This window comes from Giraffa tippelskirchi, chromosome 4 (genome assembly GCF_054371585.1).
Source record: "Giraffa tippelskirchi isolate mGirTip1 chromosome 4, T2T-mGirTip1v1.2.pri, whole genome shotgun sequence".
Lineage (NCBI taxonomy): Eukaryota > Metazoa > Chordata > Mammalia > Artiodactyla > Giraffidae > Giraffa > Giraffa tippelskirchi.
This window is the reverse complement of record NC_137278.1, coordinates 6,061,194-6,182,185: the sequence shown is the minus strand read 5'-3', so window position 1 is coordinate 6,182,185 and position 120,992 is coordinate 6,061,194. Positions and strand designations below refer to the sequence as shown.

Sequence of the window (120,992 nt, the reverse complement as noted above, 5' to 3'; positions counted from 1 at the left end):
TTCCTTTAGGATGGACTGGCTGGATTCCTTGCCATCCAAGGGACTCTCAAGAGTCTTCTCCAACACCATAGTTCAAAAGCATCAATTCTTGGGCACTCAGCTTTCTTTATAGTCCAACTCTCACATCCATACATGACTATTGGAAAAAACATAGCTTTGACTAGACGGACCTTTGTTGGTAAAGTAATGTCTCTGCTTTTTAACATGCTGTCTAGGTTTTAAAGCTCAAGCAATTTTCCTGTGTTGTGGAACAGTTTTTTTCTTTTTTTTTAAAGCCATTTACAAATGCAAAAACTGTTCTTAGCCTGCAGGCTTCATGAGAACAAATAGGAGCCATAGTTTACCAATCCCTGGCTTAAAGCACAGAAGTCGCCAGTGGTGGAATTTCAGGCTGGGTTGGTGAGAGAGTCCAGGGAGGAGGGAAGAAGGGAGGGAGGAGCTTCCCAGTTCCTCCTCACACCTGCTTTGTCCAGGGCCCACCTGTATAGACTATCCTTGAACTGAACAACCTGTTTTTGTGCAGCCCTAGGGGCCATGGGTCACAACTTGAGCCCTGCCCTTTGCTGGGCTGTTAATATTTTATGGAGTCAGGGACTTTGCTGCCCATGAAAGGGTCAGCCCTGGGGACGTGGCATTGAGTGGTGAGAATTGCTGCTCTCTTTCACTTCCTCTCTCCAGACTCACACTGGCCCTTCGTGTTTGTCAAAGTATTTGTTGACTATTCAATGCCCTATAGACCTGAGTTTATTTAATTCTCCCAAGAACTCCAGCAATTAAAAAAAAAAAAGTAGTATGTCTATTTCACAGATGAGGGAAGGGAGGCTCAGAGAAGTTGAGCTACTTGGCCAAGCTCACCTAGCACAGAGAGGAAGAGAAGGACTCAACACAGCCTCCAGACTCCCCTGCCTCCAGTCTCTGGGGAAGGAGGAGGGGAAGGAGAGGGCAGGCCAGGAGCAGGATGAAGAGGAGAGACATCAGCAACTCCAGACCTGAGGAGCCGCAAAGCAGAGTGTGTTCTGTTGACCTCCTCCCACCCCCATCTCCTACCCCCTACCCTGGCTCCGCCTTCTCTTCTCTTAAATTTCCCATCTGAAGCTTGGGGAAACAGAAGCAGGTGAGAGGGAGAGATTGCTCCAAGTCTACCCCAGCCAGGGGCAGCCTTGGCCTGGAATCCAGGCTGTGATGTCGAGTCTTGTGCTTCCCCCTCCACCCTCATCCGCAGGATGATCGCCAAAGAGAGGAGGTGCCTTCCAAGGGAGCTCAGCTGGCCCCAGAGGGGTGTTTTCCACTCTGCTTTTCCAGCTGCCATCGCCATTGGTCAAAGCCCCATCCAGCTGCCCAGCCTCCTGCTGCTGCCTGACCTCTGAGGCTGTTCTGAACCATCAGGGGTGAAAAACAGCCCTGCAGGTCACTCATTAAACTCCCTGATGCAGCTTTTCCAAGAACCCACTCTGGACTCCGTGTTCCCTCTGGGTGGGGACAGGCAACCCGGGGTCCAGCCCAGAGGGCACTCCCTGTTCCTGGGGCCAGTGCCCAAACCCAGACAGCAGCAAAGTGGCTTCTGGTGCCAACCATGAGATCGTCGCAGGGTGCGGGGCTGAGGTGTCTACACACCGAGGCCCCTCCATGAGCTGCACATGCAGAGCTCTCCCATTTCAGAAGAGAGATGGGGGACAAGAAGGACCTACTTTACGGTCACAAGTTGCATCTATGTTTATAGGTTCTTGGGGGATTTAACAAGATCACACCCGCTGAGCGTGCCATTGAGCGTGAGTTCAGACAATGGACCTCAACAGTCAGAGCTGACTCTTAGAAAAGTCACCTTGGCTGCAGTGTGGAAGGTGAATTAGAGCAGGCGGTGAGCATAGGCAGGAAGACAGGTGAGGTGTCTCCTGCAAAGGTACAGATGCAAAGGGATGGTGATCTAAGACAACAGCAGTGAGGGGACTGCCCCGGTGGTCCAGGGGTTAAGAATCCACCTGGTAATGCAACAGACTTGGGTTTGATCCCTGGTCGGGGCACTAATATTCTACATGCCGTGAGGCTACTGAACCGAAGCCACAACTAGAGGGTCTGTGCGTCACAACTAGAGAGTCCGTGCATCACAACTAGAGGAGTCTGCGTTACAACTAGAGAGTCTGTGCACCGCAATGAAAGATCTCACGTGATTCAATGAAGATCTGAGTGCCACAACTAAGACCCGATGCAGCCAGACAAATAAATCAATATTGAAAGAAAAAAAAACAGCAGTGGGAAGGGGGAGGAGAGATGAGAGCCCTCATGTTCCTGCATTTTGTCACTGGAGACTTTAGGTATCTACTAGGTACCAGTGTGAGAGACGGCATATGACAAGGGACCAAATGGTGGGAGGAAGGGAAGGGTCAGAGAAGCAGCCCCAAGGAACAGTGTGTGTGTGCAAAGACCATAAGACAAGGAACAGCTTGGTGTATTGAAGACACCTAAAGCAGGCCAGTGCTGCTGGAGTGTGGTGAGTGAGGGCAGAAAAGGAAGTACAGGGTTCTAGATTTTATCCTAAGAGGGATGGGGGACCATCAAAGTCTTTTTAGAAATCATTTTAATTCATTGGTATTTCACAGTATATCTCTAAACTTAAAAAATCTTTTTAGAAAAGATCTGTTATCATACCATTATCATCCTTTGAAAAATCAACAGTAATTCCTTGCTATTATCAAGTATCCTGTCAGTGTTCAACATTCCAATTCCTCATAAAGATATTTCTTTTATGATTAAAAAAATTCCAATAAAGTCTACACATGGTGATTGATTATGTCCTTCTAACTTAAAGTTCCTCTGTCTTATCTTTTTTTTTCTTAAAAATAAACTTTATTGAGATATTAATAGAATTATTTCGGGAATGCAAGGTTGCTTTAACATCTGAAAATCAATGTAATTTACCACATTTACAGAATAAAGAGAAAATTATATGATCATCTCAATAGATGCAGAAAAAAAAACATTTGACAAAATTCAATACCTACTCATGACAGAAACAGAAAAGTGAATTTCTTCACCTGTGGAAAATATCTAATAAAAACCTACAACTAACATCATACTTAATGGGGAATGACTGAATGAATGACCCCCTAAGATCATGAACAAGTGAAGGATATCAACTCGGACCAATTCTATTCAACACTGTACTAGGGTCCTCACCGTTGGAATAAGGCAAGAAAAAAAGGCACAAAGATAACACAGGGAAAAAGTACAACTGTCTCTAGTCACAGTCAACATTATTATCCCCATAGAAAACCCTAAGGTATTTACAAAAGTCTATTAAAATTAATCAGCAAATTTAGCAAGGCTGCAGGAGACAAATCCAATATACAAAAATCAGTTGTATTTCTATACATTAGCAACAATCAATTGGAAAATAAAATTTTAAATATCACTTAAATAGTATCAAAAACCTTAAAATACTTAGAAACAAATTTAATGAAAGAAGCAAGACCCACACACTGAAAACTATAAAACATGCTCAGACATCTGAGTCAAGATGGATCTGTTGGCACTCCAGTTGAAAATGAGGACTTTTGTACCACCCATCAGAGATGCCCCAACTTGTCAGGTGTTACTCTTCTCTAAATGAAAGACTTGGGCATCTGTCTGAGAATAGACTTCCACCTGGCAAGTCATCCAAGGTGTCCAATAAAATATCCATCTCAAAGCTGGGCTCTGGAGCAGCCATACCTGAGGCCTCAAGAAGCTCTGTCTCCTCCTCCAGCGCAAGAGGCGACCTGTTCACACTGATGCCACAGATTCCAGCCGCTTCTCATGATAGCCACATGTTCTTTCCCGGATGGAGCATGTCCACACTCACCTAGTCCATTTACAACACCTCATCAGCAGCAGGGATCCTTTGTATTTTAAATTAATTTTATTGGAATATAGTTGCTTTACGTTATGTTAGTTTCTGCCGTACAGCGAAGTGAATCAGTTGTGTGTGTACATATAACTCTTTTTTTTAGATTTCCTTCCCATTTAGGTCACCACAGAGCATTGAATAGAGTTCCCCGTGCTATACAGTAGGTTCTCATTAGTTACCTATTTTATACATAGTAGTGTACATATGGGGGCTTCCCTGGGATAGCTCCGTTGGTAAAGAATTCACCTGCAGTGCAGGAGACCCCAGCTCGATTCCTGGGTTGGGCAGATCCTCTGGAGAAGGGATAGGCTACCCACTCCAATATTCTTGGGCTTCCCTTGTGGCTCAGCTGGTAAAGAATCTGCCTGCAATGTGTATATATGGCACATATATGCATTGTATATGTGTATATATGGCAATCCTAATCTTCCAATTCATCCCACCCCCTCCAAATTCATCCCACCCCTCACTTCCCCCTTGGTAACCATAAGTTTGTTCTCTACATCTGTGACTTGATTTGTGCTTTGCAGATAAGTTCATCCATACCATTTTTCTAGATTCCACATGTAAGTGATATTAACGATATTTGTTTTTCTGACTTACTTCATTCTGTATGACAATCTCTAGATCCATCCATGTCTCTGCAAATGCCACTATTTTGTTCCTTTTTATGGCTGAGTAATATTACATTGTATATATGTACCACATCTTCTTTATCCATTTTTCTGTTGATGGACATGTAGGTTGCTTCCACGTCCTGGTTACTGTAAATAGTGCTGCAATGAATATTGGAGTGCGTGCATCCTTTCGAGTTCTGGTTTTTTCTGGATATATGTCCAGGAGTGGAATGGTTGGGTCATAGATAGCTCTATTTTTAGTTTTTTAAGGAACATCCATATTGTTCTCCATAGTAGATGTGCTATGTTAAGTTTCTTAGTCGTTCAGTCATGTCCAACTCTTTACAACCCCGTGGACCGTAGCCCTCCAGGCTCCCCTGTCCATGGGGATTCTCCAGGCAAGAATACTGGAGTGGATTGCCATCCCCTCCTCTAGGGGATCTTCCCAACCCTGGAATTGAACCAGGGTCTCCTGCATTGCAGGCAGACTCTTTACCAGCTGAGCTACCAGGGAAGGCTGTAACAATTTACATTCCCATCAATGGTGTAGGAGGGTTCCCTTTTCTCCACATCCTCTCCAGCATTTATTGTTTGTAGGTTTTTGATAATGGCCATTCTGACCAGTGTGAGGTGACACCTCATTGTAGCTGTGATTGACAGAAATATAGATCAGATAGGAACAGGGTGGAAAGTCCAGAGATGAGCGCATACACCTATGGCCACCTAATCTCTGACCAAGGAGGCAAGAATATACAATGGAGAAAATACAGTCTCTTCAATAAGTGGTGCTGGGAAAACTGGACAGCTACATGTAAAAGAATGAAATTAAAACCCTTCCTAACACCACACACAAAAATGAACTCAAAATGGATTAAAGACCTAAATGTAAGGCCAGATACCATAAAACTCTTAGAGGAAAACATAATGACATAAGTCACAGTGATATCTTTTTTGATCCACTGCCTAGAGTAATGAAAATAAAAGCAAAAATAAACAAATGGGACCTAATTAAACCTAAAAGCTTTTGCACAGCAAAGGAAACCATAACAAGATGAAAAGACAAGCCTCAGAAAATATTTGCAAACAAAGCAACTGACAAGGGACTAAGGCAAACAGCTCATGCAGCTCAATAGCAAAAAAACACAAACAACCTAATCAAAAAATGGGTGGAAGATCTAAACAGACGTTTCTGCAAAGAAGACATACAGATGGTCAACAAACATACAAAAAGACGTTCAGCAGGGAAACTTCAGGTCTTCTAGCTCTGGGTCCTGCAGGTCTACATCCTTAAAGATTCTCAACTGAGATTTGACATCAAATAAAGGAACTGTTTTGTGACACGATGTATTTCAACATTATCTCAGAGATACACTCTGGTTTAAAACAAAAACTGAATTCACCACAAATGAATATCATCTCAAATTGTAGACTGACCTGAGTTTCTTTTTCTTTGCCACGAATATTTCTGAATAAACAGTTTTAAGGGTATTTTTTGTTAATGTTGGAGATGTACAAAGATATAAATAAATGGAGAACTATACCATAATCATGGATTGAAAAACTCTATATTGTTAAGATGTCCATTCTCCCTTAGCTGATATACAGATTTATTGAAATCCCCAATCATAATCCAAGCAGGCTTTTTACATAAACAGACAAACTGTTTCTACTATTTGAATGGAAACGCAAAGGACCTGGAATAGCCAAAATAGTTTTGAAACAAAATTGAAAGACCTATATTATCTGACTTGGATTCTTACTGTAAACTTATAAGAATCAAGATGGTGTGGTATTGGCATAGATATAAATAAACAGATGAGTGGCACAGAAGGAATCCAGAAACTGGGCAACACATATACGGTCAGTTAATTTTCAATAAAGGTGCTAAATGCAATTCGATGGGAAAAGGAAATTCTTCAACTAATGTTGCTAGAACAACAGGGAAAAACGAGTCGTCCAAGGTTAGTCTATTCTCACCTTGATCTGTGCCTCTGGGCAACCATCCTCCTGGTGCTCTGAGGGCAGGGCCCCTGCTAGCAGTCGGGCCTCTCTTTCCTCGCAGAGCACCGCTCCTCACAGCACCAGTGCCGAGGCATCAGGAAGGGACAGTGCCCTGGGCTGCAGCCGGTTCTGCTGCAGGGAGTAAAGGTCCCCACAGCCCTGGGACCAAGACTCCCGCTCCTCTATCAAGTCAACTTAAGCCTGAGCTAGAGCAGAGGGTTTGGGCCAGAGCTCCAGACCCTAGATTCTAGGTCTGTTCTGCCAGTCACTTGCTGTGTGGCCTTGCAGAAGATAACACACTCGGAGCTGCAGGTTCCTGTCTGTAAAATGAGGATGACAATAAAAGCGACTTCATATAGGGTAGTCATGAAAATCAAGTGAATGTAAGCATAAAAAAGTGCTGAGCTAAATTATTATTATTATTTTTTAAAGGGGGCCTGCAATGCGGGAGACCTGGATTCAATCCCCGGGTTGGGAAGATACCCTGGAGAAGGGAAAGGTTACCCACTCCAGTATTCTGGCCTGGAGAATTCCATGGACTATATAGTCCATGGGGTCACAAAGAGTCGGACAGGACTGAGCGACTTTCACTTTCACTTTTCCTGGAGGTCCAGTGGTTAGGAATCTGCCTTGCAATGCAGGAGACACAGTTTCAATCTCTGGTCAGGAAACTAAGATTCCCACATGGCGCCAGGCAACTAAGTCTGCGTGCCACACCTCGAGAGAAGCCCACGTACTGCAATGAAGATGCCGTGTGCTACAACTGAGACGTGGCATGGCCAAATACAAAAGTAAATTAAAGATTTTTTTTAAAAAGCGTCTAGTGAGAACCATGAGGGTTGTGGTTATGGCCCAAGTCCGTCCAGATGGCCTCGGAATTGTTATCCTTACTTTCTCTTCTACCCACATCCCCTCCACCCATCCATCCTAGACTGGAGGGGCTCAGCTCCCACCCCACCCTCTTCCTAAGGTCTGGGTAATGGGGCTTCTCTCTGGGGCCACCATGACTCTGGAGAGTTTGGGAGAACATTAGACCTGGCTCTCCACTTCCTCTGTAATAGCTCCAAGGAGAAGGGGCCCTATCCATCCTTGCCTTCCCCAATTTTCTTGAGGGGCAGTGACATCTTAGAGGAAGAAACAAGGATGGAGCACAAAGTCAGAGGATGGAGATGTAAAGACAGGCCAGAGGGAATCCCCTGGTAGTCCAGTGGTTAGGGCTCTGCAGTTCCACTACAGGGGACACGGGTTCGATCCCTGGTCAGGGAGACAGTACAAGTGAGGAACCAAGGCCGCAGGGGGTAGGAACCTGCCCAAGGCTGCATGAGCCCTGAGGGCGTGTTGTTTTGTGGCTAGAGGCTCTGTGAGGCCCAGGGGTGGCCCTGTGAACGGGCTAAGGGGACCCAGCCACCACCTCTCTTCCTGCAGGAAGTGACTCAAGTCATCCCAGTCACCTAGCCCCACAGAACTCACGGGGGCCCCCGGCCATCACAGCCACTTGTGGGATTTGGGTGCCAGAGGCTGGGGGTGCACAGAGAGCTGCAGCTCTGCTAGTCAGTTGGTTTGATGCTTCCTCCCTCCTGAAGGACTCACAGCTACTCAACCAGCCAATGTGCCTGGGTGACCGGACCGGAGGGTGAGGCGGTGGGTAGGGGACCGGTGGGCCGAGGAGCTGAGAGTGACTAAGCCTTCACCCCTCTCTGCCAAGGCTCCCTTTTTCTGGCTGCTTCTTGTTTGCAGGAAGGGGCCCGGGACAGGGCAACCTCCTTACCATGACCTCCCCCTCCCCACCCCACCTCTTTTCCAAGACGGCTGAATGGCTAACCCGGCACAGCTGTCTCAGGGTTCCCACCCCTAGGAGGGTCCAAGGCAGGGAGGACTCGGGAAGCTGCCCTCTGGGGGTCAGCCCTAACCCAAGCGTTGCCTTTGACAGGTTGGGACCCGCTATTTTATGGGGCTGCGGTTACAGTGATTGATGCTTTGGGGCCTATAAAACCAGGCTGAGAAACTCCTGACACAGAACCTTCTGAAGGCCAGACTGGGGTCACAACTCCCTGTTTATTTTGCAAGCAAGAAGCTTTGCCTCTGTGAACCTCAATTTTCCCTTCTGCTCAATGGGTTAGCAGTGAGCCAGTCCTTTTTTATCCACTATTTACTGGGTGCGCTCGGGTCAGGTGCCAGGCTCTGGGGAGACAGCCAGGAACCCGCCCTGGACTGAAGGATGAAGCTCGGACCTTCTAGGATCATCCCCTACACCTCAGTTTTCTCACCAATACAATGGGCTCCGGGCTCGCTGGGAGCTGGAGTGGGGGGAAGGGAGGGAATTGTGAGGTCTGTAGCAAGGCCCCCACGGGACAAAAATGGGCCTGAAACTCACCAGCCTAAGGGATTTTTTTTTTTTTTAATTCCACAACCACGGCGAAGCTCTTGAGCGTTCCCCACTGACCAGGCGGCAAGTCTGGCAGGAGGGGTTGTCACCCTGTCCATTGCGCGGGTTCCAGCCACTGCCGCACCCAGGGGAGCCGCCCGCCCGCCCGCCGGGGAAGGTCAGAGCCTCCGGCTAGGGCTCGGGACCTATCGGGAGGAGGAACGGGCAGGGAGGTGGGATGGAGGGGAGGAGGGAAGGGGGTGGAGCGAGGAGGGAGGGAAGCGCACGGTCCCGCCCCGGCCGCAGGTGGCCGCGAACGCTGAGCGGCTCCGCGAGGGGCCGGGCCCGGGGGCGGAGCCTGCGCGCAGGGTCCCCCGCCTCGTCCCCCGGCCACCGCCCCCCACCCCCGCCAGGCCCTGCCCCCCGGCCCCGAGCTTATAACCCGGGATGCGCACCGAAACCCGCCCTGCTCCGCCGACTGCTGCCGCCGCTGGTCGCCTGGTAAGGAGTCCCCCCGCCTTCCCACTGCCCAGCCTAGGTCGCCCTCTGCCCGGATCCCGCCGAGGACCAGCGGAAGAGGCGGAGGGGACCGCGTGCCCCCCGCCCCCGGTTCAGACCCGGGCCGGAGGGAAGGGGACCGACGCCCCGACTCCTGTTGCTCAAACGCCGGGCGAGCGGATTCCTGGCTCCCTGGGACCGCGGGGATGGCACCGGGGAGCGAGTCCGGGGGCGGGGGGGCGCTGGGGAGCAGGTCGGGTTACTTGTCGCCTTTGCGGACCGAGGTCCTTTCTGGATCTTCTTCCTTCTCTGATCCAATTTCCTTTATGTCGCGAACCCCACAAATGGAGAACCTCGGAAACCCGGAGGGTGTTGGGGGGGGCGGTTCCCGATCTTGTTTGCCGCCGCTCCGACCCCCGTCTCTGTCTCCGCTAGAACCAGAGTGCCAGCCTCACCTCGGGCCCCTCGCGCGCCCCCGGGGGCCTGGGCATCTCGGCCCCTCCCACAACCCCGCCTCAGTTTCCCCGAGCGGGTGGGCTCGGGGGCTCCAGGCAGCCTGCCCCGGGGGGCCTCAGGTGTGGCTGGGCTCCTTCCTCTGCAGCTGGGCAGGGGTCGGTCGCCGGGCTCTGCCTTCTGAAAGGGCTTTGCGTTCTCTGGCCGGTGGGGTCGGCCGCCTCTCCCGGCCGCGGTGCCCGGTTTCCGGCTGGCACCGGACTGTGGGAGGGGCCGCTCCGCAGGAAATGTCAGCCGTCCGGGTGGCTGTTGCCTTTGGCCCCTTGGGCGGCTGCGCCCTCCAGGGAAGGAGAGTCTGAAATGGAGGAAACTCCTCTCTCAACCCGCCGGGGCTCTTCCTGAGGAGGTCCCGTGACGTCAGTGACCCCCCACCACTACCACCGCCACCTCAGTGTTCCTCTCTGCGAAGTGGGGGCTTTTGCTCCCTACAGCGCCGTCTGGCTGCTCCTCCCGGGCAGGAAGAAACCTGTCTTTTTCCCAGGGATGGATCAAATAGGTCCTGGGCTTTGATCCCTTCCCTCCACGCCCAGACGAGGGACAGGAGAGGGCAGGTTTCTGGGGCCCCGCAGACCCCAGCCCTGAAGGCAGGCACAACTCCACGACTGGGTGAGGCTTTGGGTCAGCCTCGCAGCTTCCCAAGCCTCAGTTTCTCCATTTGCATGGCTGACACAGGTTCAGGGCTCAGGGAGCAGTAACAGGATGTGTACTGCTGGGGGACTTCCCGGAAAGTCCAGTGGTTGAGACTCCCTGCGTCCACTGTGTGCCTGCTTAGTCGATTCAGTCGTGTCCAACTCTTTAGGACACTATTATAGTCTGCCAGGCTCCCCTGTCCACAGGATTCTCCAGGCAAGTATACTGAAGTGGGTTGCTATGCCCTCCTTCAGGGGATCTTCCTGACCCAGGGATAGAACCCGGGTCTCTTATGTCTCCGGCATTGGCAGGCAGGCTCTTTACCACTAGCAACACCTGGGAAGCCTACCCACATGTCCCAGGGCAGCCAAAAAAATTAGGAGGATGTGTACTGTTGAGAGCGGGGCCTGGGTCCGTTCACTCACTGTCTGGGGAGTGACCCACCTGGTGCTGCCATGCTGGGGGCTCAGGAGTTGGGGTCCCTGCCCTCCTATCTTAGGTTCTGGTGGGGGAGGGAGACTGGGGGGGTGGGGGGCTGCCCCAGGTGGAGCCAGCTGCGTGGTTATGCCAAGTTAATACTGGCTATGTGGAGTGCTCGAGAGTGAGTTGGTGAATCCTGCCCACTGAGCACCTAGATCCCAGGCCAGGCCTGGGGTGGGTAAAGGAGAAAGGCCCCCATTCAGCACACTCTTGAGCTCCCTTGAGTACCCACCTATGCCCCCATCAGCTGCCTGCTTCCCCTGGGCTTGGGTGGTCCCTTGGCTGGGATGGTAACTTGGGCCCAGGGCCCCAGGAACCTGACTTGGTTGGGGTGGAGGCAGGCCCAGACTCACCTGCTATGCAAACGCTTTCCCAGCACCCCACCTCATCTTGGTCCTGTGAGTCCTGGGAGGCAAGCCAAGACTGCCAGATGCTTTCATCCGAAGGAACGCTGAGCACACAGCCTCTGAAGTGAGCGCCTTGCCTGTGGGCATCCACGTGGAAGGAGATAACCTTTCTGGAATTCAGGGTCTAAGGCCCTGATTTTCTGCTGAAACACTTTGGGCAAAGTTGATCTTCCAGACTTTGGCTCCTTCTTGTGTGGCAGACGCCCTCCCCTGACTTGAGATAGGCCAGGTACCCAAAGGCATTTTGATATAATAGAATAAACTAATGGATGAACTCACCTTTGCTCCATAACCAAATGCTGTTTGGAGAGGGTTTGAGTGAGTGCCTGTCACCAGGGCCTGGTGAGGTCTACTTAATCTTCCTGCCTCCCACCTCCAGGCATTCTTATCAAAACTGGAGATTCAATCTTCCTAAGTCAAGGCACTCCCCTGACCCCCTCTACCCTGGCGGAAGAAGTTTGCGGAAGTGCTGGTATTCCCAAGAGAGCCCAGCATTCCTGAATCGGTCCTCAGGCCCCAGGAAGTTTCAGCTGATAGCCAGCTCCATATGTAGCCTAGAGCACCCTCAATGCCCTCAACTCCTCATCCATCAGATACAGAAATTGTTCTCTGTGTCTCACCAAGTCTGTAGATGAAATGAGCTCCATGTGTCAACCGAACGTTCAGGCTGAATCCTGATAGCGGCACCTCCTGGTCAAAGTGTGGAATTGCAGCCTGGCTCTATCAGACAGGAACGAGGGCAGCCAAAGGGTCCGGAGTTGCAATCCTGAGATGAGTAAACCCCTAAGTCAGAGAGAATTCTATGGCTTAGGTAGAACCAAAAATGTTTTTTTAAAACGTTTTTTAGAACTAATGAACCCAGCTCGACTGAGTTAGAGTGTGAGGGAGGGGTTCCTGAGGAAGAGTCAAGTGGCTGTAGCCACGACATACAGAGAAAGAGAACTGGTGATTGGTGATGATTCATGGGCTTCCCAGGTGGCTCAACGCAGGAGACATGGGTTTGATCCCTGGGTGGGGAAGATCCCCTGGAGAAAGAAATGGCAAGCCGCTCCAGGATTCTTGCCTGGAGAATCCCATGGGCAGAGGAGCCTGGTGGGCTATAGTCCATGGAGTCTCAAAAGAGTCAGATGCGACTGAGTGTCTAAACATCAGACAAGTAAAGTGAAGGGGAGACAGTCTGTGGTCTCCTTGAGGCCAGAGAGTATAGGACAGAGAGAGCAAAGAGCAGGTGATCTGCAGTCAGCGTAGGTTTCGATCCCCCAGCACTGCCACCCACTAGCTTGAGACCTGGGCAAGTCTTACAATTTTTCTGAGCCCAGGCTCATCATCTGTAAACAGGTGGTAATAATAGCCCCCACCTTGAAATGATGCCCGTGTGGCACTAAACATAGTAACTGCTCTTGTCATCCTAGCTCTGATGCTGTAGAGCCACATGAATTTTCCTAGTGCTGAGCAACTGCCCTGGCTGGCCAGGCACCTTCACAGGGAGCTGGCAGGATGGTTCTGGCAGGAGCCCTGGAGAATGCCCCCTGCCTTGCCAACTAAGGTCAGGCTGGCAGGCATCTTGGAATGAGGCCCCCTTCTTCCCTTCCCAGGTGTCCCTCTTTGGCAGCCGGTTGGCCGGACTGGCCCTGGGAACCAGGGGCATGAATGTTCTCAGCAGAGGTCATGTGCCTGGGAGCTGGGGCACCTGACCTGTGCCCTCCCTGGAAGTTGGGACGATGGCGAGGCCGGAGCTGGGAGGATGGCTGAGTCCTCAGGCAGGAAGCCCCGTGTCCTGGGGTGTCAGAACCAGAAGGGCTTTCAGGTGGTTGTGCCGATGGTGATACTGAGGCTTGGAGAGTGAGAGGCTTGCCCGACAGTGGTAGGAGAGTTTGGTGGGCACAGCCGTGGTGCCCAGCTCTGGGCTCTGGCCTCCTCTCGGAATCTTACTGAATCCACAGTTGCTCTGTGGGGGGATGGGCTGTTCTTGCTCTCAGCTCCTAGAATCCAGGTCTGGAGAACCCAGCCACTGTGCTCTGCCCTAGTCTCTTCCACTCCCCCTCCCCTAAACTGAGGCCTCCTTGCTTGCTTGGCTTCCTTTAGTTTCTGCAGCAAGCAGGCCACCAGGACCTCGCTGGTGGGGGAAGGGGAGAGCTTCAGCAGAAATGCAAGAGCAAGGCCAGTGTCAGACTGCATCATGTTCTCAGCCCACCTGCCCTGCTAATCTCTGTATACACGCAGGCTCAAACATGCCACACAGGTACACGCATGCACTCTCAGGTTCATGCTCCCGGGGAAATGCAGGCACACGTGTGCACACACACATACATCCCTGCACGCAGGCACACGCTCCACGGTGCACACATTCCATCACGAGGTTCAGACCCGGAGGCTGAGGCCCTCCGCCTGTGGCCTGGCTGGCAGAAGAGGCTCACGAGTTTCTGGATGAGAGTTTCCAGATGAGAGCGTGCACTGAATCCCAGAAGTGGAGGGGATTTTAACCCTTATTTTTATAGGTGAGGAGCAGGCCTTCAGACAGGAAAATCAGCAGCCTTATTCTGAGCGCTTACCACCTGCCAGGCACTGAGAGATGGTCCTTGTCTCCACAGAGCTCACAGTGGGTGGCAGGGGCAGAGTGCATCGTGACTGTGCTGTGATGGGCCACACACGGGGGCACCGGGCGGGGGGGGGGCGGTCACTGAGGCAGAGCCAGGCAGGCCCAGGTGGTCTGCCTCCATGGAGCCTCCCCTCCCCTACTCCAGGGCCCATCTTCTGGCTCCAGGGCCTTTAAAAGTGAAAGTGAAGTCGTTCAGTTGTGACTCTTTGTGACCCCATGGACTATAGCCTACCAGGCTCCTCAGTCCATGGAATTTTCCAGGTAAGAGCCCTGGAGTGGGTTGCCATTTCCTTCTCCAGGGGGTCTTCCCGACCCAGGGATTGAACCTGGGTCTCCCGCATTGCAGGCAGATGCTTTACCATTTGAGCCACCAGGGCCTTTGGGGATTGGCAAAGTGGGGGCGACTCCTAGAAGCTGGGTGAGTCTTGGGCCCGCCTCACCTCTCCCTGTCACTCAGGGTTGTCTGGGCCACCAGCAGCTTCCCAGACCGCATACTTTGTTCCAGGGATCCAAGCCGCCCCCCGCCCCCCACCGCCCCCACCGCCCCAGAAAGAGTAGCCTTGTACTTTTGAGTCTAGCTGATCTGAGTTTGAATCTGGGCGCTGCCACTTAGCAGTCAAATGAGGCCTTGAGCAAGTTCTTTAACCCAAGCCTCAGTTTCCCTATCTCTAAAATGGGGATGACACAATTGGAGGCCATCGCTTATAACAGACACATTCATTATCTTGATTGTGGTGGTGATTTCACGGGTGTAGACACACCAAAACTTTTAGCTATATGCAGTTTATGGTTCGTTATATCTCAACTGTTGCTAAGTCGCTTCAGTCGTGTCCGACTCTGTGCGACCCCATAGACGGCAGCCCACCGCCGTCCCTGGGATTCTCCAGGCAAGAACACTGGAGTGGGTTGCCATTTCCTTCTCCAGTGCATGAAAGGGAAAAGTGAAAGTGAAGTCGCTCAGTCGAGTCCGACTCTTAGTGACCCCATGGACTGTGGCCTACCAGGCTCCTCCATCCATGGAATTTTCCAGGCAAGAGTACTGGAGTGGGGTGCCATTGCCTTCTCCAGAGCTGTACAAATAATGCCACGTTGCTTTCCTCACCCCATCCAGCCCTGTCACGCACAAGCACACAACTAGGAGCTAGACAGGCGGCTCTGGGGGTCCTGAGTCTCCCTGCTCAGTGAGGCTGCCCGAAGGGGCGTCCAGGGGCTGGTTATAGGCTGGGTTCCCTGCCTCTGGTGTCACCCAGCCGCTGGGCCAAGACAGGTTCTGGAAGCCGCAATCAGCTCCTTCCACTTCAGGCTCTTCCTACCTTGAGTCCTTCCTGCCTCCCTCCCTCCTGGATGGCCCGTTGCCCAGCTGCAGTTGCCATGGGCACATCTGCTGGCCCCCCCCTGCCCGGGACTGCCTGGCAGGAGGTTGAATGAATGCCCACTGAAGGGGGGAGTCTTGGACATTTATCCTTCAGAGCCGCCCCTAACCTCACTGTTCGTGAGATATTTCCCCTTCCTAGTCCCAAGGGCAGGAAGGACATGTGAGCCCCGGGACTGACTGGTGGGCAGTCTGGTGAGATGCCCGAGACTGCCCATAGGATAGGGCTTCCCAGGTGGCTCAGACGGTAAAGAATCCGCCTACCAATGCATGAGATGCGGGTTCGATCCCTGGTTTGGAAAGATCCCCTAGAGAAGGAAATGGCAACCCCCTCCAGTATTCTGTCCAATGGACAGAGGAGCCTGGCGGGCTACAGTCCGTGGGGTCACAAAGACTTTGTGACTAAGCAGCAGCAGCTGCAGTACATAGGATGAGGTCCCTTGTCCCTTGGTTGGGCTGGGTTCTGCCACAAAGGGCTGGGTGACCGCTTTGCCGCTAAACCTCCAGGCTCCTTCAGGATATAGGAGCCTGAATCCTTGGGAGCAAGGTGATACCCCTTCTGGGCTTAACATGGATCAAAGCAGAGGTATCCACAGCCTTTCCCAATAGCATCTATTAAGGACCCTGATCTTGGTCAGTCTCCAGTATAAATGCTCCCACCAGAAACAAGCATGCTTCTGGTAAGTGCAGGAAGCTGGGGCCGTGTCCATGGAGGCTGGAACCAGATTGCCTGGATCCAAATCTAGCCCTGCCACCCGCTGACCACAGGACCTCAAGCAAGTGCTCCCGCCTCTCTGACCCTCAGTCTCCTCCTCAGCAAAGCAGGTGCATAACAGCGTCTATGCTCAGGCTCAGGGCCACGTGGAGAGTGCAGGGGAGGCAGGGCAAGCCCGAATGTAGCCTGAGGCTTCGGGGAGGGCCTTCTGGGTGGAAGGAACAGCAGCTGCAAAGGCAAGGAGTGAGGAGGCCCTTGTACCTTCTGGAAGCCTCAGTGTAGCTGAGGAGAGGGAGGGATCGGTGGGGAGACACACCTGTCCTCCTGCAGGAGGACAGACCTGTCATCTGTGTGCCCAGTTACCTTCTCCCTCTGGGCCTCGGAGCTACAGGTTATGGGCTTCCCAGGTGGCTCTAGTGGTAAAGAACCCACCTGCCATTGCAGGAGATGCAAGAGATGTGGGTTCGATCCCTGGGTTGGGAAGATCCCCTGGAATAGGAAATGGCAACCCACTCTAGCAATCTTGCCTGGAGAATCTCATGGACAGAGAAGCCTGGAGGGCTGCCGTCCACGGGTCGCAAAGAGTCAGATGCAACAGAGCACGGACAGGGACAGACAGGTTCTGGGCCTCAGACCCCTCTCTGCACAGGGGGAGTCAATTAGCCTCCAAGCTCCTCCCAACCAATCTTTCTGGAGTTGAGTTCTCTGAGGTGTTCAGGGGTCCCTTGTGTTTCCCCTCTCAGAGGTAATTGCATTTGAAAAGAGCCTAAAACCCCTTTGTGTGGAGGTTCACCGGGCCCATGTGGAAGAGGTCTAGGGGGGCGGGGCTCTGCCCCCAGCATCCTGTCCCCCATAGAGCCAAGAGGGCACCCTGCGTCCTGGGAAGAGCCGAGGTTCTGGAGCCAGACACAGACATGTGCTATGCAACCTCGAGCTAGCCACTGACCTCCCCGAGCTTCAGTCTCTGCCTCCCCAGCGGCGGGCATGATGCCCACTTCATGGGGTCAGAGTGGGGGTGCTGGGTGATCTGTATGAGGCCCCCAGGGCCATGCCTCGCACTGGCCCAGCTTAGCAAGGAGATGCGTGGGCTGCCTGAGACTCAGGAGACGGCCCCTCCCGTCTCCCAACGCTGCGTCCTTGGCATCCTGACCTCGGTCCCAACAGCTCAGTCTTTTGTCTTCTTCTCCAGCTGGTGAGGGATTGGCTACAAGACATGCCTCCCCCTGCCAGGCCCCAGTGTGGTCTGTGGGGGTGTGCAGGGTCAAGGTGCCCCAGGGGGGATGGGGGGGTGAAAGAGGTGTGGCTGCATGAAGCCTCAGCTCCTCAGCTGCTCCCGGTGACAGCTGAATGTCCTGTTCCAAACCCCATGGCGGCCTGTCCAGGGGATAAGGCTGCCCAAGGCCAGGAGGGAGCTGCTGGGAGGGGCTGGCAGGCGGGGTGTGGGGAGCTGGCTCTGGGTCACTCACATTCTTTCTCGTCTCCTTCCAGTCCCGATGTCCGGCAAAGGCTCCGTGGTTCTGGCCTACAGTGGGGGCCTGGACACCTCCTGCATCCTTGTGTGGCTGAAGGAGCAAGGCTATGATGTCATTGCCTACCTGGTGAGGGGCTCCCGACGTGTCTGTCTTTCTACCTGTTGGCTCTGCTGCCTACCTGCCCGCTGTTACTGATCCAAGCCTGCCCCCTTACCCAAGCCTGTCTTAAACTGTAGGAAAATTCTTGTTTACTGTCTCTTTCTCTCTATCTGTTAGGTGAGCTCCTTTGAGGTCCCCCAGGTCTGAGATGCCCCCCAGAGCATAAAGGAGACTGGCTCTCCATGCACTCACTGAAGAGGGGGTGGGGGCACCAGGAGTGAGTGTGGCAGAGCTGCTAAGCCAGCCTGCCTGGAGAGGGACCAGGGGCTTGGCTTGAGTCTGCTGAAGACCATGGAAAGTCACATAAACTTCCCCTTTCCTGCAGCCCTCAGTAATTCAGCAAAGATCTAGGCTCCTACATGGACTAAGCTAGATGATTAGAGATCACCTAATTCTGGAACAGCAAATAGGCCGCAGGCCATAGGTAATAGATTAACTAAGATGCCACTCCCCCATCCAGGGTCCATAGCAGATATCGCCAATCAAACCAGCTTTACCTCTGATAAACCTGGACATAACCTCTGAGTCTTTCTCCATATGACTGGCAAATTCTAGAAATCCAGCTTAAGCCAAGCAAAACCAAAAATAAAAAAAAAAAAAAGAAAACCAACATAATTCAGTTTTTCATATAACTGAAAAGGCCAGGGTATGATGGCTTCAGGCAAGACTGGATCCAGGTGCTTATCCAGATTTGCCTCCATCTCGGCTTGGCGTCATTCTTGGCCTCTCCACAGGGCAGGCAAGGCTCTCATCATCCCTTAGTCTTCCGAGAGAAAGGAAAGCTTTCCCCAGAGGCTCTGCTAGAAAAGCCAAGGGAACACTCATTCACTGGCCAGAGTCCCTGCACACAACATTTGTCAATATGGCTGTGTCTTAGAGGCTTGTCTCTATAGTGAGCAGGAAACATTTGCCCTCATCCATCCCTGTGTGCGGGCTTCCCAGGTGGCGCTAGTGGTAAAGAACTTGCCTGACAGTGCAGGAGATGTAAGAGATGCAGGTTTGATCCCTGGGTCAGGAAAGGACTCCTGGAGAAGGAAATGGCAACCCACTCCAGTATTCTTGCCTGGAGAACTCCCTGGACAGAGGAGCCTGGCAGGCTACAGTCCATATGGTCTCTGAAGTGACTTAGTACTCATATGCATCCCTGTAGAAAGAGGTCCCAGGAGAGAAGGTTCTGTTCCCAGAAGAAGTGAGGAGGGTGCCCTGGACAGGAGAAGTTCGTTATTGTCAAGAATGGTTTGCAGTTAAAGTCAGTCTACCACTGGTAACAGTGCTGACTCCCTGCCACTCAAGTGGAGGGTGAGGGTGAGGCCCAGGGAGGGGAAGTTCCTGGCCCACAGCCCCCTGCTGAGAGCAAGAGATGACTTTGAGTAAATGCCAAGAGCCTGGAGTGTGTGCATCCCTCCATGGCAGCGCCAATGGGCGGTCCAGATCCCAGACTATCACCAGGCAGATTTAAAAGCTGAGTGACCTCAGAAAAAGCACCTGCAGCTGGACTCTGGGAACACTCTGCTGAGCAGAATCTAGGGTCAAGGTCTGGGCAGGAGGCCAGAGTGTAGCCAGCAGAAAACATGCCTGTGTCTAGACAGGGCTGTTGGAACCAGAGGTCGGGCTCCAGCAGGGGGACAGCTGGGCGCTCCTAGCCTGGGCCTCTGCCGCCGCCGGCTCTGGTGCCCGGGGCAGTCAAGTTGCTGCACTTGGCTGGGGCAGTGAGCAGGGAATCAGGCAGCTGCGACAGGCCAACCTTTGAACTGGCTTTGGGCAAATTTCGGAAAGAGATTGATGGGTTCAAAGGCAGCTTTAGATCTTCAGGTGCAGTGACAGCGAATGTTGCAACCCCACAGCCCAGGTGCACAGGGCCAGATTCAGCCTGTCCAACTCCTTGAAACTGCTTTCCAGAGCCTCAGGCAGCTCCAAGGGGTACAGCGTCCCCAGGCCCTGGTTCTTGTCCTTTCTCCTTCCTACTGTGACCTTAGCCATCCAGATGAAACCACCTCCATCTGAAGACGGTTGAGTGTGAAAGACACCTGCCCAGGACTCACCTTCGGGTGGGGACGGGGTTGGGGGGGAGCGCGGGGGGTGGCGACGTTCTTCTCAGCTCTTCTTTCTGCCCCTGGCTGATGGATCCTCTCTGCTTCTGCTCATCAGGCCAACATCGGCCAGAAGGAAGACTTTGAGGAAGCCAGGAAGAAGGCACTGAAGCTCGGGGCCAAAAAGGTACCAAATGTGGGCAGGGTTTGGGGCTGGAAATGGGATCTGACATGTTGGGGGCAGCTGTGGGGGTCCCTGTCCCAGAGTTCCTTGCCTCCTATGCCCCTTCCAGTTGGTCCTCTTGCTTCCAAGAGTATGAGGTTAATTCCTTCTGCTTTTGGTGTGAGGGCTTCCCTTATGGCTCAGCTGGTAAAGAATCTGCATGCAGTGCAGGAGACCTGGGTTAAATTCCTGGGTTGGAAAGATCCCCTAGAGAAGGGAAAGGCTACCCACTCCAGTGTTCTGGCCTGGAGAATTCCATGGACTATATAGTCCCTGGGATCGCAAAGAGTCGGACACAACTGAGCGACTTTCACTTTCACTTTGGTGTGTGAACCATCTTCTGGTTTCTCCTAGCCTCTCTTCCACCCAATCACCTCCCCATCCCACCTCCCCATCCCTCTACCTCTTCCTCATTCATCCATTCACCTGCCCACCCCTCTTCTATCTACCTGTCCATCCACACACCCACTCACTCACCCTTCTCACATCCAACTACCCGTCCATCCATCCATCCTTCCATCCACACGATAGTATCAGTGAGCAGGCCATAATATGAATATGGCCATCATGGTCCCTGCTCACATAAGCTCACAGTACAAAGGAAACACAGTATCTGTGAAGCGCAATAAAACTCACATCAGAAGTATTAGGAAGCTGTCAAGTTCACAGTATCAGATAAAAGTTTTCCATAATGCTAGTTTCTTTACTGAAGCGACTTAGCAGCAGCAGCAGCAGCAGTTTCTTTACTGGAAAGCTTGAGTTTTATCACTGGCAACAAATACTCAGTTTTCCTTGAAGTGACAGGGTCACTTCATTTTTCTGCAAATCGTGGCCAAAAACCCAAGTCTTAATTGACCTTGTTTTGTCTGTCAGTCCTTCATTCAAGCATGAATGATGGTTTATGAGAAGAGCGGCTAATTTAGCTAGTAACTCACTTGGGCATGCAGCAGAAATGCTTCATATGCTTATCACATTTTGTATTAAAGAGTTGGGGCTTCATCAGCGGGTCAGATCCTGGTAAAGGAGCCACCAGCAATGCAGGAGACATAGGAGACACAGGTTTGATCCCTCGGTCAGGAAGACTCCCTGGAGGAGAGCATGGCAACCCACTTCAGGATTCTTGCCTGGAAAATCCCATGGACAGCGGAGCCTGATGGACTATAGTCTATAGGGTCACAGAGAGTTGGACACAGCTGAAGTGACTTAGCATGCACACACGCGTGCACTCAAGAGTCGAGATTTAACAAAAGTGAATCGTTTTCTACTGCATTTTCAAGACCACCCTTAAGCATCTGTTAGCTGCGTCTGCCTTAGATGCAGGCCATTTGAGACTCTGTCTTCTGACGGTGCCCTGTCCTTGCCAAGGCTGCCTCCCATGGGCTGCTCTCCCATAGGTGTTCATCGAAGACATCAGCAAGGAGTTTGTGGAGGAGTTCATCTGGCCGGCCATCCAGTCCAGTGCGCTATATGAGGACCGTTACCTCCTGGGCACCTCTCTCGCCAGGCCCTGCATCGCCCGCAAGCAGGTGGAGATCGCCCAGAGAGAAGGAGCCAAGTATGTGTCTCACGGAGCCACAGGAAAGGTAAGGCCAGGGTGTGTGGCTGGGGAGGGTGAGGATGCAGGGGCCTGCCAGGGGGACGTGGGCAGCCGGGCCTGATGGACGGTCCTCGAGCAGTTGTTGGATCTCCCCCAGAACAGTCTGCTGTGCAGTGGACAGACTGGCCCGCCCAGCATGACTAAGAGGAATACATGGACAGACTGGCCCGTCCACTCTAAGAGGAATATTTCTAGTAGCGAGTTAGGGACAGCTGTGCTCTGTGCCCCAAGTGTGAGAGTCCCACGTTCGCGGTGTGGTGGGAGCCACGTCACCTGCCTCTGAGGCTCAGGCTCATCTTTTTCTTTTTTCATGCCCAGTATTATTTATTTCAAAACTACTATAAAAGATTAAAAACCATCACATATCCATGAATAGGGGGTTGGCTGCATAAGTAACACAATGGTATGCAACATAGTCATGAAAAAGGATGAGAGCAATCACCCAGAATACGTATAGTAAGTGAAAAAAGGCGAGGTGCACAATTGTATGATGTCATCTACTACATTTTGCATAAGAAAGAAATACTGAGAAGTTAACTGAAAACTCTCCACAGTGAGTGGAGGGGCAGGAATGGAATAGATGTCTCTATTATGTTGTTTTTTTTGGCTGCTCTGGGTCTTCATTGCAGAGCGAGGTCTTAGTTGGCTGCGGCATGTGGGATCTTAGTTCCCCAACCAGGGATGGAACCCGAGTCCCCTGAAATGCCAGGCAGACTCTTAACCTCTGGACCACCAGGGAAATCCCTCTTAACAACATATTGCGTAGATCTGATTTTGAAAATTTCGAGGTTGAATTTAAAAGATAAAATTCACTAAGCCACTCATCTCGAAAAACTGAAAGCAGATGGAAAGAAATGAACCTACTGTGTGTCCAGCCCGTGACGTAATCACACAGAAGAAAGTATTCCAGCGTGAGCTTAGCACATAATATTCCACTGAACAAGATACGTTCTGAGGTGGACACTGGCTAAGATCACAGCGCGAGTTTCTGTGCAACGCAGTGGACGGGAGACCACCTGTTCCCAGAGGGTTTGAGTCCCAGCTGTGTGACCTTGAGTAAGGCCCTTGCCTTTCCTGAGCCTCAGTTTCTTCACTTGCAAAATGGAGAGGAGGCCCTGTCTTCATTTCCAGGGCAACAGCATTACAGACTGGGCGGTGTAAACACCAGGAATGGAGACTCTCACATTTCTGGAGGCCGTAAGTCCAAAATCAAGGTGTTGGCCAGGGAAGGGCTCCAGGCTCTCCCCTGGCGTCCTTGGCTTGTGGGTGCATCACCCCAGGCCTACATCTCCACGCGGCCATCTCCTCGGGTATCTTCACATTTGTCTTCCCCGTGCATGTCTGGTTCTGTGTCCAAATTTCTCCTTTATCCCAGGACACCAGTCATACCCACCCGAATGACCTCATCTTAACTGGATGATGTCTGTAAGACTCTATTTCCAAATAAGGTCCCATTTTGAAGGGCTGGGGGGTTAGGGCTTCACCATACCTTTTTCTTTCTTTCTTTATACCTTTTGTGGGGACATAGTTCAATCTGAGACACACCTTCTACTTCTGGCCCTTGTGTGCAGGAGGGCAGACAGAAGGGTGACCCTGGGGGTATGAAACAGGAAAAGCCCTCAGCACTCTGTCCCACAGGTGGCAGACTCAAGAAACAATTCCTAACAGTGCCGGCGGCCTTTGGGTGGTGTTACTGGAGACTCTGGGGCTTCCCTAGTAGCTCAGGCGGTAAAGCGTCTGCCTGCAATGCAGGACACCCAGGTTCTATCCCTGGGTCAGGAAGATCCCCTGGAAAAGGAAATGGCAACACACTCCAGTATTCTTGCCTGGAGAATCCCAAGGACAGAGGAGCCTGGTGGGCTACAGTCCGTGGGGTTGACTGAGCGACGAGACTGAGCTATTAACACACATGGACACACACTGGAGACTCGAGCCCTCAGCGGACACCCCGCCAACAGGGATGGGGCGCCCCAGCACACGCGTCCTGACCAGATGCAGCCCCCGACCCGAGGCAGCGCGGTGGGGTGGAGGAGGCAGGCCCTGGCTCAGCGTGACGGTGAGTCACTCTCAGATTGTGGTGGACGAGGCGCCGTTTGGGGGTGGGCTTGCCAAACAGCCACCCCACCAGGCGGCACCGGCCTGCGTGTCTCACTTGTTCACCTGGTGCTCAGTCGGCAAGCTCGTGCGGGTGTCTGTGAAGGGCGGGGTGCACGCTGGGCGCCGCCACAGTCTTGAACTCCTTGGGCCCCTTGTCCCGCCCTCAGGGGGCCTGTGTCCCAGCAAGGGAGGGAGTGGACCTGGGAACGGCTGGCTTAGCGTCTGTGCCAGGGGGGCCATGGGGACAGCAGGTGGGGGCCAAGGGAAGTCTGCCCTGCAGAGCTCGGCCCTGAGCACGGGGTCCTGGGACGTGTGCCAGGCCTGAAGACAAGGGGAGACTCCTGAATGGAGTGGGAGCTCTAGCCTGGGAGAAGCGGCAGGGCAGGGCTGGGCCGGGCCATGCTAAAGCCGTTGGCTTCATCTGGAAGACTCCTGGCTGGACGGAGGTGGCCAGGGACACCCCCACCCTCCCACCCCATGGCATGTAAGGGATTGTTCTGGACTGAAATCGTGGCCCCTGTAGAAGAAGCGGGCTGCTGGGTGCGGCCCTAGTTTTCACTAACACCCTAGTTGGGAGCAGACTTTGAAAATCCAGAGCGTGGACCAGGCTGTTGGGACAAGGACCCGAGTTCCGCTTTCCACCTTCAGAGGTTCCAGACTGTGTTCCACCTTCCACTTGGATGGTAGGAGAGGGTACAGGAGAACTCGGAGGTTCCGGACTCCCAGATTTACAGCTGGGTCCAGGTCCCAGCTTCCCTGCATACACTGTGTGACTTCATCCCATGAGTCTCCGTTTCCTCACCTGTGAAATGGGAATAAAATAGAACTGGCTCATGGGGCAGGTGGGAGCAGTGACCAGGAGAATCTCAGTGACGCACTCAGCACAGACCTGGCACAGCATAAACTCTCAGTGAGAGGGAAGTGCCTCGCTCAGACAATCACCAGACCTGTACTGGTACAGAATGAACCTCTCAGCCTCTCACCTGTCCATGATGAAACAAGCTGGGCAGTGAGCCCCCTGTTCCAGGAGGTATTCAAGCTCAGGCCAGGAAATGAGGATTATGGAAGGGCTCCTGCTGAAATAGATCCCTCCAGCAGTACCATCAGGACCAAGGGTGGGTGGCTGTCAGTGGAGTGAATGTGTGTATGGTGGGTCTGCCCCTTGCTGGGGAGGCTCTGAAGATCCAGGGAGAGACCCCTGCCAGACTAGCTCACAGGTAGCTGGGAATGGCTTCCCAGGTGGCACAGTGGTAAAGAGTTCATCTGCCAACCTCATCCCCAACACTTAACGCTTCCAGGCCCCGCCACCATGACACCGTTGAACTTAGGAAGGTTGGAAATGCCACAGACCCTCTTAAAATGAAATTGGCCTTATTTTAAAAATAATGAACCTAAGCTGCTTTGATGGGCTTCCCTGGTGTCTCAGTGGTAAAGAATCTACCTGCCAATGCAGGAGACCTGAGTTCGATCCCTGGGTGGGGACGATCCCCTGGAGGAGGTCATGGCAACCCACTCCTGTATTTTTGCCTGGAGAATCCCATGGACAGAGGAGCCTGGTGGGCTACAGTCCAGGGGGTTGCAAAGAGCCAGACATAACCGAGCTCGGACGCCCGCATGTGGAAACAGCTGCCAGCAGTTGTGTGCTTTGCTCCATTTGGACACAAGAGGGCACCAGAGGCTCAGGTTTGAGGCCCTCCTGGGCTGGCCCTGCAGGGAACCTTTGTTTCCCTCTCTGGTCCTGCAGGGCTTGGGCTCTGAGAAGAACACTGTCTGCAGTAGTTTTGTGGCCTCTGGAGATCCGGGGACGGCCCTACCATCCAGTGTCCATTAGAGAGACAGATTTGAAACATCACTGGGGGGCCCCAAGACCAGCTGCAGGAAGGCCACAGGGGGCGGGGGGGTCCCTGTCTGCCCTCCACCCCGACATCTCCCATCTCTTCTGGGGGTTGATGAGCATGACTTACTCCTGTGCCTCAGTTTCCCCTCATTGACGTGACCTGGGAAAAGCCCCAGCAGCCTCTGAAGACAGTTTCCTACAAGAGGGGAGAATGGGGAGGAGCAGGGAGGCCTGGAGGGTTCCAGAGAATGCCAGGCTTGAGACAGGGGGTTGCTGCGGAGAGAGGGGCTGCCCGCCTGCAGGGGCTGGTAGTCTGTTTGCTCCCCAGCCCGCCACCCTGGAAGGGGGGGCATCAGTGACTTGAAGACGTGAGAGGAGCATCCAGAGTGAGTGATGCGGCCTGCAGGAGGCTGGCAACCCAGAGTCAGATCCACGTGGGACACCTGAGCCAGAACTTTATGCAAGTTGGGCAGTGGAGAGACCCAGGGCCTCGGGGCCCTCATTCCAGCCTCTCTCATGCTCTGGCTCACTGACTCCACCCACTGAACCCATCCGGCACTGGCTTTCCTCCATGCCCTGGGATGTCCATAGGTACAAAGCCAGTTCAGTCGTGTCCAACTCTGTGACCCCCTGGACACACCCCTCTGTAGCCCACCAGGCTCCTCTGTCCATGGAATTCTCCAAGCAAGAATACTGGAGTAGGTTGCCATGCTCTCATCTAGGGGATATTCCCAACCCAAGGATCAAACCTGCATCTCTTATATTGGCAGGTGGGTTCTTTATCACTAGCGCCTCCTAGGAAGCCCATATAGGGGGCTAACCCAGCAAGGGGTAATGGTGGCCCCGAGACATCCAAGTGAACAAGAGTCAGCAGTGATGTCAAGCAGGAAGGGCACCCCAGGCTGCAGGAGCAGCTTGTGCAAAGACCCGGAGGCCCGAGATGGCTTCCCTGCTTGGGCCCAGCCCAGGGGGCACTTGGTGCAGAGGGCTGGGGCCCGCCCCTTCACAGGCCTTCAGGGACTCTGATCCCTCCCCACCAGAGGGCTGCACAGGAGCTGGGATGGCCCTTCTCGAGCCTCCTCCCTCCCTCCCCTGATTTTGGAAGAGGGGCCTGGGAATAGGAGCCTGAGGGCTGCGGGCAGCAGTTTTGTAGAGGGCGCCATCTGTGTGGCTCGTCCAGGAGCAGATGGGAGGGCCCCGTGCAGTCCCCAAGGGCACAGCACCTGCACTTGTACACGTGTATCCGCACGTGGACACACGGCGGGTGTGCAGGACGTGATATACCTCCCCCCTCGGCCCCCTGGAACCTGCCAGGGCCACCCTGGGGCTGGGGGTTCTGGAGTCAGGGAGGGGAAGGACCGGACAGTTCTTGGGGCCTGTCTGGGACAGAGTTTCAACTCTGGCTCCTGCGAGGGTGCCTGGCTCGGGAACAGATGGGTGTCCCCACGGCGATCCTGTTGGGCAGACCCCAGCCCGACATGCCAGTCCAGGGAAGCACAAGCCACCATTGTGCTGGGGAAACCTGAAGCCCTGGAGGAATAATCGCCATGATATGCAACACTAGACCATATGCTTAACGAGTCTAAAGTAAGCCTGCCTCTAATCAAGTATCACTGCTGCTGCTCCAGGAACTGTGCAGCCCACTGGCCCTTGGGCGGGCATCACCACCTGTGCCTCAGTCTCCCCATCCATGTTGTTATTCGATGTTCAGTCGCTCAGTTGTGTCCGACTCTTTGCAACCCCATGGACTGCAGCACGCCAGGCTTCCCTGTCCTTCACTCTCTCCCCGAGTTTGCTCAAACTCATCCATTGAGTCGGTGATGCCATCCAACCATCTCATCCTCTGAGATGCAGATCATGATAGAGCCCACCTCTGGGGCACTGCCATGTAAGGATTTGTGGAGCTGTGTATGGAGCTCAGCCCCGTGACCTGATGGTGAGCTGTCAGGGTGGGACTGGTGTCTTCTGGCTGTGTGTCCCTGGACAAGTGGCTCCACCTCTCTGAGCCTGAATTGCCTCATCTGTAAAATGGGGTTAGAAACCCCTCGCTGGGCCAGATGGCTCTCCCGTGGGAAAGCCAGCACATAGTAGGCCCTCACTGGAGGGACCGGATGGAGGCCGATGGGGGCGGCTGGTCTGGCCCGGCTCGTGGGCCAGGGAGTGATCAGAGGAGCAACCTCAGCTCCTGGCTCCGAGGAGAGGGGCTGACTGGTCTGGCCCGGCTCGTGGGCCAGGGAGTGATCAGAGGAGCAACCTCAGCTCCTGGCTCCGAGAGGGGCTGAAACCAGTATTTCCGCGTCGCCTGACAAGACTCTGGAAAATAACATGTTATTCCCGCCGCTGCCTGGCTGCGCCCGTGCAGTTTTCACAGTAGGCGAGAGGTCCCTCTGTTATTTCCACAGGCTTAAGCCTCCCTCCAGGCCGCCGAGTTGATGGGGGGCAGGCGGGTGGCTGGAAGCCATTGTCTCTGGGGCTGGCGGGCTGGGCCCTCTCCCCCCTCCCCTTGAGGACGTAGACCACCCGCCCAAGGCGGGTTGAGGCGGTGGGTCCCCCGTGCCCCGGCTTGGGCTGGGCTCTGTGCCCTTGGATGAGCCCCTCCTACCTCCGGACCGGTTTGTGCAGAGAAGCAAAGGGCCTCGGTGGTCATCCGCATCCAACCCCTCCCCCAACCAGCCACTGCATAGATCCGAGGCTCCCAGAGAAGACAGGGCTCCCAGTTCAGTGGACACAATGCCACAAAACCCCTGGAAGTGAGCTCGATCTTGGGGCCAGTGAGGCCAGGCAGGAAGAGGCTGAGGTGTGGGCAACCCCGGGGAGGCTGCCTGAGGTCTCGGTGGAGCCAGGCCTCCAGCCCCGCAGGTGTATGTGCCCCCCCGAAGAGTGGACATGCATGATGACCCGTGTGCGTGCCCTGTGGTGTTCCCAGACACTCACCCTCCCATGCCTGTGAACGCCGTGGCCTACAGCCCCCACCTGCCACGGGTGCACCCTCACACCAGTGCATGCAGAGGTCCTGATTGTCGCCACTCGGCACACACCATCATGTGGGCATCTTGTGCACACACATCCTGCACACTCGTGTGCCCGCACAGCTCGGCTCTGCACTCAGGGAGACCCGGGTTCGAGTCCAGGGCAGAAAGCCTGCTCCAAGCCCAGTGTTTTAGATGGGTTTGTAGTATCCCAGGGACGGCAGAGCCTGGTGGGCTGCCGTCTATGGGGTCGCACAGAGTCGGACACGACTGAAGTGACTTAGCAGTAGTAGCAGTAGCACCCAGTTCAGGAGGGGAGAGCCTGTGCGGAGACAGGAGCACCCAAGGGGCGCCGACGAAGGTCACCCAGCACTGCCTCTCCCCCGAACCGCATCAACCGGTCCTTATTCTGTGGCTCCTGAAACCCCCCGTTGTATGTTTCAGGGGAACGACCAGATCCGGTTTGAGCTCACCTGCTACTCGCTGGCCCCCCAGATTAAGGTAGGATGTTGCTCCTCCCCTGAAAGGGTGGATGCTGGGGGCTAAGTCCCCGGGTGGGGGGCGGGGACAGAGCATGGGGTTCCCTGGGAGGTTCCCCAGACAGGGGCCTTGTGGTGGGTGGTGCCCTTCTTCCATGGAGCGCTCCATTCATTTACCCCAGCCACAGGGACAGCACTCTGTCCCTGATCATTTGTCCTTCTCGGAGAGGCTGCCCAGCTGCCTGGGTGGATCAGGCACTAGATGGAAAGATGAGGCTGCCCTTCCAGCAGCATCCTTGCGGGTCCAGGTCTGCCTTCCCATATGTGCACTAGGACCATTCTGGGCTGATTTTGGGACTGCTCACAACCCTCCGCCCCGATGGGGGCCCCCCAGCTCAGGCCCCCTCCTCCCCGGCTGCCTGAACCCTGACCCTGGGTTCTTGGATTCTTTCCTGGGATGGGAAAAAGCAGGACCAGGTCTCTGGGCATCTAGTGAACAAAGCCCACAGCAGAACTACACTGAGAGCTGCAAACGCAAGCCCCAGGGTGATTATTTCGATTTTTCTAGTGGCCACGTCAAAAAACCAAGATGAAAACCAACAGATGACGTCATTTTAATGATATGTTTATTGAACCCTATATATCCAAAATGGTATCATTCAACATGTTATCGATGTTGAAATATTTTACATTCTTTCGGTACGAAGTCTTTAAGACCCGCTGTGTGCACTTCACTTACAACCAGAACTGGCCACAGTTTGGGCCTCTGTGGCCACGTGTGGCCCCTGGCTGCCATTTTGGACAATGAGGGTGGGCGTGGCTCTGAGCTTCTTTGCAGCCACTTCGGGCTAAAGCTACAAAAGATGTGCCCTTCCCAAGTCCGCAAGGGGCCCTAAGGGCTTTCATTTTTTTCTTTTAAGTGGAACCTCTTTCTCTGTCCCTTTAACCAACCAGCCAGCAGCTGCTTAGGGGGTGAGAGTGGCCCGAGGTGAGCAGTAATAAGCTCTAGTGATTTGCTTTGACCCCAAACACCAGGAGGCCGAGAAGCCTCCCAGACAGTAGCTGCCTGTTGATGCTGCAGGCCCTGGCCTGACCCCCACTCTCTGTTCCCACAGCAACTTGGGGGGCCAGGGTGTCTGGTTTCTGGGTCTTTGTCTGCAGAAGCCAAGCCCAGGGGTGGGATGGGGCTTGGTGATGGGGCCCCAAGCTGGTCTCTGGGAACCAGGATGAGGCCAGAGGGTGCTCCGCCCAGGATCTGCTCATTTCAGGACTGGGGAGGCCACAGCCACCCCAACCCCACCGGCACCCCCAGCCTAGAAATCAAGCCAGCTTCTCCATCTAGATGACACCTCCCCACCCCAAGTTGGGCAGAGGCCTGGCTGGTTCCAGGGCTGAGTGGGGGCTCTTCTTGGGGGACCTGTCTCTGAACAGTCCCCCCGGACTGGTAGGATGAGTTCTGTGCCTCCAGTCAGGCTCCAATTCACCTCCTTTCCCCCACCCAGAGCAGCCCTGGGGGTTGGGGGTGGCAGGGTATCAGGAGGGGTGGGTCGGAGGACGTGCTTGAGACCCCGCAGGGCCAGGCTGGGTGGCTTTAGTCACCAGGGGTAGGGGGGCCCTGGACCTCTGGACAGGGGTGCCATCGAGAAACTTGAGGCCTGTCTAGTTCAAACACTTATGTCTCAGTTGGGGAGACTGAGATCCAGAAGGGCAGGGACCTGCCTGGGGGCATGCGGCCATTCTGCCATGGAACTCAAGCTTTCTCCAAAACCGTCCTCTGGCGTGGCAGGCCATGTCCTTCCCCCGCCCACTGCCCTCCCTGTGGGCTACACGGACCCCCCCACCCAGGCCACCGGTGGACCCTCAGGCCCCTTATCAGAGAGGCCGGCTCTGCAGCTTCAGGGACTGGAGGAACCGGCGGCCCTGACTCCTTGTCTCGTGTCCAGGTCATCGCTCCCTGGAGGATGCCCGAATTCTATAACCGCTTCCAGGGCCGCAACGATCTGATGGAGTACGCGAAGGTAAGGCTGGACTCCGCCATCACCCCGGCCCTCGTCCACTGCCCGCCCCCAGGCATGTCCCTCCAGAGGCTCTAGGCTGGGGCTGATACCCGCGCCTGGGGACCTAACCTCAGCCCTGGTGCCCTCCCCCAGCACCTGTTCCCTGGGCCGGCCCCAAAGAACTGTGGTCCCCGCCAGGACTGAGCATCTCTCAGGTCACCCCGCCCACTCCCCCAGTCCACCCAGCGGGAGGACGCTGGGCCCCCTCCGCTTCCTGTTCAGATTGCCACCTCTGCGGTGTGTGCCACTCAGGGGACAGACAGGGGCTGTGAGCAAGGCTGTTCTCTGCCCCTAATTACCTGACTAATTGTCCCCGGTGCTTTCACAGGTAGGTGCTCCCAGGGCCAGAGGCAGACAAAGACTTCTGGCTCCAGCCCTTTTTGAAGTACAAGTTGCAATAAAACAGATTAGAAGTTTTGCATCAAGATCCTTAGCCACTCCCCAGGGTACCTTTCTTTTTAGCAACTCGATGGCAGCGCTTGACAAACAGCCTCAATCAATCAGACAAGGGAAAGCAACCTGGTGCACGCACCAGAAAATTGCTTGGGTTTTTAAATAGCAGTCGCCAGTGAGCTCTCGCCGCAGCCAAGGTGCCGCGTGGTGGGGGACACGGCGGGGACCCAGCCCTGCCCCTACTGCCAGCATCCCATTAAGACCTGGAGAGCTCAGAGGAAAGATCTCCTCGACCATCTGTTGTTTTATTATTAAAAGGGGAGTTTACAAGAGCAAGCCCATATGTTGCCAAACAAATTTTCAAATAGCAGAGCTATTAAGGGAATGGGGTTAGAGGCTTTCTTCCCCTCCTTGGTCTCCTTGAGGATGCAGAATCTGAAGCACGTTTTATCTTGAAGAATAATGAATCCAGAGCCCCGGCCCAGCCCTGTTCTCACGCCGGCAGTCGTGGTTGGAGAAAGGGCTGACCCGTAACGCTGTCCTTCGTTTCTGTGACGCTCCCGAGCAGAAGCGGCTCCTAGGTTTTGCCAGAATTTCTGGAGCCATTGTTTGTCCCAAGGCTCTTGGCTCAGCTTCTGTCTCAAATAACCTTTTAAGCTGGAAAGTTTGCCCTGGCAAGAGAGTCTGGGTCGCCACCACTGAGCCTCCCTCAGAGGCTGGTATCAGAATCGAGCGCTGAAAAATCTGACCACGTTCTAGAATGATGGCGGTGTCTCTGCACCCGGGAGTGACCAGAATAACTGAGCAGCAGCCAGACTCTGTCCAAAACTCAGAGCCATGCAGCTGCTTCAGCCAAGACAAAAATCAATGGGGCTTTGAAAAATTCCCGCTTTCGAGACCCGTTACGTCGCCCAGGCCGCAAGGTGCTGTAGAGAGACTCATGACAAACATACATTTGTATCATTTTCCATCTCCCCCCCAAATCCATCACCCAAGGGGAAAACCACTCAGAATCACCCCATCCTTATCACTGTCACCATAATTCTTTTAAAGCCAACGTGCAAGGTCAGGGTCCGGAAAGCGGGGAAGTCTTCTGTGTACGTGTGGAAGACAGTTCTGTTGTCTGTTGTCAGTTGCATCCAGTTTCCGGGGTGTGGATGTGTGTGTTCGTGGGGAGCTCAGGACAGAGAAGGGAGGGGAAACAAGCCTCTTTGGCTGAGGGACTGTGTTTGGCATTCGTGTGTATCTCCCTGCTGAGGAAGGGCTGCCCGCCCTGTTCCTCTCTCCTTGCTCTGCCGGAGCCCCAGTGGAAGAGAGAAAAGGCAAGAGTGTTTCCAAACCACCCCCCAGAAGAAAGGCTCCAAGGAACCTGCCCACTGGCTTTCTTGGCCCCCAGCCCAGAGGAGTCTCCTCTGCGGGGATTTCAGCCCAGTTGGCACAGATAGGGTCCTGGTCCCCACATCTGGCCTTCTCTGCCTGGAGACAGAACAGGGCGAGCACATGGGTTTGACTCTGGGCAACTTTGTGGGAGGCAAGGAGCCCCCCAACACTGCTCAGCCTTGAAGTGAAGTGTTCCGTTTGCCCACGTGGTCTCCACTGAAGAGGATGCAGATTTTAGAGTGGATGTGGGCTGTTGCTTTAAAAACGGAGTGTCTTGGTAAAGCTGGAAAAAAATATCCAGAAGGTTTAACCTACTTTATTTTGAAATTTTAAGGCGGTGATGAAGGAAACAGCTGCTCCCTGGTGGAAGCCTCTAGAATCTTAGTTGTGGGTATGAGCTGAGCCAGGGCAGAGAGCTGTCTGGAAAGGCGGGGTACTGCTGGTGGAGACTGGTTGCACCCGCCTGGGCGAGGTGCTAAAAAGGGGCCTGGGAGGCAGAGCAGAAGTCTTGCCAATTTATAGGGGCTGGGCTAGGCTGCTTAGCTGTCTTCTGTACCCCATAAACCCGGGATAAGAGAGTAGGATGGTATACTGTGCTGGACCCAACCAGGTGCAGCCTGAGCAGCAAGGAACAGCTCAGGGAGCAAGTATGTCTTTAATACAAAAGACCTTCAACGTGTCACCCACAGCCTTTCAGGCCCAGGGTCTCCGCGGGGATGTTTTTTCTCCCCTAAACAAAGAAATAGATCATTTGGGAAGCAAAGCATTGTCAGATGGGGTGTTACTCCTCTTCAGGGCTGCAGATTGATGTATGTGGTGACCACAGGCAGCAGGGGAGACGTGGGCCCAGAAAGTGCCGGGCCACGCCCTGGAAACAAGTGTCCGGAGCCAGAGGCTCTCGTGGGCGCCTCTTGCTTCCTTGGGTGAGCGTTAAGCACCCCCGTGGGTGCACATACCTTGGTTGAGATCCACAATGAAAGCTGGGTCCATTCCACCTCCCAGCTCATGGAGGGGGGGTCCGTGGATGGTGCTGGAAGACCCTCAGCACCTGAAGTGTGAACTCAGAATCTTCTGTAAGAAACCTCCAAGATTAGCATGCACTCCTCAGCATCTCAGACACTGGGTCTTAGAGTCTCTGCCTGGGCATCTTCAGAAATGGGATCCTCACTCCCCAGGCCACCTTAAGGTGGGGAGAAGGAGACTGGGTGGGGGGGTGGGGGGGTGTCCAGAGTCTTGTTGGCCTCGGAGCCAGAGTTTGGGGGTGTCTTTGACTTTGAAAGGAAACCGAGGCAAGCAGGCCTGACCCTCGTGTCCTTCAAGCTCTCTCTTGCCAACACTGTCTTACCTGTGTTGTCTTAACCTCTTACCTGCAGCAACACGGAATCCCTGTCCCAGTCACCCCCAAGAACCCGTGGAGCATGGACGAGAACCTGATGCATATCAGGTAAGACGTCACCTGCCTGTCCACCGCTCTGCCAGGCCTCAGTGAGCGCCCACCCGTCTGGGTCATGGTGGAGTGGTGACCTGCCAACCCGTGGTCCCCGCCCCCATGGACAAAGCCCGGTGGCCTCAGGGAGGGCAGACCACCTCTTATTGATGTGTCCCTCTGCTCCTCCCGCGCTGACCCCTCCTCTGTCTTCCTTCTCCCCTGCAGCTACGAGGCTGGAATCCTGGAGAACCCCAAGGTAATCCCTCCGTTCCCCCGAGCCCGCTGTCTTTTGGCAGTGGCTGCTCTGTGCCGACGCGGTCTGGTGTGTTTGTAGCCTAATTTGAAATTTCACGGGGGGCCGGGCATGGGACTGGGGCTGAACCCTGCCTGTGTTCCTCGACCCTCCCCACCGGGCCCCCTGTCGCCTGCCCACTCCACACTGCGTTTTTCAGATCCTCCCCCCTCCCCGGCGCGCTCTTTTTTTTCCCTAATTGCTGCCACGATGAATAGGGGAAGGAAATATTTCAGGGACCAGAGAGTGCGATTGTGAGACAATAAAGAAGCAATTAGGCAGATGAGACACTTGTGGGAGGGCCCAGTCTGTGCCCACCAGCTCTCCGGCTGCCTCGGCTGCTGCCATAGCGGGAGGTGGCACAGATCGGAGCCTCAGGACCCGTTAGTCTGGGCCTGAGCGCCACACCCGCCAGCCCGCCCGCCTTGGTCCCAGGTCCCCAGCCTCCCCGGCTGGCTCCCGCTGGACCTCGGGGCCCTGTTTGAAGTTTAGGTTTTTCTCTCTTTTGGGGGAGAGGAGGGGTTCCTTTGTGTCTCCCCCTGCCCACCGTGGGAGATGGGGGAGGCAGGATGAAATGTATCCTGGGAAGAAAGAAAGAAAAAAAAAATCTTTTGTCCCCCCAGGGACTGTCTCCATTCCCTGGCTGATTTGGGGGTGGGGTGGGCTGCTTGTCTGATGTTAGGGGAAAAGTGTGCTGGGGGGGTGGGCAGGGGCCCTCGTGCAGCTGGGCCAGGGCAGGGGTTGGGGGGGTGGCAGGGGGGCACCGGATGTAGGAAGACCAGCTGGAGAGGATGGTTTGGGTGAGGGTGGAGTGAGCCTGGTCCTGGGGAGAGCTCCCCGTGGGGACCCAGCCCTCTGGGTTGGTGTTGGCAGTAATCTAACCTATACCAGGGGCTGTTTCTGGAGCCAAGCCTGGGGTGCGCAATCTCCTCTACTCTGAGGCTCCTCGTGTCCTGGGGGAGGAAACTGAGGCCCAGAGGAATGACCCACCCTCCCTGCAGCCTCTGATTCCCTGATGCCCACACACCTCCCCTCCCCACCCGCTCGGCTCTCAGCCCAGCGGTGTCACTCGGCAGAGCCCATACCCTTGTCCCCTGGGAGCTGATGGCCCCACGGGGCTGCTGCCTGCTGGTCACGGGCTTTTCCAGTTCATGCTTGGCTGACCCCACGACACTCAGGCCAGCCACCCCTAATTAGCCAGTCAGTCAGCGCCCAGGGGGCTGGGGGAGGCTAAGCGGAGCCCGGTGGCTCCTCTAGCAGCCTGTGATAACGCTCTCACCTCGCTGCCAGCGGGGTGCAGGTCCCCTCCCCTCTCAGGCCTCCTTTCTAATGAGGGCAGTGCATGGACAAGGAAGTGCTAGCCAGTGTATTTTTCAGGATTCTACCCCCTAGTCAAGTGGGAAGGTGAGTGCGTGGTTCCCAGAGACCTGGGTCTGAATCCTAGCTTTGCTTCTATGGCTGCACAACCTTGGGCAAGTTATTCAACCTCTCTGAGCCTCTGGCTTCTTATGCAAACAGTTGGATATTGCAACACCTGCCTTCTGGGGTATGAAAGCCTTCGGCCTGTCCTGGCACAGGGCCCAAGGCCTCAGCCATGGAACCAGGGGTCCCACTCTCCCTCCTCCGGCCGGCTAAGATTTTTGGGGGGAGGAAAGAGACGAGGTTCTCTCAGGAGTGGATGCTCTGCTCTGCTGACCCCAGGGGGAGGGGGGAGACCACACTCCCGCTGAGAAGTACGGGGGCCAGGCCTAGGGACCCAGGGACTGCCCGCTCCAGCTCCACTTTCCCAGGCCGCCCTGCTGCAGGAGCCCCTTGCCACCAGTCCCAGGGGCCCAGGTGGATGCTGCTCCCACAGTGGAGGAACTCTACACCCTGGGCAGCCCTGGCCCCCTCTGGAGGAGCTGGGGAGACCAAGCTCAGGGAACCGGCAGCCCCTCCCTCCCCAACCCCCCGCTCCAAAAAAAGCCTGAGACCTGCCGAGGGGAGGGTTTGAAGGCAGATGGTGGAGCCATTTTCTGCCTCCATGAGGGCTGATTGAAGGGCAATGAGGCAGCTAATGCGAAGAAAGATAGAAATTTACTTGCTTTAACTTCATACGGCCCACAGTGAAAGAGTTCATTCAGTCGCCGGCCCGCCATATCTGATGGATGAATAAACCATTTGCCGCATCGATCATGCCTCTACATCATGGTTTACTTCATGGGCCATTTGCTTCCAATCTCTCCTTCTCAGCCCTGTTTCATGCTTTCTTTCGCCCTCTCCCCATCCCCCCTCCCTCCCCACCAACTCTCTCTCCTTTTTTTTTTCTTCACTCTCTTCCCTCCCCCAACACCCCCACCCCCCCAACCCAAGATGACATTGGAAGTGAGCCCTCCCGCTGGGATGGATAAATAGGTGGTATTGATACTCAGCAACAAACTATTTGTCATTTGAACTGGGCTTTTAGGAAGGCAGAGTAAAAAGAAGGCAGGCGTGAGCCACCACCTCGGAATGCAAAGCAAATGTCACTTTATTTCTATTTAGTTATTTTATCTAATCGGTGCTGTCAGGGTGTCCTGCTTCCCACTGCAGAGGGAGCGGGGATGCCGGACCCGTTCGGTCTTCCCACCTCCTCTCTCCTCCCAAATGCACTCTTACCCTATTCCATTCTCATGGCTCCAGTTAAGTGCAGCAGGAGAAAGGGACAAGCCCCAGGTCCGAGTCTGAAGGCCCAGCACGGGTAGAGGTGGGAGGCAGGCGAGTTTGGATGAAGCGGCAGGGGTCTCAGCCCTGGCAGGCAGCTCAGAGTTCAACCTGGGCTGGACAGTCAGTGAGGAGCCCCGGGCAGATGGGGAAGGAACTGTGGAGTCCTGTTGGTCACCCAAAGGCCCCAAGCCTTGGTTCACTTCGCCTTTTGGCTGAGGATAGCCCTACCAGGGAAGGTGGTGGTTGGTTAGGCCTGGGGAGCCGGTCATGTGTCTCTGACCATATCCCTCATGCTGTTGCTCAACAAAGCAGCTGGGAAACAGCGTGGGGGAGGGGGGGCGGGAAAGCACCAGACAGGGGTTCTAGAGTCCTCAGTCTGACTCCACACCCGTGGGGCGTGGCGGTGTGATGTGGACAAGCAGCTTCTTTGGCCTTGGTTTTTCCACCTGGTCCGTGGAGCCATTAGGCTGGAGGTCCTCAAGGAGGCCCCCCGCCCCTCCTTGGGTCTGTCTTGGAGGTCCATTCTGGGTCCTTGTTCCTGCCCCCTAAGGGGAAACGGGAAGGGATGGCAGCTGGCCTTGAAGGCGCTTTGAAGGCACAAGGGCTTTATTCCCAGTTCCATCTGAGCCAGGAGTAAAGCTAGAAGGATCACTGTCCCTGTTTGCCCAGGACTGGGCGGAGGGAGGGTCTCCGAGTCTGGAACCAGGATGGTTGGTCATCCTGGCATAGTCAACAAGCAAAGTGACCGCAGGGAGTGACCTCAGGGGTCCCGGTGGCCTCACCTCTCCTGAGCAGCTCTTCTCAGAGGCAGGTGTCACCAGGAGGCTGTTCCAGCCCTCCTGTCACTTGCGGGGCAGGTGACAGCACCAGGCCCTCGTTGGCACCTTCTTGGATGACTTTCATGTGCAGTAAGAAATATAGAAATTGTCTATGTATTTAAATGGTAAGGCAGTCAAAAGAAAGTGTTAGTCACTCAGTTGTGTCTGGTAGCCTGCCAGGCTCCTCCCTCCGTGGGATTCTCCAGGCAAGAGTACTAGAGTGGGTAGCCATTCCCTTTTCCAGAGGATCTTCCCAGTTGAGGGATCAAACCCAGGTCTCCCACACTGCAGGCAGATTCTTTATTGTCTGAGCCACCAGGGAAGCCCAAGGCAGTCAAAAGAAGGTATTATTCCCCTCCCCACCCATTTTACAGATGAGAAAACTGAGGCTCAAAGAGGTGAAGCAACTTGTCCCAGGCTCCACAGCCTGACATCTTGACTCCCAGCTTTGGGGTGTTTTCCACCACTCTGAAATCTATCACATCACTGTTCAAGGCCTCGTGGGGTTCTTGCCCTGGGCCATGTGGCCTCCGCCACCCCCACACAGCCTATGTCACAGCACTGACAGTCCCCATCCACCTGTAGTTCTTCCTCTGTAGGTAGGGGAACAGTACTTGACCTCACCAACCAGGGCTGCAGAAAATGCAAAGGAAACTGCAGATGCAAAGTAACATGGGAATGCTTGCAGGGTTTTGACAGCCAGGGATTAAAGGGACTGCACTTCCCAGGACGTCAGCAGGTGGACAACAGCTGGGCCCTGGGATGCCCACGGGATGGACTTGAGCAGTCAGGCCCAAGAGCCCCCCTGGCCTCGTCGTGGCAAGGGTCCAAGCCTGCGGGGGTGGGAGCGGGGGGAGGGACCTGGGGAGTTCCAGGCAGCAGGCCGCCCCTCCACCACTGCAGTGAGACAAGAAAGAGGCCCAATTTCCAACACGCCCAAGAAAAAATATACATAAAGGTTGATGTGTTTTCAAATGGGCTTTTGCTTTGCTCTTCTCTCTTCTCCCTGTGTGTATTAACCTCGGGGACCCCAGGGTCTCTCCTCGCCGGAGCACCTGCTGGGGTCAGGCGCAGTCATTAGCTTTGCGGTCAGTGCAGAATAAACCCCAATTCCCGGTGCCGGGGGCGGGGGTGGGGGTGGGGGTAGTGTGTGTGTGCCCACGCCCGCTCCCGGGAAGCCCACCTAGCTCCTCACTCCCCCAAAGTCACGCTTTTCTTGCCTGACTGGCTCCTCCTGCTATTCCACCTCCAGCTGTGGGGGCGTCGAAGAAAAAGATGAGATCAAGTTGAGGGGAAAAATTGTCTGATTTCTCAAGCCCTTTGTTTCCCAGGCCCCTGGCAAGTGGGGCTGGCTCCAGGTAGGGGGGCTGGGAGGCCGGCCTGCTCGCTGGACTGGCCAGCCGAGGGCAAGTGCCAGCAGGACCCTGGCTCCAGAGAGGGCTGCAGGAGACTGACCTGGCACAGCTCGGCTTGGACACACCGTCCTCCAACCTCTTTCTGTCTTGTCAGAACCAAGCGCCTCCAGGCCTCTACACAAAGACCCAGGACCCGGCCAAAGCCCCCAACAGCCCGGACACCCTTGAGATCGAGTTCAAGAAAGGTAGGTGCCCGCCCTCCAAGGGCTGGACTTTTGGGGCCCTGGCTTCCTCCCCCTCCTTGCCTGGGAGCCCCCTGGGCATGAGCCCTCTGCATTCCTCCTGTGTTTCCTGGAAGCCAGGGTTCAGATGGGGTCTTCAGATGTTCCCAGCTACCCCCTCCCTGGATGGGATGATCTGTGGAAGCCTCCAGATTTGGGAGGAAAGCACCCCAGCGGCTGTCCCTTGGTCGGTGGACACCAGGTCTGGAGGGAGCATTCTGGGGAAGTCACTCCACTTTCCTGGGCCTCAGTTTCCTCATCTGTAAACTGGGGATAAAAGAGCACCTGCTACCTTGTGTTTTCATGGTACAGAGTGAGATCTGGATGGGGTGTATCTGGTCCAGGAGTGGTCACCAAGGAGGTTCTCACCCAGTAGGAGAGCCAGCCTTGGGACCCCCTCTGACCCGACAGCTGCTCCTAAGTTGGCTGCCTGGTGCGTCTCCCTAACTCCCCACTGTGGGTTCAAAGCTGCTGCCACACTTGCTTGTGTTCTGATTTCCTCCTCATCTTCTCTGCAACCAACATGAAGCGTTGGCTGGCCTGGCCTGAGTGCCCGGCCTTGAGCCTGGCATCAGGGACACCCTCCCCATCCCCACCTTGCCTTGGAAGACAGAGGAGAAGGCAAGACATGCTGGAAGGAGCAGGACCCGCTTCAGGGTGAGGGCTCAGGATGTCCAAGGAGAGGACTTTTCTAGGAGGCTGCAGAAATCAGAGAGACTTCCTGGAGGAGGTGGCGCTGGGCAGGAGCCAGAGGAACCAAGAAGGGGGCGTGAGGGCATCCCAACTCCAAGCAGGGAGGCTGGTCCTTCCAGCCACAGGCAGGGAGGGAGAAAGGGGAGAGGGGCTCGGAGACAGATCCCAGCTCCCACTGCTAGTGTGACCTTGGGTCTCGGGCTCATTCGCCTGTAAAATGGGCCACAGAAATGATGCTCATAGGTGCTGAGTATGGTGGTACTATAATCATCGGCCTCTTCCTGGCCTTTCTCAAGAGCCTGGCTGCGCCAATGGGCGTTTTCATCACTCTGGTCCCACCTCTGCCATCAGTTCAGACACTTGAGTGTTATGCCCCCTGGGGACCAAAAGGCCCTTAAAGTCTAAGGCCCTTAAGAACAGCTGGAACACTGAGTCCATCTTATGCCCACCCTCTATGACCCAGGGCTGTGCGGATGTGGGGCCTCTGAGCATCATCTCTAAGAAGACGGGGGATTCATCCAGGTGCACCCCACTGCCCAACCCCCGCAGATCCCCTGGAGTTGAGGAGAGCGGTGAGGCTGGGAGGTGAGCGGGAGGCCTCAGAGGGTCCTGCACGCTGGTCACCAGCTCTGGCTCCCTTTTCCTCCAGGAATAGATAGGCCAGCCCCGAGGGCTGAGCCCAAGAAGAAACGTGATCCATTTTAATGATCTGAGGACTGTCTAGAAAAAAAAAAGTAGACAGAGGAACCCTCCCCGACGACTCCCCATTCACTCTCTAGTTAATTTATTTGAAGTTTTAATCTAATTATTAACTATTTTAAAGGCTAAGAGGCTTTCTCCGGCGGCGGCAGCAACAATGTCCGCTCGTCTCTGGGGGCAGGCCTCATCCAAGGCTCCGCAAGGACGACAATAGGACCCGGAGGGAGAGAAAGGGAGAGGGGAGAGGTGGGTGTGGGGGGGCGGTGGGCAGAGGGGCTTAAGGTTCATTATTGGGCAGACTTACATTTAATAGCAATTTACAACCAAGTTATAAAACCCCTGGAAATGGGGGTTAAGAATGGCCAGGCTGACAGCCCCTGAGCGAAGCCCCTCCAAGCGGCGCCCGGCTAATAAAGACTCGAAAGCCGCTATTGAGGCCTGATTGGCATCCGATCGCTGGCTCCATGGTAATGAGCTGGGCAGATGGGTGGGAGATTAGCCGCCAACTTTGAACAGCTTTTCTTTGTCACTGTTACAGCTCTCTTGTTAGGCCGCTAATACATTTATTGCTCATTTCACACCGCTCGAGAAAGTGCCCCTTGCTATTCAAAGTCAACCCCGAACCCACCCACCGCCCCCCCTCCCACCACCCCCCTTGACTTCCCTCCCGAGCGGTCATCTTCCTCCTGCCGCCCCAGACCCGACTTCTCGGAATTCACGGGCGCCTCCAACACCTCGCCGGCTGGAACAGGCATCTTCTCGCCCTGATCTGGGGTGTGGGGTCAGGGCGTGGGGGTCTGCCTGACAGACGTGGCAGAGGGCTGTGTGTGTGTGTGTGTGTGTGTGTGTGAGTCCAGCCGCACCTCGGCCAGGCGGCCCACCCCCCCCCCCCCCCCCCCCGTAACTGGTGGGACAGAAGGTCCTCCCTCGTAAGACAATGGCGGAGCGTGAAATTCAATTAGTTCAGGGCCTGGTTCCAATTTCACAGCCCCTAAATGCAAAAGGGGCAGAGAGAATGGGAAGGGTGGGGGAGAGCGTTTTTATTGCATTTTCCCTTTCATTCTGGGGGGCTTTCTCGCCCCTTGTCTCTCCCCAGCAGGCCTCAACCTGCACCAGGCTTCTCAAGGAGTCATTTGGAGTCCATATCTGTCACATCCATTTAAGGCGTTGCGGGCCGAGGGGGAGGGCAGGCTGGCAGGCACAGACTCCTCCGCTGAGCTCCGAGCATGGGCCCCCTGCCCTCTCTTCCCACCCTAGGGGTCCCCGTGAAGGTGACCAACGTCGGGGATGGCACCACCCACAGCACGGCCTTGGAGCTTTTCCTGTACCTGAATGAAGTCGCGTGAGTGCCTCCTGGGAAACCACCGGCCAGCCCCCGCCCAGACCGCTGTGGCTGACGGCCCCGGCCCAAGCCTAGGGGCCGAGGAGGACAGGCCTGTGCCCTGCAGTCAGCCCTGGCACCAGTCCCATAGGCGTAGGGCCCTTTGGTTCTGTACGCGAGTCCCGGTGGCTCTGGGCCTTGGAAGGAAGCAACCCCAAAGCATCTTCTGCCCCCGGGGATGGTCCAGTTGAGCCTCCCCAGGTCTCAACTGGGTGTGAGGCCAGGCTAGAAGGACAGCTGGGCAGTGGGGAGGGCTGGGTACCACATCAGGCCCAGGTGGAGGTAACGGAAGTTACACACTGAACTCACTGTGTGTCCCAGGCAATCCCTTCCCTCCTTGGGCCTCAGTTGCCCCACCTGTACAATGGGTGGTTGGACAAGTTTACCTGGCTCAGATGTCCTCTGAGTCTTGAATCCTGATGCCCTGCACGCGGCCCCCAGTGACCAGTCAGTTCTTCCCACAGTGGCAAGCATGGCGTGGGCCGCATCGACATTGTGGAAAACCGCTTCATCGGGATGAAGTCCCGGGGTAAGTCTGCTCGCCACCCTCGGGGGCACGGCTTGGCTCCGAGGCCCCTGACACCCCCCGTCATTTCCAGTGTTGCTACTCCCAGGCTGACTTTGGGCAAGTCCTTTTACCCTGCCAGACGGTTTCCCTCCTGGGAAGTGAGGATGAGAGACCCTTGACCACTGCCTTCTGATGGCATTAGAAGAAGAGCTGTCCCTGGAGCAGGGAGAGTTGCAGAGGAGAGAGGAGGCGGGCCCAGGGCCCGGAGGTCAGGCACTCCAATGCCCCGGGCGGCGGGTCAGCCAGGCTTAGAGGCAGGCCACATAGGGCCGATTTCGTGGTCATTAAGGCGACATTGAGGAGGCCAGCTGGCCTAGCAGGGTGGGAATCTCACCAGGGGTGGGCGCTATGAGCCAGCCAGGGCCTGAGGGCCTGTATCAAGACATGGGCATGACAAGGTCGTTATTCAGTCGCTCAGTCGTGTCTGACTCTTTGCAACCCCATGGACTGCAGCATACCAGGTTTCTCTGTCCTTCACCATCTCCCAGAGGTTGCTCAAACTCGGGTCCATTGAGTTGAAGATGATGCCATCCAACTATCTCATCTTCTGTCACCGCCTTCTCCTCCTGCCTCCAATCCTTCCCAGCTTCAGGGTCTTTTCCAATGGGTGGACTCTTCACATCAGGTGGCCAAAGTACTGGAGTTTCAGCTTCAGCCTCAGTTCTTCTAATGTATATTCCGAGTTGATTTCCTTTAGGACTGGACTTTTTGCATGATGTGGAGGTGGGGCTTTTTTCAGGGAGGGGCGGGGCTCTGCCTTGGTGCTGAGTGGCTGCCCGGCCCATATCCACCTCTGGCTGGAAGGAGGTGAAGTGAGGTGAGGAGGTGAGGCTGGTCCCCAAGCAGGTGCAGAGCCCGTGGTTCCCTCTCAGTCCCTCATTGGGTCGTCTCGACTGCACCCAACCCCCATCCCATTCGAGGAGATCTCACGTTCCCTGTGATGAAGCAATGCTGAGTGCTTCTGACTTCCATGAGGGAGGGGCAAGCCAGCCATTAAAGAGTACCGGTGGTGGGATTAAGGTCCTTTGTGTGAGCAGGTGTTCAGCTCGCTTTGCTAAGGTCAATTTAAAAAGATGACACAACCAAATAAAACCAGGCCAAGGTCATGGCCCTTTGTCCTTCGGGATGTTTTCGCTGAGACTCTAAAATCCAAAGAGAATTGATGGCAGATTTCAGGTTAGGGCGTTGGTCTTCGAGGCAGGATGCCAGGGCTCTCACGTGGAGTTCAGGTCCACCGCTCCTGGCTGATGACCTTGGACTCGGTAGCTCAGTTTCCCCAGGTGCAATGTGGCAGGCGTTGGGACAGGAGTTGGATCATTCTGGCTCTGACCTGTTTGAATTTATCTCAAAAGGGGAAGAAGGAAGGAAAGTGGCTTTGCCTCTTGTGTGTGTTTTTTTTCCTCCTTGACAAGACTATTATTGTGAAAAACAACCTAATTGAAAATCTCCAGAAGACCTTGTGGAGAACAATATTACTAATTAGCTGCTCCCTTGCACCCTCACTTACCTTTGTGTCTTAACTATATTAACATCTGATTAAATGTCCCTTTGTCTCACTTTGCCCTTGGGAGGCAGCACAATGCAAATTATCCAAGGCAGACCCTGGAGGGACCTTGCCAAGCCAGAGCCCAGCACCCTCACTTTACAGGTGGGGAAACCAAGGCTCAAAATCACAGGCACGTTGGTGGTAGGATCAGGACTAATGTTGAGCCCCAGAGAGGCATGGGGTGGAGGGCTGAGAGCTTGAACTCTGCAGTGGAGCAGATCTGGGTTCTAGCCCATGTATATTAGCAGGGACTAGCCCAGTGGAAGAGCTTCTTAAATGCAGCAGTCCCATAGGGATGCTGAAAATGTCAAGGCGGCCTTTGCCCTCTGGCAACTGTCCAGTCTGCCCATGATCATGTCCCTTCTCTGTCCAAGGCAGGCATCACTGATTGTGGATGTAGATCAACAGTGCTGACAATGGATAGATAGCCTGAGATCACTCTGTGATCTCAACATTCCAGGAAGACATCCTGAAAGAGGTGGCAGGAGAATAGACTTGAACTGGTAGAAGAAGTGGAATAGAATGGAGTGGGAGCCTTCCAGTGTGAGTGGTAGGAGCAGCCCCAAGAGGCCAGTTGGGTGGCAGGTTAGGTGTGAGGCTGGCTGGCCTGCTGGAGACCTGGCAGAGGTGCACTGAAGGGCTGGTGTCAGGGGCCAGGCTCAGGTACCAGACTTGACTGCCTGCCTTGGCTCCATCACCCTTCAGAAAGCAACGTAGCCTCTTCAGAAAAGCTTCATCCGTGAAATGGGTTGTTGTGCAGATCGAACACCTCTGTGTTGACCTATAGTGGGTGCCATACCTGGAGGTAGGCTTCCTACCTGTTCCCCAGAACTGTGGGTGTCATGTCATTACCAGTGAATATCGGGGCCATGAGATTAGCACTCAGTTCCAACTCCCTTGGCTTCTTACCATCCACCTGAAGAAAAGATTCCTGGAGCATAGCCCTCACTCTGCTCAACTACCGCATATGCACCTTTGGGGGGGGCTTTCCCTAAAAGCAGAGAATTTAGCCCAAGAGTTGCTTGCTGTGTGACCTCAGGCAAGTTGCTTTTCATCTCTGCTACTCCTACTGGTGAAGGTGGGCACTCTAGGGGATCTCACCTCCTCTCTCTCTGCAAGTTCTACCTTGCCTATTTTCTGACTTGGGGAGTGAGGAAAGAAAGTTGCTTCATAATTTTAGGGGGAGGTCTTGTTTTTTATTTCTCCACTGCCAATAAGTCACAGTGAGAAAGAAAGAGGGGCAATAAAGGAAGACGTCGTGGGTTCGCCCACGAGATTTTTATTAGGTCTATGGTCAGGGGAAAAGCTGTTAATTGTCAATTATATGGAGGGCAGAGCAGGAAGGTGCTATTGTTCCTACGTTGGTGTACAAGGGGGAAATGTCATTTGTATTGATTTTACAAAGCTTAGAGTTGAAATTGGTTAAGGGCTTGGTTTTTTTTTTTTTTTTGCCGGGGTAGGGGAGGGTGAGTGGGTAGGAAGCTGACAGTGCTAATGTCCCGGGTCTGGGGTGGCCGGGTCAGCGGCACTTGGGCCGTGGGGTCAGCGGGCCGGGGGCTGGGGAAGCCGCAGATGGAGTAGCTTTCGCTGTATTGTGGCTGTTCACGTTGTCATTATCACATTATCTTTTTAACTCTGGAGGGGGGCTAATTAAGTGAAGTAAATGAAATCAGTGGGGAGGAGAAGGGGGGCGAGGCAGGCAGGAGGGAAGCCGAGAAGGAGCTGGCGTTGGTCCTTCCCTCACCTTCTCCCTGGCTGGTTCCTCTCCCCCCAGCCCTGCCCTGCGGGCCTCACCTCTGCTGCTTCCGTGACTCCCTCCGCCCTCTCCTCTTCACCTGCCTTCTGTTCTCCCCTCCACTCCTCCCTTCCACTCTCTTCCATCTCTCTCCCATGCTTCCCGTCTCTCTCGCATCCTCCCTCCTCTCTCACTTCCTCCTTACTCCATCACTTTCTGGCGAAGAAAGACTTAAGAGTTGCCGCCCGCCTCTCCAGACCTCCCAAGAGTCACCATTCAGACGGAACATTCCAGACTGGAGGGAGACCTGTGAGGCAAAGGTGTTCGCATTCCCAGAAGCCTGGAGTAGCCAGCATCAGAGGCCCACCCTGATTCCCAGGGTGGGGCCCGCAGCACACCGGGAGCATAGAGGAAGGCTATAGAGCAACCCACCAGGACACGCCTCCCCATCACCATGGCAACTGCCTCTCTCCTTGGCCGTGGGACCTAAGTGGGGAGCTCTTGGGCTCCAGCCCAGCTCCCCTCCCTGGCCTTTCCGAATCCCTTCCTCTAGACATTGCTTACCCAAAGGACCGGAGGCAGTGGTCCAGGTGTCTTAACCTCCACCGCTGCCCCCACCCCACCCCCCAGCTGAGTTGGCTGATCCCACTCAATTCTGCCAAATTGCTCAATTTCTGGGCTAACCTGGCAACCTCAGGAAAACAGATGAGAAAAATTTAAGCGGCCGCAGCTGTTTTGGTTCCCACCTCTTCCTCCTCGGTCCACTCTCCCCCCACCCTGGCCGCCCCCCCATTTCCTCGCCCTTCTTCCCCACCCGCTCCTCGGCGGTAATTATGGTGTGATTGAAGCCGCTCTGCAGAGAACCGCTGACACCTCTGTCTTTTTCCTGTAAACACGGGGAGATGAAAATAGACACTTGAATCCGCTGTGCGTGTCACTCGGAAGATGTCTGTTGTCTCTTCCACAGCGACACCGAGACTCAGCTGTCATTTCCTCCTCCTTTTTGCGCAGTGGTTTGTATGCCGACTGTCAAAAGCCCCAAATCCATAGTCTTTAAGCATCAGGATTCTGTCACTGGGGGTTTTTTTTAAGTCATTTTTTTCCCCAGAAGAAATACACAGAAATCATCTGTACCCCCTACCCCTGTGGAGAGGAGAGGGAAAGCTTTAAGATGCACGCACACACACTCACACACACACACGACCGCAGTAACCTGAAAACAAGCTTTTTGATCAGTCACAATTAACTTTAACACCTTCTAAGGCAAGGAACAGGAATATTAATTGTGCTGGTGTGTTTCACGGCTGCGGCTTCTCTTCTCGCCTATGACTCCTCCTGCGGCGCCCTCGGAGGGCTGACGTTCGTGTGGCTGGCCCTGAGGGCTCAGGAATGGGTGACTGTCCATCAGACACTCTCTGCTCTTTTCTTGGGGACAGCTCTGATGGGGCAGTTTGGGGATGGTGGGGGCGGGGACAGGGGCTTCCCAGGTGACTCAGTGGTAAAGACCTTGCCTGCCAATGCAGGAGACACGGGTTCAACCCCCGGGTTGGGAAGACACCCTGGAGGAGGAAATGGCAACCCACTGCAGTATTCTTGCCTGGAGAATCCCATGGACAGAGGAGCCTGGCAGGCTACAGTCCACAGGGTCACAGAGCCGGACACGACTGAGTGACTAACAACAACGGAGGTGGGGGGCTAGGACAAGTCATAGCTCTCCCTCGATGGAAAGCATGGATGTCCTCTCACCCTGCCAGCGACTGGTCCTGTTTCTCTCTGGACTGTGGGGAGGTGATGCTAGGGAGCTGGCTACAGTGTTCCAGAAATGAAACCACGTACACACCGGGGACATCGTGTCTGGGTGCTCACCTTCAGGCAGGTCTCGGTGGGACTTAGTCAAAAAAGCAGTCGACACTTGTACATTCTCCTTTTCCAGGCAGGTTGCCTGGGCCGCAGAGGGGGCTGAGGCAGCCCCCGGTCACACAGCAGAAGTGAATTGCGCTGAACAACAGTAAGGTGTAAGGGACTTCTGGGCTGCACTCCCGACCTGCAAATACAGCTTGGACTCAGCTGGCTGTGTGTGGACAGGAGAGCAAGGAAGCATCTGTGTTCCCCAGGGGCTAAAGATGAGGACAGCTCCTGCCCTTGGCCTGCCTGTGTAAGAACAGGCTTTGAAAGTTTCTGGGTTTTTCCAAAACCTGGCAAAAGTAATAATTAGGAAGAAATAGAAGGCCCATTTCTAGTCCAGTAAATACTGAGTTCCTAGTATGTATTGCTCAGTCCTGAGTCATGTCTGACTCTTTGCATCCCCACAGACTGTAGCCCGCCAGGCTCCTCTGTCCATGGGATTTCCCAGGCAAGGTTGCTAGAGTGGGTTGCCATTTCATCCTCCAGGAGATCAGCCGGACCCAGGGATCGAACCTGTATCTCTTACATCTCCTGCACTGTCAGGCAGATTCTTTACCCCTGAGCCACCTAGGAAGCCCAGTATATAGTAAATATATATTGAGTTGCTAGAATGAGAAGACAAATAAGGCTTTACCATTGTCTCACTCTTGGTGGCTCTTGGTGATAAAGTTTCTAGAATAACTGAAAGCTTGCCCCTTTTACCTTGTGGTTATTTCTGTCATTTTTTTTGGAGGTAGATGTTTCCAAAAGCTCTGAACACCTCTAGCATTGTAAACAGACTGCTGAACCATCAAGCCTTTGTCAGTGGCCTGGGGTCATTGGAAGCCACTTGTTTGTGGCACCCTACTGTCCCCAAATCAACAGACATGAGTTTGAGCAAACTCCGGGAGATGGTGAAGGACAGGGAAGCCTGGCATGCTGCAGTCCACGGGGTCGCCAAGAGTCGGACACGACTGAGCGCCTGAACAACTGTCCCCAGGAGGAGCCAGCCCCAGAGCCTGTGCTGAGTTCTTGTCTGCTTTTCACAGGTTTTTCTGTGTCTCTGTGCCCCTAGTCTCATGCTGTCATTTTCTCAGCCACCCACCTGTCTCCTACATCGTCAGCCCTTCTAAGCTCCTTCGGGGTTGTGGCTCTGAGACAGCTTACAGACGTGGATGACAGAGCCGGTTTGAGCTGTGTTTATGAGAGTACTGATGAGGCACGGTGAGGGCCCAAGGCATTCCCCGGGGAGTCGAGGGCTTAGGCCTGGTGCGTGAGCTGGGGGGTGGTGGAGTTTTCCTACCGGGGAAACAGTTGTGTTTACCCCCACAACTGATTCAGGACAGCAGAAGTGGCCCAAGAGCTGCGGGCACACGAGTGAAACAGGACCGGCGTGTCCTAGCAACGCCTTGCCTCTCTGCTGTGCATGTCCCGAACCCCAGGATGTGGGGGGTTTGCAGATAAGAGACTCACTTCCCCATAGAGAGGCTCTTTTCACTCTGGAGCACCTCAGAACCTTGGGGACACTTCCTCGGCCACAGCACTCTGACTTGGGTGTCCCCTTCATGCTCGGGGAGCACTGGATCACTTTGCAAAAGGCCCTAAGAGGCAACCTAGAGCGGAGATGGAAAACTCAGGCAGGTCTCACTCTCCCCGGGAAACTCACATCCCTCCCCCAGACCTCAGTCTCCCCATCTGTGACGTGTGTGCTGGGCCAAATCGGGATATTTAAGGACTGCCTGTGGAGTCTAGGGTTTGCAGGGGGACCTCTGCTCTCCACGGCTGAACCTCATCTTTGATTGAATATGTTGAGCTTCCGCCTAAGGCTGTTTGAATGCTGGGTTTGCAGCTGAGTTAGGAAAATACAGGCCATCCTTAAGGACCCTGTGGTCCTTCTGTGGATTCCCAGACTTAGATTAAAGACTAGAGAAGTTCTCAGAGGAGAAAATTTCTGGCTACTTACATCAGACACAACCTTGTGCATGTCCCCTATGGACTTCAGAATTTAAACTCCTTTATGGTTTGGGTTTTGTTTGTTTTTTATTTTTTTAAGCATTTTTAAATTGTGGTAAAATCCAAAGCGTTGGAAAAAATCCTGATGCTGGGAAAGAGTGAAGGCAAAAGAAGGGGGCAGCAGAGGATGAGATGGTTAGATAGTATCACCAACTCAATGAACATGAATTTGAGCAAACTCCAGGAGATGGTGAAGGACAGGGAAGTCCAGCGTGCTGCAGTCCACAGGTTCACAAAGCGTTGAATATGACTTAGCAACTGAACAACAACAACAAATACAAAACATAAAGCTTGCCGTTTAAACTGTTTTGAGTGTACTGTTCAGTGGCATTAAGGACAACATTCATGTTGTTGTGTAAGCACCAGCTTGCATCTCCAGAACTCTTCCGTCTTCTCAAAGCGAAGCCCCATTAAACACCAACTCCCCTCTCCCCCTCCCCAGCTCCTGGCACCCAGCATTCTACTTGGCTTCTATGAACTGGACTCTTTTAGGAACCTCCCATAAGCAGGATGACACAGGATTTGTCTCTTGGTGATTTGTCTCTGGTTGATTTCACTGCACATCCCATCCTTGCATGTATCTGGACTTCCTTTTAAGGCTGAATATTTCACTGTGGAAATATCTCTTTCTGTTTATCCATCCATCTATTGTTGGGCATTCTGATTGCTTCCACCTTTTGGCTCTTGTGCATAATGCTGCCATGAACTTGGGTGTATGAATCCCTTCTGTGGAAAGACGACCACGTACATTTTGAGGAAAGCCCAAAATCTGCCCCTTTAACACCATAACATTATCTGGTGGGAAGAAAGGGACTTTTGGGGGTGGCGTTCATCAGGGAGGGTTATGACCGCTCTATCAGGACAGCAGACACAAGGCAGGTTTATCCAAGGTGCTCACCCGAACTTGACTCGTGAGGCTACACTGCCGGGGGAGGGAGGCTGACCATGTGCTGGGACCAATCCTGCCTCTTGGTGCCTCAGTGTCCCCAAACCTAGGATGGTGCCCACTCAGATCTCCCTCCCAGGGCCACACTCAGCCCAGGGCCGGGTGCCCCCTTGTCACTTGAAGACAGTGTGGTCCAAGCAGGTTGTTTAGCAAATGGAAGATTTGGGCCAGAGATGATGGGGAGGGCACTGATCAAGACCGTCTTCCCATGACCTTCCGGGTCTGGCCTCATCACCTGCTGGTCCACAGGGCAGCAGACAGCACCACTCAGGGACCGTTCCCAGCTCCACTTCAGCTGCATCCCTCCCCTTCCCGGGCTCAGTTTCCCCATCAGTACAGTGGGGTCAACCCCAAGTTGACCAAGGTGGTGAGGATTTCTCTGCAGAGACAAGACTGCAAGGGAGCCACCAGCCGAAACTGGCATGTGTGTGCACATGTGTCCACGCGTGTGCATGTGTGTGAACAGCCGTCCCCTCCCCTGGCTCCCTAGGGGAAGGCAGGAAGGGACGTTCAGGGCCCTGGGCTCCAGCAGAATCGGTTTAATTACAGGTTTTCAGCTGCGGGCCGGTGGGCATGAGTTGGGGAGGAGGGGGGAGCAGCTCTGAAACCCTGTCATTTTCCAGCGTCTGAGGGCCTCTGCAAAGGGGGGCATCTAGACATTTTCTCCGCAAGCCACAGAGTGGACTGTCGTGGCCCCAGCGTGAACATAATGGCAGATGCATTTTGCAGCAAGCTGGGAGTGAATGGGTCCGACCGGCTTGTCTCCTGTCAGACGAGTCATTATTATTATTTTTTTTTTGTCATTGGCTGACAGTTTGGGTTTCATGCGTTTCTCTCTTTTTTTCTTCTCTTCCCCCTGCCTGGAAAAATGGCTAGGTATCTACGAGACCCCAGCGGGGACGATCCTTTACCACGCTCATTTAGACATCGAGGCCTTCACCATGGACCGGGAAGTGCGCAAAATCAAGCAAGGCCTGGGCTTGAAATTCGCCGAGCTGGTCTACACGGGTGCGTAGACCCTGCAGCTGGCTCCCTCCCCTCCCTGACCCAGGGGCGCCCTCCTCCTCCGGTCCCAACTCACCCACTGCCACCTGCGCGAGAGCCCAGAAGATGCAGGTTGAAGGGGCTGGAGAGAGGGCAGGAGATAAGGAGCGAGGAGGGGACTGTGGGACCTGCCTTGTTCAAGAGGTGTTGAGGGAAACGCGCCAGCTCCCCAGGGCATCCCGCTGCTCTGCTACCTACAACCCGTGGGACTGCAGAGGGGGCCAGGGCAGCATCCTGCCAAGTCTCATCCAGCACATGCTAGGTGCCTGGCACCATGGGGGCACAAGAGGCATCCCAGGGGCCCCCTCTCCCCCAAGTTCCTAAGAAAGCTGCGGCCAGAAACTGAGGCTCTGGGCAAATGGAGCTTATAGAAAATTATCCAACTGGAAGTAGCCAAGCTGGGCTAGACCTCAGGTCAGCCTGTCTCCAGGCAGAACCCAGAGCCACTCCATGAACTGCCTCAAGCAAGAGAAAGCCTACCTTGACCAAAAACAGGGCCTGAGCACTGCATGGGCCAGATCCCCACTGGGAAGCCACCAGGGCCACACATACCCATTTTACAGGTGAGGAGACTGAGTTTCCATGTCTCACCTGCCATCTGACCAGGCTTCCTGACTCCAGATCTATCCCAGACATTATAACAGGAGTGAGCAGATCCAACCTGTTGCCTGTTTTTGTTCAGCCCATGAGCTAAGACTAGTTTTTACATTTTTCAATGGTTGGGGAAATTTTTTTTTAAGTAATACCTATTTCATGTGCTATGAAAATCATAGGAAATTCAAATTTCAGCATCCATAAATAGTTTTTTGGAGAAGGAAATGGCCCACCCATTCCAGTATTCTTGCCTTGAAAATCCCATGGACAGAAAAGCCTGGCAGGCTACGATCTATGGGGTCACAAAAGAATCAGACATGACTTCGCAACTAAACAACAACAAATAGTTTTTTTGGCACATCCTTGCTCGTTTGTGTCTGTGGCCACTTTGGAACTGCTCTGGCATAGCTGAGTAGTAGCTAGAGAAGCTACATGGCCTGTAGAGCCTAAAATATTTACTATCTGACCCTTTCCAGAAAGGAATGACTCTATTCTATAACATTCACATCTCCCTAATTTGAGAAATCACATCCTAACAGCCCCTCTCAGCTGTTGGGAGGACAGCCTGCCATTCTCTGGGGGCCTGGACGTCAGAGGGATCCCAGGAAAGTTACTATTCTTAGTAACTGCCTGGTTTAAGTCTCACCCCTTCCCCTGGTCCCCCACTTGGAGGTTATGCTTCCTCTGAAACCTTGGAATAGCTGTAACTCATCTCAGGGTTTCAGGGCGACGTGGTGGTTATTGGCTGGCATTATTTTTCCTTCCCATTGTTCCCAGCAGCTCTGAAACCGCAGTGCCCCCTCTTCCCAGGTTCAGACAGGTGTTTAAATACCATGGTCTCCTGCAGACTCTTGTGCTCAGTGGGGTTTCCACGCTGAAAGGTGGATTTCGGTTACAAAGTGGGAGAGTCATTAAGCTGTGGCAGGCTGTGATGGGGGACAGCACCTGGCCGAGGCTGCTCCTGGGGTGTCCGTGGGAGCCGAGCGGGGACCAGGCTGCCAGGCTCCCCACGGTAGATTGGCTGCCGCCTCTTGCTGCCCAGCCCTGAGCCTGGTATTACCTAATCTTAGCTGCACATAGGTGAGATGAAAATGCTTGTCCAAGGTTTCAGAGCTGCTGAGCCATGGCTTGGAGCCCAGGACTAGCCGGCTTCAGAGGCCAAGTTCTTGGGCACTTCAGTAGATGCCGGGGGATGGGAAGGTGGGCTGAAGGGGTGATCAAGGGGCACTGGTGTGTACAGACCCCCTCTGGGTGTCTGGGGGCACAGGCTGGCCCCCAGTTGTGGGGCTGGTGTCTCTGCACCGGGCTGCCTGTGTTGAGTCCTTGCTGTCACCCACTGAGCCCCCTAAATCCCCAAAGGTTACAGTGATTAGGTTTCAAAGGAAATAAAACCTCCGAGTGGAGGCTCCTCCCAGGTAGTTGTTATTAAGTTCAGCCAGGTGCCTCTGATGTCCAGGCCCCCATAGATGTCAAGGTTGGCCTTCGGCAGCAGCCTGTTCCCTCAACAGCTCTGAGGGGCTGTGTGATAGGATTTCTCACTTTAGGGATGCATAAATGTTAGAGAGTGAGGTTTAGCTTCAGCAAGTTCTTTAAGCCCCCTGTGCCTCAGTTTCTTCATCTGAAGAGTGGGGATAAGGCCGCCTGTCTTACAGTGAGGACTCAATACATAGATATGGGCTTCCCAGGTAGCATGAGTGGTAAAGAACTCGCCTGCCAATGCCGGAGATACAAGAGACGCAGGTTCGATCCTGAGTCAGGAAGATCCCCTGGAGAAGGAAATGGCAACCCACTCCAATATTCTTGCCTGGAGAATCCATGGACAGAGAATCCTGGTGGACTACAGTCCATACGGTTTCAAAGAGTCAGATACGGCTGAAGCAGCTCAGAACATATGCATTGCACAGATATTTGCAGAGCCTCTAGAAGAGTGCCTGACCTGGTCTCCAAGTGTGAACACAGGAGAACAGGGCTTTGCCTCTGGCTGGGTAGGTCTGGGTAGATCTTGAGTAGGTCTGTCTCCTCCCCCAGCCTCAGTTTCCCCTCCTGTAAGATAAAGGCACTGGGCCAGATCCCTTCTTGTTCTGTCTAGCTCCCCACTGCAGATCTATCATTCCTTGGCTTCCTCAGAGCCCCTGTGGTCTCGGAGCCCGGGAAGACTGAGGCCCAAGAAAGCTGTTCTGTCTCGGGCCCTCTCCCAGCTGCCCTGGATTCTATGACGACTGTCTCTCCCTCCTCTCATGCCATTCTCAAATTTCCTGATCTGCCTGTATGAGGTTTGCACAGACACCCTCCCTCCAGGAGCAGACATGGGCCTCACCCTGCAGGGTCATCCTGGCAGGACTCCAGCTTCAGGGCCCATCTCATTTAGGGGGTATAGCTCACCTCTCCCCTCACCTCAGTTTCTTCAACAGTAAAATGGGTATAATACACAGAGGGTTGTCATCCTAATTAACACAGAGTTTGGCTCAGCCCCACCCACCATTTATCCCCCAGCCTGGGACATGGGACACTCAGGCTCTCCCCAGGGCAGTGCTCAGGGCTCACTGTCCCCCCACCCCGGGTTGGGTCTGCTGGGAAGAGAAACCTGAGTGCAAGGCCCCCGTGGAGGGAGCGAGGGAGACCTGAAATAAAAGCCCAGGAGTTCCTACTGTGTTCTCTGCCCCCTTCTCTGGCTGCGTCTCCGCCTCTGCTCCAACCTGTGAACTTAATGGGCTAATTACCCTAACTTAGAAAGATGGCAGAGCCACTGGGGCATGGGGTGAGGGGGGTGTGGCCCTCAGTGCCCCCTCCCACGGGACTCTAGCTAGAGGCAGGAGCACTCCAGGTCTCGCTGTGTGCATTTGGAAAGGTTCTCTCCCTTTCGGGGTGTCTGTCGCCCTGGATACAGTGAGGACCGGCAGAGGCCACATTCAGATCTCAAAAGCAGAAGTGCTAACTGAATCCACACAGCCCCTGGAGAGTGGTTAGTAGCACCTCACTGTGCAAACGAGGAAACTAAGGCACAGAGACCACGTGGCCTGTCAAGGTGGAGCCAGAGGTGAGCATCGGAGAGCGAGGACCCAACCGCTTCTCTCCCTGCCCGGCCCTCCTTGACGTCTGCAAGCCCCTGGACCCATCACAAGGAGGGCCTGCTCCCCATTCCCACGGAGAGCCTCAGCAGGTGCCCCCGGAGGCCTGAGTCTCCAACAATAACCACAGACCTGGGGCTGACCTGACCCTTTATCAGGGCAGGAGATCACACACCATCTGGCCCCGCAGCTGCCCAGGTGGGCTCACCTTTCCAGCTCCGTTTCAGAGAAATCCTACCCCTCGCCCTGTCCCTCCCCCAACCCCGATCACGGCCCTCCTGCCCTCGGCAGGGACTGAGCGGAGCCACTGTCCAGACCCCGGGAAGACGGGACTGAACGCACAGCCCTCCCTGGCCTGAGGGATTCGGGGCAGGAGGGGTGGGGTGCAGTGCGTTTCTGAGGCACCTCGGGGATGTTTTAGATGCAGACGGCAAAGCTGCAAGACAACCCTACAAGCCAGAGTTGTTAGTACTCGGGCCCACTGAGGTCAGGTCCAGCACCCCCCACCACTACAGCCTGTGTGATTGGGGAAAAGTCTCAAATTCCCTGAGCCTAACTTTCTCGCACAGAAAAGAGAGAGGCCAAGAGAAATTTTTGTCCCAAGACTCTTTGGGAGGATTCAAAGAGCTGGTCCAGAATTTTCCCTAGTGGTCCAGTGGTTAAGACTGCAAGCTTTCAATGCAGGGGGCATGGGTTTGATCCCTGGTTAGAGAACTAAGATCCCATGCCAAGTGGCCAAATTAAGAAAAAAGGCTAATCCAGGTAAAGAACTTAGCTTGGTGCCTATGCGTCAGCTATAGAAATCTTCGCATGTGAAAATATTAGCAGTATTTTAAAGACTGGGCACTTTTTTAAAAGGGGTCTGCCCATCCTGAGGGGTGGGGCTCTGCCTGGCTCTTGGCCTGGTGTTCACAGCAGTCCCGAGCCCAAGGCCTCCACACACAATAAACCTGCTAGTCCTGGGGGTGGGGGAAGGTAGGGTCATTCCCACTTAGCAGATGGGGGAACAGGCACAGAGAGGTGAAGGCCCCACACACCTAGTCTTGCTGATCCCAAACCCACCACCCAGCTGGGCACCCCCATTACTCAGTGACATATATCTGAGTTCTACTTGAGGTCTTCTGCCTAATTTATCAGTCTGCTGCCCTAATAAGACTGAGCCCCCTGTAAGCAAAAGCAGTAGGTTAGATCCCCTCCTCCTGACCCTTAAGAGGTGACTGCATCATAGCCGGGATCAGGGGAGAACCTTACAAGGTCACAGGACCGGGCAGGTGGGCTTGCTCCTCAGAGCAGTCATTTACAAGTGCACATTGAGCCAGGACTCCACATTGAACATAGATACGGGACTGCCTCCCTCCCAGGCTCACATCTGCCATGAAGGGGCGAGGTGGGGGCAGTGCCCCTGTGGATCCCAGTTCCCTCCACATCCTGGCCTGGGGCAGACAACGCAGCGGGCCTCACTAGCACCCTTGTTTCTTCCTTCCCACAGGTTTCTGGCACAGCCCCGAGTGTGAATTTGTCCGCCACTGCATCGCCAAGTCCCAGGAGCGCGTGGAAGGGAAAGTGCAGGTGTCCGTCTTCAAGGGCCAGGTGTACATCCTCAGCCGGGAGTCCCCACTGTCCCTCTACAATGAGGAGCTCGTGAGGTAGGTGCCCCCACCCCTGCACCCAGCTGGGCACAGACCCTCAGGTCCAGCATCTCCTCTCACTGGCTTTCTCAGAAAGGATGCTCCCAAGCATGTGCAAGGCGTGGAGGAGACAGTCCCGAAGAGCACCCCCACCACCTCTGCCCTCATGGAACTTACAGGCCAGATGGGGAGAAAGCCCCAATCAGAGGATCACCCGAGTGTAGGATTAGGAAGGGTGGTGCTGGACCACCCAGAGATATAGGATACCTGGGCTGGGTATAATAACAGGAGTGTGGAGACGCATCCCCACGGAAGTCATCTCTGAGCTGGTCTCTGAAAGAAAGGAGTGTACCAGGGGGAGCGGGGGGCGGGAGGATTTCCAGAGAGACTGTCCTGTGCAGAGTCCAAGCTGTGGAAGAACCCGGAACATCCCCAGCACAACAAGAACTCCAGGGTGGGAGGGTCCTGGAGCCAGATCGTAAAGGACGGACACATCAGACCTGTGGGTTTGGTCCTCTGGCTGCTCTGGATTTAAGTGAGGTGGGAGCTGGCAAGGGTGGACACCAGGCCTCCCAGTGGGACATGCTGGAGGCTTGGACCAGTCTGCTGCATTCTGGGGATAGAGAGCAGCAGATAGATTTGGCCGATATTTAGGAGGTGGAATTAAAAGGGCTTGGATGGGGAGAGAGATGCGAAAGTTCAGAACCACCCTGGGTTTCCTGGCATGAGCCATTTGGTACACTTTGATGACACTGACTGAGTTGAGAGAATGGGGGAAAATCATGCATTTGGGTTTGGACATCCTAAGGGTTAGTTTTCTTTGAGATTTGGGCCAGGAGAACTATAGTTGGCAGCTGGACACACAGGGCTAGAGTTAAGGAGAAACATAGGCTGAAGACATTGGGTGGTGAGGCCAAGAGGATACTTCCAAGGGGAGTGGCACAGTTGGGTGAGAGGGAGCCAGGAGGGAATCCTGAAGAGCTGCCTCCCCAATGGGCCAAGGTGAGGGAGCTGAATGGCTGCAGGAGAGACTGGGGACCTCTGGCAGGCTGGGTCAAAGGTGAAAGTGCAAAAGGGTTAGTCGCTCAATCTGACTCTTTTGTGATCCCATGAACTGTAGCCCAATAGGCTCCTCTGTCCATGGAATTCTCCAGGCAAGAATACTGGCGTGGGTTGCCATTCCATTCTCCAGCGGATCTTCCCGGCCCAGGGATCGAACCTGGGTCTCCCACATTGCAGGCAGATTCTTTAGCCGTTGCCTATTAGCTGCACCTGTGTTTGCATCTTGAATGAGAGACTGACCTTGACCAGGGAGCTAAGTGGCCCCTTTGGAGGTCACCTGGTCAAACAAGAGGTGGGGACGGGCAACCCCACCTGACGCAAGTCCCAGGCCCTGCGTGGCCCCGGCTGAAGCCGGCTCTCCCCTCCCGGAAGGCAGTCGGGAATTAAAGTACGAGTTTTGTTTGGCAGTCAATATTATTTTTCTCTCTCTGTTCTCTTTGCCATGTTGCGTTTCTCTCCCCCCCTTCAATCTTTCTAAACACTTTATAAGCCATAAATATAACCGAATCAGTTTAGATCAGTCGGGGTAAATGTCAAATTATCTTCTCTCTTTCTCTCTCTGGCTCTTTCTTCCCTCCCCCTCCAAATCTACAGCCTCTAATAATCTGTCCAACCCTTCATTAAGCCTTACAGTCTCACTCGGGGAGATTAAATGAATAAAGTAAAAAGGGAAAGGGGAAAAAAAGAGAGAAAAGCAGGAGCATTTATTCTCACTGTGTCTCCGACCATTTCCCTTTTCTTTTCGATTTCTACATCGCTGACTTGAAAGCCCTTGAGTGACAGCGTCACAGGGACCGGCGAAGAAGCCCCTAGAGGTAGCAGAACTAGAAATGCCGCGGCACAGTAGGTAGAAAGTAACGTAATTACAGAGCAGGTCAGAGCCACTCGAATGAACAAAAATAAAAGCACAGAGGTTTTCTGTAGACCGTCAGGGGAGGTAAAAAAAAAAATCATTGTAAACTCTTTTTCCACAGCGCACCAGCCCCCCACCACACCACCCAAACTACAGTTTTTTAAGAGAGGTTTTTCAGTTTCCGAGAAACACCTCTGGGACTTTTAGGCAGTCTGGTGGGACAAGTTTGTCCCAGAGGTGGGCTTCTCTTTGGCAGAGGCTGCTGGGGTGGTCGAAGGGCCAGTCTGGGGGAAGAGGGTGGGAGAGTTTGTTTTGACTCATGAGAGATGGCCGGCCGGCCAGAGAGGAAGGGAACAGGATCCGGCCCTGCTTTCTCCCTGGGCTGAGTGCAGGGACCCTTCCAAAGGGGACAAGGTGACTTGGAGAGCAGGAGTGAGGCCAGGTTTCCAAAGTCTGTTCAATGGTTGGTGGGGGCGGGGGGTGGGCGGCTCAGGGAGGGCTTGTGTTAAGCTTCGTTTATCCCCCCAGCAACATCTGTAAAAGCCACTCAAGGACACCGATGCTTTAGTTTGGTCCAGCCTTTCCCCTACCCAGCGAAGTGTCCCAAGCAGCAGCTCGCTGGAAGCCTGGTATCTTCTCTGCTTACCAGGAGCCTGCTAATCGGCTCCTGGTGACTTCAGCCACCTGAGCCCTGGAGGTGCGGGCGGAGGTGAAAAGGAGGGAGCGTGGGAATTCCATGTGCCAGCTTCAAGGTCCCATGAAGGTCAGGGCGAGGGCGTGGTGGAGGGAGGCCCAGAGCCCGAGTCCCGACAAGCCACAGGGCAGCTGGGCGTGGAGACTCCAGTTTACAATGATTTTTTTTTTTTTTAACCTCCCCTGATGGTCTACAAGCCCACAGTCCACAAAGAGCCAGTCAAAGGCACAGCCTCGGGGTCTGGGGAAAAAGAACGGCAGATCCCCTTAGCTCCCCCCACCCCCCGACTCCCCCGTCTTACCTCTCTGGAGAAGGGTCCTGAGGGGGCAGGCCACCTCCTTGTCACTGAGAACCTTGAGACCGCTTTTTCCTGAGGCTAGAGTTCTGCAGACATGAAGACAAGGGGCTGATTCAGGGCAGGATGCAACAGGGGCCCCGTGAGAAACGGGAGGGACCCCTTCCCCTGGGGGGATTCGGAGGGTGGCCTGGTGGAGTCAGATCTGAGGCCACAACACCCTGAACTTGTCCTCAAAGAGTGGATCACAGTCAGTAAATTATCGAAGGCAGGTGGGTGATTGCTTATGTCTGCACCTGCCACCCCTCCACGTGGGAGCTGCTCCGGCCTGGATCTTGTTTCCTCAGCATCTGGCCCGGTCCAGGCGGGTAGTAGGTGCTTGATAAATACCTGAGTAAATGTGCGGGTGAATGCATGATGTTAGTGGCACTGAGTGCTTAGCAGACGCCAGCAACATGGTTTTCTGTGGAGCCAGTGACAGTGCTGGAGGGGCTTCCCTGCTGGCTCAGCAGGAAAGAATCTGCCTGCGATGCTGGAGATGTAGGGTTCGATCCCTGGGTCGGGAAGATCCCCTAGAGCAGAAATGGCAACCCACTCCAGTATTCTTGCCTGGGAAATCCCATGGGCCAAGGAGCCTGGCGGGCTACAGTCCATGGGGTCGAAAAAGAGTCAGACACGACTGAGCGACTGAACAACAACAACAACAAATGAGAACGATGAAGGCCCCATTTCACAAACGAAAGACTGGAGCTCAAAGAGCAAAAATATTCGCCCTAAGGTCTGTGCTGGGGGTGGAGCCAGGACACACAGCCAGGTGACTGGATCTGAATGACTGGTTGGGAAGGGTTCCGAAGGACAGCTAAGCAAGAACAATCAAAGAGGAAGGCTATTGAATCTGTAAGCTGGAAACTGTAGATGGGGAGAAAAAACAAATACATTCTGTTGAGGGCAACGGGAGTTAACAGTGCCTTTTTCACGACCAGCTGGCGTGGGGTGGGTGCCCAGGTTTGAAGATGGATTAGACTCGGTCTCACTCGCTGGGCAGGCAAGGTGAAAAAGGCTTTGTGGACAAATCTTGAAGGCTGGAGCCTCCCTGAAGCTTGCGGGACACTGTCACGCATGTCTGAGGCTGCTGGGTGTGTAACCCCGGCCTCCCAGGCCTTCAGACCACTGGACATCATCGGCTCTTCCCGGAGACCCTGAGGGCAGAGGTGGCTCCCATGCGCGTCCTGAGGTTTCAGGTGCAGTGCTATGGTTGGTGGGAGGAGTTCACCCGGCTGGCACTGGCAGGGCCAGGACCCAACCCACCCATCTGCATGGCAGGGATGTGGCTCCCTGCTCTCCAGTCCCGGCACAGGGTAGGGCTCCTCGAACTGGAAGGAACACTGTGAAGAGCCAGAGTGCAGGGAGGGTTGGATCCACACAGGAAATACCCAGGTGTCTGTGAGGCTGGGGTCCCCCGGACGCCATGGCCATGGGCTCCGGGATGCTGACAAGCTCCCACTCTCTTGCAGCATGAACGTGCAGGGAGACTATGAGCCGGTTGACGCCACTGGTTTCATCAACATCAACTCCCTCAGGTGAGAAGCCTTGGCCCCCGATGGGCCCTCAAACCCTCCAGGTGTGGGGAGCCGGCTCTGAAGGGACCTCGGTGTTCTGACCACTGCTCTGCCGTAGACAAGCCCCACCTTCCTGTCCCTCAACCACAGTATCCTCAGTGCCTGCTCTGGACCCAGCCTCTGCAGGACCGGAAGGCACATGTGACAGCCAAGAGCAACAGAGTCCCAGGCACTTGAGTTCCAGGTTTCTGAGTTGCCTCTGACACTCAATCCTACCCTCTCCAGCCACAGGGACTCCACCAGGAGCCCCTTTCCTGAGCAGCTTGACAAGGGAGATGGCCAAGATGTAGAAGGGAGGCACAGAATGTCAGCAGCTCCTGCCTTCTCGTCCCCATGCAGGTCTAACTGGAGACACGGATCTCCATGGCCCAGGGTGCGTGATACACACCAACTGAGGCCACTCAGACCTGGGTTCAAGTCCTGGTTCTGCAGTTTGGGTTCAGACCCCTTCCGAACCTCTGGAAATCACTAGTAGGGGTGTTAACCATACCTGTCTCATGGGTGTGGTGGAAGTTCGAGCTCAGGTCATGGAAATCGAGCACTCTGCCTGACTCTCATGCCCGGGAAGGGCACGGTGCCTGGCAACTGGTCTATCAGGCTCTGGGTTCTTAATCACCAGCTTCCTTCTCCTGGGGCACAGGGTCAAGAAGAAGGCATGAGTCTCTTTCCTCTTCCTGATAACATGCCCTCAGCATAGACACACTTTTTCCCAGAGCCAGCCTCCCGTACATGGAGCCAAGACTAGGGGAGACATCGAATCCAGGCGGGCTGTCACCTCTACCTCCCCGCCTCCTTCACCCTGTGTTTTATGACTCTAACCCTTTTAAACGGCTCCAAACACACTGGGTTTTCATAATGGCCTCTTCACTTCTCCCATCGCCAGTTAAACGCTTTGTCTGCAACAATGACAAGCAATGTTTTCCCCCTAAGATAAATTAATTACATTATCCTGATTGGAGGGCAGAAGGGGCCAGGGCAGGAGAGGAGAGAGGGAGAATAAAAAGACAACTTCACACACGTCTTAACAAACAGCTGCCCCCCGCCACCCCAGCTCTGCCTGAATTAATTGAACTGAGTGCATGTTGTTATTGTTAATTTACATTTTTCTTTGTTTTGAATCTGGTTTACAGGCTGAAGGAATATCATCGCCTCCAGAACAAGGTCACCGCCAAATAGACCAGCTGACAATGCAGAGCTGGGCCGCTTCACTTTACCCATCTCCCAAGTGTAGCTGCTAATTGTTGTGATAATTTGTGATTGTGACTTGTTCTCTGGGTCTGGCAGCATAGTGGGGGTGCCAGGCCCCAGCTTTGTTCCAATAGTCCCCTGTAGCCTGCAGAAGTGGTCCACAGACAGAGGGATGGGGCGGGGAGCAGGGGGCTGCAATGAGGAGAATTAAAAAAATTATACGTTAGTCTTTTGTTTCTTTATTTCTGCAGAGATAGGGGTAAGAATGTGTGTGTGTGTGTGTGTGTGTGTGTGTGTGTGTGTGGCAGATCATGCTTTTCTTAGACCAACCGTTGTGTTTCCTGACGAAAGTGCTGCCGAAGGCCACCTTTTGCCAGAGAACCCATTTACCTGGAAGAACTGATCCCTCTCTTAAGCAAAAACCATGGAATCCAGAAGACACCACTCCGGTCAGACTCTAGCCCAGCAGCGTGGCAATTTGTTACCAACTGTGGCCCTGTGGCTCGTGCCAGGGAAGCTCAGGAGAGTTTAAGTGACAAAGTTGGGGGCAGTCCAGCCTACAGCCAACAATGAACTCCCGGGAATGGTGGCCATGACTGACCACAGCAGGTTTCCTCCTATCATGGCTGGGTGGCCTTGAGTAGTCTACATCATGGAGGAGGAAGAACTTGAGTAAGAAGAAAAGCTTGAGCAGAGCGGACAGCTGCAGACAATTTGGTGGTCGTTTGCGGGTGGGGATGGGGCGGGTGGTCCATCTAGCCTACAAGGTTCCCTCCATCCTTCTTCCCGCAAACCAGGAACCCAAAGCCGCCATGTTTGTACTGGACTCCACCCCCTTGGTCATATTTGATTGGACCATGGCTGGACATCTGACTAGAGCTGAGCCAATCAGAATCTCAATCCCGGGGATTGGGCCTGGGAAATGGCCAGAAGTGAGGAGTGAATTTAGACGTGGTGGGATGCCCTCTGCCTGGACCAGCAGAAAGGAAAAGGGAAGCAAGAGGAGTGAGGGGAAGTGTGAATCTCTGGTTTAGAACCCCAGTCCCCATGCTGGTAGGTATTTTGGGAGCTGGTGGCATTTCTTAACTTGGATTCTCTGAGACACTGTGTTTTTCTCACAACTGATTACCATTTAGAACTTAGTTAAACTGGTGAGATACTGGGAAGACTTGAGTGCTGGTTGTTCTGAACCCTGTCCTGGTTCTGACCTCTACCCCCATGGCTTTTGTTAATGAGAGTTTCTTTCAAAAAAATTTTTTGTCTTTAAAACTTTTTACTCTTTTTATGAAAGTTACAAATGAATTCCTCAATGAATCTTAGCTTTGTGCCAGATACTTGGCTACACACTTTATTCACCTTATCGCATTGAAAATTCAAAATGACACTGTATATGTGTTAGTTGCTCAGTTGTGTCTGACTCTTGGTTATCCCATCGACTGTAGCCTGCCAGGCTCCTTTATCCATGGAGTTTTCCAGGCAAGAATTCTGGAGTGGATTGCCATTTCCTTCTCTAGGGGATTTTCCTGGCCCAGGGATTGAACCTGGGTCTCCCACATTGCAGGCAGACTCTTTACCATCTGAGTCACCAGGGAAGCCCAAATGACACTGAGGTAGATGCTTTTAAGTGCATTTGGCAGAGGAGGCAACTGAGATGCAGAGAAATTGATCTGGCAATGTTCAGTCAATTAGCAAGTGACAGAGCCAGGAACCAAACCCTGGCCTGGCTTACCCAAAAATCTTGTGTGTTTATATTCTTAGTCATCACTGGGCTCCATCTTACTTAAAAAAACCTTATAGAAATAACTATCACCAATCATCTCACCACTGAATTATAAACACTGCTTATACTTAGTGCATTTCTTCACAGTCATATTTTTCTATGATTATAAATATTTTGTAGAGTTATTTAGGTTAAAGGTATTTTAAAAGCAAGTGTTTTACCCTACTTTTAACTTAATATCATAGTTTTCTACATCAAAAACTCAAATTATTTCAACCACTGCATAACATTTCATTATATCATTAATCTGTAACTTATTTAACCTTTCCTCATTTATATTGCTTTTCAGTCACTAAGTCGTGTCCGACACTTTTGGACCCTGGTGGACTGTAGCCCACCAGGCTCCTCAATCCATGGGGTTTCCCAGGCAAGAATACTGGAGTGGGGTGCCATTTCCTTCTCCAGGGGATCGTCCTGACCCACGGATCAAACTTGAGTCTCCTGCATTGGCAGGCAGATTCTTTATCACTGAGCCACTAGGGAAGTCCACTTTCTCATTTATAGATTTAGGTTTTTCCATTCTAAATTTTTATCCTGCCTTTTGTTGGATTTAATTGAATATTTTTAGTAGTTGTCTTATTATTAGCTAACCTTTTTGCCTTTTTTAAGTGAGTTCTCTAGGGTTTACAATGTTCATATATCTTTAGCTTATCACAGTCTACCTTCATGAATGTTATACCATCTCATGTGTAATGTAAGAATGTTATAAAAGTATACCATCAAAAAAAAAAAAAGTATACCATCGTAGAAACATTTCACTTTGTGCTTTTGTTGTCATATGCATTGCTTCTACAAAGGCCCACAATATGTTGCTATTTTTCTTTAGATAGTCAAATATCATTTTTTAAAAGATTAAAAAATAACAAAGCTGTATGTTTTATATTTATCCTTGTGTAGGAGTGGTAATATTTCTTTATAAATATTTGATAGCATTCACCAAGGAAGCCATCTAGGCCTAGAATGTTTTTTGGTGGGATGCTTTTAAGGGATAAATTCAGTTTCTATGATTTATATTGGGTTTGCTCATGTCATGGGCTTCCCAGGTGATGCTAGTGGTAAAGAATCCAACTGCCAATGTAGGAGACGTGGGAGATGCTGGTTGGATATCTGGGTTGGGAAGATCCCCTGGAGGAGGGCATGGCAACCCATTCCAGTATTCCTGGCCTGGAGAATCCCATGGACAGAGGAACCTGGCAGGCTACAGTCCACAGGGTTGCAAAGAGTCAGACACAACTGAGGTGACTTAGCACATGCACGCACTCATGTCATCCATTTTTCTCTTTGGTCACCTTCGGGTAATTTGTGTCTTTTGAGGAGTTTTCCCATTCCATTTAGACTGTCGATTTTATTGGTATTAAACCTTTTCATAATATTTTCTTATTATCCTTAACTGTCTGTAGGATTGATAGTAATGTTCCTCTTTACTTACCTTGGTGACTGTGTCTGTCCATATTCTTTTTTTTTTTTTTCAGGGATTGCTGAGACATGCGGAGAATTTTTAGTTATCACATATGTTACTGTTTATTTTTACTTATAGAACAGAGTCACAGATAAGCGCGGACCATTAATAAGTATTAGTAGGGCTCAGGGGTCTAGCATAGCACCTAGTACACAGTACATTGTCCTCCCTTTTTGTTTTTAATTTTTATTTATTTATGGCTATGTTGGGTCTTCTGTGTGGGCTTCTCTCTAGTTGTGGGGCGCAGGCTCTAGAGCATGTGGGCTTAGATGCCCTGTGGCATGTGGAATCTTAGTTCCCTGACTAGGGATCAAACCCATGTCCCCTGCATCAGAAGGTGGATTCTTAACCACTGAACCACCAGGAAAGTCCCCTCCCTTATTCTTGATCAAAGTAACCAAAAGCTTTTTGCTGTTGTTCTTCCTCTATATGTAATTTCTCTTATCTGCTTTTCCTGCTTTCTGTTTTCTGATGATTTTCAGCAATTTGATTACGATAGGTCTTGTTATGATTTTCTTGTGCTTATTCAACTTGGCATTCATTGAGTTGAACCTGTGGATTTTTATCAAATTTGGAACATTTGAAGTTTTTTTCCTCAAATTGGTTTGTCTACCCCCCCTCCTTTCTGACACTCTAATTTATATGTATCATAGACCATTTGAATTGCTCCATAATCTCTGAGACCCAGGGCGTTCTTCCTCTTTGTTCAGTCTTATTTTCTCTCTGAACTTCATTTTGTGCAGTATCTGCTGCTGTGTTTTCAAGTTCATTGATCTCTCTTCTATACTATCAAATCTGCTATTAATCTCATCAAGTGTATTTTTCACTTCAGGTATTTTTTTCATCAGTACATCAGTCATTTTTATATCCAATTTCTCTCTGCATCATGCTTATGTTTTCCTTTACACCCTTGAACATATGGAACAAATTCATAATGGCCATGTTAATGTCCTTTCTGTTAATACTCTCTTTCCCATCACTGCTTGGTCTGCTCCTATTGACTGATTTTTCTCTTAACAGGGATTCTTCTACCTCTTTGTATAGCTCATAATTTAAAAATATTGACGCTGGGCATTGTAGCCTTGCCTAGTAAGATTCTCTTGTATTCCCTTGAAGAGTATTGGACTTCTTTAGAGAAGGCAGTTTAGTTACTTGTAGATTAGTTTGCTTGGCAGAAGGCATGGCAACCCACTCCAGTATCCTTTCCTGGAGAATCCCATAGGGTCACAAAGAGCTGGACATGACTGAAGCAACTTAGCATGCATGCGCACAGATTAGTTTGAGCCTTCAAAGATTTGTTTTTAGGTTCTTTTAGGGCAGCTCTAGCTTTTATTCTAGAGATAATTTAGCTCTGCTTCTAAGGTGTGGTCTTTCTAGGGTTCTTACTTGATGACTTGTATTCAGTGAGGTCTCTCCACTCTAGCTGGAGGAAGCAAATAATTTCCAGTCCTTCATGAGATTCCTGGTAATTTTTCTTTCCCTTGAAAATTGTTCTTGTGTGTGCTCATGAGATTTCACTCTATGTTTGGGGAGATTTGTTGTTGTTGTTCAGTCAATAAGTCGTTTCTGACTCTTTACAACCCCATGGACTGTGGCAAGCTAGTCTCCTCTGTCCTCTACTATCCCTCAGAGTTTGCTCAGATTCATGTCCATTGAGTCGGTGCTGCTCTCTAACCATTGCATTCTCTGCCGCCCCCTTCTCATTTTGCCTTCAATCTTTCTCAGCATCAGGAGATTTGCATTTGCCCAAGTCTCAGCTGAACTCTATGCAGATGGCTGAGTTCTTTCTCTCAGTAGCTCCCTCTCCTCTGGTCATCAGCCCCATAATTTCTAATTGTCTTGGCCTCCCTCAAACCCCATCTGTCTTCCTAGCAAGCTCACTAGACTCTTTGCCTCTCCTCTCCATTCTGTAGTTTTGGGATTATCTCCAGGCACAAAGCTTGGCAACAGTAGGTCTCACCTTGTTTGTTTGTTTTTTCACAGTACTGTACTCCCCATTGTCGAATGTCTAAAAACAGTTCTTCCTTGTGTTTTGTTCAATTTCTATCGTCCGGAGCTTGTGAACTCAGTGTGCTGAGCATGTGGGCTTAGTGGCCCCATGACATGCAGGATCTTAGTTTCCCGACCAGGGATCAAACCCACATCCCCTGCATTGGAAGGCAGATTTGGCCACTGGCCCATCAGGGAAGTCCCTGTAGGATGGGATCTTAATGGGCCCTTTTCCCTGGGATATTGATGGACCCGGTGGGCCATCAGGGTTGGAGCCTGGTCAGTCACCACTCCACACAGAGGCACTGCAGCATCATGGAGTTTGGTCAAGGCAAATAAAAGCTGCTCTTCATGCATGCCCTGGGTGACCAGGTCAGAAGACCCTTTCTTTTTCTCCTTCATGCTGTGGGGGCATCGCAGCCATCATAGTGAGAGAAGGGTGGGGAGGGGAATGAGGCTGCACAGATTTGAGTTCAGATCTTGCCTCTGCCACTTCCTAACTGGGGACCTGGGGTGACTACTTCAGTATTTCTTACTGGCATCAGTAGCCTCGGCTGTAAGAGCAGGGTAACAGTAGTGCCCACCCGGGGCTTCCCTGGTGGCTCAGTGGTAAAGAATCCATCTGCCGGTGCAGGGGACATAAGTTTGATTCCTGATCCAGGGAGATCCCACGTGCCTTGGAGTAACTAAGCCTGTGCTCTAGAGCCCATAGGCCACAGTTACTGAGCCTACGTCGTGCAACTCCTGAAGCCCACACACCTAGAGCCTGTGCTCTGCAGCAAGACAAACCAGCACAAGAAGCCCACACCCCGCAAGGAAGAGAAGCCCCTGCTTAGCACAACTAGAGAAAACCCATACAGCAACGAGGACCCAGCACAGCCAAAAATAGATAAATAAAATTATTTTTAAAAATTAAAAAAAAATTGTTTTTAAGCAGTGCCCACCCTATGCGAGCACTTTTTTATACAACACCTGTGGATCTTGGGGCTCCTGGCTCCTAACCGCAGCCTATGCAGCGCACTTTTAGGGAATAGGTGCCTCCTTGGTGCCAGTTTGGCCTGTGTGACAACTGGATTTTGGGTTACAAAGTCACAGCTTGGCAGCTGGGTGCCTTTTGTTTATTGCCACCTGCTGCCTCTGAGCTGATAAGCCTGAGCCCCTACCAGGGCCACTTTCTTGGCCTTGGAGGTTAGGACCACCTCCTCCAGCTTTTTATAAATGCCCAGCCCTGGACACTCTTGACATAGGTTCTATTTCCTTGCAGGGTGGGAGCGGTGACTGTGTCTGCTGTGCCCACCGCTGTATCCTCTGGCACTCCGTACAGGGCTTAGCAAATAAGAGGCTCTCGATGAAATTGTATAGAACAAATGAAGGAATTCTCCCACGCCCTGTTGGTTATCATTGTATTGTTTTCTTTCCTGTTTCTAAATCCCCCCATTTCTTGCTCCAGCTCCTGATTGGGCAATGCGAGGGTTTCTCGTGTCTGGGGGAATCCTGAGAAGTCTGGTGCTGGGAGGCTGGGCCTCAGTAGGATGAACATGTCAAGCAAGGACCCCCGGGCCCCCTCACTTTCTGGGGCCAGGGAGCTGAGGAGTGTGGGGTCCAGGCCACCCGCCAGCCAGGCCCACCTTTTGGTCTTCTCCCGCTTCCCTGGAAGAAACCAAACATTCCTGTTCAAAGGCAGAAGATGAAGTTGGTTTGTGCTGGGGTACAATCTATAGACAATTGGATATAAATATTATACTTATGCACATTTATATGTACACATACACATGTGTAGACATGCATAGACATGCACACACACAAAAAAGTGCATATATCTGAGATGGACAGCTTGATAAATTTCTCCCTGTGTATTGACCTGTGTAACCACCACCCAGATAAAGCTATGGAATCTTTCCAGTGCACCAGAAGGCTTCCTGGTACCATGATGAGACTGGTGGAAACCATAGGGTTAAAAAAAAACGGAAAGAAGACGGCTTCCTTCTTTTTTGAAATTATTTATTTATTTATTTATTTGTGGCTGTTCTGGGTCTTTGTTGCTGTGTGGGGCTTCTCCCTAGTTATGGTGCATGAGCTTCTCATTGCAGTGGCTTCTCTTGTCGCAGAGCACAGGCTCTAGGTGTGAGGGCTTCAGTAGTTGCAGCTCCCGGGCTTTAAAGCACAGGCTCCGTAGATGTGGCTTGGGCTTAGCTGCTCCACGACATGTGGGATCTTCCTGGAGCAGGAATCGAACCTATGTCTCCTGCATTGGCAGGCAGATTCTTTACCACTGAGTCTCCAGGGAAGCCCGCCTTCCTTCTTCTAAAAACACATGGGGGCATAATGGGCAAATAAGAAAGCTTCAAGCCACCTGGGCTGCCCCTATCCCAGCATCCCTGGATGACCGGGGTCAGCAAGGGCATCTTGCGTGTCCGATAAGAGCTCCACACTGTGACTGGATCCTGCCCCGCAGGATCTCAAGAATGGGTGACTGGGTGAAGGAGGTTGCACCTGCCTGTGACTCTCAGCTGATTTCTACTGAGACATTCCAGCCCCCACATGCACCATGCCCCCAGCCCCGTGCTGTGGTGGGGGCAGCATGGTGGGGTGGGCAGGGAGGGGGCAGAACATAGCCTCTGCCCTCACCAAGCTGCCTCTGGGACCCAGATGGAGGGCATCCCTATTTCCACTTCCAGTGCTCCAGTGCCCAAACAGAGGGAGGAGGAACAGACCATAGAAGCTGCCAGTAGGCCGGACTGCCTGGAGCGGAGGCTGGATGCTCAAAGAGCAAAGATGGAGTCAGGGTCACATCATGTCTGGTCCCAAAGCTGGCACTGCCCGCCCAAATGGTGGCATCAGGCACCCGCCCCCACCTGCGCCTGGCCCCCTGCTTCTCCCGCTCCCCGGGACCCCAGCCAGACCTTACGCTCGAGGTTCTCCGCTGACCGTCCTTTCCCACCTTCACACCTTTGCTCACGTGAACTGCACCCTTCTCTACCCTCCTTCCTGAAAGCCAAGAGCCGGTGGAGCCCAGGCCTTGGCCACAGCCCAAACCAGCCCACCTGGTGGGGCCACGGTTGGCTTCCCCTGGATCTCGAGCACCGGGGGGCTGCAGGGAGGAGGCGGCAGGGCCCTGGCAGCCACCAGCCAGGCACCGAGCTGATCTGCACGCATCTCAGGCTGGGGAAAGGGCTCGCCTAGGGTCAGCGCAATCGATATCTCATCTGTAGCCCTCCTAGCGGAAGTGATGGCTATTGGAACATGGTAATGGGTGTTGTCTAGTGGAAGAGACTAATCTTCCCAGCTGTGGCGGGCTCTGCAGGTGGCCTTACCGCTGCTCACTGGCTGCTGCCGCCCGGGCCGTCCAGGCACTTTTAAAGCCACAGCGGCCTCGCTGCATGCTGGCATCCGGCCTGGTTTCCCGGCAGCTTCTGGCATGCCTCGGAGGTGACCCTGACCCTGTTTTTCTGGGTACATCTGAGGAGACCGAAGCCAGTGATTCACCCAGGGTCACTCAGTCAGTCAGCCAAGCGCCAGAAATAGATTCTGGTCTTTAGACTCCTGATCCAGTACTACACGACACACTGGCCATGGCTAACTACAGCCGTGGGCCATACTTGGCCTTTAGGTATGGCAGGGTTTTCCACTGTCTGGCTCAATGCTTCTTAAAAATAAATAAGATTCAAATGCCATCGCTGTTGGCCACAGTCGCTACCGCTCCCTAATGTCTCATGTTCCCCCCACCCACCCCGCTTTACACATCTCGTTCCCTATCTGACCTTAGATCACTGAAGCCAAGGTCTTGGCATAGAGGGGTGAAGAGGAAGAGAACTGGCCTCTTCCCCTGGAGAAGAGGAGCCACTACCCCCATCTTCCTTCCCCTGGCTCACAAGCCGAGTAGGTCTGATAGGCTGTGAGCCCCGTGCAAACAAGGGCTGTGTCTGTTTTGCCCATGGCTGTGGATGACGTTCAGGTGCACGTTTTGAAAACGTTAACTGTGCAGCTTCTATATTCCAGGCCCTATGCCAGGTCCTGGCAAATATCAGCCCAGCTAACACAGAGCCCAGCTAACACAGATGCCAGAGTGGCTTTCACAGTCTCACAAGCTGTAAAAAGGACATTTGAAAAGAAAGGAAGGGACTTCCTTGGAGGTCTAGTGGTTAGGACTTCACCTTCCAATGCAGAGGGTGTGGGTTCAATCCCTGGTCCGGGAACTAAGATCCCACATGCCTCATGGCCAGAAAATCAGAACACAAACAACAGAAGTAACATTGTAGCAAATTCAATAACGATTTTTTAAATGGTCCACATTTTAAAAAATCTTTAAAAAAAAAAAAGAAAGGCAACCCAGAGATTGTGAAATCTAAGCCCTTTGTTTTACATTTGGGGGAAACTGAGGCCCCAAAAGGTTAAGGGATCTAAGTCCACCCAGCAACTGATCTTAATTTTAATATCAGCAGCTTCACGTGCATCAGCGGGAACTCGGCAGTAAGTACTAACCCTCTGAGGGGCAGAGGGGTGGTAAGGGGTGTAGTCCTAGACACTTGTTGCCTCAAGCAGCTTGATGTCCTGGAAAGTTGTTGAATTGACTCTGCCACTCAGTTGCTGGCTGGACTTAGGTCCCTTAACCTTTTAGGGCCTCAGTTTCCCCAAATGTAAAACAAAGGGCTTGGATTTCACAACCTCTGGGTTCCTTTTCTTCTTTTTTAGGATTTTTTTTAAAATGTGGACCATTTTAAAAATCTTTATTGAATTTGTTACAATGTTACTTCTGTTGTTTGTGTTCTGATTTTCTGGCCATGAGGCACGTGGAATCTTAGTTCCTGGACCAGGGATTGAACCCACACCCTCTGCATTAGAAGGTGAAGTCCCTCCCTTTCTTTTCAAATGTCTTTTTTACAGCTTGTGAAGCTGTGAAAGCCACTCCAGCATCCTCTCCATGTAGCTCCAGGGTCCCCGCCAGTGACAGCTGGGAAATCTCAGTGAGGTCAGGTCAGAACTTTAGACGTGGTTCCAGCTCACTGGTCTGAATTCCGGACGAGCCCAGGCAGGCCAGTGAGCAGGGACTCTGGGCTCATTTTGTTGTTGATTTTTGAAATGTTGGAGCTTGTGTTTTACCACAGGGGGTGCGATGTTTCTTGATAAATAGGCGGATTCCTAAGTTGGGCCCTTCTTGTCTGTTTTACAAGCTACCTAGGTGATTCTGATGCTTGCTGAAATTTGAAAACCATAGGCCTGGAGAGATAGTGGCCGATTGCATCCGCCGAAGGGGAGGCCTGATAAAATGGGCTCTGTGATGGTTCCTCATTACCCATCTTACCTCCATTGGATCTGGGAGGGGCCAAGTTCCTGTGTGTTTAACCAGGACTGTGCAGACTCAGCTGCACTGGCCATGCTCACCAACCTCCCTGAGGAAGAGCGACAGAAGTTCCAGGGCCCTGGAGGGCTCCCTGCAGAACCATGGTGACAGTGGAGAACACAGTGGTTGCAAACTCCAGTTAGAACTCAAGTGGACCTGGATTTGGAGCTGATCACTTCATCTCTCTGAGTCTCAGTTTCCCCATCTGTAAAATCGGCCCAATAATTGTACTTACTGTTTGAGGCTGGCCTGAGGAATAAATAATACACTTAGCTTAAAACAGGGCAGGCCCCTGGTAACTGTCCAAGAAATGAGAACTGTTGTTCTATTATTATTGGGCTTTCCAGGTAGCACCAGTGGTAAAAAAAAAAAAAAAAAAACCCATCTGACAATGCAGGTAGACGTTAAGAGATGAGGATTCGATCCCTGAGTTGGGAAAATCCGCTGGAGGAGGGCACGGCAACCCACTCCAGTATCCTTGCCTGGAGAATCCCATGGACAGAGGAGCCTGGCAGGCTGCAGTCCATAGGGTCGCACAGACTCGGACATGACCAAAGCAATTCAGCATGCTCGCACGTTCTATTATTATTACTACTTTCTATTTTTCGGCCATGCTGGGAAGCAAGCGGGATCTTAGTTCTGCTTCCAGGGATCAAACCCGCGCCCCCCTGCCATGGAAGCCTGGCATCTTAACCGCTGGAGCACCAGGGAAATCCTTGTTCTATTATTATTAATGATCGTAACTCCACCAGCACCCCACCACACACTTGCTTCCTCCCCTGGTGCCTCCCCACATACCCTGACCCCGGGGTGGGTGCAGGCACCAATTGTGACTAATCACGACATTAGTCACCCCCACCGGGGCTCCCAGGGACCCAGCCGGCCACTCAGTTAAGACGGTAATGAAGCGGCTGCGACACAGGAGGTCTTCCCATCTGGGACCCCAGCTGACCCGACTCCTGCCTGAGGTTTGAGAAATCGCCACGCGGACTCCAAAGCCCCCATCCCGGCTGTTTATGCCTGGTGTGATCATTTATTTATGTTCATGGTGCACAGGATGGGCCAGCTCCCACCTCCCATTTGTTGTCACTGTTCTTCCCTGGGGCCTTGCCCTGCCCCTGCCAAGCCCTGATCGTGAAGACAGATGTCCCCGCCACAGCTGCAGCCAAGGCAGCCCCAAGTCCTTTGGCACCACTCAGAGGTTGGGGTAGGGGTGATGAGACAGACGTAGGGGTCCATCCCTTTCTCAGGGTGGGAGTGACCCAAGGGTGACCCTCTACAGCCTTAGGTAAGAGACTGTGAGTCCCCAGGAAACCTTTGGAAATAATCGCAGGTGGGCTCCACGCCGGGGACTGCCTCCACTCGCTAGGTGACCCCCTCTTGGGGGAACACAATTGCTTCCTCCTCTCTTTTAAAAAAAATTTTGTATCGAAGTGTAACTGATTTACAATGCTGCACTAATTTCTGCTGCACGGCAAAGTGACTCAGTTATACACATACGTACATGCTCTTTTTATATTCTTTCCCATTATGCTTCATCCCCGGTTATTGAATCTAGTTCCCTGCGCTCCCCAGAGGACCCTGCCATTTATCCATCCTATTGGTAATAGTTGGCATCTCCTAACCCCAAACGCCCATTTCCCCTCTTCCGCCCTCACCCCTTGACAACCGCAAGTCTGCTGTCCAGGCCTGGGACTCTGTCTCTGTTTCAAAAGTAGGTTCATTTGTGCCACAGCTTAGATTCCATGAGACTTCCCTGGTGGCGCAGATGGTAAAGCATCTGCCTACAATGCGGGAGCCCTGGGTTCTAGCTCTGGGTCGGAAAGATCCCCTGAGAAGGAAATGGCAGCCCACTCCAGTACTCTTGCCTGGAAAATTCCATGGACGGAGGAGCCTGGTGGGCTACAGTCCATGGGGTCGCAGAGAGTCGGACACGACTTCACTTTCTTTCTTTAGATTCCACGTATGTGGTATCACATGGTAAGTGAAGTAAGTCAGAAACAGGGCTTTTTGTTTTCTTCGATGGGCTGCTGCTTTTATTCGATGACTATTTATTCCCCATGTCCTAGGTGGTCTGGACTATTCTAGGTGCTGAGGACATACCTAAAGACACCCCCCTACCTCCTTGTCCCAGAGGGACGGTGGTGGTGGTGGTTTAGTTGCTAAGTCGTGTCCAACTCTCTGCAACCCCATGGATGGTAACCCGCCAGCCTCCTCTGTCCATGGGATTCTCCAGGCAAGAATACTGGCATGGGTTGCCCTTTCCTTCTCCAGGGGATCTTCATGACCCAGGGCTCGAACCTGCATCTCCTGCGTTGCAGGTGGATCCTTTACTGCTGAGCCGTCATGTTGGACAGTGGCCCCAGCGGCCTCCCAGGACAACGAGCAGGGGCAGCCAGGTGAGAAGTGCAGGGAAGCACATTCCAGGCAGAGGGAACAGCATGTACCCTGGAGGTTCAAGCATCTAAAAGGGCTGAGCAGGTGCAGGAGTGAAAGAATGAGGGCCTGAGGTGGTGGGTGCAACTGGGTGGCCCAGGGGTCCACGGCCCCCGGGTTTGCTCTAACAGCATCCGGAACAACGGGTGGTTCACATGGTTGAGAAGAGCACCCCCAAACCCAGGAGCCCTGCTCTCAGGGATCTGAGCCCCTCAGCCCCATCCTCCCTTCCGTCCTGCATCCAGGTCTCAGTGAGGCCGGTTGCCCTGCCCTTGGGAGCAGTTGGCCCCTTGTGCCCTTAGAGGCAGGGTCTCCCCGGGGAGGGGGGTCCCTGCTCTGTCTGAGCCTTCCCAACAAGGCGGCTTTGTCTGACAGCTCGGAGGACCCCAGCACTCCTCCCTAGGCTCCCTGCAGTGGCCTGAACGAAGCTCTGAAAGGCGGCTTTATCTTTGTCCCGGGGCAGGTTCCTGGGAAGCGGGCGGCTAGGGCTGACACACAGGCCAGGCAGCAGCCTCAGGCCTGACTCCCGGGGCCGCAGATGCAGAAAGAGGCCAGGGACCAATGACTGCCCTGGGAGGGTACAGCCTGTCAAAGCCCCGCCCCAAAGGGGACAAGCAGACTACTCAGGCTGCCCCGGCCCTCCCTCCCCACCCCTGCAATCTGCTCACTCCATCGCACTGGTCAGTGACATGGCCCTTTGTGCAGCCCCTGCCCTTTGGGAGAAGGGAGGCAGGTAAGGCTGAGCTGCCTGTACCCAGATCTCGTGGGCCTGCTCCCCACTCCCTTTCTCTGGTCCTAGGAAGCATCAGGGTGGAAACAGACCATCAGGGAGGGCAGCCTTCCAAATGAAAAGGAGCTTCACAAGAGACCTCTGCACCCTAGTGGCTCATAAAGAATCCGAGGGTTCTATGCAGGGGATGTGGGTTCAATCTCTGATCCGGGAAGATCCCACATGCCACGGAGCAACTAAGTCTGTGTGCCACAGCTACTGAGCCTGTGCTCTAGCCCAGGAACCGCAACTACGGAAGCCCGCACACCCTAAAGCCTGTGCTCTGCAACAAGAGAAGCCACGGCAATGAGAAGCCTGTGCATCACAGCTAGAGAGTAGCCCCCACTTGCCACTAGAGAAAAGCCTGCACAGCGAAGAAGACCCAACACAGCCAAAAATAAGTAAGAAATAAATTAAAAGTTTTTAAAAAGAAAGGCCTATGCCCTAAGCCACCATTTGGCGGGCTGAAGATGAGGATGAGAACAAGAAAGAAATTCCTCCAACTGCATCTCTGCCCATCCCTGCTTAGCCCCGATTAACATTCACCATGGTTATGATGTCCATGACATGACTCCTTGGGTTTACCTCTGAGGTCCACAAGACCCCTTGTGCAAGGGAGAGCAGTCCCGTTTTATACATATGGATGCAACGTCTTTAGGCAAAGACGTTAGACTCTCTGCTAAAGGCACCCAGCTGGTGAGAAACAGAGGCAGGATTTGAACCCAAGAATGTTTGAGGCTAGAGCCCAGGCCCTGAGTGCCCTGCCTCCCAGCTGAGCTGGGTCTGCCCACCAGTCAACAGCAGTTGGGTGGAGGAGCCACACGTCAGCTCCATCTGTGGACACACCAGGTGGAAGAATCAGGAGGACACCTGGTCATCCTCCTGTAGGGGACCCACTTACTGCTATTATCTACTTACTATCTCTTCTTTAAGGGACTCTGTTCTCTCTGACAAAAAGTGAGATTATTAGCACTACCAAACTGTACACTTAATGGTTAAGATGGTATATTGTGTTTTGTGTATTTTATCACATTTTTAATAAAAGCTTTAATATTCAAACATTTTTAAAAAGTGAGTTTAGCAAAGCTTCAAAAGGCACTAAGCCTATATACAATGGAATATTACTCAGCCATTAAAAAGAATGAAATAATGCCATTTGCAGCAATACAGATGGACCTAGAGATTCTCATACTGAGTGAAGTAAGCCAGACAGAGGAAGACAAATGTCAGTGATATCACTTACCTGCAGAATCTAAAAAAATAATGCAAATGAACTTATTTACAAAACAGAAATAGATTCACAGACTTAGAGAACAAACTTATGGTTACGGTGGCAGGGATAGTAGGGCATTTGTAGGATTGACATGTACACTTTGCAATATTTAAAATGGATAACCAGTAAGGACCTACTGTATATGCAGGGAATCCTGCTCGGTATTATGTAACAAGCTAAATGGGGAAATAATTTGGAAAGGAATCGATACATGTATATGTATAATTGGATCACTTTGCTGTACACCTGAAATTTTCACGACATTGTTAATCAACTATATTCCAATATAAAGGTTTTTTTTAAGGCACTGAAGACAAATCAACACCAACCCAAGTCTCCCTGACACACTGAGAGAAATGGAAGAGAATTATAAGGAGAGTATATCTGTCACAACAGGGTCTGATGTAACTACATGCAAAATCCTAATTCACCTTGCGCGTGACTGACTGGGCCTGTTGCTTTGAGGAAACACCAGTCATTGTACCGGTGGGGAGACTGGGGTACCGAAACAAGATGCAATGCAGGATTGGTTGTAGGAAAGCCCAGAGCCTACAATTGGTTGTAGGCTGGAACCAGCACCTACTGGCCTCCAGATGCACCTTATCTGGGGGGCTGCAGGATCCAACAAGGACAGTTGGTGCCGCTGAGACAGTCAATTCCTAGGCAGGTTGATAAGAAGTCCGGGGTCCCCGAGGAGGAGAGAGGGGTCTGGGGCTCTTAAAAAGAAGATAAGGGTCTGAAATTCTCTAAGAGGAGGAAAGGACAAATGTCTTTTTTTTCCTCTACATTTCTTAGTCTTAGTCACATAAAACGTTTTTTTCTTTAAGCCTGGAACGGATGATTATACAACAAACAACTCGGTTTAAACTCTGTACTAAGGATTATAGAACAACAGTGTATCCTGCTTGAGGTCAGTTTCTCCTTCCCGGAAACCTTCTGACTAGTCCTGATATCTTAAAATGTATAATATGGGAGTGGGTCTGGTAGGATCTTTCTATTGTTAAATTTTAATCCTGTCATCTTAAAATGTAAATTGTAGGAGTGGGTCTGGTAAAATTTTTACAACCTTGAGACATTCTTTTGACTTATTGTCATAACCAATTTAAAAAGTATATAACTCCCTTGCTAAGACTAGCGAGGGGGACACTCTCTGCCCCCTTCTGATGTCTATGTCAGAGGCTTTCTCTGTCCCTCTTCATACTTTAATAAAACTCTGCTACACAAAAGCTCTTGAGTGATCAAGCCTGGTCCCTGGTCCCAAAGCTAAGTCTTTGAAGATCAAGAATCAGACACCGTTCACCATAAGCTATCACCACCAGGAAGCAGAGGGGCAGAAGCCCCCTTGTTCTGCATGACATCTGTGCTCACAGCCCATCATGCTGGCCACCAGGGACCTGCAGGTGTGATGTCTTTACAGTCCAAGGCCAGGAGCTCTGAGGCATCCTGGGGAGGACCACTGAGGCCGCCGGAAGGGGAAATGGGATGATAACAGCAGCCATCCTCAATGCTCTGCCCCAGGTGCTGTTAAACCTTTCACACTTGTAAAGCTGGGGAGACTTTAAGGTGAAGTCACTTGCCCACATCCATGGAACAAGCCAGGGGTAGAGATGGGACTCAGGTCTGTCACACTCCAGCAACTTCGGGGTGACTACCTAGGAAGATGGTGGGCGCCGGGAAGAAGTTCAAGCCCCGTCGTCACTCACGCCAGCGCCAGAGGCCCACGCAAGCCTTCCCCGCACCCACTCGGTGAGAGCTTTCCAGAACAATAAGCGCGTCATGCCGTGCCCCTCCCCTCCCCCCAGCTGACACCCTCCTGTGGTTCCTTAAGGAGGGAAGTTGGTCCTTAGCCGCCTCTGGAGCCTCACCCCTGCCTGTCCAGACTCCCTTGTATTTTGTCCCCCAAACTGGCCCCTTTGCAGTTCCTTAAAAGCTCTGTGACCAGGAAGCTGAGCCCCATCTGAGCCCAGTTTCCCCACTGTCAGATGGGGCTACGCACCCCCCACCCCCTGGAGTCTGCTGTAGCAAGGACAGGGCGTGGAGAGTTCCATGCAAACTGTAAAGCGCTGTGCCTCCATTGTATGGGACAAAGGAGAGCAGACCAGCCCAGGCTGCCCAGGGATGCTGGGCATCTAGCCACTTGGGCCATTGTCCAGGCATCCCTAGCATCTCCTGCCCCTCCTACCCCTTGCCCCTGTCCTCACAGTCTCCACTGTCCCCAGGGGACGTAGATCCACCTCCAGATTTACTAGGGCATGTTAAGGACATGGTTTGAAGCCATCTCTGAGGTCATGAGGTCATGGCAGTTTCCCATCGATCTATTTGTCCCTCCCTTGGCTGGAGCCCTTTGCCCCCACCAGTCCCCAAAGCCGTATCAAACTTCAGCAGGTCCCCCAAGCCTCACTGCTCCCAAGCTAGGTCCCAAGGAGCCACAACACAGGGCAGGGCTTTAAAACACTGCCCCTGGGCGATTTACCAGCTGGGCTGCCCAACCCCTGACCTTGGGAGGAGATGTAATGTATCTCCCTGGTTTAGTTGGATCAATGGTGCTGTGAAAAACAGCCCCAAGTGGCTCGGTTAGGACAGCAGAGAAGGACCTCCCCACCCTGGAAACCCCACCATGACAGCCACTGAGCTGAGGTCTTCGTGCATGCATGGATGCAGGACAACCCCAGGCATGTCCACCAAAGTGTTTCAGGCATGAGCCTTTAAGAGCTGGGGATGACTGAGTCCAGCCACCTATGTTTCAGATGGAGAAACTGAGGCTCAGAGGGCTCCTCAAGGTCACAGACCAAGTTCAAAGAGGTCTCTGATTTTTCCCCTCCCTGCTCAGCACTTCTGCCACCTCCTGTGGGCAACAGTGGCCATTCTGGCATTTGGGGTGTCACTGGCACTTCGGAAGGCCAAGCTTGTCTCTCCCAAAACCTTCGAATTGGACCACAGTGGATCCAAGTGCCGCCAGCATGGAGCTCCCCACCCTTGACTCCACATGTAGAAGTCAGACCCCAGGACAGTCTTCTGTCTCAGCTAAAACAGCCCTCCAAGGACAGAAGCCAGAGGCATCAAGCCACCCTGTGTTCAGACTCCTTACTCCCCCAGAGAAAACAGCGGCTTTATTTCAGGAGGGTCACCAAAAGCTGGAGGCCCTTGAGTCCAAATTTTCCTCAGTCATCATGGGACCCTCACACCCAGCAGCAGGAAGAGGGGGTGGTTCTCCAACCTCCTACACGAAGCAGAGTTCAGGGACCAAAATGGTCCCCTAGAAACTTACCAGAAAAGAGAATTAGGGGCCCATTTCCCTAGGATGTCCTCCTAATCAGAATCTGTATTTTAACCAGGTCCTCAGCTGATTTGCATACATGTTAAGGTATGAGAGGTGCTGGTCTCATAAAGTTAAATAAGGAGGTTGAGGGTCGTCATGTGTACATGTTAAGATCTTTACCTTGAAGAAAGAGCCTAAAGATGAACAAAGAAGGAAGGGAGGGAAGAGGGGGGTTGGGGGAAGGGGGGAGGATTCCCTGCCTGTGTCCAAAACTATTTGAAGTAACTTCAGAACAGCACATAGCTATTCATTTAAAGAAAAACAAAATAGGGAATTCCCCGGCAATCCAGTGGTAGGACTCAGCGCTTTCACTGCCCTGATTGGGAAACTAAGCTCTTGCAAGCTGCATACGTGGCACAGCCAAACGAAGAAAAACAAAACAGATCCCATCTGCAAGAAGCAGAGAGAGGTGGTCCTGGAAGCAGTGAAACTGGGGTAGTCCCAGATGGGGGCCCGGGGTAGGTTGGGCAGGACCCCAATCACTCAGGGTCTCGGGCTACTAGAGGATTTGGATGAGGGGTGACATGTTTCAATTTAAATTTTTGGAAAGATGGTCACTTGAAAAGAGCTGCCACCTCTGCTCTCTAAATGCTGCTTGAGTAAGTGAGATTTTCTGCAAGCGATGACTAACAGGGAGATAGGAGAGGGGATGTCTGACACTGGGAGGAGGCCTTGGTGGTCCTGAGGGCTGGATAGATAAAAGAAGGTGGTGGGTGGGAGGAGGGATAGTAAACCAAGGCTAGGCATCCACTGTGCTCACCAATGAAATGTTTTAAAATTTAGGTGTAAGTTACACATGGTAAAGAATCTGCCTGCAATGCAGGAGACCTCGGTTCGATTCCTGGGTTGGGAAGATCCCCTGGAGAAGGGAAAGGCTACCCACTCCAGTATTCTTGGGCTTCCCTTGTGGCTCAGCTGGTAAAGAATCCTCCTGCAATGTGGGAGACCTGGGTTCGACCTCTGGGCTGGGAAGATCCCCTGGAAAAGGGAAAGGCTACCCCTTCCAGTATTCTGGCCTGGAGAATTCCATGGACTGTATAGTCCATGGGGTTGCAAAGAGTCGGACACGACTGAGCAACTTTCACTTTCTTTTACTTTACGTATGGTAAATTGCACAAATCTTAAGTGGACTTGATGAATTTTTACTACTTAGTACACCTATATAACTACCACCAAAATCCAGATATAGAACATGTCCAGTATCCTGGAAGGCCCCTAATACCCTCTCCCAGTCACTCTTCTTCCAAGGGCATATTAGGTACCTATCGCAGCATAACAAATGACCACAAACTTACAACATCCATTTGTGATCTCATGGTCTCCGTGGGTCAGGGGTGGACATGGCTTTGTGGTCCTCTGTGCAAGGTCTCCCGCGGCTGCAATTAGGGTGTCAGCAGAGTTGCGTTTCCTCTCTGGAGTCCAGGGCTGTCTTCCAAGACCTCGTGGTTCTTGGCAGCCTTCAGTTCCTTGCAGCCATAGGGCTGAGGTCCCTGTGTTCTTTCTGGCCATCAGCTTTGGCTGCTTTTGCCATGTGACCTTGCACAGGCAGTTCACACCACAGAAGCTTGCTTCTTTCAGCCAGCAGGAGAATCTCTCCTTCTAAGGCTTTCACCTGATTAAGTCTGGCCCACCCTTAAAAGGAACTCAACATCCAACTGATTTGTAACCTTAACTACATCCACAAAAGTCCTCCCCCTTTGTCACAGTCTACTGGCTAAAAGCAAACCACTGGTCCCACCCACAAGCGAGGGGAAAGGATTATACAGGAGTAAACACCAGGAATTATGGGGGTCATCATCCCAGGATCTGTCTGCCAAAAATGGTAATGACTCTTCTGACCTCTATCATCATCAAGTAGAACTTTACCTTAATGGAATCAGCATCTCTTTGTGTCAGGCTCCGTCTACTCAACATTGTGTCTATGATATTTATCCATGTTGTTGCCTATATAATAATTTCTTTCTTTTCACTCTTACCATAGTACTTTTTTCTGTTAGCTTTTTATTTTATATTGAAGTATAGTTGATTAACAACGTGTTAGTTTCAGGTGTACAGCAAAGTGATTCAGTTATATATATATACTTTTTTTTTCAAATTCTTTCCCCATTTAGATTGTTACATAATATTAAGAAAAGTTCATCTGTGCTATATAGTAGGTCCTTCTTGTTGGTCCATTTTAAATATAACAGTGTGTACATGGAAATCCCAAACTCCCTTCTCCCTATCTATCCCTAACTAACTATCCCTTCCTCCCACCCTTCCAGTCTGGTAACCATAAGTTAGTTCTCTAAGTATGTTTCTGTTTTGTAAATAAGTTCATTTGCATAATCCTTTTAGATTCCTCATATAAGTGATACCATAGGATATTTGTCTTTCTCTGTCTGGCTTACTTCACTCAATATGACAATCTCTAGGTCCATCCATGTTGCTGCAAATGGCATTATTTCATTCTTTTTAATGGTTGAGTCATGGTCCTTTGTGTATATTTGTACCACATCTCATTATATAATATTTCATTACATGAATGTACCATGATTGATTCACCCATGTTCTATTGAAAGGGATATTTCAGTTATTCCCAGGTTTTTGCTCTTGACATAGAACCACTAGCATGTGGGATTCTGGACTGGATTCTAGAACAGTAGTAAAAGGATATTAATGGAAAAACTGGTAAAAATCAGATCTAAGTCTGTAGTTTAATAACATTTGACTAACGACAACTTCTTAGTTTTGACAAATGTATCATGGTCACATATAAGATGCTAACTACAGGAGGAGTGGGTGAAGGATATGGAGGTGCTCTCTATACTATTTTTGCAACCTTTCCATGGAGTTAAAATTATTCCAAAATAAAAATTATATTTAAGAAGCAAATGAATAACACTGCTAGCAATCATCTGCTACTGGCCATGGTGGAGTAACGGGTATCAGCTAGCCCTCCCACCATAAATATCTGTAAAATTGGATCAAGTATGTAGTTGTTATTTAGTCACTAAGTCATGTTCCACTCTTGGGACCCCATGGACTATAGCCCGCCAGACTCCTCTGGCCATGCAATTCTCCAGGCAAGAATACTGGAGTGGGTTGCCATTTCCTTCTCCAGAGGATCTCCCCCACCCAGGGATCAAACATGCATCTCCTGCATTGGCAGGCAAGTTCTTTACTGATTAGCCACCTGGGAAGTCCTGGATCAAATATATGAGGCAGCTATTTTCAGGAAGTGCAAGGCTGAAACCTCTGGGAGAAGGGGAACCTGTGAGGTAAGTTCCACACTCACTCAGCCTTGGGAGGCAGTGCCCCAACCACAGACCACAGAGCTGGGGTCCAAACTGAATACAGTCATTCCCCTGAACTGGGAAGGGAAAGGTCAAACTGTGGAACTGCTAAAGCAGCTGGAACCTGTGGGGCTAGAGAAGAGGTTGCTGGGCAGCGACGGGTTTCTAAGCAAGTGATCTGGGCTGTACAAGCTCAGGACAAGACCACCTGAGTCCTTTCAGAAAGCAGCTGCTATGGGGTGGGGAGTGGAACAGAGACACTGAAATCTAGCAGTGCTGGAAGAAGTTGGTGGTTCTGATCCAGCCAGAAAGGAGAGACTCCCATTAAAATCATGGGCTTCTGGGCCTTTTTTCTAGATTTCACATATAAGCAATGTTATACGATATTTGTTTTTCTCTTTCTGACTTACTTCACTCTGCACAACAATCTCCAAGTTCATCCACGTCTCTGCAAATGGCACTATCTTTTTCCTTTTTTATGGCCTCCTTAGTATCTTTAAGTGTAGAGCTTGGTGGCATTTCACATTTTCATGCAACTGTCACCACCATCCACCTCCAGAACTTGTTAAGCTTGTTCTCATCTTGTTAAGCTGAAACTCTATGCCCATTAAACAGGAATTCCCCACTTCCCTCTCCCTTCAGCCCAGGAAGGGGTTATTGTTAAACAAGACTGGGAGGGAAGACTTTCTGAAGTGACATTTGGAAAGCAACCGAGCTAGCCCTCCAGATGGAGGAGGCAGGGGAGGGATGCTTAAACTAGCAGGTGCAAAGGCCCTGAGGTAAGAGTGGGGTCATGGGTTCAAGGAGCAGCAAGGAAGCTGCTAGTGGGAAGAGGGGTATCGAGGACCCAAGCGGGGGAAGGCAGGTAGAGGAGAGGAGAGATGGAGGGCAGGTCATATAGCATCTTGCAGATAGAGATGAGGACTTTGGCTTTTGCTCTGAGTGAGACAAAAGGCACCAGAGGCTTTTAGGCAGAGATGTGTCATGGTTCCTCGCTGCACCACCGCCCCCAATGGCATGGTCTCCAGTGACCGCTGAATGAAGAGCCTGAGGCGGGGGCTCAGTCTGGAGACCATTGGGATGCTACTGCCGGGTCTGCAAGATCCATGATGACGCTTGGACCAGGCAGCGGAGTGGAGGTGGCAGCCAGTGTTGGAGTCGGGATTGATTCTGAAGGTGGAGACAACAGGATGAGCTGATGGACTGGGTGTGGGGGTGGGGGAAGGGCGGAGCCAAGAGGGGCCCAAGGTTCTGTGTTGAGTTCTGTGACTCAACATTTTTTTTTTTCCAGCAAGAACATGTTACTAATGTAATGAGGAAGAGAAAAAAGAGGCTTGGACTTCTCTGGTAGCACCATGGATAAGAATCAATGCAGGGACACGTGTTCCATCCTTGATCCCGGAAGATCCCACGTGCGGCGGAGCAACTAACTAAGCCCATGGGCCACAGCTATTTGAGTCTGCGCTCTAGAGCCCGTGCCGCAACTACTGAAGCCCGTGCCCCTAGAGCCCACGCACTGTAACCAGGAGTAGCGCCTGCTCTCTGCGGGTGGGGGGAGAGGTTCAGGAGGGAGGGGATATATGTACAGCTGATTCATGTTGTTGCACAACAGAAACCAACACGACACTGTAAAGCAATTATCCTCCAATTAAAAATAAATAAAAAGCCAAAAAAGAAAGTCTGCCTTTTATTCAAGGGAGAAATCATCCTCTTTGTTGAAAGCGATCCTGACGGAAACAAATTGCAGGAGGTGCCATCTTTTCCCAGGTGCCCCTTGAAGATGTTTTATCCAACTTAAGGAACTTGAAGCAGCGGCAGGGGCAGGGTGGCGGAGTGGGGCGAGGGGAGGCCCAAACCTGCCTGCTCTGTGAGTCAGTCTCTTGTTCCTCTTGTTCATACTATGCCTTTCCCGTCCTCCAGCTTCTGACCAGAGCTGGTGGGAATGGACAGAGCAGAAGAAGGCCCAGAACAGAGGACTTGGAGTCGGGTGAGGAACAGGGGAAGCAGGAAGGTATCGGTGAGTTGAATGAAATTCTAGCTTTTGGTAAAAAGAACATCCTTCTCCTCCATCACCTATTGGGTTGGCCAAGAAGTTCATTTGGGTTTTCTCATAGCATCTTATGAAAAACCCAAATGAACTTTTTGGCCAGCCCAATAGATTCCCAGCTCAGACTGGGTTCCCGTCCATGCCCAGTTCCTGCTGGCCAGGGACTGTCCTTGGCACCTCCCTTCATCCTCCCCTCTGTCACCAGCAGTGTTTACCATTGAGGCTTGGAGAACTGGGGCCCTCCTGGTCTCACCCCTGTGCCCAGGCTCACTTGGGCTCACTGGCCCCCAGCATATCCCCTCCCACTCCTCAGGGCTCTCTCTCTCTCCTCAGAGCCTTCTCACTACTCTTCTGCTGCCCAGACATCTCCTTTCCTCCTCTTTCTGCCCACTTGAGGCTCTCAGTGTCCCCCATTCCTCTCCTCCTGACCCACCCCTCCAGCCCTCCCCACAGGGTCTCTTCCTCCAGGCAGCCTTCCTGATCCTCCACCAAGATGTCCTACAGCCCGCACAGCTTCTCCACATAGCACATCACAACTGTAATTAATAATTACCTGGGATTTTTAATCATCATCTGCCTTCTGCTAACCTATAACCTTCTCATTCACTCAGTATTCCTAGCCCCTAGCAGAATGCCTGACCCTGAATCAAGGCTCAAAACATACTTACTAAATGATCTATAACTCAGATAGAGATGAGTGAATCTGAAAAAGCACCACACAGGAGCTAGCATGCAAAATGGGCTTTGAAAGTAGATAAAATGTCAGTAAGCAAACGTAGAAAGATGAGGGTTTCCAGGAAAAGAACTCACCATGAAAAAGGAATGATGGTAAGAAAGTGTATGTAACCTCAGTCCTCAAAGATGTACGCAGAGGAAAATAAAATGTCTTTAACCTTTATTGAACAAAAATACTTATTCAAGGAATGACTGTCCATCTGGATGGATGGATAAAGGGGTGCGTGGGTGGATGGATGATGAATGGATGAATGGACGGATGGATGGACAGGTAGGTGGGTGGCTGGATGATGAATGGATGGACAATGGGTAATATCAAATCCTGTCCTTTTAAGAAACAAGACCTGGGAGAAAGGGGGATTAATAAAGACGCCTGCATTGAACTGAGGTTAAGGAAAGCGGCTTTAACTCCAGACCATACCTCACTGTCTATGCTTGTGTCAATCGCCTGTCTGCCGCATGCCTTCCTGCTCTCGGGACCCCAGTCCCCGACTCCAACATCTCCCCCACAGGTACCTACTTCTTTGCTCTATACTTCTTAGCAAAGTAGAGCAGAAGCCCTAGGCATAAGAGTGGCCAGGAGGTGGACCCTTTGTCCCAGCCCCCACCTGGGGAGGGAGGGCTCCCTCCTCCTCCCCGCTCCCTCCTCTGCCATCTCTCGGTGACTTTTGTCCTTGGACCGGCTGCGTGATCAGAAGAGGTTTCGTTCTCTGGCAACTGGGTGGCCATTAGGAAGCAGCAGACGCATTACCGTCTCAGCGCACAATGGTTGGCTAATTCAGTTATTCTGTTTCACCTGAAGACTGTCTCTGCCACCCCCAGCTCTCCTCCGGAGCAGGGCGGGCCCCATCTGTCGGACAGTTCACTCCAATGTCTCCAACCATTATGCCTCCACTTGGAGGACGTGTGCGTATGCACACGAGCGAGTGTGTCTGCCTGTCTGCATTCTCTCCCTCTTGTCTCTTTATCATGTTCCCAGGGCTAAAGAGAACTTGCTTCAAAGAGTGATGTCAGATGTGTGCAAAACAGACCGATAAAACCTAATGCATTCGCTCCCCTTTTGTCTGCCTGACTCTCCTACCTAACATTTCCCACTCAGAAAGCCACTTAAAACACATCAGCAGTAACTCCACAAAACAGCCACTTGTTGGCTAATTGTGCTAAGCAGCTGCGGCAGGGTTGGGGGAGGAGTGGGCAGGGCAACTCTCTGAGAAGCCCCTTTGCTTCCAGTCCAGCTTCTGGGGAAGGGTGCCTAGCCAGGGCATCGTCTCCCTTCTCTGCTGCTGCCCCAGGAGACTCCTTCTAGGAGAGACATGGCAGGGCTCTCTGGATGGGGGACAGAGAAGAATACAGGCCTGGGCCAGGATGCTTTCCCAGCTCCCCACCAACTTGCTAGGGGACCCCTGGGGCAGGGGAGGGTCATTGTCCTTCTCTAGGACTCAGTTTCCACATCCATCCCTGGAAGGTTTTGGACTGTGTCATCTAAGGTAGCTTCCAGCTCCCAAAGCCTGCCTGGAGGAGCACTCCAGAGCCTCAGACAGACTCAGGTTCGAATCGTGACTCTGCCCCAGACTGGCCATGTGACCTGTAGCCCCAGTGTCTCAGAGCATTACCTTCCTGGTGGAGAAAACAGGATGGTTGCAATGCCCAGCCCTCACGAATGCTGTGAGAATTCATGGAGGTGGTGCCTGTGTGGATCTCAGAGAATCACGGTCTGAATGACTGGGGCTGCTGGCTACATGGTACCCTGACCCAATCTCAGGAAATCAGGCAGGTTAAGCTGAGACCCAAAGGATAAGAGCTGAGCCAGCACACCGTGAGGGCAGAGGTGAAGCAGGGCAGGATCACAGTTGGCATTGGTGGGAATGGTATATGCAAAGGCCCTGAGGCAGGGCTGAACTGGAGGACCAGAAAGGAGTCCAGGGGAAAGGCTGGAGAAATGGCAAGAGCTGGACTAGAGGGACCCTGCAGGACACCATAAGGAGCTTGACTTTATCCTGAGGGCAATAGGGAGTCACTGAAGGGATGAGGGCAGAAAGACATTCTCATGAAATTTCTCTTTTTCAAAGACCCTTACTGACCCCCAGATGGAGAAGCAGTTGGGAGGTAGGGGTTGAGAGCAGACACAGGGCCCTCTCCCTCTGCTCCAACTGCCCAAGCAAGCACTGGCCGGGTGGCAGGAGGGAAAGGTTCTCCTGGGGATGGGAAGGGGGAGGAGCCAGTATTCCCGCTCCGGATTCTCAGGACCCCCAACTCACTGGCCACAGGCTGGTGTGGCCACTGCCCAGTCTGGAGAGGCAGGGGTTAAGCGCAGCAGCTTTGCAGAAATCAGAGGATTACAGGGTTGCTGGTGACCTGTCCCTTCTGTCAGACAGACGTGACGCACCCTGCTATCTCTGGGCTCAACTGTCACTGCCATGCACTGTATCAGGACTCCAGTAGGAGGCCCAGAAGCTGGCTTGCAGCTGTCAGGCCTGGGGGGCCGGTCCTTACCCCACTGCGCCTGCACGTGAGGACCGCCCAGTCTGCCGGAGGCAGGAGAGCCATGGGTGCAGCCGGTGGGTGTGGACTTGGGTCTGAGCATCTCCACTTTTAGCAGCTTCTTGCTCCTGGACCTCGGATGGGATGTTGGATTCTCCAAACTTCAGTTCTCTCATCTGCACAGTGAAGACGGAGGTGGCACCCTCCCCAGGAGGCCATAGAGAAGATTCAGCAAGGTGCAAGGCTTCCACGAAGTGCCCAGCAAACCGGAGCCGCTGTATAGTCCCTGCTGCTTTCGCCTGCCTTTCCACACTGCGAGGTGCTGGCTATTATTATCACCCCATCTTCCACTTCTGCTGGTTTCCCTTTTGGCCTTGTCTTTGGAAGCTCAAAGTCAAAATGAACCGTTGGTCAAAATAACTCGTTCTTCCCAGGTTCCTGGTATAATTACCCCTTCATCATTGCTTCTGATGCCTCCTCTATTTTTGCTTTGAAAACTTTAACTGTCCTTGGTGCATGTGATTTCAGGGGGAAAAAAAAATCTTGCAAATGAAAATAACTTAATTGCTTTTTTTGACTTTCAAAGTAACACATGCTCGAGGGAAAACATCCAGACAATACAGAAAGGTAGAGGAAAGAGAGAAACAATGAGATGATTTTGAAGCAGCCTCAAGTCCTTTATAACAGAGTTGGAATAAAACTGGGGTGCTTCCCACCTGCCCCCCCAGTCCTGCCTGGACTCCCTGGCTTCAGCTACACACCCCCTAAAGCCCCTCTCAAGTTACAGCTCCCCACAAATGCTCTCTAGACTAGGCACTTTTTCCTTCCATTGAGCTCAACTCTTTTCATTTCAACATTTATGAAGCATCTGTTCTGGGCCAAGACTCATGAGCCAAGTTGGACTCAACCCTTTCGGCCTGTGTTTAACAGGTGTTGCATTGCTTCATTGCCTCGAGCCTAGACCTCTGCTCCCTTACCTGGATTGTCAGTTCCTTGAGGGCGGATCCACAGCTTCTGTCTCACCGTGGCCCTGCCCCTAGCATCTACTATTTCCCGGTGGGATTCCCCAGGTTTCCCCGGTGGCTCAGTGGTAAAGAATCCACCTGACAATGCAATAGATGCAGGTTTGTTCCCTGGGTTGTGAAGATTCCTTAGAGAAGGAAATGACAACCCACTCCAGTATTCTTGCCTGGAAAATCCCATGGACAGAGGAGTCTGTGGGCCACAGTCCATGGGGTCGCAAAGAGTCAGGCATGGCTGAGTGACCAAACAACAAGGACTCCTTGGGCGCCTACAGGAAGGGTGGCAACCCTTCAGTTCAGTACAGGTGGACTGAACACATGTACACGAGGCCAAGCTCTCTGCCCACTCTAGCTCATCTGATCCTCATGCCTGCCATGGGATGTGGCTGTCGTTGTTACTCCCACTTGGCAGATGAGAAAACTGAGTTCAGACAGGTTAGGAAGCTTACCCAAGGAACCACAGCAGATGAGCTGAGACTCAGGATTTGAACCCAAGTTTCTGAGGCCCCTGGGCCAGCTCTGAGCTCCTGCATGGGACCGCCTCCTGGCACAACCCAGTAACAGTACAAGGCAGGTGATAAATGCTCTCAGCAGGGCACATGCAATGGCCCTGTGCCATTGTGCACCGGGCCCCAGGAAGACTCCCTGGAGGAGGTGATGCTTGACTGAGCTTTGAAGGGTGCATGGAAGTGAGCCAAGTGGGAAACAGGTGGAAAGAATTGAAAGGAGCGAAGACAGAGTGTAGGGCTGGTCAAAGGTGTGAGTCAGTTGTGGCAGGAGAACCATGGGCCGTTCTGATCATTGCAAGATGCATGTGGGGAAGGCTGGAAGGTGAGGTGAGCAGGGAGCATGTAAGGCTGAACCGTGAATGCCTCATACACTCTGCTCAGGCATTTAAACTTGAGCTTGGTTCAAACAGCTCCCTGGAATTTTAGGGCTTCCTCAGAGGTGCCCCAGGAACCGGGAAGAAGATCAACCAAAGGGAGGTGGCCCCAGTCCCCACCCCTGGTCTCAGGTAGCGAAGCTGTGCTTTCATTGGTTGTAAGTTTAGATTTTCGGGGTAAGGTCGCTTTGGAAAGGTTCTGCAGCAAACATGTTTGAAATCGTTCCTGCAGGCTGCAGGATGTTTTCAGCTGGGAGTGACAGGACCAGATTTTTATGGTTTGTTTGTTCTTCAAAAACCTTGGCTGAGCCCCACCTACACCCTCCCTGCCCCGGGCCTTAGCGAGGGTGTGTTCAGGAGCTCCAGTCTTGGGGATGCCGTGTCTTAGGACTGGGCTCGGGATCCTTGGGCCCTAGTCCTGGCTCTGCCTGTAACAGGCACAAGTGCCCCCTCTCTGGGTCTGGAAATTCTGCCCCTTGACCTTGAACTTGATCTGTGCCTGTGGCCACAAGCCAGATGTAAATTTATCCCCTGTAGCTTGTCTTTGGAGCAGATGCCCACTGTTTTTTTTTTTTTAATTTTATTTATTTGGCTGTGCTGGGTCTCAGTTGTGGCATGAGGGCTCTCAGTTGCAGCGTATGAGACCTAGTTCCTTGACCTGGGCCCCCTGCATTGGAGTGAAGAGTCTTAACCACTGGACCACCAAGGAAGTCTCCTGGATGCCCAGTCTTCATTGGGCAGTGGCTGCCTGGGACAGAGCCTCCCAGAGGGGAAAAATAACCACAATAAACAGCAGCCACCACGAGTCGCCAGTCCCCAGCAGTTCCTCTGTGACAAGCACCCCTTACACCATGTCCCTCTGAATCCTCAGAACCACCCATTTTACAGGTGGAATAACTGGCTCAGCAGTGAGGTCAGTTGCCAAAGACACACAGCAACTCCACAGTGGAGGCAGGACTCGAACCCAAGGCCTGTGACTCCAGCGTCTGCACTCATGGCCAGCAGAAGTCAGAGTGGTGGGCTGGTAGCAGCTGTGAGTGCCCACCTGAGGCTGTGGTGCTCCCAGGTACACTGTCCTGGGCACCCACCTCCTCAGATCAGCCAGGCAGCATTTCTAAGAAGGAGGAAGGATGGAGATTGTGCTGGACAGAAGGGGAAAGAGAGCATTATTGCTGGAGTGTGGACCACTCGGAGCTGGAATCTAGTCCTGCCTTGTTCTCACCCTCTAACACCTGACTCCTCGGTCTGGGACCTGCAAGCAGAGACCCCATACTGGCCCAGCGGCCCCCTCCCCTGCCACCCTAGTTCTGGACCATCCTGGCCTCCCCAGGAGAATCTGGTGACTCCACAACTGGGGCTCCACGTGGAGGCACCTCTGCTGTCCCTCCTTTCCAATTGTGTGCCCCAGCTCTGCAGTGACTCTGTGGGTGTCTACGGGCACCTCCCTGCCCTCGACTGTGGGCCATCACTTCCAATCCCGGAATGGGGGCCCTGGAGACTGGCCCGGATGCCTGCACTGCAGGTCATATGAGGGGTCCTCCTGCTCTGTCTCTGGGGGTCCACTTTCCCTCACATCATTCCCAAAAGGAGCAGCGCTGGTCTTGTCCTCAGCTCCTCGCTATAGTCGCTCACACCAGCATCTATGGATTTTGTGGCCTTTCCTGGAGATAGTTGGGCTGGGGGGTGGCGGGGGTCGCAGAGAAGCCCTTGCTGCCCCCACACTTCTGCTCTTCACCCTCGGCCCCAAAGTTCCCTGCTTTCTTCTTCCTCTGCTGTGCAAGGCACCTCCTGACTCCCCCTGATGTCTTGGGGCCCCGCTGGACCAGCCCCAGCCCGAGAAGTCGGCTATGTGGTTTGGCACAGCGGTTTCAGCAAGTCTGACCCTGCAGCAGGTTGTCTGGCGACAGGGATGCTGGATTGAACTCCGTGGTAACCTACCTGGGCACCATGATCAGGGACTGTGCTCCCCTCTGCCCAAGCCTCTGCCTCTCAGCACTGCACTCCCTACAAAGGGTGTCATCCCGGGCGCACCTTTATGGAATATTCTCTCCAAGAAGGAGCTCATCGATCTTTCCCAGGTTGTCCACATCTTCTTTTTTTATTCATTTATTACTTCTTTGAGTCGTGCTGTGTCTTCATTGCTGCGCATGGGCTTTCTCTAGTTACAGTGAGTGGGGGCTACTCTGTAGCTGTGGTGTGTAGGCTTCTATTGGGGGGGCTTCTCTTGTTGCAGAACAGGGCTCTATAGCATCCAGGCTTCAGTAGTTGTGGCACACAGTCTTTGTTGCTCAGCAGCATGTGGGATCTTCCCATATCAAGGATCGAACCCGTGTTCCCTGCATTGGCAGGCAGATTCTTAACCACTGGACTACCAGGGAAGTCCCACATCTCCTTTTCTAAGGGGGAAAAAAAAAATTATTCAAACACTTCTTCTAGTGGAATGCTCAAGTTCAGTCCTGTTCCCCAGATACGTCAAGTTTATATACAGTCAGTAAGTCTGTTAACAATTGTTGTTTTCATCTCTCATGAAAAATATCCCCTATGTTTATGTTACAGCTGACTTTTGCAGTATCTGGGTGAGAAGAGGAGGCCAGGAGCGTGACTTCTGCAAGTTTTCATCGATTTGTTGATTCAGCAAATATTGTTGAGTTCCTCTTGTGTGCCAGGCAGGCCCTGTGCTTTGACCTCAGGATACAACTTTGAAAAAGGCAAACAAATGACCCTGACCTTGGGAACTCACATGCTAGTCAGAGGATTAGCCAGTTAGTATAAAAGTCTCAGGAAGGGCTTCCCTGGTGGCTCAGTGGTAAAGAATCTGCCTGCCAACGCAGGAGATAACACGTTCAATCCCTGATTCGGAAAGATCACATATCGTTGTTATCGCTGTTGTTCACTCAGTCGTGTCTGACTCTTTGCGACCCCCATGGACTGCAGCCCACCAGGCTTCCCTGTCCTTCACTATCTCCCGGAGTTTGCCCAAACTCACGTCTATTGAGTCAGTGAAGCCATCCAACCATCTCATCCTCTGTCACCCTCTTCTGCTCCTGCCCTCAGTCTTTCCCAGCATCAGGGTCTTTTCCAATGAGTTGGCTCTTCTCATCAGGTGGCCAAGGTATCAGAGCTTCAGCTTCACCATCAGTCCTTCCAATGAATATTCAGGGTTGGTTTCCTTTAGGATTGACTGGTTTGATTTCCTTGCTGTCCAAGGGACTCTCAAGAGTCTTCTCCAACACCACATGCCTCAGAGCAACTAAGCCTGTGCGCCACACCTACTGAGCCTGTGCTGTAGAGCCCAAGAACCACAACTACTAAAGCCCTCACGCCCTGGAGCTCAAGCTCTGCCACAAGAGAAGCCACCACAACAAGCAGCACCCTCACCGCAACTAGAGAGCAGCCCCTGCTTGTTGCAACTTAGAGAAAGTCAGAGCAGCAACGAAGACACAGCACAGCCAAACCAAGAGGAGGGGAAATGTGTTCTGGGTGTAGGAAACAGCATGTGCAAAAGCTAGGAGGTAAGAGAGCCATAGACCTGTCTGTGGAGCTGAAAGATCAGTGTGGCTGGAGGAAGGTATCCAGCCAGAGTGAAGGAGCTCAAGGGGGACAGGAGAGACTTGAGGGAGATGAAGGCAGGGGTCAGGCCTGGCTGGACCCTTGGGCCAAGTTTAGGAGCTTGGAGGCCGCAGAGGGTTATACATTTAGGAGTGGCCCAATCAGATGAGCAGTTAGCGGAGGAAAGTTCAGAGTCTGGCTTCAGAAGGGTTTGAGTTGAAATCTCAATTCTGACACTAATCATAGACCTCAGGTAAATTGCTCAAGCTTCGGAGCCTCAGTTTCTCCAGTTATAAAATGGGGACAGTCATAGGTTCTACTGTCAGGAGACACAGAGAGGAGTCAATGAACCATCGCATGAAGCCAACAGCCCAGCTCTCACATGGGGTGGGTGCTCCGTGGACTGCAACTGCTAGGGACAGGCTTTTTGCTATACTCGCTCACTGCTGTATCTTCACACCCAGGAAATAATAGACACAGAGTAAATACGCGTCAAGTGAATAGAGAAGTAGACAGTGGATTGGAGAGGTAAGCAGGGATCAGCCAGGAATCCCTCCGGATTGTGGAAGACAAAAGGATTAAAAAATAAGAAATAAGCTAATCCCATCATCAAAATGGGCTTCCCAGGTGGCACTAGTGGTAAAGAACTTGCCTGCCAATCCAGGAGACATAAGAGAGGTGGGTTCGATCCCTGGATTGGGAAGATCCCCTGGAGAAGGACATGGCAATCCACTCCAGTATTCTTGCCTGGAGAATCCCATGGACAGAGAAGCCTGGTGGGCTACAATCCTTGGGGTCGCAAAGAGTCAGACATGACTAAAGCGACTTAGCCTGCACGCAATCATCAAAACTCTATAAACCAGCACAAAGGGTTAAGTAACTTACACACAATAACATTTCCCTGCCCATATACATGTGAGGGCACAGAGGGTCAATCAATTGCCCAAGGCCACCCACACAGAGATAGCTCTGAGGCTGAAATTTGCATCCAGGTCCTCTGACTTTGAAGTACAACCACAGTGTTGCCCGTCCTACCATGTCCTGTTCCACTTGGATTGGCTCATGTGTTGGCCGCCCACATGAAGGCATAGGAGGGGACTCGTGGGCACAGAAATCAGTGGTCCCCAGAAGGGGACTGGTCCCAATGACTTTTCGGTACGTCAACAGCTATTGGGTTAGCCAAAAATTTGTTCAGGTTTTCCATAACATCTTATGGAAAAACTTGGATGAACTTTTTGGCCAACCCAATATTTATCCAACACCTGCAGGTGCAACAGGGAGCATGAGCTGTTTGCACGGGATTTATATCTCATGGAGGTGGAGGTGGTGGACATCAAACCAAGAATGACTAGAGGGTGGAGAGCCATGTTGGGCAGGGACAGACAAGCTGATGGCCACTGGCAGGAATGGTGGCTGAACTATGGGGACAATTCTGTGTCCATTTCCCTCCCCTGGAACCTGCATGCTTCACCAAGCCCTTCAACTAAAGGGTAAAAGACTGCCCGCCTGGGGCCTCCATGTCCCTGCTACAGGACCGTGGCCAGAGCCCATCTGATTGGTCCATGCAGCTGTTCAGGATTTTCTGAGTCACCCCCACGTGGCTACAGAGAGATCTGAGCAGGGTCCCTAACCCTAACCCTAATCCTGACCCTGATGGCAGGGAGGAGTAAGCTAGGAAGGCTTCTGGGGGAGGTGACATTTCAGGGGTTCTTGAGGCTGAGTGAGAGTTAGATGAGTGAAGAGAGATGAGCAGGAAGCAAGCCAGGTGGAAGGAGACACAGCTGCAAAGGCCCAGGGCAGAAAGGTGCTGAGAGGGGAGGAGAGACTATGATGAAGCTGGAGGGAAGCAGGGCTTGTTGGGGGAGGGGAGGGTGAGATTTGGTTTTTATCCCTCCGCCAGGCCAATGAAGGACTTATCCCAAGGTCAAAGAACCAGAAGAAGGTCAAGGAAAGGGACGGTCCTGGTTTGGTGGCAGGGGCCAGAGGGGGGGAAGGAAGGGAGATATGAGTGTGGGGAGGCTGAGTCCTTGATGAGGATGGCCCAGAGGAAGGCCGGGGAAGTGACCTGGAGAGGGAGGCGCAGGCCCCCAGGCAAGTGACAGGTCCAATGAGAGCTACAATCCCCCGTACCACGCCCCCCCAGATCCTGGGGCCATATGCTCGGACTTCATCCCTTGGACCTCCCAGAGCCCCAGAGAGAGCTTTCTGGAGCCGGCAGCAGGTTCTAAGGCTCAGAGCAGACAGGTGGGAGCGTTGCAGCCTCCAGGTCCGGCTCCCTGGTGCGCCAATTTCAAAAATGACAAACGGAGACCCAATAAGAAGGTTGGAAAATGGGCACCTCAGCGCCTCCGTGTGTCTATTGCAGGGTCTGGAAATAGCTGAGTTGAGAGGAGAGCTGCAAGGCGGGGTGCCCACGGGGCAGCCAAGAGGCTGGAGGAAGCTGCTGGAACCCGTGATGGGCAGGAGGCCGAGGAGGGAGAGAGGCCCATGGAGGACCAGGGAGCAGCAAGGACACGGTCAAAGGTGGAAAAGACCGATGTCAAAATGGGCACACACACAAAGACCGGTTGTGGTGCGGCTTCAGACTGTGGGGGGCTGTGTGTGTGAGGGAGAGACGCAGGCTTGGAGGAGCAATTTCAAAAATCTCCAGCCCTTTAGCCCATCCGAATACCCCCCTTCTCTCTTCAACCCCAACCACCGAAAAAAAAAAGAGAGAGAGAAAGCGTAAGAGAAAGAAGGAAAACAAAATATCTACAGTTGTCGAGACAAGAGGAGAAAAATAGAGGCAAACATCCGTAATTTTCTCTGTGGGGCTTTGCGGTAATTGAGCCATTTGGATAAAAATAAAGGCAGCAGGCCCCTTAGGTAAGAAGAGCTTTTGCAATCTAAGAAGCTTGAATTATGCGTCTTGTGTCACTTGAAATCCCCCACCTCCCCCTTCCCCGGGCAGCCCAATCCACTTTCCCTTTTCTTCTTATTTTTTTTTTAAGTACCCTGTCAAATGTCGTCTGCAGAGCAGAGAATTTCAGCTGTCACAACTAATTTCAATTTTTTCCATGTGCTTTTCCCCCCTCGGTGTCCCCGGGAGAGGGGCCTGGCTGAGTCCTCCGTTCCCTCCTTCTTGCATCCACTCACTCTTTTTATTTATCATTATTGTTACTATTTCAAAACCAGATTGACATCATAAATTTGTTTGGGGAGTGTTTAAGGACTGTGGTTTGCTTCTGGCGGGAAGCGGGGCCTGGCCTAGTAGGTTTCCAGCCCCCTCCTCCCCCATGCACCTCCCACCTCTACCACCTTGGGCCCCCATCACTGTCTTCTAGGCCACCCCCCCAACCCCAATCCCAACCAGCCACTGGAAAAAATCCAGGCCTCAAACACCACGTTGATTCTTGAGGTTCTATCAGAACCACGGGAAGAACTCAGGTCTCCGCTGGTGGAGGGGAGGGGCCTGAGGGGACAGGTGACACTGATCTGACCCACTCCCCGCTCTTTTCCATCTCGCTCATCTTTTCTCTCATCTTTCTTTCCCTCTTGATTTGTGCATTAATTCACTGGGCATTGAGCCAGGGCCTCCTCTGTGCCCATCCTGCCAGATTGCTGGACACCCAAAGGTCAGCAGACACAATCCTTACCCTGGAGGAAACAACAGTCTGGGGGAGTCAGGTCAAGAGCAGGATGGTACAGAGTCTCTGATGTCCTCGCTGGTGGCCGTGCAAGGACAGTGAGGCACAGCGCGGGGTGGACCACTTCCAGCTCAGCTACTGCGAAGCCTTCGCCAAGGAGCCAGGCTTGAGGTGATGTTTGGAAGCAAATGGAACCAGCCTGCCAGATGAGCTAGGGAAGGGAGTTCCAGACAGAGGGAACAGCATGGGCAAAGTCTAGTGGTAAGAGCTGAATTGTGAGAAGTGACAGAAATGAACTTCAAAAACAGAAATAGACTCACAGACTTAGAAAACAAACTTACGGTTGCTGGGGGACAGGATAGGGAGAAGGTATGGTGAGGGAGTTTAGGATATAGATGGTCACATTGCTATATTTAAAATGGATAACCAACAAGGACCTACTGTATAACACAAGGAGCTCTGCTCAATGTTATGTGGCAGCCTGCATGGGTGGCGGGTTTAGGGGAGAACGGCTACATGTATCTGTATGCCTGAGTCTCTTCATTATTCACCTGCAATTGCCACAACATTGTTAATCGGCTATACTCCAATACAAAATAAAAAGTTTTTTTTGAAGAGTTGAATTGCGACCCCAGATTCATATGCCAAAGTCCTAACCCCTAGTTCCTCAGAATATGACCTTATTTAGGAACAGGATCCTGGCAGGTAGGATTAGTTAAAGTAAGGCTACCCCGGAATCAGAGGGGACCCTCGTCCTATATGATCCAGACAGACACACAGGGAGACGAGGCCATGTGAAGATGGAGGCAGAGATTAGACGGATGCTCCTAGCAGCCAAAGAACATCAACGCTTGCCAGCAAAGAGGCAGAGAACAGGTTCAGCCTCACAGCCCTCAGAAGGAGCCAGCCCTGTGGACACCTTGATCTCAGGCTTCCAGACTCCGGATCTGAGAGCCTGTAAATTGCTGCTGGTGAAGCCACTCAGCTTGGGGTACGTTATGACAGTAGCTCCAGCAAACTGATGTGCGTGGAGAGCGTGAAACAACATGTTCCAAGAAATGCGCATGATTCAGCAAGGCGGGTGCCGGGAGTTTGAAAGGGGTGGGGCTGCAGTACAGCAGGGCCAGATCCTGCAGAATCCGGGACATTATCTGGGGAGCGGGGGTGGGGGGATGGGGAGAGGGCATAAGAGCATTTTCAGCAGCAAGGGGGGTGAGATGGGATGAGCCTTTTGTCCACGGGGTCGGGAAGAGTCTGACACGACTTGGCGACTGAACAACGCAGTAATTTTATGTATTTATTTATCAGTCCTGGCTGTGCTGGGCCTTCCTAGCTACACGGGGGTTTTTCTCTAGTTGTGGCAAGTGGGGGCTACTCTCTAGTCGCAGTGTGAGGGCTTCTTGTTGCGGTGGCTTCTCTTGGTTGCGGAGCACAGCCTCTAGGGTGCGAGGGCTTCAGGGGTTGCAGTTCGTGTGCTCAGGAGTTGCAGCTCTCAGACTCTAGAGCGCAGGCTTCATAGTGGTGATGCACAAGCTTAGTTGCTCCATGGCATGTGGGATCTTCCTGGATCAAGGATCGAACCCATGTCTCTCCTGCATTAGCAGACAATTCTTTACCACTGAGCCATCAGGGAAGCCCTCAATTTTTAAAAACTGAAGTATAGTTGATTTACACTGTTGTGTTAATTTCTGTTGTACAGCAAAGTGATTCAGTTATATGTAGAGATGCATTCTTTTTTAAAATTCTTTTTGCTATGGTTTACCGTAGGATATTGAGTATAGTTCCCTGTGTTATACAGTAGGACCTCATTGTTGATCCATTCCATACATAAAAGCTTACATCTGCCAACCCCAACCTCCCACTCCATCTCTCCCCCGACACCCTCCCCCTTGGCAACCAGCAGTCTGTTCTCTATGTCCATGGTTCTATTTCTGTTTTGCAGATGTTCATTTGTGCCATATGTTAGATTCCACATATAAGTGATATATGGTATTTGTCTTTCTCTTTCTGACCACTTCATTTAGTATGATAATCTCTAGGTCCTTCCATGTTGCTGCAAATGCTATTATTTCATTCTTTTTATGACTAATATTGCATTGTGTGTGTGTGTATATCTACATATATATACATATATGTATATATATATATATGTATAACATATCTTCTTTATCCATTGTTTTGTCGATGAACATTTAGGTTGTTTCCATGTCTTGGCTATGGTAAAATGCCACGAACATTGAGGTACATAGATCTTTTTGAATTCTAGTTTTGTCTAGATACATGCCTAGGAGTGAGATTGCAGGACCATACAGCAACTCTATTTTTAGTTTTTTGAGGAACTTCCACACTGTTTTTCATGGTCACTGCACCAGTTGACATCCCCACCAACAGCACAAGAGGATTCGTTTTTCTCCACGACCACTCCAGCATTTTTTATCCCTAGACTTTTTAATGATGGCCATTCTGATCAGTGTGTCAGGCAATACCTGACTGTAGTTTTGATTTGCATCTCAGGTTGAGCTTTGTTAAATGCAAACCCTGGTTACAGAGAGAGCACTGAGGGGGTGAGGCGTCTTTTTCTCCCACTCCCTTGCCTTCTCTAGCATGAGGGCTCCAGAGCCAGGCCTGGTTTACTCATCAGTGGGTTCCGGGGCTCACAACTTGGCCTGTTCATCATGGGCCCCAACCAGAGTCTGTCAAAAGAAGAAACAGTCTGGCAGCTCCAGGGTCCCCTTTCTCCGTTGCCCCCTTGGTTAACAGCCCTCACAGAGGACCTGGTGTGCAGAACACTGTTTAGTTGAAGAGGCTGAGTGACAACTCATCCACCCAGGGAACATCCCCGGCTGGTGTGTGAACACAGAGGCTGCAGACAGAGGAGCAGCCACCTTGGGACCAAGATAGGATGGTTGTGGATGCGGTGAGGGCCAGGCCCCTGCTTCTCAGTTCCCTCTCCTCCTCCTTGGTCCACCCAGGCTCCCAGTGTGAGCTGCATGGTTTTCTCCTGTGTTGTTCTATCTTCCTCTCTTGTCCTGCTGCCCCTGGGAAAGAGCAGAGAAGGGCCTAGAAAAGGCCAGGGCCCTCCTCCAGGAGTGGAAGGATCTGAGCCACAGAGAGGTTACATGACCTACCTAAGGTCACACAGCTGATAACAGGCAGAGTCAGGGGATTGAACCCAGGAAATTTGGGCAGAGCCCTCACTCTCAACACACACAGCATGCCATCACTTCCAGAAAGGCAGTATACGTGCTGGTTAGGGTGTGCTCCCTGGAGTCATGCTGCCTGCAGCTGAATCCCACCTCAATCCCCTGCCAGCTGAGCCACTGGACTGCTCTGAGCTTCGGTCTCCTTAATTCAAAAGTGAAACACTAGTGGCTCCTACCAGTGGCTAATACCGGCTGCTGCCCACCAAGCTGTTTCCCTTTTCCTTCCAGGTACTCCCAGCCAGACTACATTTCCCAGGCTCCCCTGCAGGCACCATGTGACAGAGTTCTGGACAATGGAATGTAGGAGGAAGTGATGTCACAGCTCTTAGGCCTGGCTCCTAAAACGTCCTGTGCCATTCTTTCCACTCTCTATGCTGGGCCCATGAATGACCACGTGGAACAGAGTCCCCACACAACCCCCCAGACCCCCATGGAATGTGAAATGAATAGGAAATGTGCTTTAATTGTGAGGTTATTTGTTAAGATAGTTGGGCTGCTCTTAGGACCACCCTCCCCATCAGCTCTCATGAGGATGGAAGAGTGAATCTTTCCCAAGTGCCCAGCACAGCACTTGGTGCTTATGAACCTCTGGCTAATGAGTTACCATCCTTGTACCACATCTGCTTCCTGCTAAAGCAGGAGCTCCAGGGGCCCAGCACTAACCGGGTGTTCATAAATACACATCAGAGGGCTGGTGTGCCTGTGTCTGGCGTTTGGGTCAGTGTTCCCTTCCCAGACCCCCGGTCTCTAAGAGTTGGGCTGTCTGTCACTCTGTCAAGGATACCTTGAGCCGGCAGCTCCTGGCTGCTGTAGCCTTCCTCCTCCCCGTAGCTGCAGACTCAGCCCTGCCTCCACTCACAGTATGAGAAAGATGTGCTAATACTTACTGCAGGACCCCTCAGCCTATGATCATGCCTCAGAACCCAGCCTCAGAGTCCCTCTGCTGGGGTCTGAGAGCCTTCCCAGGATTTGGCTTTGAGGACCTGAGAACCTCCTGAGTCAAATGCCATAAGGTGGGCAGTGCTACCCTGCCTCCTCCCTCTAAATATCTGCAGGAGGGGCATTAGTACCACACAGGACTGTACCTACCAGCCAGCCCTGACTTCCTGCTATTAGGAGCTCCTTGGGGGAGCTATGTGACTTTGGACCTGCACCTTAACCTCTCTGAGAGTCAGTTTCTTGCTTTGCTGCTCCTAGGGCCAGGTTGCTGGTTATGGTGCACCAAGTAAGTGCTCAACCAGTGCCTGGGGTCAAGGCTCAGCTCACCCTTCTCATCCCAACAGGTACTACGAGGATGGATCTTGAGCACTGAGTTGACATCTCCGCAGGCAACACCAAGGCAGAACCAGGGAAGCCAAGCTCTGTGCCCTGTGCTGGGGCTGGAAGTCATTTGGCTGGGAAATCACTTGTCCATAAGCCCAAGCCAAGTCACAGAGTTGCACTACCATGAGGGAAATTGCTCTAAATGTGAATCCACCTGCGAGCATGGGGAAAGTGATTTTGATCCTCATGAGTGGACAGCAGTAGTCCTTCTGTGCACAATGTTTTCAGCCTGTCTGCCTTCCAATCACTCCTAAATAATATGTTTTATTTGATGTGACTGCTCACAGGGGCCCTGCTCCACCCCACACTGGCAGCAGAAGTGTAACATTTAAAATCTTATCTGAACAACAAAATTCTGTAAAGCAATTATCCTTCAATACAAAGATTAATTAATTTAAAAAAATCTTATCTGCTTTTCATCTGTAATAAGCAAAATAGGTTTCAGGCTCCTGCAGCCAGCCTGCTTAGTACTGAGTAGCAGCTCTCCCCAGGATAACTTTGGGCCAAGCCCATTACTGAAGAGACACTAATATGGCCCAGAGGGATGGACAAGAGACCAGGAGGCTGGGAAACAGCATTTCTGGGTTCAAACCTTGAGTCCTCCACTTCCCGGCTGTATGACTTCAGGCAGGTTGCTTGTCCCCTCTGAACCTCAGTTCCTCATCCGTGGAAGAGAGGATGAGGTTTTTGCCAACCCATGGTCCTTTAACTCTGATTTCCCCAGGAAGGAACCAGTAGGGGGAGTTCTTGGTTTACTCCTTACCACCCACCATGACAGGGTTTCTCAGGTGGCGCTAGTGGTAAAGAACCCACCTGCCAATGCAGGAGACATAACAGACACCGGTTCGATCCCTAGGTCCAGAAGATTCCCTGGAGGAGGGCATGGCAACCCACTCCAGTATTCTTGCCTGGGAAATCCCATTGTCAGAGGAGCCTGGTGGGCTATGGTACATAGGGTTGCACGGCTGAAGCAACTTAGCACACGCCATAACAAAGGATTCAAAAGTCACCTTCCATATTTGCACACCCATGTTCATAGCAGCGTTTTTCACAGCAGCCAAGAGATAGATACAAGTGCCTACTGACAGATGAATGGGTAAACACAATGTGGTATACACACAGTGGGATATTATTCAACCTGAAAAAGAAAGGTCTGTAACATGCTACAGCATGGATGAATTTTGAGGATACTACGCTAGGTGAAATAAGCCAGACAGAAAAGGACAAATAGTGTATGATTCCACTTTTATGAGATAACTAAAGAAGTCAAATATTAATACAGACAGACAGTAGAATGGTGGTTGCCAGAGGCTGAGAGGAAGGAAGATGGAGAATTAATTAATTAATTAATTAATTAATGTTTCAGTTTTGCAAGATGAAAAAAAATTCTAGAGATGGATGGTGGTGATGCTTGTACAACAGTGTGAATGTAGTTAATGTCACTGACCTGTACACTTAAGAATGGTTACAATGGTAAATATTATGTTATGTATATTTTATTACAATGTAAAGTTTTTTGTAAATTAGAAAGAAAAATTTCTCAGCTTCTTTTTAAAAAAAAAAGGAAGAAAAGAAAAAACATTAATATATGTACATATACATATAAAAGAAAAACATTAACATATAAACATATATTTAATATAAAACATTATATATAATATAAAGTTATAAATATAATTATATTTATAAATATAAATTTAAATATAAACATTAGGGATGGGAAAGGGAATACAATGATGGAGGAGATTTCAAAAATGAATAGAGAGGACTTCCCTGGTGGTCCAGTGGTTAAGTATCCACCTTCCAATGCAGGGGGCCTGGGTTTGATCCCTGGTTAGTCAACTAAGATCCCCCATGAAGTGAAAAGTGAAAGTGTTAATTGCTCAGTTGTGTCTAACTCTTTGTGACCCCATGGACTGTAAGCTTGCTAGGCTCTTCTGTCCATGGAATTCTCCAGTAAGAATACTGGAGTGGGTAGCTATTTCCTTCTCTAGGAGATCTTCCCATCCTAGGGATTGAACCTGGGTCTCCGGCATTGCAGGCGGATTCTTTACCAGCTGAGCCACCAGGGAAGCCCAAGATGTCCCTTGCCTCTTGGCAACTAACCCCATAAGCTGTAACTAGAGAAGCTCCCATGAGCCACAGTGAAGAGCCCACCCACCACAGTGAAGACCCAGTACAGCCAAAAGTTTAAAAAAAAATGGAGAGCTGCTTGTACACATCAGGCGGTAAAGCTGAAAATATGGATGGAATGAATGATTTATGGCTTCCAAGGCATTATAAAATTACCCAAATTGGCTTTTTAAAGAAGTGAAAAATCAAATAACATATTAACTATGGAAGAGATAGATAATTTCTCGAAAAGTTCTCTCCCTAGAGAAAGTCTCCGGGCCCTGAGAGTTTTATGTCTGGATTATTTCAGACATCCCCAGAACAAGTAATCTCAAGAATCAGACTCTTCCATAGCAGAGAGAAGAATGGAAGAAGCTTCCCAATTTCTCTCATGAAATTTGTATGATCTTGTTGCCAAGTGGGACATCCCTGGTGGCTCAGACGTTAAGGAGTCTGCCTGTAATGTGGGAGACCCCGGTTCAATCCCTGGGTCAGGAAGGTCCTCTGGAGAAGGAAATGGCAACTCTCTCCAGTATTCTTGCCTGGAAAATCTAATGGATGGAGGAGCCTGGCAGGCTACAGTCCATGGGGGTCGCAAAGAGTCGAACATGACTGAGTGACTTCACTTCACTTCATTGCCAAGTGGTGATAAGACAGCACTGGAAAAAGAAAACCACAGACTATTTCTCTTATGAATATAGAGCAAAAGTCATGAAATAAATTCTGGCAATCTTAATCTATATATATTATGGTCACAAAATCAGGATTTGGCAATGGTCATTTCTACTTTTTCCTTTAATAACTTGCTACCTGTGCAAATCAGGAATTAATCTTCAAAAAATTTTTAATAAATTTGTATTGGAGCATAGCTGATTTACAATGTTGTATAAGCTTCTGCTGTACAGCAAAGTGAATGTTATACACATACACTCTTTTTTAGTCTCTACTCCCATATAGATCATTACAGAGTATTGAGTCGAGTTCCCTGTGATACAGTAAGTTCTTATTAGTTATCTATTTCATACATAGTAGTGTGTACATGTCAATCCCAATCTCCCAGTTTATCCCCCCCACCCCATCTTTCCCCTTTGGCAACAATAAGTTTGTTTTCTACCTCTGTGATTCTATTTCTGTTTTGTGAATAGGTTCATTCATACAAATTAAAAAAAAAATGTTCAGTGCTTTTATGCATTTTAAACATAAAAGCATGTCTATACTGAAATAGCATGGGAGGGATATAAAAATGTGAGCTATAAAGTTGATGTGGGGACCTTCCTGGTGGTTCAGTGGTTAAGAATCTGCCTTCCAATGCGGGGGACATGGGTTCGATCCCCGTTGGGAGAACTAAGATCCCACTTGAGGCACAGCAATTAGAGAAGCTGTGACTACTGAGCCTGTGCTCCGAAGCAAGGGAAGGCCACACGTCCCACCTAGAGAAGCCCACGCACCCCGCAGCCAAGACCCAGCACAGCCAAAATAAAAAGAAAGAAAGAAAAACAAAATTTGTGTGATAGCTCGTCTCATGTAGACACAGGTGCTGCTATGGAAGCTCTTACTGTTTAGAGATAAAACCAAGGCTGCAGGGATAAACCAGAAGGACATAGAGCTGTGCCTTTTTGTAGATGTTAAATGCTGAGACTTCCTGGGGGAAGCAGGAGGTTGTGAGGACTGGGCTGTCACCGAGAAGCCTTGTTTTATTTCCTCATGTGTTTATTTATTCCCTTGGGAAAACTAACTGAGCATCCACTCTTCTTCCTTCTGTAAAAATAATTCCTGAGCACTTACTCTGTGCCGCACACTGTTCCAGGCACAGGCTATAATGCAAACAGGCCCCTGCCCTCAAGCTCCCACTCTTAGAACCCTCCGGCATCCAAGGCAGGCCTGACTGGATTGGGAGCACCTTCCTGCTGCCGTGCTCTATGCTCCACCCTCCTCGGTCTCTGCTCCAAAGTACAAGTGCTCACAGATTGGGGGCTCAGTCCCTAGGACACAGCCCACAGCCTCCTCAGTGATGCCAATCCTAATAATGGACACTTCCAAGCATCCTCTGGCCACTGTTTGCCAGAGTGCTCTGCTCGCATCCCACATGTGCTCCATAGAGCAGCTCTGAGACATGGCCGTTTTCCAGGAGGGACATTTGGCTTATTCAGAGACCTAGGGGACTTGTCCAAAGTGAGTCAGTTACTAAGGGGGCAGAGCTGGGATTGGGCCAGGTCTCACCCCAGAACCTGTGCTCCTAACCACTGGGTAACACGGCCTCAGTCCAGGTAGGGCATCTGTTGAAGGTTTCCAACCAGCTCAGGACCTTCGGGATTCACTTCTGTCTTCTCTTTTTTCACTCTCTAGTTGCCATGTGCAGGCTTCTCACTGCAGTGGCTTCTCTTGTTTCGGAGCTCAGGCTCTAGTGTGCGAGGGCTCAGCAGTCGTGGCACACGGGCTTAGTTGCTCCAACGCAATGTGGGATCTTCCCAGACCAGGGATCGAACCCTATTCCCCTGCATTGGCAGGCGGATTCTTAACCACTGGCCCACCGGGAATTACCCCATCTGCTACTCAGACTACCTTATCTCCTAAGAATGTTAGGAGAGTGGTGAGTATGGGGAAAGGAGCAAGGAGAAGAAGGAGAAAGAGAGGAACATCAGAGAAAAGAGGTGCTGGGAATCCTGTGGGGTGAAGTCACAAGAATCCCGAGGGGGACTTCCCTGGTGGTCCAGTACAGCGACAATGTGCTCCCCTTGGGCAGATCCCTTTGGCTTCCCAAGTCTCAGGTTCCTCATCTGTAACATGGCAATAATTAATAGTACCCAACTCATAAGGTCATAAAAAGTAGATAATGTAAGTAAACGATTTAACACAAGGCCGCTCCTAGTTCACTAAACTTGACAACACTCTCACCATCATTATCCCTTCTTATGATGAGGGGAAAATGACAGGTCAGTGTTCATTTCTCTCCTTTTGTTATCTGACCTCCAATATACATTTTTCACCCACTTAGATATTCTCACTATTCCTTAAAGAATAAGATCTTTTCTCAAAATTGATTTCTAATTGGGAATTGTCTTCAGTGTCTTGTAATAACCTATAATGGAAAACAATCTGAAAAAGAATAGATTTCTATATGCGTGTGTGTCAACTGAATCACTTCACCGTACCTCTGAAACTAAGACAACTTTGTAGATCAACTATACTTCAATTAAAAAAGAAAAAGAAAATTTATTTTTTTTTAATTATATGAACAATGCACAAATACATACTGCTTGTTTTTTTAAGAGCTGCAATTAGGACTTCCCTGGTGGTCCAGGGGTTAAGACTCTACCTGCAAGTGCAGAGGACACAGGTTCGAGCCCCAGTCCAGGAAGATCCCATATACTGCAGAGCAACTAAGCCCATGCTGCCCAACTTCTGAGCCCATATGATGCAAGTACTTAAGCTGTCGCAACTACAGCTCACACACCACAACTGAAAAGTAACCCCCACTCTCCACAACTAGAGAGAGCCTGCAGGCAGCAATGAAGACTCAGGATAGCCAAAAAGAAATAAATAAATTAAAAAAAATATCATTAGAGGTAAGACTGAAAAAAAAAAAGTGAACATAAAAGTCTCCCAGTCTTGTCCAACTCTTTGTGATCCCATGGACTATACAGTCCATGGAATTCTCTAGGCCAGAATATTGGAGTGGGTAACCTTTCCCTTCTCCAGGGGATCTTCCCAGCCCAGGGATTGAACCCAGGTCTCCCACATTGCAGGCAAAGTCTTAACCAGCTGAGCTGCAAGGGAAGCCTGTTTTACTGCCTGTCCTGTAGGTTCTGCCATCTCCTCACACCTTTCCTCCTCTCTCCATCCTTCGCCAAAGTGTTAGTTGCTCAGTTGTGTCTGACTCTGTGGGACCCCATGGACTGCAACCCACCAGGCTCCTCTGTCCATGGAATTCTCCAGGCAAGAATACTGGGGTAGGTTGCCATTTCCTTCTCTAGGGGATCTTCCCAACCCAGGGATTGAACCCAGGTCTCCTGAATTGCAGGCAAATCCTTTATCATCTGAGCCACAGGGATGCCCGCCATTCTCCAGAGGTAATCTCTACTATCATTTTGCTGCCTCTTCCTTGGGCTTTTTTTTCCTATGCATTTGCAAGCAACATATACTTATCCTTTGAAATAAACTGGGCGGTTTGTGTGTGCAGTACATCTGATTTATTTTTACATAAAGGGATCATACAGATCATATTCTTCTACTATTTGCTTCTTTTATTTTTTGCTCAGTAACACCTCTTGATTCACTCATGTCAGTGAGAAAGGAAGGAGGAGGGGAGAGGGTTACCAGGTCTGGAAACTTCAAGACCAAAGCCTGCAACTCAGACTAGTCATTCCACTGGGGCACTTGAATTTGCTGGGCTCGCCTTTGCTCTCTCCGTGGCTTATCTATTTTATCTTTACAAACAAACCACAATTGTTCTCTGTCTGAATTACCTGCAAGCCTCAGGTTCTGAAACATGAAAACATCTTTCTCTCTACTCTGTCAGGCCAGACTGTCCATTAGACCTTGTCAGTGGGAGGGAAGCTTTCTATGAGCAGCATTTATTTCTTCTTTACAAGATTATGAAAAGACAGCTCAGGGGCTGTGGATGTGAGGCCCAGGCCTGTTGTCAAGGCCTCTTTTCTTGAGCTCCAAGTCTTTGGAAGCTGTGATGAGCAACAGGAAAAACCAGAAAGACATGTGTCACTGCAAAGCATGGAATACGCACCCAAGGGTTAAAAAGCAGCCTGTGCTTTGACCCTGGAGTCCTGTGGATTGTGGTGAGAAAGATAACCCACCACCTGGCCTTTAGGACTTTTTGACCCTTAACGCAATCCCAGTCACTGATTTGTCTCCAAGATGAAGCGCCCTTAACCAGGAGTGACATTTTGGTGAAAATGCAGCCAGGTTACTTCCTTCTCCACATGGGGTAGAATTTTCTTTGGAAGCATCACATTTTTCCTGCTTCATGGCAGCCTGGTTCTAGAGAAGTGGTCATTGTTTTTCCCCCTGGCCTTCAAATCCAGAGCTGAGCCAAGTACAATACCAAGCTGAAGAGCAGAAAACTGGTATTTCTAAGATGGACGTAACATAGGAGCAGGACACCCATGTGACTGGGAGAGAGAAGCCTGCCTGCCTGCCATGTGACTGAGAGGGAAGTCTGACAGATACTTCCAGGCTTCACTAGGTTCAACACACACACACACACACACACACACACACACACACACACACACACACACACACACACACACACACACACACACACACAAATAGAGCATATACTCTGACAGGAACTGTTCTTTTCCTTTATAACCAGCAAGTGGCCCCCTCCCACCCCCACACCAAATGCCTAGTTTATCCTTTGCAGTGTTCATCACTGCTACCACCAGCACTCCAGCCCATTTCTGTCTGCTGACTCATGTCTCTTTCCCATTACAGATATCAACGGTAGGCTTTCTTTATGGTTTGGTGATTATCTTCCATCCTTTGTGACTCCTTCCTGGATTTCATTTCCAGCCCCTGTCCTAACTATCTTGTTCCTGATACCATGCTGTCTTGGTGAGGATGGATTATTGCAGGCAAGGGCCTTTCAGAGACCATACCTCAATAATCTATGCACAGGAAGAGCCTTTGTTGGGTGGATGGATGGATGGAAGGAAGGAAGTTTAATGTAACAATCCCTAGCAGTCATTAATTACTCTCTGTGCAGAAAGAAAAAGTTTCACAGGCAATCAAATGATTTTGCGAAATCTAGCCAGGAAAGAAGCTGTCTGTTCAATGCATAGTTAAGGATGAGGAGGGCTGAATGTGTCTAGTGGGGTACATGTATTTTATTGACTTATAGTTGATTTACAATGCTGTGTTAATTTCTGCTATACAACAATATGACTGTTTTATGTGTATACACACACACACACACACACACACACACATATTCTCTTTCATCTTCTTTTCCATGATAGTTTATCACAGAATATTAAATATAGTCCCTGAGAGCATGTATATTTTTGAATGCTCTCTGAGCATGACCCATTTAAATTCATCCTCTTTCAATCAAATCTGTTTCCTCTCTCACACACTCAAACTGTTTTTGGGTCATTATTTTTAGTGGACAAGAGTTGTTTTTTCCATTGTACCCACTTTTCTTCGGTAACAGCTATATTTTCTTCAAGCCTCTCATTCCCTTCTCAGGTCTGTGGCTCTGAGATCTCTGAGGTCTTAAAACACTATGGCTGAGATCCATGGCTCAACTTTTTTCCCCCAAGATGGCTGGCATAATCTTTTTTCCCAACGTATTAAAACAAAAGTTTCAAATAGACCCAAATTCAAAGAATTTAATAGTGAACACCTATTAAACCCACCTCAGTTTTTCCTATAAGCATTTCACCGCATTTGCTTTATCTTCTGTCTATTCACTTACCTGCCCCTCCATTAAGCAATTAATCCATCTTATTTTTGTTGCATCTCAATGTAAATTGCAGACATCAATACATTTCCTCATAAACCTGTATTCAGTACATTTCTTCCTAAATGTGTATCATTGACTAGAGTACAATATTTGTCTGTATGCTTTTTCTTTCATTATAAAGTTTACATACAATAAAATACACCAATATTGCTGCTGCTGCTGCTGCAAAGTCACTTCAGTCGTGTCCGACTCTGTGTGACCCCATAGACGGCAGCCCACCAGGCTCCCCCATCCCTGGGATTCTCCAGGCAAGAACACTGGAGTGGGTTGCCATTTCCTTCTCCAATGCATGAAAGTGAAAAGTGAAAGTGAAGTCACTCAGTCGTGTCCAACTCTTCACGACCCCATGGACTGCAGCCTACCAGACTCCTCAGTCCATGGGATTTGCCAGGCAAAAGTATTGGAGTGGGTTGCCATTGCCTTCTCCAACACCAATATTGACATATGCTAAATTCTATAAGTACCGTGCAGCCCAAATTCCTATGAATATACAGAGCACTAGCATTACGCCAGAAAGTTCCCTCATTCTCCTTCCCAGGCAACCTCCATCCTCAAATTTCAGAGGCAACTACTGTCCTGATTTTTCCACTTGGGCTGTTTCCAGTTTTAGGCTATGATGAAGCTATTGTGATAATTACTGTATAACTTTTTCTAATGGACACATGTTTTCATTTCTCTTAGGTAAATATGTAGGACTGGAATTGCTGGGCTAAAGAGTGGGCATATTTTTAATTTATTAAGAAACTTCCAGTCTCTTTCTATTTGGTTGTACCATTTTACAGTTCTCAAAACCACGTGTGAGAGTTCCAGTTGCTCCATACCTTGTCAATATTTGATATCTTTTCAGTTACAGTTTTAGCCATTCTAGCCACCCAGCCATTCTGGGTGCATAGTGGTTTTAGTTTGCCTTTGTTTAATGACTGATAATGTTGAGCACATTTTCTTGGGGGTATTGACCATTTATTCATCTTCCTTTGTGGTGTGTCTAATTTTCTTTTTGCCCATTCAAAAAGATACATTCACTCCAATGTTCACCGCAGCACTATTTACAATAGCCAAGACATAGAAGCAGCCTAAGTGTCCATTGACAGGTAAATGGATAAAGAAGATGTGGTATATTTATACAATGGAATATTATCCATAAAAAGGATGAAATAATGCCGTTTGCAGCAATATGGTTGGACCTAGAGATTATCATACTAAATGAAGTAAGTCAGAAAAAATGACAAATATCATATGATATCACTTACATGTGGAATCTAAAAAAATTATTCAAATGAATTTATATACAAAACAGAAATAGACTCATAGACATAGAAAACAAACTTGTGCTTACCAAAGGGGGAAGAGGGGAGATAAATTAGGAGTCTGGAATGAACATATACACACTGCTATATAAAATAGATAACTAACAAGGATCTTGATGAAAGTGAAAGAGGAGAGTGAAAAAGTTAGCCTAAAACTCAACATTCGGTAAACTAAGATCATGGCACCTGGTCCCATCACTTCAGGACAAATAGATGGGGAAACAGAGGAAACTGTGACAGATTTTATTTTTGGGGGGCTCCTAAGTCACTGCAGATGGTGACTGCAGCCATGAAATTAAAATACGCTTGCTCCTTGGAAGAAAAATTATGACCAACCTAGACAGCATATTAAAAAGCAGAGACATTACTTTGCCAACAAAGGTCCGTCTAGTCAAAGCTATGGCTTTTCCAGTAGTCTTGTGTGGATGTGAGAGTTGGACTATAAAGAAAGCTGAGTACTGAAGAACTGATGCTTTTGAACTGTGGTGTTGGAGAAGACTCTTGAGAGTCCCTTGGACAGCAGGGAGATCAAACCAGTTAATCCTAAAGGAAATCAGTCCTGAATATTCATTGGAAGGACTGATCCTGAAGCTGAAACTCCAATACTTTGGCCACCCAGTGCGAAGAACAGACTCATTGGAAAACACCCTGATGCTGAGAAAAATTGAAGGCAGGAGGAGAAGGGGACGACAGAGGATGAGATGGCTGGATGACATAACTGACTCAATGGACATGAGTTTGAGTAAACTCCAGGAGTTGGTGATGGACAGGGAGGCCTGGTGTGCTGCAGTCCATGGGGTGGCAAAGAGTCAGACATGACTGAGTGACTGAACTGAACTGAACTGACTGAACAAGGATTTACTGTACAGCCCAGGGAACTATACTCAATATTTTGTAATAACCCATAAGGAAAAATTATTTGAAAAAGTAGATACATATGTATATATAACTGAATCATTTTGCTGTACATCTGAAACTAACACAACATTATAACTCAGCTATGCTTCAACAAAAAAAAATTTTTAAAGGAAGAAAATTCTGACACATGCTACAACATGAAGTAACCTCTAAGACATTAAACTAAGTCAAACAAGCCAGTGACAAAAGAACAAATATTGTATGATTTCACCGAAAATAGTCAAATTCATAGAGACAGAAAATAAAGTGGAGGTTTCCAGAGCGTGGGAGATGGGAAAACAGGGAATTTGTGTTTAGTGGGTACAGAGTGTCCATCTGAAAAATGAGAGATGTTCTGGAACTAAAAAGCTTCTTGATGAAGGTGAAAGAGGAGAGTGAAAAAGCTTGCTTAAAACTCAGCATTCAGAAAACTAAGATCATGGCATCTTGTATCATCAATTCATGGCAAATAGATAGGGAAACAATGGAAACAGTGACAGGCTTTGTTTTCTTGGGCTGCAAAATCACTGCAGATGGTGACTATAGCCATGAAATTAAAAGACGCTTACTCCTTGGAAGTAAAGCTATGACCAACCTAGACAGCATATTAAAAAGCAGAGACATCACTTTGATGACAAAGGTCTGTATAGCCAAAGCTATGGTTTTTCCAGTAGTCATGTATGGATGTGAGAGTTGGACCATAAAGAAAGCTGAGCGCCAAAGAATTGATGCTTTTGAACTGTGGTGTTGGAGAAGACTCTTGAGAGACCCTTGGACAGTGGAGAGATCAAACCAGTCAATCCTAAAGGAAATTAGTCCTGAATATTCATTGGAAGGACTGATGCTGAAGCTGAAGCTCCAATAGTTTGGCCACCCAATGCGAAGAACTGACTCATTGGAAAAGGCCCTGATGGTGGGAAAGATTGGGGGCAGGAGGTGAAGGGGATGACAGAGGATGAGATGGTTGGATGGCAGCACCAGCTTGATAGACATGAGTTTGAGCAAGCTCTGGGAGTTGGTGATGGACAGGGAGGCCTGGTGTGCTGCAGTCCATGGGGTGGCAAAAAGTTGGACACGACTGAGTGACTGAACTGAACTGAAGAGATGTTCTGGAAGTGTGGATGGAGGTGGTGGTTGCACAGCAATGTGAATGTACTTAATGTCACTGAACCGTACACTTAAAAATAGTTTCAGTGGGAACTTCCCTGGTGGTCCAGTGGTTAAGACTTCACCTTCCAATGCAGGGGGTGCAGGTTGGATCCCTTGTCGGGGAGCTAAGATCCTACAAACCTCTCAGCCAAAAAAAGCAAAACAGAAAACAGAAGCAATATTATAACAAATTCAAAAAAGACTTAAAAAAACTTTTAAAAATAGTTTAAATGGTAATATATGTAATCACAATATAAAAATTAATTATTTATTTTAAAATTTTAACTGATTAGATTTAAAAAACTAAAAATTGTGATATAAACAAATATCAGCCAGGAGGAAGAGTAACAAGAACTCATCTGTGGCTGGTGGGATGTGGGTCCTCCTTCGGAAATAATGTCCATGTTGGAGAGCAATTGGGCTTCATCTACCAAAGCTGAGGAGGTGTATTCCCTATCACTCCCTCCCACTCCCAGCAATTTCACCCCTGGGTGTACATCCTAGAGAATCTGCCAAACAGTACACAAGCATACAAGTTCAAGAAAGCTCATTGCCACATCATTTTGTCACAGAGAAAAGAAACACGGAAACAGTTTAAATGGTGATCCATAGGAGAAAGAATATATAATTTCTGGTTTATTCATATAAGGGAATCACAGAGTGAAAGTATCTAAAATAGGGCTACATATTTGAACTTGCATACATTTCAGAAATACATGTGGAGCCAAAAAAAAAAAAAAGACACAGATGACAGAAGGATACATAGAGCATGATACTATTTATATCGTGTTTAAAAGCGTTACACACACACGCACACACGAACACAGTGACCATTAGAGTGTATTTGTATAATGTTTAAAGGCATCACACACACACACATGAATACAGAGACCATGAGAATGCATATCACCAAGTTCAGGGAGGAAGTTACTACTGGAGAGGGAAGGAATAGGCAAGGGTCATGGGGGGTTACACAGGGCTCTTCACTAGTAACTGCAGTGCTGATTTCTTATGTTGACATTAGGGACATGGCTATTCATTACATTATTCTATATAATTTTTGTATGTCTGAAACATTTCATAATAAAAATAATAGATCAGAGATTAAGATAATATGATGGGACATTGCCAGAAGGGTCTACTCATTAATTTACAGAAATCATTGTTCTTTGAACATGTACTTGGGCTCAATACTGGAGACACAATGGCAAAGAACATGGACATAGCGCTGCTCTCTCTGAAGTGATAGTCATGTGGGAGTATTAATCAGATCATCAGGTGAATGAATGTATAATTTAAAATAGGTGCTCTGATTTCCAGAAAGCAGATTGAGAGTTTTCTATGGGGAGTCTAACTGGCCCAAGAGGAGTGGCTTAAAGATGCTGACATTGGGAGATGCCCAACAAATAGCCCAGTTGGACCATTCTACTTGGAGGTCCACAGTCAACAGTCCTCACCTATGCTCACTTGATCACCCACTCAGAAGCATGAACCGGCCACCATGTATTCCCAAACATTTGAGGAAAGTCTGCAACATGAAAGATAGGGACCATAAAGCCAACCTACTTGATTGATAGGTAATTACATACATACATACAATATGAGAACAGTGACCTGTAAGCAACATGAAATGTGCAATGAAAGTAAACTTTTATTTAAATACTATCTTTATCATCCTCAGAGAGATAAGGAAAGATATTCTGTCTAAGAAACAAGAACAAAATGTTACTTTTTAAAGAAAGGAATGTTGGGAGAGCAAAGAAGCGTTCTTAGGAATTAAAAACATGACAGCATAAATGAAAAACCCTACAGAAAGACAGGAAGATCAAATTGAGGGAATATCTCCATAAAGAAGAGCAAAAGACAAAGAGATGGGAAACAGAAAAGATAGAACAATTCAAGGACCAGTAGAGGAGGTCTGATACTCAGATGATAGCACTAGAGAGATGAATAGAGAAAATGAGGGGGGAAATCCTCAATTAAATAGTTCAAGATAATATTCCAGAATTGAAGGACGTTAATTTCTACATTGAAAGAGTAACTGAGGGGCCAGCATAATGGCTGAAAAAAAATCCACTTCAAGATACATCACCACGGAATTTCAGAACACTGTAGGAAAAAAGAACATTGGATATTGGAAGACAATGAATGATGTCTTCGATGTTCCAAAGGATAATTATTTACAATCCCAACTTCTACAACTATCTGAACAGTTAATTGAGAGGGCAGAATGAAGACTGTTTTGAACAAGCATGGTCCCAGAAAATTTACCTGTGTTTATCCTCACAGGAACTTACTTGAGGATGTAGTACTGCTCTAGGAAGGGCAGGGTGGTATGAAGGCAAGATTGATACTCTCACTCTGATGGTGAGATACAGGGTAACTTTGTAACTATCCAATTACTTAACATTGCTCTTAGGAATGTCCCTATTCCTCATCAGTGCTGGAGATTCTTAATTCTCCTTTACTTTTAGATTTGATGTTGACATGCTCTTTAGCCTGCATTTGAAATTCCAGTGGATGCTTGACATTAGAAAAGAGGACCTATGAAAACCTCTAAATGGAGAACACCCTGCTCACAAAAAGTTACTGCTGTGAATTCTTTATGCCTCAGGGAGAAAGAAAAACAGTGCAGACCCTGCAATGGGAATGTAAAGTTTCCCCAAATTACAAATGACAGATGCCAAGGATCCTCAGCATAATGAATCCTGAAAACTGGAAACACCCACACAAAACCCTTTAGGGTAAGGGTCTGCTCTACAACATTCCACCTTCATATTTTGTTTCTCTTAATTTCTTTAGAAAATCATATTACTGTTCAGAAATAGTTGCTTTTTCTCCCTGGAGGTGGATTGGATTTCTCCACCATTTGGCCAGTACTTGACCACTTGGCTTGTTTTGGTCAATTAAGTGTGAGCAAATGTAACGCCTATCACTCTTGAGGCAGAAGCTTTAAAAGACAGGTCGTGCTTAACCACACTTTCTTTCCTTTATGCCTCAATGATGTTTGGTGTTCGAGACAGAGGTTGTTCTATCAGCTCTGGTTGAAGAGTGAAGACGTGTCACAGAGTTACAGTCTACCTGTGATGTTCATCATGCAGCATGAATGTTCACGTTCCTGTGAGAAATAACCTTTCTTGTTATAAGCCATGAAGGTTTTGAGACTTGTTACTGAAGCACAACCTAGACTCTTCTTACTGGTACAACTTCATTTTAGAGTGGCTTCTAGTTGCTGATATCTAAGGAGGCATTTCAATGTCATCAGGAACGTATTTCTAAACCTCTGAGTGGGAATGGCCTATTTACATGACAGTCTCATATGCAAAATGAGTAACCACAGAGTGTGTGAATTTTTTTTAACCTCTGAGAATCTTCTTCCTACCCAATAGGAGCAAAATCATTCCCATTCATTAATTTCAGAAATATTGAGAGCTGACCAAATGCCAGGCATTGTGTTAGGTACTAGGGAGAACAATGAACAAGATGATACAGTCCTGGTCTTAGCAGAAGTGTTTTATTCTAGTAAAAAAGACAGATAATAAGTAAGTACACAGTGATTTAAAAGCAACTGCAATACAAGCTAGGATGATGAAGTCTAGGGTGTTAGTAGAACATAGAACACTAGACCTGACTGGGTCTGGGTCATTCTCCTTTTTGGTGCCCCCAGAAATATTAATGAGAGTTGTCCAAAGCTACTCAATCACTAAACGGGAAGAATGGGAACCTCATCATCTTATTTAGGCATTCTGTGGTCTTTGGAATAAACCTTGAACTGTGTCTTATATTTGGACCAATCACCCTGTTTTCATTCAAAGGGTGAGCCAGCTGGAATTTGGATGAATCAACATGGTACTCAGTCGTGTCTGACTCTGCGACCCCATGGACTGTAACCCACCATGTTCCTCTGTCCATGGAATTCTCCAAGTAAGAATATTGGGATGGGTTGCCATTTCCTCCTTCAGGAGATTATAGACCCAGGGACTGAATCTGGGTCTCCTGAATCTCCTGCACTGGCAGGTGGATTCTTTACCACTGAACCATGGGAGAAGCCCATAAATCAACGTACTCACCTCAAAATTTAAAAAATATTCAAAACACAAGTATCACTGATACTGGGTCAGCAGAACCATTCTCATTTGGGAAGGTTGATGCCATATCCTTGACTTTTGTAAGAATAAGGAAGTTAAAACACTAGCAAACCCAGGCTGGACCACAGATAGATGTGTTGGCATGTGTTGGCCTGCCTCATAACAGCACTTAAACAGCAGCAACACAGCCAGCTATGTGATTTCCAACATCTCCACCAAAAGTGATCATCTCCAATATTGCAATCTTGCCAAATTCTTTTATTCTCCCATAACCTGTGGAGAAGGAAATGGCCACCCACTCCAGTATTCTTGCCTGGAGAAGCCCATGGACAGAGGAGCCTGACCGGCTCCAGTTCATAGGGTTGCAAAGAGTTGGACATGACTGAACAACTAACACTACACACCATAACCTAGCAGTTAATCCAGCTTGGTTTCATTCAATTCAAAATTAAGTTTCTAAGTACCTAGGGATACAGGGAAAGATGACTCAGTCTCTGCTCTAAAGGGACTCACAGTGGAACAGTGAAGTCACTAACAAGGAAGAACTGCTCTTGGATTATTGGCCAATTATGGCTCTTACTACTTTCCAAAACCTACAGTTCTCCTATTAGTCTAATAAAAAGGCTCAAGAGAAGTCACACTTGATTTTTTATCTTTATTTTCCCTTTCTTAGCGCTCATCTTCCTTCATAACTTCAGCTAATACATAAAATGGTTGACAACATGACTCTCCATTAAAACTCAATTCCTTGGCACCATGGGGCTTGGAAATATTAATCACGAGGGTAACCTTGTTAAGCCAAATAGGGGCACCCCAATTTGGACCTGCCACTGACAAGATGGGACTTCCCTGGTGGCTCAGATGGTAACGAATCTGCCTGCAATGCAGGATACCCAGGTTTGATTCTTGAGTCAGGAAGAGCCCCCGGAAAGGGAGTAACTACGCACTCCAGTACTCTTGGGGCTTCTCTGATAGCTCAGTTGGTAAAGAATCCGCCTACAATACAGGAGACCCCAGTTGGATTCCTGGGTTGGGAAGATCTGCTGGAGAAGGGAAAAAGTTACCCACTCCAGTATTCTTGCCTGGAGAATCCAATGGACAGAGGAGCCTGGCAGGCTACAGTTCATGGAATCACAAGACTCGGACACGATTTAGTGACTAAACCACCACCACCACCACTGACAAGATGTGTGTCAAGCCCCTAAATCTTGATTCTTTGCGGGGGGAGGGCGTTTGCTCATTTGTAAAAATCCACCTCCAAAGCTCAAGGTGTCCCAGTATTAAGATTCCTTCCCTCGCTTT

The 120,992-nt window shown here is 51.0% G+C and overlaps 1 protein-coding gene across 3 annotated transcripts; it reads left to right on the top strand.

Moving 5' to 3' along the window:
* Nucleotides 1–9,329: 9,329 nt before the first annotated feature.
* On the top strand, nucleotides 9,330–63,369 carry ASS1 (argininosuccinate synthase 1). Of its 3 annotated transcripts, none has more exons than XM_081587276.1 (15): nucleotides 9,330–9,367; nucleotides 17,569–17,678; nucleotides 19,860–19,928; nucleotides 21,359–21,547; nucleotides 28,909–28,965; nucleotides 30,887–30,961; nucleotides 34,147–34,217; nucleotides 34,428–34,458; nucleotides 39,507–39,597; nucleotides 42,283–42,367; nucleotides 42,871–42,935; nucleotides 51,975–52,106; nucleotides 57,294–57,450; nucleotides 61,851–61,916; nucleotides 63,086–63,369. In XM_081587276.1, the coding sequence occupies exons 2-15, from the start codon at nucleotides 17,574–17,576 to the stop codon at nucleotides 63,129–63,131; spliced, it is 1,239 nt and encodes a 412-aa protein (XP_081443402.1). In that variant the 5' UTR covers nucleotides 9,330–9,367; nucleotides 17,569–17,573; the 3' UTR covers nucleotides 63,132–63,369. The 3 variants fall into 3 exon arrangements, with proteins under 3 accessions (XP_081443402.1, XP_081443401.1, XP_081443403.1); XM_081587275.1 differs by lacking the exon at nucleotides 9,330–9,367 and adding an exon at nucleotides 15,819–15,951; XM_081587277.1 differs by lacking the exon at nucleotides 9,330–9,367 and adding an exon at nucleotides 15,819–16,190.
* The last annotated feature ends 57,623 nt before the right edge of the window (nucleotides 63,370–120,992 follow it).

Bases quoted from the DNA above. Each gene is read 5' to 3' on its own strand.
- ASS1 (XM_081587275.1), top strand. The intron at 19,929-21,358 runs GTACCAAATGTG...GCTCTCCCATAG, and splicing joins TGAAGCTCGGGGCCAAAAAG to GTGTTCATCGAAGACATCAG. The intron at 42,368-42,870 runs GTGAGTGCCTCC...TTCTTCCCACAG, and splicing joins CTGTACCTGAATGAAGTCGC to TGGCAAGCATGGCGTGGGCC.